The sequence below is a fragment of the Nyctereutes procyonoides genome, unplaced genomic scaffold, assembly GCF_905146905.1.
Source record: "Nyctereutes procyonoides isolate TBG_1078 unplaced genomic scaffold, NYPRO_anot_genome, whole genome shotgun sequence".
Lineage (NCBI taxonomy): Eukaryota > Metazoa > Chordata > Mammalia > Carnivora > Canidae > Nyctereutes > Nyctereutes procyonoides.
In genome coordinates this window covers 113036434-113180612 of record NW_026575125.1, presented here as the reverse complement: position 1 = coordinate 113180612, position 144179 = coordinate 113036434, and the positions used below count along the sequence as shown (strand labels likewise).

The following is a 144179-nucleotide window of genomic DNA, read 5'->3' as shown; positions in this document are numbered from 1 at the left end:
AAAACAGCACCTCTGAGAGGTGATGGAGCATCTAAATGGCATATGGATACTTGGATGGAGTAGGGGACATATAGCATGTGGTCAGGAATGAGCATTAAGCCCCTTGGCATTGGTAGTTAAAGTGAAAATCCCTTTGCCTATTTCTCATCATAGGAATATTGGTGCTTTTCATGTTGAATGGACCACATAGATTTAGGTAATGAGTGTCTCTCGGGTAACACCATAACTAGGAACAGAGCCCTTTCATGGTTTTTCAGCACAAAGTAAGTCTGGAATTGTTTTAAACCCAGTGTAGTCAGGAAAGGGGCTCAAATGATAACTGAGATTAAATTTCCCAGTAGCCAGGGATAGATGTTTACACCAAATCTGAATTAGAGAAATTTAAAAATGTAATTATTGAAAACTACATCTGTCATATATATATATATATATATATAGTTATTCCATTATATATAATGTATATGTATATAATGTAATATATATAATTTAGAATATATATTGTATATATATATAGTTATATATATTCCATTATAGTTATTCCATTATATATATAATGTATATGTGTATATATACAATTTAGAATATATATGTATATATATATAGACACACACACACAACGGAATATCAGCCATCAGAAAGGATAAATACTTACCATATACATCGACATGGGTGGAACTGAAGGATATTACGCTGAGTGAAATAAGTCAATCAGAGAAAGACAATTATCATATGGTTTCACTCATATGTAGAATATAAGAAATAGTGAAAGGGACCATAAGGGAAGGGGGGGTGAAACTGAGTGGGGAAAAATTAGAGGAAGACAAACTATGAGAGACTCCTAACTCTAATAAAGGGTTGCAGGAGAGGTGGTGGGGATAGGGTAACTGGGTGATGGGCATTAAGGAGGGCATCTGATGAGATGAACACTGGGTGTTATACTATGTGTTGGCAAATTGAATTTAAATTAAATTTAAATTTTTTTTTAATTTTAAATTTTTTTAAAAAGAAAATTACATCTGAAACTAATGATGCACTATATGTTGGCTAATTGAATTTAAATTTTTAAAAAATTAAAAATGAAATTTCATGTTGCTCTAAAATGTTGGTATAATTCATATCAATCTTCATATATATTACAAGATCCAAAAGCAGGGGAGATCATGGTATACGTTGTGAACTGAAAGTCATTCAGAATCTTATGGGTATAATCTCATCTAAGCTAATAGCTGACAAGATTATTTCGTAACAAATTGAGAAAAAGCATGTGGAGACTTATCTGAGTAGGCACTTCTTGGGCCTAAGAAACATCATGTGCAAAATTAGGAGATAGAGTATGGCATGTTCGAGTAGCTTAAAGAAATGTGGTATGCCTAAGTGCCAGTAGCATTTGAACAACCATATCTGAAATACAGAAGAGACAACTGGGTTGGAGATTTTGTATTTTTTAACATTTAAATAGTAATAGAAACCATGAGAATTTTTTTGGGTGGAAAAAGGACCTATGACAAAAGTATTAGTATTTAAAGATGAGCAGAGCATGGAAACCTCCACAGGAGATAGACTCTAGAAGAATAGGAAACGAACAGGAGAATGTAAAATTGTGTATGCCAAGAACAAGTGTTTTCAAGAAAGGATTGTTGTTAACATAGCCAGCACCTGTAAAGAGCTCAAATAGAACAAGGAATGGAGCCTGTTTGTTAAATTTAGCAATTAGAATGATTTTGGTGACCTTGGCAAGGACGATTTTGGTGCTGTAGTTAAGGTACAAGCCAAATTACAATGAGTTTTGGAGTGGATAAGATTTGAGGAAACAGAAAAAGAAAATCTAGATCATTTTTAAGAGTTTTGACTGGAAAGCAAAGTAAAGAAAAATATAATAACTTAAGAGCGATGTGGGTTTCAAAATTGCAGTGTGGAGACCATATTCCCAGTATTTAGCATAAAATTATAATTTCTTATCTTAAAATTGAAATGTCCTAACTAAAAGTCATCATTTTGTATAGTGTGACTATTGTATCTATGTGTAAATTAACGTAGTAAGAATGTATTAGGTGCATAATCTCACTCCAGGTGTTATGGGAGAGAATGCATTTATTCAACCTAGATTCATTAAATATGTACTCGATGCCAAATACTGTACTGGTTGCTGTTGGATGTGGAGATGCAAAAGACAGTGTCCTCAGTCTCACAAAGTTCAAAGCCTGTGTGGGATAGATTTTTGTATCGGAGATCCTGACTTTTGCATAAATTATATTCATTCCCTAAATATAAACATGGCTGGGCTTGAATTTTGGTCTAATTAGAACAGAATTCCAGAAGTCTACATACACAATGATGTTAAAAGTCATGAGTGTATGACAGGACTTAGAGAATAAAAAAGTGCTCGTCCCAATTCTGATTCTCTAGCCTATTTCAATAAATTGATTTCTGAGCTCTAATTTACAGGAGGCTACCAGAAGAAACTGAAGAAGCTATTAACACAAGAACGTAAGGATACAGAGAACTTTGAAAAAAATGGGAGCAGCCTCGAACATGTTGGCAGCGGTGGTGATTAGTGGGAGAAAAGCCAGAGAAGAAGAGGAAGTCATCTGGTACCTCTCATATGGTAGTAGAGGTCTCGTTTATAAGCACCCTTGAGCTACTCCACTCATACTTCTAGAGGTAACTGAGGGCAGGATATTTGGAGGCCTGGAATTGGAATTAATTTTTTTTTAAAAAAAGAAGAACCAGGAAAGTAGAAAATAGCATTCTCTTGTTATTTTGATTCAAGAATAAACCCAGAAACACATGGGTCGAACATACAAACAACCACAAGACACAGCAGAATTAAATATACATTAGCAAGAGGTGCAAAGTGATTACAAGAATAAAAAGGAAATGAAGGATGTAATTCCAAATAAATGAACAGAGAAAGCCTTCTGGGGGATGTGGCATTTGGATGTCATGGAGAGGTAGGATTATTTCTTGTGCTCTCATAGTTCAGCTATAAAAGCTCTGCACATAATTGGCACCAAGTGAATCGTTGTTACAGGAAGCCATTTTGGAGCAAATTGAGTCAATCCAGAAGAAGGATATGAATGGGAGAAATGGGGTTAATTTGGGAATGCTTCCTGACAAGGGCTTCATACACTGAAAGGATGTTCTGTCCTAGGAAGACACTAGGAGGAATTACTTCACAGAACAGAAAGCAATGAATTGATTGTAACTGGAATGTGGGAAGCGGGAGGAAGGGCTGCCGCTTAGAAGGGCCCCCTGAATGGAATTTGAATGTAACTCAGAAAACTGCTATTTGACCTCAACATTTTAGAACCTAAGCTATACTCATATTTTTAAATCTTATCCTGGATTTCAATCATCTTTAAACCATCTCAAAAATCACAAACTCATTTCTATTTGCATTTGTGTTCCCTGGGTAAAGCCTTGATTCACAGCACAGAATAAGAATCTGACCAAGTAATATTTAGAATACAAGGTTTTATATTTTCAAAGAGACTTACAATTTTTAATTTAGAAAGTGTTCCTATGAGATGTTGGTTTTTCTAACCTGCTTTTACATTTAAATTGGAGTTAATATATTTTTCCTGATTCAGGGATAAACCCTTTAAGAAAATGTATATGCATTTGAAAATGTGCATAGAGGTTTAATACAGACCCGAATATCGAAAAATTTAAAATGACTTTACTAAATATTAATTTATGAATTTCAATTATGAAGGAAATTTTTTTTAGGTTCAACTGACTATTTATAGCAACTGATCATATTTAAGATAAAGGTCAGTTCAAAGTAGCTTTATTTTTCTGAAAGGTAGCCAAACATTGGAGGCAAATTTCATTTGAGACCAATTTTGTTCAACTTTAGAAGTTCCGTTTGTATATATTTGAAATTCTAAACTCAAGTGATTTTTCCAAGACTATTTTAACTTTGTTTTATTTACTTTTACTCTCCTAATGATTTTCAATTATGCTAGGTTCATAAAACCATCTTTTCTTTCCAGAACGTTGGGTTATAATCTTTTAATACTTAACTCTAAGTGGAAAGATTAGTAATTGCATACCTAAAGAATAATTGGCTAGTAATCACCAACTGCTTGGCCATTTAAAGTTTACCCATTTACAATAAACTTTCTTCATAACTCTGAAATTTTTACTGAAAATCTATTTCCAAGCCATTTTTCCAATGAGAAATATTTACTACTGACACTTTGTCACTGGAATATTTTATATTGAGATGGTGAAACAGAATGAGCAGTATTGTGTTTTTTAGAATGCTGCAGCTGAATATGAAGCCATTCTCAGCTGCATAATAGGTTTCTGACAGCATTCTGTTAGCAGTAAAAGATACGAGGACCACAAACACTGATGAAAGATACAGGTACCTTAAGTCACATGTACCACAAATAAGTGTGGCAAAAAGCAAAGTATCTTGACTATTCATTGTGTTTTCACTCTTGACTGGAAGTGCACAACAGAGGTTTATGTAAGCAGAGGATCCTGTTGTAACCTTTCATGAGAATTGATCTGCTTATAGGGCTATATGAAAGTACCCCTCAATAATTTCTAGCAGTCCCACCACCAATGTGGGTCAAGAAGCCCTCACTGAATTTCAGGTTCTGCTTAAATTATAGCTCTAATGGAAGGGCAATCTTTTCAAGCATTTACCAAAAGCCTTGGTCTGTTTCTTTCCTGTATATTTGAAGCTGGATGTATTTCCTCTGCTCTTAATTTCAGTCGTACACACCTTGTCCAGTAAGTGGGGAAAAGTACCTTGCCTTACCAGGGATTTAAGGAAGATGCATTTGGAGATAATGTCCAAGAGGGATGATAAAAGGATTTCTCCTAAACCCTTTTTAATTTCTTGGTTTCTGACTTTTCCAGACTGAGCCATAGGTAGAGGATGGCTCCTGACATATTTAAAATGTGCTAAAGCCCCTAATCCTTGTTTACTTCCTCCTAAATCTCCTAGGAGGGCAGAGGAAAATATGAACAGCTAGCCAAACATAGAAAGTTACTTTTTCAAAAATCTCTAGTCAATTAAGGGAGCCTTTAGATGGTATTAACCACATGATATTTTCCCCTTTGGCCTAGTTTTAAGCATTACAATTGAGACTGTGAGCTTTGCTTAGTTTTGTGTTGTCACTTCTATTTAGTCCCCTCATGAATCTTTCACCAAAAATGAGCTCATTTTAAGATGAAGTGGTGAATTGATGCAGTTATATAATCCAGCAAAGACATCTAATTTGAGAGTATGTCAATTAGAATGTGGCAGGGCCTCTGGCCTTCACAATCAAAATACTAGTCTACTGTTGTACATTTTTGTTTTGTTTTTTGTCCTCAGATGCCTTTCACTGAAAATATTCTATTTTTGACTTCCTTCATATCAGAGGTCAACATGTTGTGCTCTGCAGCTTTCATAGAAGAAGATGAAAGGCAAAATGAGAATTTAGTTCTGGAGTCTCAAGCATGTGGCCCTAGGCATCCTGGAGTGGGCTGCTCCTTCGCAGACCAGCAGGCAGATGGTTGCCACAGTGTACGAATGCAGCTGTGGCCTTGGTGTTAATTGGAGCCTTTCCAGAGGTATGCCAAGTCATAGAGTTAGTGCTACTCTGGTAAGCATGACTTTACTGTGAGAGTGAAGTTGTTGCCTAGGTGGTTCCAAAATAAATGTGAATTTGGAAAGAGTAGGCACATCAAAATTGGTATTTCCAAAAAACCATTTTTAAAAATGCATTATATCAACTTATTTCTGTTCTGATATCTAAGCATGATCCGTGGTTGGTTTTCTAACAGAATTAACCTCTTGATGATGTATGTTGCAGATAGATTTCATTCTCAGCATAGGATACCTCATTAAAAAGTATAAGAAGGGGCCTCTTCTGTGCCTAAAATGAGGGCAGATTTGTCTGTGTTGTATGAAGTAGAGGTAGTGAAATCTACTGGGTAGGTGGGACAAAGCATATTGTTCTCAGCCACTGGAATCTTCTCTTAGAGAAAGGGGACCTTGTGTGAGAGGAAAGACTAATCATCCACAGAAGACTGTCAACACATAGATGAAAAGTCCTCATTCCCTACTATTATTACAGGGAGTGTGAGAACAACAGTTTATTGCTACATTTCAATCCTATCTTTCCTTTCCTATCCTGTCCTTACTGACATGGACAAGATCTTCCCCAGAGGAGAAACTACTGAAAATGAGTAGTAAATAGGCAACTCTTAAGAGAAGCCAGATAAAAAAGATACATTACAGACATGGGGACACAGATACAAAAAACAGTTGATTTTTCAACATAAATAATGGAGGACAGAGGACAATGAGTAAACATTTTTAAACTATAGGTGGAAATAAACTTAACCCAGATTCTATCTCCAGCAAATAAATACATCTCTCATAAGTGAAGGCAAAGGAAAGGCATTTTCAGAAGGACAAAGCTCAGATAATTTGTACAGAGCAGAATAGCATCTCAAGAAATGGTGAAAAATAATTTCCAGGGTGAGGGAAATGATGTTAAATGGAATTCTGGTTCTTGGGAAGGAATAAGAAGTAATATAAAGTGTTTACATCTAGGTAAATATAAAACACCTTTAAAAATTTTGTCATATATTAAATATTGATTGTTTAAAACAAAGTTATAAATCAGATACTGTGAATTTTATAGCACATGTAGAAATAAAATAGAAAATAAAAGCACAAAAGATAGGAAGAAAAGTTAATGGAATTACACTATTTTATTTTGTTGCTTTGTTCTAGAAATGATTTATTTTTTGAAGACAAACTATGATAACTTAAAAGTACCCATCGAAGTTTTTAGAACCAATAAAACAACAAAAAGAGGAATGCCTAAAAATTTCTCAGAGCAGATAAAACAGAATACTAAAATATAATTGATCAATCCAAAAGAAGGTAGGAAGAAAGGAACAAAAAATAATTGTATAAATATAAAACATATATCAATAAATGAATTTAAATCAAAGTACTTCAGTAATTTTATTAAAAACAAATAGACTTAGTCCAATAACATTGCAGAGGTTGTCAGAATTAATAAATAGCCAATTATATTATAATAATACACTTTATACTTAAATATACTGGCAAGTTGGAAAGGATACCATGGAGTTATACCATGCAAATGCTTATATGTAATCATAAGAAAAAGAGTGATGACAAAGTAGAATTCAAGATAAAGATTATTTCCAGATAGGAAAAGATACATTTCATAGTGATAAAAAAGATCAATTCATAAAGAACACAACAATAGTAAATCACTGTGCAACTAAGAAGGGAATTTCAAAATACATAGAGCGAAAAAATGACAGAACTAAAGAAAGACATCAAAAATCTATAATTGTAGTTGGATATTTTAAGACCTAGCTCTTAGTAAATTATGGAAAATTGAGAATAAAAGCAGTAAGCACATATAAGGACTATAATAACACTATGTACAAAGCTATTTTACATTATAGGACAGTACTCTCAACAAAAGCAGAATACATATTCTTCTCATGTGGACATGGAACAGTCACCAAGATAGAGCATATCCTCAGAATTGAAACAAACCTCAGTAAAGGCCATAGTGCCTCTATTATGAAGAATATAGTTTCTAGCTAAAATCTGAAGGTTTGGAAGAACACAGTGTGCTTTTTTACCACAACAGAGTTGAGGTAGAAATCAGTTACAATAAGATATCTAGAAAATCCCAAATATTTGGAAATTGAGCAGCATACTTTTTTTAAAAGCAGCATACTTCTTTTTTTAAATGATAAAAATGATTTTTTAATGATAAATTTATTTTGTATTGGTGTTCAATTTGCCAACATACAGAATAACACCCAGTGCTCATCCCGTCAAGTGAGCAGCATACTTCTAAGTAAACATGGATCAAAGGATTCACAAAGAAATTAGAAAATAGTTTGAAGTGAACGGTAAAGAAACAATGCTTATCAAATTTTAAAATACAGCTAAAGTAGTGTTTAGAGGATAATTTGTAGCTTTAAATGAGTACATTGGAAAACAAACAAAAAGGTAGTATCTATGCATTGGGCTTCATTATTAAGAGACTAACATGAAAGGATAGAACCCTTTGAATGACACACAGAGGAGCTAACATCCACTTGCAGATTCTCCTCTCAAATTTCTCATGAGAAACAATGGAGGCTTGGCAGAGGATGAGAAATCCTCCCTTATGTACAGTCTAGGGAGAAGATAGCAGTCATGAAGCACCATAGGAATCATCGTTCTCTATTGCCCGTATGGAATAAAAGTATTAATTCCCCGTGGAAATGACAATAAATTTCATCACTCTCAGGCACAGATGAAAACCAATTATATCTGGGAGAAGGGAACAGAAAAATCTCTCCATAACTAGGAGAAGGGCAGAAACACATTCTCATCCCAGAACAATAAAAATACTGCTGGAGGAACAGGATCAAGAAGGCCCCACAATTGAGACCAACAGAGAAACAGAGCCTGCTTGCAACTGAGCCAGAACAACAGAGAACCCTCTCCACCTTCTGTCAGGCTAGTGAGCTTTGAGTAACAAGCAATAATCTTCTACTAAGAGAGGGGCAAAAGAAACTTTCTTTGAAATATAGGCAAAAGAGATCTATAGCTGAAGGAGGAGCAGACATTAAGGAAAACTATCTGGAAAACCAAACTGTACCCTAAATACAAAGTAACACTGGAGGAATTTGAAGAGTTTGGTGCCCTGAAGGTCATCATTAAAACAATAAACTCCTACCCAGCTCAACTACTTAGTAGATAATCTCAGTTTCCCTACTGAAAACCCAGCAAAAAAAGGCAGCAAGTCACTGTTTGAAAAGGCAAACTATATGGATGATCCTATGGAAAATTTCAATACCAACGTGGGAATCCTAAGAAATGATCAAGTGAAATGGAGAAAAACACACAGTAAGATAAATGAAAAACTCCTTTTTCGGACTCGTTATTAGACTTAACGAAGCCAAGAAAAGAATCCATGAACTTGAAGATAGGTCAGTAGAAATCAACACATGAAAACAAAGAGGAAGGAAATAAGAGTATGGTGGGGGGGCAGAGTTTCCAAAACTGTGGGACTAAATCAAATGCTCTGATATATATGTAATTGGAATCTCAGAAGTAGAAAAGAAAGATATAAGGGGTAGAAGAAACACATGAAGGGGAAATGGCTGAGAATTGTACACACACACACACACACAAAAAAAAAAAAAAACCCAAACTATGTATCCAAGAAGCTCAGAGAACACTAAGCAAAATAAATACCAAAATCAACCACACTAAGACACATCAAACTGCTGGGGGAAAAAAAGAAAATCTTTAAGGCATTTATTAAACACAAAACAAATATGAACAAATTTAAAAGCACTGAATATTTTCCCTGGCTGTGAGTACTATCTCCTGTTCCTTCTTTTGGTGAATTTCTCCATAATCTGATAAAGGGTTAGTATCCAAAATCTAGAAAGACTTACCAAACAATTAACAATTGTTACCAATTAACAAATAATCCAGTTAAGAAATGGGCAAAAGACACGAATAGACACTTTGCCAAAGAAGACAGCCAGATGGCTAACAGACATGTGAAAACATGGCCAACATCACTCATCATCAGGGAAATGCAAATCAAAACCATGTTAAGATACCACCTCACACCTGTTAGAATGGCTAAAAGGAATGACAATAGCAAGTGTTGGTGAGGATGTGGAGAAAGGGGAATCCTCTTGCACTGTTGGTGGGAATTCAAGCTGGTGCAGTCACTCTGGAAAACAGCAGGGAGCTTCCTCAAGAAGTTATAAATAGAGCTACCCTGCATCCCAGCAATTACATTACTAGGTATTTACCCTAAAGATACAAATGTAGTGATCCAAAGGGGAACCTGCACCCCAAAGTTTGTAGCATCAATGTCCACAACAGCCAAACTATGGAAAGAGCCCAGATGTCCATCAACAGATGAATGGATAAAGAAGTAGGATAAAGTGTGTGTGTGTGTGTGTGTGTGTGTGTGTGTGTGTGTATACTGGAATGTTACTCAGCCATTAAAAAAGAATGAAATCTTGCTGTTTGCAATGATGTGGATGGAACTAGGGTGTATTATACTAAGTGAAATAAGTCAGTCAGAGAAAGATAAATACCATGATTTCACTCTATGTGGAATTTAGGAAACAAAACAGATGAATATAGGGGAATGGAGGGGGAAATAAGATGAAAACAGAAAGGGAGGCAAACCATAAGAGACTCAACTCTAGGAAACAAACTGAGGGTTGCTGGAGGGGAGGTGGGTGGGGGGTGGGGTAACTGGGTGATGAGCATTAACGAGGGCACGTGATGTAATGAGCATTGGGTGTTACATGCAACTGATAAATCACTAAATTCTACCCTTAAACTAATTTAAAAAAGAAATAGAGTCTAATGGGGATGCGTGATACAATACGTTGGAATGTACAAACATCATTAAAAGAAATTAAAGAGTAGTAAAATACATATGGAAAACTTCCATGGACTGAAAATCTTAGTATTATTAGGATATTGCTATCCTCAAATTTTCCTATGTTTGATGCAATCCTTATCAAAATTTCAGGATGAATTTTCAAAAAATAATTATCTGATAATGCAAAAGATCTAACACATCCAAAACAAACTTGAAAAAGAAATTAAATATGGAGGATTCAACCTACCAGATTTCAAAGCTTCATTTAAATTTATGGAAATTAAGACAGCATAGTATTGGTGAAAGGATAAATAATAGATCAATGAAACATAATAGGTAGTTCAGAAATAGACTCACACGTATATAGCCAAGTGATTTTATACCAAGATGCCAAATCAGTTCAATGGAGGAAAAGGTATGTCTGTTTAAAAAAAAATGGTGCTGGGAAACTGTATGATTTTATGGGAAGAAAATACACCAGGACAGAGATCTCAGACTATATACAAAATTAATTTGAGATGGATCATACATCTGAATATCAAACCCAAAGGTACAAATCTCCCAGAAGAAAATATTTCTGAATATGTTTTTAAACTTTTATTTTAGAAAGAGAGTAAGCCCAAGGGCTCGGGGGCAAAGGGAGGGAGAGAGAGTCCTAAGCAGATTCCTCACCGACTAGGGAGCTTGATGAAGAGCTCGATTTCATGACCCTGAGATCAAGGCCTAAGCTAAAACCAAGAGTCAGACACTTAACTGACTATGCCACCCAGGTGCCCCTAAAATATTTTGTAATTTTAGGGTAGGCAAAGACATCTCAAAGAGGAACACATACACATAACAATCATAGAAGAAAAAGAAGTATTAATGGGAGTTCGTAAAAATTTAAAGTAGTTTTATTCGAGACACCATTGAGAAAATTAATAGGCAAGTGAGAAGTACAAAAGATCTCTCAGCACTCTGCACCTTAGTGAAACTTGACCAACACTAGCATGGCTTTTGGCAGCCTAAGGCCACTTCCATGGGTGACTCCCTGCCCCCCCCCCAACAGTTCCTGTCTATAAAGAACTTAAGGCTTGTCAAAAGAATTTACTGTTTGTTCCAGCCAAGGCCCCTGACCCATCTCCTTTTTCTTAGATAATTTACTGCAAAATGTTTACAATTGTGAATCCTTCCTCTGTCCCTTTCAGATGCCTATGTATCTTCTACAACTCAGGCTGTCTTTCTCAAGGACTTTAAAGCCATCGCTTGCAATGTAATCATCATGAGGGATAGGGACCGTCTCTCAGTCTCTATGGCAAGAATCCCTAACTTCCATTATTGCTAACCAGCAGACACAGCTGGCCTAATTACATTTACACTGACCAACTCTTTGTAATTTTTCACTTGAGTCTATGCTTTCTCCCCCTCCCTACTGAATAAAACCTGTTTTGACCAGTTTAATGTCTGGCTTTATCTTTGACAGAGTCAGAGACTGGGAAAAATATTTGCATACACCTATCTGACAAAATTTTTCATATTCTGATATGTAAAAAATTACTGTAAAATAATAATAGCTTCTTGAAAAACAATAAATATGTTTATGTGGGGTATATATACATATATACACACACATATACATATAGTCAATAAGCATGATGAGGCACTTAATATCATAGACTCATTAGGGAAATGCAAAATAAAATCCTAATAAGATAAAATTTCACATGCGATATATTGGCTAAAATATAAAATGTTTGACTACATCATATTTTGACAAGGATGTCCCATTCCCAGTGGGAATGTAAAACGGTACAACCACTTGGGAAAATAGTGTGGCGGTTTCTTATAAAGTTAAAGGTATATTTACCCTATGACCCATGGATTGTATTTCTAGGGGTTTACTGAAAAGACAGGAAGACAGATGTCCACAAACTGACTTGTACAAGACTATTCAATAAAAGCAAACTTGTTTATAATAGCCCCAAACTGGAGGCCAACCCAAATGCCCATCAACAGGAGCACGGATAAACAAGTTGAAGTATATTTGTGTAATGGAATACTCCTTAGACATAGAAACCAATGAAACAACAGATAAATACAACAAAGAGGCATCTAAAAAACGTGGCTTTGAGTGAAAGAAGTCAGACACAAAAAGTACATACTGCATGATCCAATTTATGTAAACTACAAGAGTCAAAGGTAATCTTTGGTGAACTAAGTTACTAAATGGTTGCCTCTGCAAGGATGATGCAGAAATTGGCTTAGCAGAGGCATATGGACACTTCCTGAGGTGATGGAAATATTGGATATCTTCATCAAGATGGTAGTTGCAGGGGTTCAAAAGCTTGTCAAGTCATTGAACTGAACACTTATTTGTGCATTTTATTGATTGCAAATTATGCCCTAATTGAAATCAGGCTTAAACAGGCAATTAGGAAGCAATTCAAAAAGTGAGTGACTAGGTGTAATGACTTTCTTTCATACTGGATTCTTTGCAAATGTCCTAGGAATGGAAATATAGAATAGAGTAAAAATAAAGCCTTAACCTGATTTATTTTAGAAAATATCTTCATTGTTCAAAAGTTCTAAATGTAGCCTAAAAATTGATTCATTTCATTGTCTATCTTTTTGATTAACATAGGATTGTTATGAGTTAACAGTGAAGACTTGAATAAGTCCTAAAGATTCGCAGTTGTTGAAATGTGAGACTAAAATATACTTATTTAATGAATGTTAAATCAATGTATCAATCTAATTAGGTAACAGTATTAGCTAACATACTGAGTGCTTATGATGAGCTGGGTGCTGTGCTAAGTGATTATCATGTTAACTAATTCCTTCTTTTCAAGTAGCCACCAACTCCCTACTCATGAAAAAAATGATAATGTGGAGAAGTTAGGTAACTTGCCAAAGGCATAAATCCAGTACAGCCTAGAGCCAGAATTTAATACCAGTTACTTTGGTACCACCTCTACCACTGCATGATCCAGAAATATAATACATCAAATGTCACATAATGTAAGTCAGTGTTATTACATGCCTAATAAAATTTTATTTTCATGTTCATTCATTTTGACACATGTAATAAGAAGCAGCTACTCTGTGTCAGATAAAGTGGTGGGATTTGGGGCAATTAAAGATGTTGCCTCCTCCAGGAAATTTGTGTCTGAATCAAGGGAATATTTGCCATAGTGCAGTATTGCAAAGCATGGTGGGAGCACAGGTGATGTAAGTAGTGTCTGACTCAGCCTAGAAGTTGATACTTGCTCTGGGCCATAATGAAGGAGTTCACTGGGCTGGAGAGAGAGAAAAAAAAAGTTGCTCCAGGTAAAAGAACAGCATGTGCACAGACGAAAATGGGGAAAGGGATGTTGGGGAACACTTGTATTTCTTGTAAAGAGGATACAAAATAATATAATAAGAAGCTGGAAAGATAACTGGGGACTAGATAATGAAGAGTCTTAACTATATTTGGAGATTTCATCTTGGACTCCCAAAAGTTTATATATATAATTTATTTATTTGAGAGAGCGCCTGCTTGTGTGTGTACAAGCACACAGTGGGGTGGGGGGCAGGGTGGATGGGGAGAGAGAGAATCTTAAGCAGGCTCCATTCCCAGTGTGAGGCCCATATGGAGCGTGATCTCATGATCCTGAGGACCATGACCTGAGAAAAAAATCAGGAGTTAGATACTTGACCAACTGAGCCATCTGGGCAACCCCAGGGTTTTTTTTTTTTTTTTCTTAAAATGTTTTTTTTTTTTCCAAGGGAAAACTTACGCAGGACTCAAAACATAAAATAAATCACAGAAGCAACTCTAGTTGGAGACAAGGGTACCTGTAGTGTCATTTTATTAAACACTTGAATATCCCCCCCACCCAACCCCATCAGTTTTAATTGGCCTAGAATAAAATATTTCATCTTCTGTGCCTAGGGGACTCTCAGGTTATGAGCCAGAATGAATGTCATCTCCTCTGTGTAATTATAGGTTTTTCACGAAGAATATTTGAAAAACAGTACTGTAGGCAGTGGAGAGTTATTGAAGAGTTTTAAACAGGTTGGGGGTTCAAGGATCACATTTTTGTTTTAGGAAAAGAGACTAGCCAACAAGAACCAAGTCAGTCAGTAATATAATGCATTGATGGTGATAGAAATGGAGAGAAGATAGGAAATAAATATTACTGAAGCCTGAAACCTGATTAGGGGGATAAAAAGAGGAAGGAATAAGTTTCTTGGTTGATATGGTATCATTACCAGAGAATATCATGCTCAGTATAATAAAGGGCTTTGTAGGGATGAAAATCATAGATCTGCATAAGTAATTCATTACAGGCAGATGTTAATTTGAACAGCAATATGAAGAGGTATCCAAAGCTGATACTCAGAATTTACTGTTAAAAGCTCATAGATACCTTATTAACATAACTCAGAGATTAAGAGAGCATATACTTTTTGAAAATAAAGAAGCAATTCTAGGGGAGTGGAACAAGTAATCCTAAAGCAAGATGCCTTACACTAAATAATTATGCAAGAGTGGATTTGTCCACAGCTATAGTACTTGGTGTGGTTCTAAAGGGAACAAAAGGCACTTTCCAATTTCTTCACTGAATTCACCAAATGAAAAGAGGAAGAGGAGGAGGAAATAGCTTGGGTCAGGAAATGTTTAGTTTCCTACATAGATGGCGACACCAAATATTCCTATGCTACTGACAGACAAATTAATCAGTATTTGGGTTTTTTTTTTCCACCTTGAACCTGTCCTGACTTCAGAATCTCTCAATTCAGCCCAGGTGCTTATCAATTCTAGTTGGCACAGGAGATAAACCTATTTGCCATCTCTGGTCTGGAGGATGTATATTGGACATCTGATGAGAAAGTCAGTGAGCACCTAGATACATGTGTCTGATATGCATGAGGATCAACAAAAGTAGAAATACTTATACATGCTAGTATTCAGTGTGGAAATGGCACGAGATCACCTAGGGAGAGTCTGACTTAGATGCCTAAGGACATGGTTCATTCTTTAGGGGAAAAGGGCACACCTTATATTCCCTTATCTTGTTCCTAGCACAGAATTTAGCTTCAGAGGGATATTTCTATAATCTCCTTTATTTTTTAACAAAGATGGACTGCAATCATCTTAACTTAAATATCTAGAGTAGTGATTCTCAAAGCATGTTCCTTGTAAGAAAGAGATCATCAATCTCTGGGAATTTGTTGAAAATGCTAACTCTTAGGCTTGACCCCAGAACTACATAATAAAAAACCCTGGGGGGGTGTAAGAGCAATCTGTGTTTCAAAAAGCCCTCCCAGTGATTCTGATACACAACCAAGTCTGAAAACATATGCCTCGAGGTGACACAGAGAAGCCTATTATCTCTGTTGAGACTAATCTTGTCTCATTAGAGTTAACTCTACACTCTTAAATGTGCCAACGTATAGATATACCATTCATGTCTACAGGTTAATCGTTGTCCTGATTTCCAACACCCATAGTCTTTTATTTATCCCAGATGTAACAAAGCTTTTATTCCACTGGCTGTCTCTGATTAAGTGCTAATGGTTGATTGGAGATGTTAGAAAAGACTGGGGGAATATGTAGGGTCTCTGTAAAAGGCTGCAATGATCTGTTAAATCCACCATGGGTGCTGTTGGGCTAATGTCAGGTACTTCTCCATCCTTCCAGGATGCTACACTGATCTGCCAATTTCCAAGGAGACCAGCCCTCTCAGGGCAATATAAACAAAAAAATATATATATATATATGTATGCTTGACTCTTTAACTATGAGATCTTCCTCCAATCCTTGATCATAAATTAGTTCACAAAGAGCCCACTTGGCCTGAAATCCAGAAACATAAAACACAGAGTGGATGGGGGATACAAACCACAAGACTAATTTGCCATAGTATTAAAAAGTAGAAGAAAGTCCTACACTAAGTTATTTCTGTGTGTTCTACCTGAAATCACTTAGAGTTTACCCAGCATTATGATGAAACCTGGTTAGTGCCTGGCTTTATGTCAGCAAATTAGCCTAAGGACATATTTTACTTAACATGAATTCCAGAAAAGCATTGTAAATGTGGAAAAAATATCAAAAGCACTTTTAAATGATTTATGACATCTAGTCATTCAAGTATTTAATGAGCACTCCTTAGTATTGTATTAAGGCTTAGGAATCAGAAACGGATCATACGTAGTTCATGCTTCCAACAACTCTAGAAGAAACAAGGAGTCATGATAGCTCACTGTGGTAAGGTCTGTGATAGTGGTAAGACCAGGAAGCAAATGAAGGGGGTGCATATGTGAAGATAGGATGGAAGGGACAGAACTAGAAAGCTTTCAGGAAAATGCAGAATGAAAACTGAGTTCCAAAGGACAAAAATGAGCTAAAAGGAAGAGCAGAGAAACTACCGTATGGGAAAATTACAGGTGAGAAATAGCATGTTATTAGTTTCATGCAGTTATGTGTGGCTAAAGACTAAAGTGAGTGGGCAAGGGAAGGAGGAAGTAGGTAAGATGAAACTGAGGCTGCAGAGATGAGTAGGGGCAAGTACCAGCCAAGGCCAAGGGGAAGTTCCTCTGAGGACTAACCAGCTCTGAGTTCATTTTTATTTCTGCTTTGCCATCATTTCTCTGTGCTACTGTTCAGAGCGATCCTGGAACAGTTCACTCCACATCAATTTCATCCATTTGGAAACTAGTCTGGTAAAAATAGGTTGAAAGAAATTATGCTGTCCTCGGAAAATTTGAGGAATAAAGGTTGCTGGCATGTGTACATGGCCATTTCATTCTGGAAAGACTTGCTTTTGGATATGGCTGTCATTGGCTTTCTCCTGCTGTACGTGGGAGATTTGCCTGCCTTCTAGAATTCTGAGAGGTGTTACGTAGTGGTTTGGGGTAGAAGTGGAGGAACCATTGCAGAGGCTTACATTCTCGGATTTAGAGGAGCCCTGACTGTGCCAGCCTTATCTGATTCAAACAGCTTCTCTATAGAGCCCCTTTGAACAAGTTGGGGATTGCGTTCAGATGCTACTAACAGACAACTTAAAAACTGGATTAAACAAATGGGAAGTTATTTCTCTTTTGACGGGATCTGTAGTTAGGCAGTGTGGGGTTCACATAGTAGCTCTGTGAAGTCATCAATTGGTTCTGCTTCTCATAGTCTGTGTCTTTCACCTACAGGTCATCTCATGATGGTCACTGCAGCTCTAGCCATCTTGTTTCCCAAGCAAGAAAGAGTTGGGCAACAGCAAAACCTGTGTGCCAGCAGACTCTGACTCCTTTGACAGTTTTGTTCAAAAACCCTACTCAATGACTTCCATCTCATTGGCCAGAACTAGTGCATGATATCTCTACCTGGAAAGGAGAATGGGAAATACAACTTTTTGGTTGGTCACATTGTTATGTAAAATAAAATTGTGACATAATAAGGAATGACAATATAATGTTTATTAGATAGACAATCAAAAATCTGCCATATGGGAGGTCAGGTCTGAGGCTGGCACTCAGCTCTCATAACTCTTACTGCTGGTTTCACTCTTCCTTTCTGCCTTTCAAAATGCAAGTGCTCTGGCAAAATCCTTCAATTCTGCAGCTCCTACTTTGTGTCTAGTGCGTTATCAGCAAGGTGTTTCCAAGCCATTTTCTTGTCCTTAGCACAGCTCTCCTTTTATTATCCCCTCTTCCATTCACCACTGCTATGAAGACATGTGCTCATACGGGCGTTCACATATGTACATGTATACATGTTTCCAACTGCTCTGAGCTCATGCATAAACATGGAATTACCTCCTGAGGCAGGACTACATGTTTTATATTTATGTTTTACAATCTCCATTCATGAAAGAGCTCAATTGCTTTCCAACCCCTCCTCTCCTCTGCCTTTGGAAAATTATCCTTGAAGAAAACACAGTGGGTTGTCCCATTTGTCAGCAAATGAAATAAAAAGAAAAAAATTTAGAAAAGCAGCCCATGCCTTTCATAATTAGAACTTAGGCTTACATCTGTGTCCTGGAAATTGAGACTTTAAAAACAATTCCTTAAGGGCTAATTAGAGGAAAGTTGGTGGTTGTGTGTTTTGGCAAGAGTATCTTTGAAATGAGATATGGAGAAAAGACGGAAGGATGACTGCACAACACTGTTCTGAGTTCAGGAAAAAAAACTTCAGCTATTGGCATATTGCTTATTTTATCAAGCATACACTTCCAAACTTAACTCATTCCCTGGATGTGGTTTTCCTTGAATCAGCTGGGGACAGATTAAAAATGAAATGTAATAAGACTAAATTAAATGACATAATTTCACAATTAATGTATAGAATCCTTCAGGATAAATACATATTGTACAGTCTTTGGAAGGGGTACTTATTTCTCTGCAGAAGTTTAGCTCACGTGGTCTGAGGAAGAGTACATGGAGGTAATCATTTCCGAAACCAAACAGGCATATGGGAATTTATGAATTAGAGAAAATGTCTGGCAAAGGAGAGAGTGATCCTAAAGTACTGCTTTGGCTCATTTCCTGCTTTGTTCATCCACAGCCCTTTCATCTAGCCCATCCCTGTCTCATTTTCTCTTCCAACCACCCTCATGCTACCCATGTAGAGAGTTAAAGCTGGTTGTACATGCATTATTTGGGGGGAATCTTCCTAATCAGCTCCCTTTCCTTAAGTAAACAGCTTCACATGAATGTAATAGAATATAAACTCTGCTTTAAAAAGATGCTTTAAAAAATATACCAGAAAAAAAGGGCAGCCCGGGTGGCTTAGCGGTTTAGCACCGCCTTCAGCCCAGGGCGTGATCCTGGAGACCTGGGATGGAGTCCCACGTCGGGTTCCCTACATGGAGCCTGCTTCTCCCTCTGCTGTGTCTCTGCTTCTCTCCCTCTCTCTCTGTGTCTCTCATGAATAAATAAATAATTAGTTAAAAATATATATACAAAAAAAGATAAAAGATACTTTAAAAGATTCTTAGATAATACCAATTGCTGAATTTCCAATGAGAAGATGAAGATTGTGTTTTGGATTCTCTAAGGCACCACCCAAGTGCAAGGAATTGTTATTACCAAAGAATGAATTGTCCTCTGTACAGTTAGCACATATAGATTTAAGCCACACGTACACATTTGTATGAACACACACATATATGTTCATGTGCAACCCTTTGATGTATGTGTGAATATTTCTTTTGGAGTCTTAGAATTGTCTTTGCTAGATAAATAGTTTGTGCATTTTTCATTTTGATAGATAATGCCAAATTGCTCACTCAGAAAGGGTGCATAAACATGCCTTCTTCCCAAAAATTTATGAGGTTACTTATGCCCCCATATTTTCATTAACAGAGCTTATTAGCAAACATATTTTTATTAATCTCAAAGGTGAAAAATGACATTTCATTTTAATTTACACTTTTGTATTAATGAGGTTGAACACTTCTATGTTTATTGACAAGTATCTATTTGTTACAAATGGACTGTTCATATTCTTTGTACATTTTCTTGCTGGGTTGTGGGTTTTTTTATTTTTTTAGTGAGAAGGATGTTAGAAGACAGAAAAGTAATTGTGGAGGAGTCATTCCAGGCTCTTAGGACATGCTAGAGAGCAATGTCAAAGTGGCATGAAAGTGCATGGCAAGCCTAAGAACTGTCAAGTCGGCCAACCTGTCTGGAGTGTAGGATAAGTGAAGGCCATGGGAAATGGTGCTAAGAAAATTGCTCTATATCAAGCCAAACTGGCTAGGCTAACACTGTGCTTGATTATGGGGAAAATATTTATTGATGCCAAGATCCGTCTTTGTGCATAATCATTATTGCGGATTCACATTCAGGCTGTGGCCCACTGTTTGCTAATTGCATGGTGAGAAATTTTAGGTAACCTATCAGGTGGAAGAGTACAATCTGAACAGCATTGCAGCAAGCAGCTGGGAAACACTAGCTACAAAAACACCATCTGAAGCAGCACAAATGCTTTTGGCAAGACCCCCAGTTTGAGAAGTCAGTAAACCTGGATTAGCCCCAGATTGGACTCTCACTGGCCAAACTTGAGCTAAGCATCTTCAATTCTTGGGGCCATTTCCTCATGTTCAAAAGGAGGTTGACCAGGAGGCTTTTACATTCTTTGTGACTTTGAAATCCTCTCACTTATATTGTTTACATCATTAGATAGTTCCACTTGATGATAGGCCACGATGCTTGTTCAGTTCAGAACACGAAGGAAGACTGAGCATATTATGATCATGTCTCAGTGCTCCTTGGACCCTCATTCAATACCTGCTAATTAACCATGGAGCACACTAGTAATTTCCCACATATATTTCCAGAGATACAAATAAAATGGAAAAACCTGTCATTTTCAGGGTCATTCTGCCTTCTAATTTTAAAGATATGAATGTCATTTTCAACTCTTTAGTAAACTCTTTAGGCCTCCCACATATTCTCTTTGAGTTTTCTTGATCAATGTGTTTTGGAACCAAAGTGCTCATTTGTCATACAAGTCATGTGCAATCTTCTCACAAGTATATTAATGGGGAACTTAGCCTGCCTCAGACCCATTCTTCTCTGTTATAGGATCTAGGTATGATTTCATTATTCTCTAATAGAAGGAATGTTTCTTCCATCACTAAATGTTAAGGAGAAAAATTTGATTGCTTTCATTTTGCTAACAAAAATTGTTTCTGGATAGCTAAATACTCATGAATAAATTCATCTTATTTTAAATTAATAAAGAGAAATTAAGTAAAAAGCAGCAACTGGTAAAACAAAGGGTCCGATATTTCCACAATCATACCTGTGATCTTTTATTAGAGAAAGGTTATGGTCTCCAGTATGGCCTTAACTCTGTATAATTTATTAAAATACATAAACCCTTTCCTTTCAAGGATTTGTTGCCATCAATTTTAACTGCTAGATGAAAAATTTTTGTAACAAAGCTGAACAGTAAACATTACTAATATTTTAAATTAAGCATCAACATTTTTCAGTTATTAAAATCAAAGTAATGCTCTCATAATTAAAGTGCTCTATTTTATTTAGGAAAACCTTTTTCTTTTTGGAAAGGTTTCCTAGACAATGTATCTTTGAATTTGGGCTAATGCCATTTTTTTATTATGTGCTTAAGAAGTTACCAAAATCTCTAAGAGAATTCTACTTCCCAATCCCTCAACCCAAATTAATGCTAAAAATAGAAGTAAAAATAAAAACCTTCTTGATAAGTGAACTAAAAGGCTTTCCTTCACAAAGCACTTTAATTTAACAAAGTCATGATATTCACATGCTAAAGACTGCCATCCTATTTAGATTTTAACGGTTGCAAAAACAAATCACTGTTTTGTATAAGGCACTTGAAAGGCAAAAGCAAGCAATTCATTATTCACTGACATTATCCAAACTGAAGCAAAATTTAGTTTTGTCAAATTGACAACATCTTGACTTTCTATTTAGTCAAAACTGGTATATCATAAAGCCAAGTGAAAACTTATTTGGGAGATATTGAGATATTTCCCCTTGCCAATGAATCTGTCATACTCAAGGTTACAAAGATAAATGATTAAAGGCCTGGGAACTCCAGGAGAGGCAAGTACATGGTAGGGTCCACAGAAGAGGAAAAGTCTAGCCAGCTTCCTGAAACTCCTCTGGGTCAAAACCCAATCAGAGCCAAAGGTCTTGAAGACTGGGAGGGTAAATTCTGTTTTCCAGAATAGGGAAGCTGCACCAAATATGTGAACACAGCAGTTCTAGTTAAACACATAGCCTCCCAAGAGCTTTCCCTTTGCAGATATTTGGCACTATCAGGGGAAAAATTTATTGACAAAAAAGATCTGGCTATTGTCTCTAGAGTGGTATTTTCCAGGTACAAGCTATGAGATTGAAATGGGCCTGCCCTGTAATTCAGAAATGCTGCAAATTTTATAGATGCCTTTCTCATTAAAAGCTTCCAGAAGAAAACTGAGTAAGGTACTGGTATCTACTCTATTTGGATTACCTTTCTGTTATGAACTTTGCTAATTTACAGGAGATCTATTTCAATTCTCCAAGGTTTTTCACAGTTCAAACCTAAGCATTTTTAACCCCAATCACCCAAAAATGGAAGTAGGAAAATGTATTTACAGGCTATTGCAAGAACAAAAAAATAAGACAGAAAGAGAAAAAGAGGGAAGAGGGGAAGGAAGAGAGAGAGAAAGAAAGGGAAAGAAAGAGAGAGAGAGAAGAAAGAAAGGAAAAGGAAAGGGCAAATGGCACCACCTTTCTATCCCCTTAATTCCTACTCCCATCTCAAAATAGATTTTCATAAGCTGGGTAAACATCTTTAAGGTTCATGTATTAGGAAATGGACAGACATTACATTGCTGACCTCCCCTATGTCAACATTCCACTGCTAGGTTCCCATTTGTGGTTTGCTTGCTTTTATAAAAGAATTCAAGATGGAGTCAAATTAAAACTCAAAGTACCCTCTGGAGAAGTAAAACATGCACTATCATGTAAATCTCCTGATTAGGGCTCTCTAAAAATGGTCCTCTTCATTGTTCCATCCCATAAAGTGAGGCTGTCTTCTCACAGGTACTTCTCAAAGGTTCAATTGCAGCAGAAATGGAAAACTCATGTTTCACTGTCTAACCGGTTTACTTTGCTTGGGAAAACAAGACATGGCAAGATTGGATGTCAAGCATTTATCATTCCAGCTAGTGCTTACCTAAGCAAAATGATATCCAATCCATTGAAAATGTAAAAAGTATCATTCTCCAACTTTGGAACATTAGACAACCTGTATTTCTCTCTTTTAAAAGGGAGAGATTACCAATATTCAGAATAAGAAAATCTTTAATTCATAGGCTGATACCTGCTTCATCCTTTCCTGTTCTAATTAAGATCGTACAATTATAAATAGTATTTTAAGAATCTCTATGTTCCCTATATTGCCATCATGATTCAGACATAATATTTCATACTACAGTTTGAAAGGTTGAAAAGAGGCTCTAATAGATACCAGATATAGGATCATGTAAGGAATAGCACTTCCAAAGGAACATTCTATTTAATGCACAGAAGTGGAGTTTTACATGTACCAGGAAAATGGGGAAGCACCAAAGGTTGATACGTGACTGAGGCTTTCCCAAGAATCACACCATGTATAAAATGGTTTCTTATTTGACCAATGAGAATCAGTGTCTTAATTCACTTTTCCTTCAAAATTGAAAGTTCCTTTGCAGGCATTATAGTATGCTTTCTACATCTTCAAGATTTTTTAATCTCTCTGATTGCTAAGAGGAGGCCAGGCTCATACTGGATGCCTAATAAATATGTAGTGGTTTTCCCAATAGACTCTACGGTGACACAGACAAACCCTATCAGCCCTGTACATCACCCTGTATATACAGCGCAGGCCCAACGTCTGATAATATTGTAGGACTTCAAAGTATTTATTAAACAAATCAGTGGGTTAGTGAATGAATGACCTCATCATGCTCCAGCAATAACTCAATGTGCAAATTGTGAAGAAAACTGCATTTATTCAGCCCTTTATATTCATATACATTTGAGGAAGAAAGCTGAAAGTGACATTTCTCAACATGGTTTAATATATCTATAAAACTTTTCAATTTGAAAAAGAATCACTTCATGGGAAAATTTATTCAAAAATCACTATGTACAGATAGCAAGACCTACAGCTAATCCTGATTCTCAAAATCTGCCCTTCCCCAACTTCCAGCACATTATAACAGGGAAATACTTCAAAGGTCAGAAAGCACACCCTTACAATGGGGTTGTTCACCCTTAACACCCCTGGATTGGAAAGACTGAGACAAGCAGCCTCAAGTGATTCCAGAAAAGACTCTAACTAGAAGGCTATTACATTAGCCAAAGGTGAAGTAGAATAACAGTGAACTTGCAATCCATTGGCATATCAAAACTCATCTTACTGGAAAGACATTTATTTTGCTATTCCATTGGCTAGTGTCAGTTTGGCAAATCTTTATAAAAAAGTATTAAATACATGGATGCTCTCTAAAGTTACAACCTAAAGACCAAACTCCCCTGGCCCCTACTAATCCATTTGTGTCAGACTTCATAATGCCAATGGAAAGGGCAGCAGAAAGCTATCTCTCTGTGGAAGTATCTACTACTTATCAATATACCCATGTAAGTTGACCTTTATAACCAGACCTTGATTGTAATCAATTCATTAATAACTCATTCTCTAAATAATGAAAGCCTCTATTATGTTCCATCATGGTTGTGGACATGAAAAATACAAAGTTGAGTAATACATGTCCCCTGCCTTCAAGGATATTGCCACAAAAGAAAAGGCATATAGTACAATTTTGTGCAGGATGCTGTGAAAGCACAGAGGAAGCAGGGCTTCATTGTCCTAGGTGGTAGAGATGATTTTGCAAAAGAAATGACATTTGAGTAGCATCTCAAAAGATGGAACAAATATTCAGTAGGCAAGCAAGACTAAAAGCCTTCTAGGTAGAGGGAATGATATGTTTTCAGAATGTGTACAATTGGTACAATTGGCATTTTGGAGAAAAGAGCTAGAGAGTTGGACATTTAATTGGATTGGGTGGTTGGATTGGGTAGCTAAAGACTTTGGATAGTTAATAAGACATTTGTATTTTATTTTATTTTATTTTATTTTGTTTTATTTTATTTTATTTTATATTTTTGCAGTGAAGCCCTAGGTAGGATACTCCGTTTGCTTATTTTTTATTTTTTTTGTATATTTTTTGATTGGAGTTCGATTTGCCAACATATAGTATAACACCCAGTGTTTATCCCATCAAGGACCCCCCTCAGTGCCCGTCACCCAGGCACCTCATCCCCCCGCCCACCTCCCCTTCCACTAACTCTTGTTTGTTTCCCAGAGTTGGGAGTCTCTCATGGTCTGTCACCCTCTCTGATATTTCCCACTCATTTTCTCTCCTTCCCACCATTTGCTTCAACATGGATGGAACTGGAAGGTATTATGCTGAGTGAAGTAAGTCAATTGGAGAAGGACAATCATTATATGGTTTCATTCATACTGGGAATATAAAAAATAATGAAAGGGGTTATAGGGGAAAGGAGAGAAAATGAGTGTATTTTATTTCTTAAAATTTGACTCTTCCTGGTAGCTGAAAGGAATTCATCAAACTATATAAAAAGACCACCTGTATGTTTTCTTTGGCAAAATGTATATTCAGGTCTTCTGCCCCATGTTTTAGATCATTTGTGGAGGGTGTGTGTGTGTGTGTGTGTGTGTGTGTATGTGTGTGTGTTGAGATGTATAAGTTCTTTATATATTTTGGATATTAACCCCTTTTTGGATATATAATTTGCAAATATCTTCTCCCATTCAGTAGGCTGCCTTTTCATTTTGTTGGTGGTTTACTTTGCTGTGCAAAAGCTTTTTATTTTGGTGTAGTCCCAAAAGTTTATTTTTGCTTCTATTTCCCCTGCCTAGGAGACATGCAGATGGCCAAAGGACAAGAAAAGATGCTCAACATCGCTAATCATCAGCAAAATGCAGATCAAAACCACAACGAGATATTATCTTACACCTGGCTAGAATCAAAAAGACAAGAAATAACAAACATTGGCAAGAGTATAAAGAAAAAGGAATCCTTGTGCACTGTTGGCAAGAATATAAATTGGTGCAGCCACTGTGGGAAACAGTATGGAGGTTCCTCAAAAGATTAAAAATAGAAATATGATACAGCAATTCCACTACTGAATACTTACCCAAAGAAAGTGAAAACACTAATTCAAAAAGATATATGCACCCCTATGTTTATTGCAGAATCATTTACAAGGGCCAAGATATGGAAACAATCCAAGTATCCATCTATATAGATGAATGGATAAAGATGATGTGGGGTGTATGTGTACACACACACACACACACACACACACACATGCATTAGAATATTCCTGAGCCATAAAAAAGGATATCTTGCCATTTGCAACAACATGGATGAACCTAAAGGACATTATGCTAAGTGAAGTATAATTAAGACAGAAAAAGACAAATATCACATGATTTCACTCATATGTGGAATCTAAAAAAAAAAAGAATCAGTGCTATAAATATAGAGGACAAATTGGTGGTTGCTAGAGGGAAGGGGGATTGGCAAAATAAGTGAGGGGGAGTAGGAGAAACAGGCTTCCGGTTAGGGAATGAGTAAGTCACAGGGATGGAAGGTACAGCACTGGGCATATAGTTGGTGGTATTTTAATAGCATTGTACAGTGAAAGATATCTACGTTTGTGGTGAGCATAGCACAACAGAGAAGTGGAATCACTACTCTGTATGCCTGAAACTAATGTAACGCTGTGTCAACTATACTGAAATAAAAAAAAAATTAACTACATAAAAAAGAAGATGGTAGCTTGAACTAGAGCATTAGCAGAGAGAAAGGCAATGAGATGCTGATTTTTTTGAAGATTTTATTTATTTATTCATAAATAAATAGAAAGAAAGAGGCAGAGGGAGAAGCAGGCTCCCTGCAGGCAACCTGATGCGAGACTCGATCCCAGGACCCCAGGATCATGACCTGAGCTGAAGGCAGACGCTCAACCACCAAGCCACCCAGGCGCCCCGAGGTGCTGATTTTAAAGTGTATTTCTCAAATGGAATCAACACATTTTTGTATGGAGGTGGCGAAGTAGATTTAATAGAGGAGAAAGACTTGAAGTTGGCTGCATAATTATGACCCTGTACGGGGGGTCAGATTTAAGACAGATCATTTTATTAAAGTCTGGAATTAAGGGCAACAACACAAACAAGAGGACATTGGTAAAACTCACTTCCCTTCCAAAGTTCAGTTTATTCAACAATAGGTGGTTCGGTATTAAGTTAATCATCTAAAAATCATATTAAATTCTAAAGGTATATTAACAATAATTTGATTTTATTTTTAAAATATTTTCAGTGAGGGACGGCTAGGTGGCTCAACCCATTAAATGTCTGCCTTGGGCTCAGGTCACGAGCCTAGAGTCCTGGGATCAAGCCCCATGTCAGGCCCCCTGCTCAGTGGGGAGCTTGCTTCTCTCTCTCCCTCTGCCTGCCAATCCCCCTGCTTGTGTGCTTTCTCTCTATATATCCGATAAATAAAATCTTTAAAAAAAACTATTTTTCAGTGAGTTTCCAGTTTTCATAGTTCCTTAAATGTTATTACCAAGGCTGCATATTGGTTTCTGCTACTGTCAACTATAGCAATCATTAGAAAGGAATGGGAGAGAAATATTCTCATTAGTGAAAAATCTATTCCCAGAGAACAATTAAATGAAGTATTCACTAAGTGACAGATCTTAGAATTTTTAGCATGAATTGTGCTTAGATGCTTTTTATATTTGTTCCATCATAATTAAGAGATATTAAAAAGTTTGCCAAAGTCTCAGAAGTGAGTCAAAAGCAGAATTCCTTTTCCCTTTGAATAAAAGTAGTGATGTTGGGACCCCTGAGTGATTCAGTCAGTTAAGCACCTGATTCCTGATTTTGGCTCAGGTCATGACCTTAGGGTTGTGAGATGGAGTCCTGCATGGGGCTCCATGCTGGACATGGAACCTGCTTAGCATTCATTCTCATTCTCTCTCTCTCTCTCTCTCTCTCTCTCTCTCTCTCATTCTCTCCCCTCCTCCTCTCTAAAAACAGTAAGATAAAATAAAGTAGTGGTGTCGGTATCTATATTAAAATCTCACCTTCTGGCTGAGTTCCAAAAGCATACTGAGGAACAATTAGAGTGAGGTTTTATATGAATAATGAAGTTTGGTAATAAAAATTGTACTCTGCCTTGAATGGTGATTGAATTTCTACTCCTACTTTTATTCTAGTTCCACAAAGTTCAGTAAAATGTGTTTTGGGGAACAAAAACTTCATCTTGATGACACATTGCTTTGCTAGAAGAAAAACGTTAATGCTTTCAGTTAAAGATGAGAAAATGTTGCCAAAAGCAATAAAAGCCCCCAGTAGAATTTTGTTTTACCTTAGATGAGGCCTAATGCAGCCAGTTCTTAGAATCATTCCATCTCTGTGACCCCCCATCGATCAAGTTCTTGGATATCAGACCGTGGTCCCAGATCTGCGAGGTAACAGGTAGGTTAGGCATGCTCTAGGAGTTGACATTTCCCTGGTAGTTTCTACAATTTCAGAACAAGGTAGCCTTGAGTACTTTCTGAATCTCCTATTCCTATTTTAATGCCACTTCTATACAATCTTTCCTTATGCCTCCAACCTACAGTAATATTCTAATAGTTTCATTGTCTGTAATACCACAGGGCATTGGTCTTGCAATTGCTAGAGATGTGGACGCTTGCGTTATAGTTAGGTGTATAAAAATATATAATCTCACACCTGATATTGAACTCCTTGAAATATCTAATTCATTATAGGGTCCCTAGAAGCTTCAAACTAAAGTAGACTCCAGAATCCTGGTAAAGTCTAGAGTCACAGCAAGACATTAGCCTTTGGAAATGTATAAGCTAGAAGCAGGCGTGTCTCAAAATCACCAATTTATCTTCTTAAACTTGATCACTTCACTTGTAAAAGTATTGTAATTGTTGACAAGAATGTCTCCCCCACCAAATTACTATCTTATCAAGGCAGAACTGTGAAAGACTGAAATACTTGATGAGAAACCCATGAATATCCTTTATGCCTGGTTCAGATGGTGCAAGTGTCACTTACTGTGTGGCCTTGTGTGCTGGATATGTAGCTCCCTCCATATCCATTCTCTATCTTCTTCCATTCTGTTTTCTGCCTGGTGGGCTGACTGTTATGAAATACATAAACGTACTCATTTGGTTTGGGGAGGAGTTTAGTTAACGGAAAACCCCAAGGAAGAGATTTGAAGGAGGGAGTGTGAGATCTGTTATGTGGGTAATGCCAGACTGGCTGTATCCCTAGACAGACTGTCACTGTCACTCTCAAGGAGTACAGCTTTACAGAATTCTATTCCTCCTTCCAGGTCCTTTCACACTAGAAGTAGTGACAATTTTGCTACTACTAATTGAGGTACCTGCAGTATCCTTCGAGGTTCTTCTTTATTCTACCCAAACCTTTATAATTCGTTTCTGTAAAAACCTACCCTGCTCCACAAATTATCCTAATTTGAACAGCTTCTCTGTTTCTTATGGAGACTCTAACTGATAAATATTAGAAAACTCATTAGGGATCATATAGACTGCCACTCAAAGTTCTTGGGAGGAATAAATAAGAAAGGGCATATTAATAGTCTGCCTACCACAAATCCTGTTGCATAATCCGCATTCAGTAGACAGTAGTGATCATTTTTATTATTTTTCTCATCTATATCCAGGCATCAACCAGATTCTGGCATAAACAAGATACTCATTAAATATTGGTTATAAAAATAAATACAATTGCAAAAGAAGAGGCTAATTTAGACCTCATTTTTAAATTGATCCACTATCATTCTATTTCAGTTTTCCTGCACTCTTCATGGTTTTCTCTCACATTCCAATAATATAGATCCTTGGTTGTGTCTTTAGGACTTGACTTATATTTTACGTTCTTTCAGGAACTGTAATTTTAGTTCCTATTTTTAAATAATTTCTATTCTTTCTCACATAGTGGGAATTTTAAGGATAGATTACCCATTCTGCCAAGTAATTTTATATCTTTCTGCTTTTATGTTAAATGTAATTTATTAAGAGCCTGTGACAGGTTGAAATTCGGATGCCTAGGTATCATTTGGACACCTCAACACTGGCAACATTCAAACAGCAGTGAGTTACTGGAGAAAATAAGCATACTGTTAGCAAAACAGTTGTCATTACTTTTTTATAGTTCATAATGTATTTTCCATGTCATTTCATTCCAACAGAACACAATGTCCTTTTGATACTGTTCATTTGTGCTTTTGTCCTGTTCGGTCATACTGTGCAGCCAGGCTCCTTTAACTCTTTCTCTCGGTTTCCAACAGGGCCAACAATCTCAAATTATTCAAAAATATGCCATTAGCACCAAGTAATCATCATACCTGCCTCACTTGGAATTGTTTGAAGTGACAAACCTATTGCCAGAAGGGAGACTGTAGGTTTTTTAATCATTTTATAAACCTAATGAATCGGAGGCAAAGCTCCTTACTTGAATATCTGAAGAACAGAGTCTATATAAAATAAATGTTTTTAGCCTTCACAATTTCATTAAAGGATAAATGACAATCTGGGAGCAATAAAAAAGCATTTCCTTTCATTGTGTATATATTTTGATTTAATTCCTTAAAGAATTCAGATGTATCTCACTTCCAAATTAAATGTAGTTTATGTATTTGAATCCCTGCCACAAAGACTACTCTGGGTTTCCTAAATGTGTAAATCCCTAGGTGCTTTACTCCAGAGGCATAAGATAATAAGATGGTAGATTGAATATACACATCTAATTTCACTTCCTCTGAAAACACCACTAAGATCCACAAGGACAGAGAGAACAGGAGTGAATAAAACAGCAACAACATTTTAGAAGTTGGAAAGCAAATGAACCAGTGATAATTGGCTTAGAACTAAGAAAGCTGAATCTCAAGCAGGCCTTAGGAAAAGTGAGAACTAACCAGCTTGACATTACAGAATCCTTACAGATTCAGGGAATATTAGCACTAGGTACTTACTGGGCATGAAAGGGAAATGCTAAAGTAAGAAGAAAGGTAAAAAACTGTTGGAAAACTTCCAGATTTCTAGATACCTTATCCAGTCTTTGCCCCGAAGGAATTGTCTCTGTCCCGCTCTAGCAGATACCTGATAGATTTACTATCTGGAAATACCAGGCACAGTTGAGGGTATGTGTACTAAAAAACAGGGATGTTAAATGACCATGGACCACGTGCACATCAAATGCTGCGAATTCCTGGCTCTCCTCCCTTAATTCTCACTGAGTGTTGCTCCCAAATCTCTGGCAGCCAGCCAGATCCTTACCCATCTAGAAAGAAGATAAGAAAATTCTTCTTAATGAAATTTGATCAAAGAAGAATGAAATAAATATATAAAAAATGTGGCATTCCTTAATAAAAAATAGCATTCGGGTAATTTTACAACAAAATTCTGTCAACCAGATTCACACACACACAGAACTTCCAAACATCATTTTATTCCTTTATCCTTAACTATGAGCAGATAATCAAGGGTTATCAGGCATCTGACAAAAACTTCAAGGAAAATGAAAAATAACAGAGTAACAAAGTAAAACAAATACATATTGGAAGAAACAGAAAAAATAGTGGGAGTAGAAAACTTCAAAACACTCTTAGCATTACTATAATCTGAGGAGGAAGACTAGGTGCTATATCATATTTCCACGGGTGAGGAATTTTAGAATTTGTAGAGGCTGAAAGCCTTGCCAATATGCCATAGAAAGCAATACAGAAAAACATATTTTTCTTTTCATGTTTTTATATAAAAATATTTCATAGCTTAAGCATTGAAACCAGTAGTGATTTATTTTTTTAATTATTTTTTATTGGAGTTCAATTTGCCAACATATAGCATATCATCCAGTGCTCATCCCATCAAGAGCTCCCTCAGTGCCCGTCACCCAGTCACCCCAACCCCCCGCCCACCTCCCCTTCCACTACCCCTTGTTCGTTTCCCAGAGTTAGGAGTCTCTCATGTTCTGATTTATAATGCAACATTTAATAATCTCCCATTACACAGCTTTCTTTTCACATCCCATTTTAACCCCCAGTATCTACTTCATGGGTTTTATTCAAATACATTTGTCATGTGCAATGAAATGCAGGTGAGGGGGGGACACAGAGATAGGGAGGGAGGGAGGAAAGAAGGGAGTGGAGAGAGAAGGAAAGATTCCACTATAATGCCTGGTATGGGATAGTTTATTTTCCTATAAACATTGGAACACACCCTGCGCATGCTATGCAACTGGTTATTCCTTCATCATCCCCATGGACATACATACCAAGATGTATGTATCACTGGACAGATATGTAGATATATAAATAAAGACAGTATATTTTCAAATTAACCTCTGGATACCATAAACAATGTTATATGGAGAATCTTTTTTTTTTTTTTTTTTTTTGCAAAACAGAATCTTGGTTTTTCTTTTTTTTTAGATAAAATAATTTTTTTAATTTATTCTTTATTGGTGTTCAATTTACCAACATACAGAATAACCCCCAGTGCCCGTCACCCATTCACTCCCACCCCCCCACCCTCCTCCCCTTCTATCACCCTAGTTCGTTTTTCAATGTAAGATTCATATTTATCTAACAGCATTTTGTATATTCATATTTTTCCAATGGCTGAGTAACATTCCATTGTATACATAGACCACATATTCTTTTTTTTAAAGATTTTATTTATTTATTCATGAGCGACACACAGAGAGAGAGAAAGAGAGGCAGAGGCACAAGCAGAGGGAGAAGCAGGCTCCATGCAGGGAGCCCGACGTGGGACTCAGTTTGGGGTCTCCAGGATCACACCCTGGGCTGAAGGCGGCGCTAAACTGCTGAGCCACCCGGGCTGGGCTGCCCAACCACATCTTCTTTATCCATTCGTCTTTCGATGAACACCGAGGCTCCTTCCACAGTTTGGCTATTGTGGACATGGCTGCTACAAACATCAGGGGTCATTTTTTCCATTGTGCACTTCATTAAAACTCTAGCTAATGCTATACTTTTAAAATGTATGTATGACAGATCCATCATATATTTTGGTTCTGCTTTTGCCAATCTCCTTATCAGTGTCCTTTTTTAAAAAAGGTTTTATGTATATATTTTGAGAGAGAGAGAGAGAGCAAATATGAGGGAGGGACAGAGGGAGAGTGAGAAACAGACTCCCCGCTTACTAGGAAGCCTGCTGTGGGACTCCATCCCAGGACCCTGGGATCATGACCAGAGCCGAAGGCAGGTGTTTAACCAAATGAGCCACTCAGATGCCCAGTAGTGTCCTTTTTTATGGAAAACCTAGGAGGTTTTTGTTAAGACTTCATATAGCAACTAACTAAAAAATTATCCAAGTAGGCAAATACCAGTTGTACTGACTCAAGATTTGAGTTATAAAAAGTGAAAATAAAATGATGTAATGTTTTGGAAAAGAAAAAACTGTGACCAGTGGTAAGGGTAGGAGGGCAATAATAGTTCTACCAGAAAATGAGGAGGCATTATGATGTATAAGTTATAAGCAGGAGCTCTAGAATCTGGGAGACTGCATCTAAATCTCAACTCTCACTCACATAGTAGTATGAACCTGGGCAGATTACTGAACTTCTCTGAGATTCAGTGTTCTGATCTTTAAAATCAGTAAACATTTTCTGTAAACATTTTTCTGTCAGTAAACATTTTCTGTAAAAAAAAAATCAGGTAGTAAATATTTTAGACTTTCCAGACTATATAGGTCTCTGTTGTTTTAGCACAAAAGCAACCACAGACACTATGTAAATGAATGGATATGGCTGTGTTCCACTAATTTTGTATAAACTAAGAAGTTTGGAAAATGCAGTCTAATGGATGATTTCCTCAAAATTATACGATACCTATTTTCACATGCAGAATTGCAAAAGAAAAAGAAGGAAAACCAGAAAAATTGACCCAAACAAATATAAAAAAATCATTAAATGTATTCTGTAAATCTTACTTGGTCCTTATTACAAAATATAATAAAGGAGAGGTCACTCTAACAGTTGTTTACAATAGAGGGGGGGGCAAAACTCTGACAATCTAGCCCAGCAACCCAACCTGAAACTGATTTAATTTTGATACAAACAATAAGAAAGTAAAATGTGAAAGTACAACATTATTGACTGTAGAAGAAAACAATGTTTTCATTGATTTTTTTATAAATATATTACTAAAAATTATTTTTGTCAGGCTTAAGTTTATATTTAGTAAGACAAATTTCTCATATCCTAAAATTGCTTTCCCAGGGAGAGAGCACATATTTTTTTCACCAGTAATAAGAAACATTAATCATTACATCATGTCATTTCTGACAGTTGCATATTGACTCTATTTCTTGGCACTATCTGCAAAAAGAATATTTCACTTATTGATATTTCACTATTCAAAGCTCTTCTGGGATCTAAAAAGTTAGTTCAGGTTCCAGAAAGACCTAATTGTAAATATTGGGTTAGATAACATCAACATTTCTAAATATTCTTTCTTTGTAGCAATCCCATTTCATACTGGTTTCCAGAACACTTTATCAGGCCACTTTATTTTTTGTTTTTTTATATGTATATTTTAATTGGAGTTCGATTTGCCAACATATAGCATAACACCCAGTGTTCATCCCATCAAGTGCCCCCCTCAGTGCCCGTCACCCAGTCTCCCCCACCCCCGCCCACCTCCTCTTCCACTACCCCTTGTTTGTTTCCCAGAGTTAGGAGACTCTCATGTTCTTTATGCAAATATCTATTGGGTACCTACTGTGTGCTTAGTTTCAAATGACGACTGAAAAAATTTATAAAACAGCATAATTTGACACAAATTATTGGTAGAAAATATTAGGAAAACATTTTGAGCAGAACACACAGAAATATAGCAAGATCCTTATATTTTATCTGGAAAGAGTGATCATAATTCCTCTACAAGACCTTTCTATGCTTTATTTGGCTTCCTATGAATTTGCACGTAGAATCCATTTTACTGCCTTATAATATAGATGGAATTGACACTGATAAATAAGTCTTACTCATTCTGAAAATAAGTAATTGACCTTCCTAAAAATAAAGAACAAAGACAACTTAAATTAACTTTCAATTTCATGGCCTAAGGTCACAGCTGGAACAGGAAACCTAGCCTGAAGAGTGACAGGATTCTAACCTTAGTCCCCATCTCTATTTTAAGACATGTTTTTACTTTAAGAAATCAGAATAATGCCTGAAGGAAACGTACAGTAATAATACTGGAGAAATTTGATGTTATTTGAGAGAATGGTATGGTTATTATACAGTGCTCAACAGTGATGCCTTCATTGGAAATGTTTTATTTTACTAATTTTCAACTTACTTATTGATGCCTTATTATATTAAGGGTCAACTATATGCTGTGGCCTGCAGGAATACACAGATAAATGAAAGCCAAACCCCGCCCTTGAAAAGGTCTTGGGTGGGCAATGTTGTTGTTGTTTTTTTTTTCTGTGAAAGAGCTAGATAGTAAATATTTTTGACTTTGTGTGCCATATGGTCTTTATTGCAACTACTCAACTCTGCCCATGTAGCATGAAATTAGCCATAGAAAATAGATACATGAATGTGTATATGATTTTTTGCTTGTTTGTCTAATCAGGCAGCCAAGCTGAATTTGGCCCACAGGCCATTGATTTACTGACAACAGACAAGTATATATGTATAATGTATACATATTAATCAATGCTTGTCCATTTTTAGGGACTGGCTAGAATGTATTTAACTGGATTTTGAGGCTGCAGCAGGAAAGTATGGCATAATCAATTAGCTATGCTTTCATATGTGCACTGGGGTGGTTGTAGAAATGTCATCTATCTACCTGCTTTTAACATTAAAGACAGACAATTACAATAAAACATTAAAATTTGTGGAAAATGCCATAAGAAACATATGTACATAAGGCAAAAAAGTGCTTAAAAGGTATTGGAAATACCAGAAGGGATTGCTAAAAGTTTTACAAGAAAGAACAATAAGCCTCAGTGTCTCCAAATCATCAATAATTGCTCCCATCAATGTATTTTTAAAACCATATCATAAGCCATAAAGAAAAAGACAAATAAATATGATTAGATAAAAATTAAAGATTTCTACAGGACAAAGACGATAAACACATTTCTCAAAAGACAAATGAGAAATCGGGCAATATATTTGATACACTTGACAGACAAAAGACAGTTTTACATAATATAGTATGAGATTTATGCATTTAAAGAATAATTTTTTATACAAATGGAGAAATTAAGGACAAAAATGCCAAAGGAAAGGACATGATTAGCACTTTAAAGAAACTCCAATGGCTTATTGACATGTATAAATATTTGAGTATCACTGTTAATTAAATGTTTAAGCAAAAGAAGATAATTCTCAATAACTACAGATAACTGTGAACATTGACATTTAGTGCCTCAGAGTAATGGTAGTATCACTGCCTATAAGCTGCCTATACACTTATTCATGCATCTATGTGGCATTCACTTACTCATTCAAGCATTTACTGAACTCTTCTTATATCTCAACTACCTGAATAGACAGCAAAGCCATGCACTTTCTGTTCATTAAAAGTTCATATTTAATATTAAAGGTAAAGATGTGAAAGATCTAAAGGAACTGTGATTTAAAATTTCCCAGCAAACAAACAAACAAACAAACAAGTAAATAAATAAAATTTCCCACCTAGGGGAAGTCTCAATTGTTTCATTTCTACTCCCCAAAAGTATGAATGTAGGTAGGGGGACTTCTACACTTACTAGGGGTCCAGAGAATGCTTGTAGATATTCTAGGGCTTTGCAGAGAAGGTTCTGCCTAGGACGATCACATGGAGATATGTCAAAGTCTTTAGGCTCAGGCATCTGTCCCACTAGATAATCAGTGGGTAAGGTGCTGAATGCTGACAAAGTGAGGCCCTTATCACAAGTATGGTGGGTGAAAACGATGGGATGGAAATAGTTATGCCAGGCAACTAGAAATCAAAAGAGAAAGCTCCCCCCCCCAAAAAAAGCAGAGAAAGAGGATATGAATAATAGAATCAATAAGTACAATGTTCACAGCAGCAACGTCCACATAGCCAAAGTAGGTAAAGAGCCAAGATTCCATCAACATATGAATGGATGAAGAAGATGTGGTATGTACGTACACACACAAACACACACACACACACACTGGGATATTATTCAGCCATCAGAAAGGTTGAATACTTACCATTTGCATCTAGGTGGATGGAGCTGAAGGGTATTATGCGGAGCAAAAAAAGTCAATCAGAGAAAGATTATTATGTGGTTTCACTCATATGTGGAATATAAGAAACAGCATAGAGGATCATAGGGAGAGGGAGGGAAAAATGAATGGGAAGTCACCAGGGAGGGAGACAAACCATTAGAGACTTTTAACTATAGGAAACATACTGAGGATTGCTGGAGGGGAGGTTGGTGGGGGGATACAGTAACCAGGTGATGGGCATTAAGGAGGGCACGTGATGTGATGAGCGCTGGGTGTTACACACAACTGATGAATAACTGAACTCTACATCTGAATCTAATGATGTACTATATGTTGGCTAATTGAATTTAAATTTAAAAAAAGCAATAAATACAAACCAGTTTATAGAAAACTTACCCTCAACAAACAGATAATACACATTATTTTGAAGCAATCAAGGAACAGTCCTGAAAATTGACAATGTACAAGTTCACAAAGAAAGCCTTAAAAAAGCTTGATGAATCATTATCCTACAGACTATGTCCTTTGACTAAACTAAACTTAGATTTTTAAAGGATAACTTAAAAATCTAATGTTTAGAAACTAAAATCATACTAAATGATTGGATTAAAGAGGAAATAATTAAAAATTGTGAGATAGTCCTAACACCGTTTAAATTAGAAGATCTGTGACATAAAACGAACAGAGTGTTGTGAGAAATTTACTGCTTTAAATCTGTTATCAGAAATAAAATATTGAGGACAGATAAGCTATGTGTTTAGCTCAACAAGCTGGAAGAAAGGGCAACAGAGTAAATGCAAAAGAAACCAGAAGGGAGGTAATAGAAAGACAGAAATATAGATCAAAAGAACAATTACAACATTAAGAAATCATTACTTAAAAAGATTAATAACAGGTGGGCCGCCGGGGTCGGTGAAGGATCTCAAGATGGCTGGGCAAAAACTTGCTCTAAAAACCATTGACTGGGTAGCTCTTGGGGAGATCATACCCCGAAACCAGAAGGCCATTGCCAACTCCCTGAAATCCTGGAATGAGATGCTTACCTCCAGGTTGGCTACTCTTCCTGAGAAACCACCTGCTATCAACTGGGCTTACTACAAGGCCAATGTGGCAAAGGCTGACTTGGTAGATGACTTTGAGAAGAAGTTTAATGCCCTGAAGGTTCCTGTGCCAGAGGATAAATACACTGTCCAGGTGGATGCTGAAGAAAAAGAAGATGTGAAAAGCTGTGCTGAGTTTTTGTCCCACTCAAAGGCCAAGATTGAAGAATATGAAAAAGAGCTGGAGAAGATGAAGAACATAATTCCATTTGATCAGATGACCATTGAGGACCTGAATGAAGTCTTCCCAGAAACCAAATTAGACAAGAAGTATCCCTATTGGCCTCACAAGCCAATTGAAAATTTATACCCCAGCCCTCATATTATAAACATTGGACATTAAAAATAATGATACGGAAAAAAAAGATTAATAAGATAAACCACAAGTAATACATGAAGGGAAAGAAAACTAAGACTCAAAATATGAACAAGGAAAAACACTATAGCATCTTAAAAAGGAATGAAATAGTGTTATGAGTAAGTACTTGCCAATAAACTGGAAGCTTAAGAAGAAATGAACATATTGTTGGGGAAAACAGTATAAATGGCTAAATTTTCCAGGGGAAACCTGTAAATCCAATTGTTTGGGAGACTCTTATTTGTTGTGGTGTGATTTTTAACACATTTAGCCTCTCTCCACTACCTCACTCACTTGTCCCCAGGAAAAGGGAGGGATTTAGTTTGTAAATTTGTAAGAAGAAGGGACACGCTTCACTCAGCCCCTTCTCATCCACTCTTTTTCCACAGCTAAAAGGCAAACTCTGATCTGCCTTGTGGTAAGGGATCTGGTGAATTCAAGGGTGAACTCTTAGCAAGTCCACTTGGCTAGAGATCTAAAGTCACAACTTGCAGTCACCTTTATCTGGTCTCTCTCTGACACATATGTATCTATCAAAAGGTTCTCAATTCTCAAAGGGAAGAAATAGGCATTATTATTAGCCCCTCTCACAAATTCAAGTGCACATAACTATTAAAAAAATGAAACTGTTAATCAGACTCTCCTCATCCACTGCCCCACATATAGTAAAGCCCTATACCTAGATGGTTTTATAAGTTTTACAAAATGTTCAAGGAACAGGTAATTCTCTCTCTCATACAAGTGGGTTAGAAAATTGAAAATGAGAGAAAACTTACCAACCCATAAGACTAGCATAACTTTGATTTCAAAACTGAGAAAGAACAGACCACAAAATGAAATTTAAAGGACAATTTCCCTTATAAACAGATATAAAATTATAAAATAAGATAATAAGAATGTACCATAATTAAATAGTTGTCTGAGGAATGTAAGACTGATTTAAGATAGGGAAATATGCCTGTGTGATTCTCCACCCTAATAAAATAAGGAAAGCATTTTATTTAAATAATCATTTCAATAGATATGGCAAAAACATTTGATAAAGACTTTTAATTTTTAACAGTGTTAAAATTAGTTTCAGGTGTACAATATAGTGATTCAAGACTTCCATACATCACCCAGTGCCCATCAGGACAAGGGCACTCCTATTGCCTATTTCACCCATCCCCCACCCCCAGTAACCATCAGTTTGTTCTCTATAGTTAAAAGTCTATTTCTTGGTTTACCTCTCTTCCCCCCCCCCCCCGCTCCTTTGTTTTTTAAATTCCATGTGAGTGGAATTGTATGGTATTTGTCTTTCTCTGACTTGATCTATTAGCATTATACTCTAGCTCCATCCACTGAGAATGGCAAAATTTCATTCATTTTTATGACTGAATATATTCCATTGTATACATGTACTACATCTTTTGTATCCATTCATCATTCAATGGGCACTAGAGCTGCTTCCATAATTGGGCTATTGTAAATGCTGCTGCTATAAACACAGGGGTGCATGTATTCCTCTGAGTTACTGTTTTTGTATGTTCTTTAGATAAATACCCAGGAGTGTGATTGCTGGATCATATGATAGTTCTATTTTTAACTTTTTGAGGAACCTCCATGTGGTTTTCCACAGTGACTGCACCAGTTTGCATTTCCACAACAGTGCATGAGGGTTTATTTTTCTCCACATACTCACCAAAACCTGTCATTTCTTGTTGACTTTAGCCATTCCTACAGATGTGAGGTGACATCTCACTGTAGTCTTGATATGCATTTCCCTTATGGTAAGTGATGATGAACATCTTTTCAGGCATGATCATTTTTAATTTTTTATTTAAATTCAGTTTAGTTAACATATACTATATTATTAGTTTCAGGGGTAGAATTTAGTAATTAATCAGTTGCATATAATGTCCAGTGCTCATTACATAAAGTGCCTTCTTTAAATCCTATCACCCAATTACTGCATCCTCCCACCTACCTCCCCTCTAGCAACCCTCAGTTTGTTTCCTAGACTTAAGAATCTCTTATGGTTTTTTAGAAGGCTTTTTCCAAAAACTGAGAACAGTTAGAAACTTCTTTATCATGATTAAGTCTCCATAGCAAAACCAAAAACAAAAAACCTCTTCAAATCACTGTAACACATTAGGCACATGACCTTCAGGATATGAATATCTAATATTGCCTCTGCATGCAACCAGAGACCATGATTGATGAATACTCTGTAAAAATAAAAGGTATATGATAAAGATATCACAACACATCAGATGGTTTAGGAAAAGTATGTTGAGAATAACAAAATTGGATAAACATCAAGGATTTATGTTCAAAGTATATCAAAGACAAAGTTCACTAACAAGGAATTAATATCCAAAAACTACAAAGTAATGATGAAATCAACATGAAAAAGACAAGAAATCCAATAATGAGAAATGTTAATAACCAGAAACCAATTTTAAAGATAGAAAGTCTGAATAGCTTCATCACTAGTGATCACAGAATAAAAAGAGATTGTGTTTTTTATTAATCAGACTTCTTTAAAAGTTAAAAGTTGGGTAATTCTAAGTATTAGTTATCATTTGCTATATAAAAAAATTACCCCTAAATGTTGTGGCTTAAAACAACAAAATCTATTATCTCAGAGTTTCTATGGGTCAAGAACCTGGGTGTAGCTTAGCTGGGTCCCCTGGCCCTGCATCTCTTACAAGGCTACTTCATCTCAAGTCTCGTTTGGAAAGGATTCACTTCCCAGTTCACTAATGTGATTATTGATAGGAATCAGTTCCTTGTGGTTTTGAGGGCTCAATTCCTCAGGAGCTGTTCCTTGAGATGTGAGCCTTTTCATTATTATCTCACAATATGCTTTCATCAGAATGAGAAAATGAGAAGGCAAGAGAGATTGTCAGTTGTAGTGAGAGGAAACCTCACCATGTTAATAATAATATCCCATTACTTTTGCTCGTTTCTGTGGATTCTAATTATTGGAAGCAAGTCACTAGATATATCCTACACTCAAGGGTAGTAGATTACAGAAAAGTTTGAACATCAGAAGGCTGAGATCATTAGGAGCCATATCAGAAGTTGCCTTCCACACCAAGAATTAGTAAGTGTATAGGGAAACAGGTAATAATATAATTCTATTGGGAAGCTAGATCAGTACCTTTTGGAGAGGAATCTGGCAATCATTAGCAAATTCTTGCTTATATACTAGATGTTTGTGTCCCTCTAACATTCATATATTGAAGCTCTAATCCCCAATGTGATAGTCTTTGGAGGTAGGCCTTTTGGGAGGTTATTAGGGTTAGAATGGGTCATGAGAATGGGGCCTAGTATGATAATTAATGCCTTACTTTAAATAAGAGACAGGAGATAGCTCTCTCTCACACATCAAGGAAGGCCATGTAAGGACATAGGAAGAGAGTCTTCATCAAGAACCCAACCATGCTGGCATCTAAATCTTGACCTTCCAGCCTCCAGAACTGTGAGAAATAAATGTTTGTTGTTTAAGTCACCCAGTCTACAGTATTCTGTTATAGTAGCCCAGATGGACTAAAGATCATGTGTATCTAGGACCTAGGAATTTTATCCTTGAGCGTATATCCAGAGAAACATATGCAGAAGTCCATAATGGAATGTGATTGAGGATGTTCATCACAGCATTGTTTGTAGCAGTTGGGTTGGGGTTGAAAGCCAACACAGGTGTTTCTCAAAAGGGGAAATAATAGGTAAAACTTGGTGCACGAAGGCTAATGAACTATAGTGCAGCATTAGAAGCAATGAACTGAAGATACATATAGGCATATGTTGAACTTAAAAGCACAGTGTTGGGCAGCCCGGGTGGCTCAGAGGTTTAGCATCGCCTTCAGCCCAGGGTGTGATCCTGGAGACCCGGGGTCGGGCTCCCTCCATGGAGCCTGCTTCTCCCTCTGCCTGTGTCTCTGCCTCTCCCTCTCTCTGTCTCTCATGAATGAATAAATAAAATCTTAAAAAAAAAAGCACAGTGTTGAGTGCATAAATAAGAAACAAGATGAGCACAATACTGTGCATTCAGAGACCACATATTTAACAAGGCCACATATTTACAAGAGTACAAGCATATGCAAGGACATAATTCAAACACATCAGAGTAGATGCCTTATGGTGGGAAGGAAATGAGTGCTGAAATCTAGGAAGACGAGAAACAGATAAAACAGAAGGACGAACTTTGCAAAAACTCAAGGACAATAACATGGTCAGAATCCAAAAACAGAATAAAAGATAAAAGCAATCTTCACGGGTGGGCAGTTAATTCTAATCCCTGCCTGTAAGTCACAGAGCCAGCAGAAAATTATCAAATCAAATCAGCAGCCTTTAATGCCAAATGCTATAGGTAGAAAGCTTATTCATGGGAGCTATTTGTTAGTTTGTAAGACAAGTCATATTTCCACTGGTACTTAAATTCAGCCGTATTGCTTTTGGAGGGATTTTAGGTAAAATGTCCTAAACACTAATAACTAAGGGTGGGACACAGCAAAATAAACCACTGAGTAGGGGTGGCCTTAGAGAACAGCTTACAGAAAAAGGTTCTTTCTCTACCATGTGTAATACCAAAATTGAACATGGGGATATGAGGAACAGTGGCAGTTTAGCTTGGAAAACTGGGGGATGTTAAAGTCCCCTTTCTTTAGCCAAACCATTTTTGTCTCCTCCTCATTTCCCCTCCCATCTAGAGGTGTCAGGAATGGTACTTTGAAATGTCTGAGCCACCTTTTGGCCTCTCCAGCAACCTCCCCAACACAGAGTAGCGTCATAAGTAGTGCTTTGTGATGTCTGAGCCCCACCTTAGCCGCCATTGGCTGGGGGAGAGAACCCAGCTGACCAATCAAAGCTGAAGGGTATCGTCCCTCATTGTCCTCAGAAGAGGCATATGTAGTAGGTAGGAGGCCTGGGGTAGACCCCTGGAAAGCTTCAATATGGCTAAGGTAACCAAGAAACTACCACAGCCCAATCCAGTTATGGAGCAACTAACTATGAGTTTCAGTGAGAGGAGAAAGATGAAGACTCCCTTTGAGCCCAGGACCAGAGGTGGTGGCAAGGTAAGATGACCCTACCCAAGCTACTCTTTTTCACTGATTCTCCCTCCCCCAAGAATCTTACCCTTTGCCCACCTGGCACAAACTCCTCCTTCAGCCCTGACCCCTTCTCATGATGCCCCCTTTTGTATCAATATCCCATCTTCTTCCCCAAGCCAATGCCCTTTTGGCCTCACTCTGTCGTTGTTCCAGGTCCTGAAGCCAACACTGAAGGCAAAAAGACCCCTTCACAGGAGTTTGAGCAAAAGAATTCCAGAAAAATCTGCCAACTCTGTGAGAAATGCTAAGAAAACTAGAATAATAACACTATTCGGTCACTATCACAGACTGAATGAGATGCTGAATCAAAATGAGCAAGAGCGAGAGCGAGAGCAAGACCAGGACCAGGACCAGGACCAGGACCAGGACCAGGACCAATACCAATACCAATACCAAGAGAATGTGGAGAAGCCCACCACCTCAAGTGATGACCTGGGCAGCCAGTAACTCCAGACTGAGGCCAGAGACTTCAGTAATATCTGCTAAGTCTCTGGGGGTCTGGTGGCTGAGAAATGGCCAGTTGTGTAGACATTGCATTTTACAGCAACAGGGTACTGATGGTACCTGAAATAAAGTCAGCCTGTTGCAGAAACTTGTGTGTGTTTCTATGAGTTCTCCTATGGTGGGATCAGGGAGGTAAGGGAAGAGGCAATACTGCCAAAAAGAAGAAACATGGGGTAGTGTAGGGTTGGGGGCCAGACATGCAGAATCACAATTAACCAGATCGTGGGGATAAAGACTAGCTCAGACTGAGCACTGAAGACAAATTTCCTCCTCAACATTTGACCTAATGGGCAAGATGAAAAGGGGCTTGGTGTTTCTGCCTTTGGGAAGTGGGGGACTGGAGGCGGGGGATGACGTCACAGTACACATTGCCAGAGCCTAGGTGGGGTGTGGGGTGTGGGTAGCAGTACCATCCCCAAAGATGAACAAGGCCTTAACCTCCAGGCCACCTACCTCACAATGGTGTTTGATACATTTTACCCTGTAATGTTAACTAAAAGTCCTCAGGAGGGTCAAAGATCTCACCCTAATAAAAGTTACTAAAAGCCCCCTAAAGATAAACATGATCACCATCATTTGTGGTGTTGGACACCACAAACCCAACACTGATTAGCCCACTTTCTTAAGAAACTCAGGATGGGGCAGTGGCTTTCCAAGGGCAGGGTAGTGGGAGCAGTCTGCCTTCAGTTGAGGCAATAAAGGGGAGCACTGTCTACGGAGAATTCTAAAACACCATATTTGGAGGGGAGACTTTTTGTTCTCTCAGAGTTGTTTTTTCCTGAAGAGACCATCAGTATAAATGATTTTACTGAAGTATAATTGATATATAATAATTAAACAGGCTTAAAGTGACAGCTTGAGGAGTTTGCTCACATATATACATTGTTAAACCATCACAAATCTAAGAGAGAGGGATCCCTGGGTGGCGCAGCGGTTTGGCGCCTGCCTTTGGCCCAGGGCGCGATCCTGGAGACCCGGGATCGAATCCCACGTCGGGCTCCCGGTGCATGGAGCCTGCTTCTCCCTCTGCCTGTGTCTCTGCCTCTCTCTCTCTCTCTCTCTCTCTCTCTCTCTCTCTCTCTCTCTGACTATCATAAATAAATAAAAAATTAAAAAAAAAAAAACAAAAACAAATCTAAGAGAGAACATATCCATCACCCCGTTGCCTCCTGCCCCTTGGTAGTGGTTCCTTCCTGTCCCTGCCTGTCCCCTCCTCCTCAGAGAACTACTGATTAGCTTGCTAGCTCCATGGATTGTACCAACTCCATTAATACAAAATGCTCCAAGATGTAAACCATATTCATTTTTATCCAGCTGCTTTCACTCGGTATAATTATTGTGATAACCACCAACATTCTTGTGTACATCAGTATTACATTTCTAGGTTATGATTGTTTTGTTGAGAATTTAGTAGCCTTTAAAGGATGCTCCAAAGTTGCCTTAGTTTCATTTTTTTGTCTTAAATTTGAGATTATCAATCTACATGCAGTTCTAAGAAATAGAAAGATGCCCTAAAGGTTGCTCCAAAGTTGCCTTAGTTTCATTTTTTTTTCTTAAATTTTAGGGTTATAAATCTACATGCAGTTCTAAGAAATAGAAAGATGCCTTATACCCTTAACCTTGTTCCTCCCAATGGTAACGTCTTGCATGTCTACAGTATTAAATCAAAATCAGGAGTGTCAGATTGCTATGATATTTGCCTTATTCCGACTTCACCAGTTATACACGCACTAGTTTGTATGCACGTTTAGTTCTAAGCAATTTTACACCTGTGTAGTTCCCTGTGACTACCACTATATGTCAAGATACAGAAAGTTCCATCATAAGGATTCCTCTTGTTTTTCATTTACAACTACAACCACCTCTGTCCCTTACCCCTGGAAGCCAGTAATTTGCTCCTCATCTCCATTATTTTGTGTCATTACAAGAATGTTGTGTAAATAGAATCATTCAGTATATAACTTTTAAAAGTTATAAAGTATTATAACTTTTTGTGATTGGCTTTTACATTCAGCATAAATCCCCCCTTTTACATTAAGCACAAATTCCCTGACATCCATTCAAGTTGTTTTATCCATGGATTTTTTTTTCTTTATTGCTGAGTAATATTGCATGGTGTGAATGTACCAGTTTGTTAAACCACTCATTTATTGCAGGACATTTTGGTTTTGATTTCTGGACTACTACAAATAAAGCTGATACAATCATTTCTGGTTGGGTTTTTCTGTGAAAAAAAAAGTGGAAGGTTTCATTTTTCAGGGATGGGTGTCCAAGAACAACAGCTGGGTCACATGGCAATGGCAAGTTTAATTTTGTAAGAAACTACCATACTTTTTTTTTTCCCTCAGAGTAGCTGTACCATTTTCTATTCCCACCAGCAATCTCCAGATAATAGTTTCTCTGCATTCTCACCAGCATTTGGTGTTATCACTAAATAAATTTTTCAGTCATTCTGATGCCTGTATAGTGATACCTCATTGAAGCATTTCACTGATGGTTGATGTTGAACATCATTTTATGTATTCATTTGCCATCTGTATATCTTCTTCACTGAAATTTCTATTCATGCCTGTAGCCCATTTTATTTCTGACACTTGCATGATCAAATTTTAATGAATTTGAACATAAGGCATGGTTTCCAGGTGTACATAAATATATCGCCATTTTACAATTGCTTTTTGCTTTTTCTACTTCAACCTTTTCTAGACAGTGATAACAAAATGCTTAAACTCTTTCTTATTTAAGCAACAATAACTTCCTTAATAGGACTTCATGACTTTTTTTTCCTTAGGAGCTGATCATTTGAATTTCCAGGACTTCTTAGAGTAAATATTTTGTTTAGATTTCCATTCTTTGGATAAAGAAGATGTAGTCTATATGTACAGTGGAATATTCCTCAGCCATTAGAAATGACAAATACCCACCATTTGCTTCCACGTGGATGGAACTGGAGGGTATTATGCTGAGTGAAGTAAGTCAATCGGAGAAGGACAATCATATGGTTTCACTCATATGGGGAATATAAAAAATAGTGAAAGGGATTAAAGAGGAATGGAGAGAAAATGAGTGGGAAATATCAGAGACGGTGATAGAACATGAGAGACTCCTAACTTTGGGAAACGAACAAGGGGTAGTGGAAAAGGAGGCGGGCAGGGTGATGGGGTGACTGGGTGATGGGCACTGAGGGAGGCACTTGACGGGGATGAGCACTGGGCATTACACTATATGTTGGCAAATCGAACTCCAATAAAAAAATATACAAAAAAGTGGGGGGAGCCCCGGTGGCTCAGTGGTTTAGTGCCGCCTTCAGCTCAGGGCAGGATCCTGGAGACCCGGGATCGAGTCCCACGTCAGCCTCCCTGCATGGAGCCTGCTTCTCCCTCTGCCTGTGTCTCTGCCTCTCTAGGTCTCTCATGGATAAATAAATAAATATTTTTTAAAAAGATTTCCATTCTACCCACCTACCACTAGCTGGTTGTTGCCTCTCAGATCCTGGCAAGTTACCCATGGTTAAATAATGCTTTTAATTTCTGTATTAACACAGAGCTCTTTGTTGGTTTCTCCAAGATAGTATTTTCTTTCTCAAGTATATTATTACAGTTCCTTTTGGTTTTTGTTTTTTTTTCCCAATGAAATAAATGTGGGTGTTCAATACATCCCCTAATTATAAAATGCTAGATTGGGATCCCTATCCTTGACATTTATGATGATCTATTAGGGGACTTGTTATATGTGCACTTTCATTCCTACTAAAAAGGCACAGGTCTACTTTATGACAGAAGGCTTAATATTTCTCCATTTCATCACTCCCTCCATCCATCTTTGGTCCTGCAAAAGTCCTTTTGGGTACTGCGACAGAGTCCATTCCTTGCAGAATACAATATAACATGTGAATTTTAACAGCACCTTTAGCCTGTATTGTTAAAGGTGGGTGACATTGAACTACTGACCCTCCCAGTCATAGATCCACTTGATAGTTGCAAACTTAAAGTCATATAAGACTAGAGAAAATTCTACATCCATACTGTATTGAGATCTCTAGGGATTTTTCATCTACGCTCAGCAGCTCATCAATAATCTCTGGCTTCTCTCCATTTCTTGGCCAATCAGAAAGAAGATAACCATCATACGACAGGCCTAATGATAAAGGAATCTCTGGTCAATAACTGTGCCCTGAAATAACTTGAAAGGATCTTGCAGTTTAATTCTATCTCCCCTTACCCAGGCTCTGGCCTATTAGCTGTACTTGAGCAGAAAGTCCACTGAAAAGTAATCATTCCATTGGCTAAATCCATTTTACACAAATTTCTGAAATCATAAATGCTAACATACCTCTGAACCACATAATTAATGGTTATAATATCTAAATCAGCATAAAGGAAAAAAAGAGCAGTAAGTTTTCTTAAGACAGCTGAACCTAGTACTGAGGCTGGGTTCTACAGAAGCCCGGGCCAGTATATGGATGTCCAGAAGGAACATCTGATGGAAAATGCAGCTATGATGGCTTTTTTTTTAGCAGTATTGTGAACTTCTTTTAAATTAAAATCCTCTGAATCCTTGCCCCTTGGAAAGTGGGAACAATGGTCAAGAGAAATCAATTGTCCAAAGGCACTTAAACACCCCTGTCCATTGACCCACATCCGTGAGAGTTGAATGTCTGTCTGCTTTCTCATGGTCAAGTCTTTCTTAGAGCCTCAAACGGTTGGTTTCTTGTTGGCATCGTCTGTTTTCCTAACTGGCAAAACCCTAGTATTGCTAGCCCAGATAGGCTATCCTTAGGGCTACATGGCTTCGGACATTAGCACTGAAATCAAATGCACACTTACTTTTCCAGCTCCTGAGGAATTTTCTTTAACATTTGAGTTCTTGCTGTTGGTGGTTCTCCGCTCCTATTTGTTACTGCATCTTCTTCTCCAGTTCTTGTCCTTTTTTAGGAGTTCTTCAGCTTAGTTTCAAACTACGTCATTTTCAACAATGATAGGACAATCCCAGGAATAAAGGAATCATACAGGTCCATCCTACCTGTTAATCAGAGCCATGCCTGTAGCTCCTTTTTCTGAATTCTTTTATTCTGTTGAATGACAAGAGCTCTTTATATATTTTAGACACAGGTCCTTCATCAGATACGCGATTTACACTTTCTCCCAGTCTGCAGCTTGCTTTTCATCATCCTTATAGGATCAAAGAGCAAAAGTTAATTTTGATGAGGTCCATTTTTATGGATCATGCTTTTGGTGTCAGGTCTAAGAACTTTTCACCCGGCCTTCAGTGTTGAATATCTCCTCTAAATTGTTACAGTTTTACATTTCAACCTGTGATCCATTTTAAATTTGTTTTTATATAAAATGTGTAATTTAGGCCAAGATTCAGTAGTTTTACTATGGATGTCTAATTGCTCCAAGACCATTTAATATGGAAGTGCTTTTGCACCTTTATCAAAAATAGTTGGGCATATTGGTTTGGGTCTATTTCTGGTTTCTTTATTGTGTTGCATTGATCTACGTGTCCATTTCTCAGCAAACACTATACTGTCTTCATTAAAGTGGCTACACAAAAATGAAAAAAAAATAAAATAAAGTGGCTACACAATAAGCCTTAATACCAAGTACAGTAATTCTTTCCACTTTATTCTTGTACTCTGTGGTTTTGTTATCAGGTAATACTGGCTTCATAAAATGAGATATAAAATGTCCCATCCTCTTGGGTTTTGGGGCAGAGATTATAAACTGGCTCTTTAAATGTTTGGTAGAATTTTCCAGTGAAATCACATGAGCCTGGATATTTTTTCTTCAGGACTTTCTTAAACTAAAATTCAATCCCTTGGGCAGCCCAGGTGGCTCAGCGGTCTAGCGCCACCTTCAGCCCAGGGCGTGATCCTGGAGACCCGGATACCAGGCCCCCTTTGGGCTCCCTGCATGGAGCCTGCTTCTCCCTCTGCCTGTGTGTCTGCCTCTGTCTCTCTCATGAATAAATAAATAAAAACTTTTTTAAAAAAACTCAATCTCTTTATAAGTTATAAGATTAATTATATTGCCTGTATAATTTTCTTGGGGGATTGTGTTAATTTGTGGTTTTTCAAAGAATTGATCTATTTCTCCTAAGTTTGCAAATTTATGAGCATTCAGTTATTAATAGCATTCCCTTATTATCCATTTAATAACTGTAGGATTTGTAGTGATATTAGTCCTTCTCTAATTTTATCTTTGCCAATCTTGCTAGAAGTTTATCAATTTTATTAATGGTTTTAAGAAATAGTTTTCCCCATTGATTTTCTTTACTGCATTTTTTCTTTTAATTTCATTGATTTCTGCTCTTTATTAACTTCCTTCTGCTTTCTTTGGGTTTTTCTCTTTTCCTATATTCTTCAGCTAAAAACTTAGGTCTCTAATTTGAGACCTTTCCTTGTTTCTAATGTAAGCATTTAATACTATAAATTTCCCTTTCAGTGCTACTTTAGCTACATTCCGTATATTTTTATTTGTCCTGTTTTCAATTTCATTTGGTTCAATTTTTAAAATTTCCCTTGAATCTTCTTTGACCCATGGAATTTTTAGAAGTGTGCTGCTTAATTTCTTATTGAGACATTTTCCTATTGTCTTCCAGATTTACAGATTTCTAGTTTGCTTACACTATGCTCAGAGAATACACTCTGTAGGATATAGCTTTTACGTTTGTTGGGGCTTGTTTTATGGCCCAGTATATAGTCTGTCTTGTATATGTTTTCTAGGCAAATGAGACAAGTGTGTACTGTGCTGTTGTTGAGTGGAATGTTCTGTTTACATAAATAACATTCTGTTGGTCATTGTTTTGTTCAGTTATTCTATTCTTGCTGATTTTGTCTAGTAGTTCTATCAGTTACCGAGGGTTGGGTGTGTGAAGTCCAATGATAAATGTGCTTGGTCTATATCTCCTTTCAACTCTCAATTTTTGCCTTATTTGGAAGTTCTATTGTTTGGTTGATACACAGAGTGGTTATATCTTTGATACTGTTATAATCATGTAATGTCTCTCTGCCTTTAGTAATTTTCTTTGCTGTGTCTATTTTATCTGATATTAATATAGTCATTCCTGCTTTTTATTTTTGTCGTAAAATATACTTGACATGAAATTTTCCATCTTAACCACTTCTAAGCACACATTTTGGTATTAAGCACATTTATGTCAGCAATCTCAAAACTTTCTTTGTTGCAAAACTGCAACTCTATACCCATTGAACAACAACTCTTCAATGCCCCCCCTACACACACACACACACACACACACACACACACACATACACAGTTCCTGACAAACACCATTCTACTTTGTCTCCATGAATTTAACAAATCTAGATAACTCATATAAATTGAATCATACAGTATTTGTCTTTTTCTGACCGGTTTATTTAGTATAATGCCCTCAAATTTCACAATGCTGCAGCATGTGTCAGAATTTCCTCCCATTTAAAAGATTGAATGACACCCATTATATGTACACACCACATTTTATTTATCCATTTATCCATCAATGGACACTTCGGTTACTCCCACCATTTGCCTATTGTGAATAATGCTGCTATAAACATAGGCATACAAATATGTCTTAAACCCTGCTTATAATTCTTTTGTGTATATATCCAGAATTTCTTGGTCACACGATAATTCTATTTCTAATTTAAAAAAAATTTAATTCCAGTATAGTTAACATACAGTGTTATATTAATTCCAAGTGTACAATATAGTGATTCAACATTTCCATACATTATTCAGTGCTCATCAAGATATGGATACTCTTAATCCCCTCATCTACTTCACCCAACTCCCCTCTGGCAACTACTAGTGTATTCTTTGTAATTTTTTTTAAGATTTTATTTATTTATTCATGAGAGACACACAGAGAGAAACACAGAGACACAGGCAGAGGGAGAAGCAGGCTCCATGCAGGGAGCCTGACGTGGAACTTGATCCCGGGTCTCTAGGATCAGGCCTGGGCCGAAGGTGACCCTAAACCACTGACCCGGGCTGCCCTGTATTCTTTATAATTAAGAGTGATGTCTTTTTCTTTGTTTTGTTTCTTAAATTCCACATGAGTGAAATCATAAGGCATTTGTCTTTTTCTTATTTAGCGTTATACCCCCTAGATCCATTTATGTTGTTGCAAATGGCAGGATCTCATCCTTTTTATAACTGAGTAATGTTCCACAGTGTATATACATCACATCTTCTTATCCATTCATCTACCAATAGACCTTGGGTTGCTTCCATATCTTGGCTATTGTAAATAATGCTGCAATGCACATAGGGTGCATAGATCTTTTCAAATTAGTGTTTTCATTGTTTTAGATAAACACCCAGGTGTGGAACTGCTAGATCATACATGGTAGTTATCTTTTTAATTTTTTGAGGAACCTCACACTGTTTCCCAGAGTGGCTATACCAATTCACATTGCCACCAACAGTGCACAAGGTTCCCTATACATTATGCTGGGCTGAGATTGAGCACTTGGGGTGACTGAGGAGTTTTTCCTCAATGACTATGCTCTATCTCAGCTTTTGGTTGTCCCTATACATCTACTCCATACAGGGAATCTCTCTCTCCATGAGTTTGCCAGTTACCTAGTGGTGAATGCTCTTGCTTGTTATTCACTGATAAGTTAACAGTATGGAAAAAGGGTTCTGTATTCTAGTACAACATCAGCTTTAGGTAGGCCCATGAGGCCAGTCTTTGGGAACGGGTTCTTCAGCGCTTCTAGTCCCATTCCCCATGATAGGTAAACTATCTTGTTATGTGTCTTCAGTGGGAGACCGACTCTACCTCATTTCCCAGCAGTAGATGCTTCCCACACAATTGTATCACCTACAAATACACATTTTTATTTTTGGCAGGAAATAATGCCTCGTAATCTTGGGAGTAGGCAAGGTTACAGGCCTGAATGCGAATGTAATTGTGTGCGATTAGTGGAAATACCAGTACACTCTGCAAAGTCCTTATATGTCACACTTGGTTTGAAATTGCTGCTGTGGATCCTGGTGGATACACTAGTAACCGAGTTATTAGTGCTATAGTCATTGCTGCCTAGAACATCCTGGGAGGATGGTGCTGGTCACTGGTTGCTACAGCCAGAGTCTTCTCTTACAGATTGTATTTGGTAAATAAAGTTCTATTCAATTACTGATGATTCTGTTCACACACATGTACTCAGAAAAAAAATCACTGAAGGCAAAAAGACCAGTGCATGCTGGGAGCGGGCATACTTAATGGACTGAGAAAAGCAACCTTGCTAAAAAGCAACAGAAACATGAAAACCTCCTTCTCTCATTTCTACCATAAAGTTCCCCACTGCAGGACCATTAACAGGGTAAGACTGAAGAATCACCTGATCTGCCTATATAAAAATGGCCTCAATCATTTAGCAAACATGTATTCAGCACTTACCATGTGGCAAGCACTCTTCTGAGTATTGGAAACTACAAAAATGATTACCAAATAATTGCCTAATTAAAAGGAAAGAGTCTTTCACACCCCTTTGAATTTTACCCAAACCTTTAGAATTCTTTAAAACTGCCATCATATCCATGGGCTGACTCAGTTGGTGGAGCATGTGACTATCTTGGGGCTGTGGGCTCAAGCCCCATGTTGGGTATAGAGAGTACCTAAAAATAAAATCTTAAAAAAAAAACCCTGCCATCATACCCATTTTCAGAAGTGTGATAGTGCCCTTCTATGTTTCTATCCTAACCCTATTCCATTCGTTCCCTTAATCTAGCCAAACCAGGCTGGCATTTTGAAAAGTAATATTTATTCAGAATTAAGAGAGGACACAGAGGAAGTACGAGAATAAATCAGAAAGCAAAAACTTACCAAGCTTGCCAAGTCCAAGTTTCTATTCTAAATAGTCACATTCCTAAGGACTACAACAACTGCCTAGCACCTGACTTTTGCTCCCTACCCTCTTACCTACCTGCCATCTTATTTGCCACTCCCCGAGCACCAGCCAGCTGCTTACGTTGTCATTCCCTCAGAGAAATACAAGGAAACCATGTTTCAACTACATGACTTGGTTTTAATCTCCAGAAGAACCATCTATTTTTTCCAGAGGCAAATCACAAGACTGTGATGATTGATAAAAAATTCACCATTATTAAAAATAATTTTATTTCCTTTCAAATTTCTGACAGCTTATCTTGTGTTTTCTCTGATTCATAATTAGATTTTACCAAGTTGTCTATTTTTATTCTTTTCAATGTGTCAATGTTTGGATTAATTTTAATTTCTATTTTCAATGAAGTAATTCATGTTGCTAAATTTAATAATTCATTTCTCATGGTTCCTTTTGTTTGTGTTTTTAACTTTTTGAATTGTATCTTCAGTTCATTTGTTTTCATTCATTCTTTAGTGATGAAACTTCTTTGGACTATGGATTTTCTCATATGTATAGTTTGTCTGCATTTAATAATAATACTAATACTTTTTAAGTGCTTACTTTGTTCCATTTTTACAAATATTTTACATACATTTGTTTAATCCTCCCAATAACTTGAGTAGGAAATTCTATAGAGGTGTTCCATTTTTTTATATATTTACCTAAAACTATGCAAGTAGTAATGGCAAAGCCAGGATTGCAAGGCAGGCAATTTGTCTGTAGATCCTGTTTTCCAAACCATCATAATTTTAAAACTAATCTATAGCATTTCCTGTGTTTGCATTTGTCTCATGGAAAATTCTGATGGGGTCTTGGTGCCTAATTATGTCATTCTGGTACAAGTCAAGATAAATAGCAATACTCTTGAGTCCTCAAACTATTAACATCAGTTATTTGGAAACTATTTTAAGGACTTTATTTTAAAGTATCATAAGTAACTATTTCATGGAACTAAAGATCATAAGTAACTATTTTGTGGAAATCTTAAATTGAAATAGTGAATTGGTGAACTAGTTTTAAATTTTTCATTTCTCTTCACTTCTCACTTCAGACTACGAACCCTGAAACCTTTGCTGAATACCTCCAATACATATACCACATTTAGGTGGCTTTACCCAGCTTCTAGAAAAATTCCTGTTTTCTGGACTCTCATAGATATTTTAAGGGAATATGTAACTGGATTTCCACAAGCAACCTGTCAGTGATTGGAGGTAGGAAGATCTTTTCAGTCTTAAAATAATTTCAAATGGCAAAATGTCCAAATTAACTTCCTATCAAATCTCCATCTTGGATAATTATTAAACTCATGATCCATATTTGCATAGATACCCTTCAAAAACTAACCATTTTCCAAAGAAGCTAAATAAAGAGTTTTGGGACCAATGGCATCTAAAACATTTTTCTTCTGCAAGTGGGAAAGAAACTACAATGGAATATACAAATTTGTAATCAATTCACATGCAATTCAGTTGAACACTCATAACAACTCAGCAAACATTAACACTTATCTTTACACGCATGTGCCAAGATATGGTGAGGTTCAACACTGGTATGATTTGTTCCTTTCATTAAACCCTTATTCTCTTATGGAGCTTGTATTTGTACACGATAAGGAGAATGTGACTATTCAGGCACTTTTTTAGGATACTACAGCTGAGATTAATTTGTTCTACCATCATTATTATCAAAACTTATACCTTCTCCACATGTTATAAAAAATGATCTTAAAACTGCACATGGTATTGCCTAAAAACCAGTATTTAAAAGACTATTTGTGATGTTTTATCTAATCATCTAAATGGGGAGAATTGGAGACTGACACTGCAACCATTAAAATGTGTTGTGAGATTTATTTCCTACTACTTCCTTTGTTCTGTATCAAGAAATCCCTCTGGTACCATCTAGAAAAATATCTGCTACTCTTCTTACCTTTACTGTGATCATTTCACTATTTGTTTTATTCCAAGCCAATATTGAGCAAAAATTGAAAGTGAGTATACTCAAAATTAGTCTTCAACTTATCCTCTTTTTTAATATTAGAAAGTGGACAGAGCTAAAACATCAATCAATGCTAAGTCAATAACACTGGAAGAAAATGTTCTGTTTCTTGCTTCCCTAATCATCCTTCTTCTAATTACTTCCTGAACAAAATCTGACTTTGAGGACCATGGTGTGACCTTCATTTTGACTATCTTGAGTCAAATCATTTGGTATGTCAGCTACTACTTTGAAAACATAATTTTGAAAGTGGCAGTCTAAGTGCCCCTAACCAAGGGCATGGAGACTACGTCTCAGCTCAGACCAATGGACTTGCTTCTCAAAGCCCCACATGATAAGTGATGTATTTGGCCATGGACAGCTGCTGAAAATCACTGTCACCTAAACCTCTATGTGTGGTCTGTTTCTTTCTGGCACGTACACAGCCACGCCTCATATTAAAACATTTTGAATTGATGGAAGTTTCCTATTCGTCTTATAGTATTGCATTTGAATTTCTCTACTGTGTTTTCTCAGGGAATATTATTCAGAACTTATTCTGAGTACTTCTGTAGTACTTCACACCATAAATATCCTGTCAGCCAAACAAGCTTCCCTGTTTTCAGTACAACATCCATTATTCACACTCGAAAAGGACACTGAAGATAAGGCTCAGCATTCTGTGTGAATCCTGGCTTCTAGTGAGCACTGGCCTTAAGCATTTCCTCTGTACTTTGTGTACATAGGCCTAGCCTTCAACATCCTGCCAAGATAATAAAATATGCATACAATACTTCAGAAAAAATACTTTTTTAAACCATCATGGTGATCATTTATTTACAACAGGGTATTTACATAGTCTTACTTATCTTCCAAAAAATTGTGTTAATATCACAGGCAAAACGGTAACTTCACATTGAAGAACTTAGTAAACACCAACTTAATTAAGTGATTAAAATGAGCATCACCAACAAAGGGAGAACCTGACATCACACACCTAATGAAAGGATGTGTCAAGAAGAACACTGCATCTTTTTTTGTGTTATTTCTGCAACAAATGCATAACCTCAATCTATCATAAGGAAATATCAGATAAAGCCATATCAAGAGACATTCTATAAAATAAGTGGCCTTTACTTTTCAAAACTTTCAATGTCATTAAATATAAAGAAAGTATGAGGAAGTGTTGCAGATTGAAGGAGATTAAAGAAACATGACAACTAAATGCAATGAGTTATCTCAGGTGGATTCTGAATGAGGAAATACAACCATGAAGGTTCCCATTTGGACACAGTCAAATTTGAATATGAACTTTGAATAAAAGAAGGATCAGAAAACTTTTTCTGTAAAGGATAAAATAGATATTTTTATACTTGTGGGTCATATAGTCTGTACCACAACTACTCAGCTGTATTGTCGTAGCTCAAAAACAGACAAAATGTGGTTGTGGTCCAGTAAAACTTAATTCACAACAAGCAACAGTGGTCCATATTTGACCTGCGGGCTATAGTTTTCAGATCCCTAAATTAGAGAAGAGTATTGTATAAGTGTTAAACCTCCTGGTTTTGGTAATTTTGCTGTGGTTTATTGTTCTAGGATATACCTCCTAAGGTATTTATGGTAAAGACTCATAATATGTGTGACTTAACTCATAAATGGTTGAGGGAGCAGGGGAAGTATAATACAGATACATGTATATAGATTGTATAGAGAGAATAAAGAGGGAGAGAAAATGTGATAAAATATTGATGAATCTGGTAAACAAAGGAATTCCTAGTACTATATTTACATGTTTCCATAAGTTTGAAGTTGTATCAAGATAAAAGTCATCAAAAAATCTAAATTTAAAAAATAAACATGCATACCAGATGTTTATTTTGTCAGTGGTTTTCTAAACCTAGTCAATACATCATTTTAAGTGGCTCTTCTCTCATTCACTATAGCTATTCTTAAATATTTTAAAACTCTCATTTTTAAAATGTCTTCACTCAACAAGAGTGCTTTAGCTCTTTTTTTTTTTACTTTGAGAAATGTTGTAAACTTAGCATTGAAATGGTATAGTAGAAAGAAATTTGGGAAGTCAGAAGATCTGAATTTGATCTCCATTTATATTTCTTATTAGCTGCATTTATAGACAAGTCACTTAACTTCTCAGTTTACTCATTTATAACTATCTCATAGTGTTCTGAGCACTGAGAGGTAATGAATATGATGCTATAAAATCCATGAAGTGCTGTGCACAAGAGAGATTTGCCCTCATTTATAGTGACTACATTTTCTAAGCTAAAAAGCAAGTACAAAATATACCATTGCATTTATAATTGCTCTTTAAAAATCAGATGGATTTACTTTGATGAAACTGAGGATTTTGAGACAAGATGTCAAATTAGCATGGGCTCCCTCCCCAAACAAAGAGGAAACAACAAAGGAAGAGTTAAGATCTTAACAGAACCCATTCTTATACTCCATACTTGAAATAAACGTGTGAAAAATCCTTCCAGAGATATAAAAAGTGTTTGGGTCCCAGCATGGGGGGAAATGACTAATTGAAACTGGAACAGGTGAAGGACCTAAGGCAGGGGGAGAAGCTAGAGGAGATGATTCTATTTGTACCCATTAATTTCTTCCACATTGTGCTGGAGAGCCCAAGGCAGAAGTGTGATCAAAGTAGGCTAAGTGAAGCATGGAACTGGAAAGTACCTCCTAATTGCACTTACAAATCTAGAGGTCTACCCACTGTCCCTGCACAAGTCTCAGAGCACTCAGAGCCTTTAGAAAATAGAATACATGTCGAAGAAAAAAATGAAGTAAATAAATAAAAGCACAACTAAATGAGTATTCAAATCTGGGCATATGGATCTATACCAATTATAATAATGTGGGGGCAATCAAAAGAGAGTCTTTCATATTAAAAAACCCCAACAATATCCTGCTTTTAAAAGATATATTTAAACCTCCAACAGATAGGAGTGTGTGTACCTGTGTGAGTCAGGAGGGTACAAGACCACTGTTCTTAAAAATACAAATCTAAATGATAGAATTTAACATCACAAGGAAACATGTTCTTTGAACATGGTGCAATTAAGGCAGTTTTTAAATATAATCACAGATTATTAGAGACTTCTTCATTCAAGAGGTGAGCTCCATTTCCTCGCCATTTGAATCTGAGGTAGGTTGGATAGCTTAAACCATTAGGGTACCATGGATGTCCCTCTATGTGCCTTCTGAGACTAAATCATAAAAAAGTCAAGCAGATTTCACCTAGGTCTCTTAGAATACTTGTTCTCTGGATGCTCCCTCTCAGAACCCAGCTGTCATGTTGTGAAAAACCTAAACCAAATGGGGAGTCCACATGTAGTTACCATAGTCTGTCCCAGCTAAGCCCAGCCTTCAGTACATTGTAGCCTAGGTGCTGGCCATATGGTAAAAAAAAAAAAAAAAAAAAAAAAAAAAACCTTCAGCTGATTGCAGCCCCAGTCATTAAATTCTTCCAGTCTCTGGCCCCAAAAGTTGTGGAACAGAAAAGAGCCATCCCTGCCCTGCCCTGTCTAAAATCATATCCTGCAGCATCCCTGAACATAAAATGATGTAGTTCTATATGGCAAAAACTAAAACAACAAACATTTTAAAATTAGGAATGATAAAAATCTTTATATGTCTTTAGGGAAAAAAAACATAAAATAAGCCAAATGTTAAATTAATTCTAATGTAAATAATGAGATCCTTTGAGCTTCAGAACAATGGAAGTGGTGTCTATCAAAATTGTGGAATATATCTAAAGCACAAACATACATGTATTTATAGATTTGAATATGCTTATTAGAACATGTGGAAAGATAAAACAATTACTCAGCTAAGCTTGAAAAAATAAGTCTGGGGATCCCTGGGTGCCTCAGCGGTTTAGCACTTACCTTCAGTCCAGGGTGTGATCCCGGAGTCCAGGGATCGAGTCCCGCATCGGGCTCCCTGTATGGAGCCTCCTTCTCCCTCTGCCTGTGTCTCCGCCCCTCTCTCTCAATGTGTCTCTCATGAATAAGTAAATAAAATCTTTTTAAAAAAAGAAAAAATAAGTCTGAAAAGAATAGGAAGAAGTAAAATATAATTAAGGACAAATAGATGTGTTAGAAAATAAGAGAATTAACAAAAGATGATTTTTTAGAAAGATGAATATATCTATGCATGACTCAGCAATACAGCTAATGTAATCAAAGAAAAAAAAAGAGGATGCAGTCAACAAAATGGAGATAAAAAATCAAGCTCATATGATTGTTCTGGGCCTAGCCAGATGATCCAGAATAATCACCTGTTTTAAAGTCACTAATAAGAACCTTAATTATATCTGCAAAGTCCATTTTGATAAGCAACATAATATATATCCATGGAAGAAAATAGATGGAGGTGGTCATGGGGGCCAAAATTTTGTCTCCCACACTTCCCATGTCCATGTGGGCTATTAGACTCTTTAGATTCTTCTATTGTCAACTTTGCAAGCTCTCATCAAAAAATTCTGATCCTCTTTCATATGGGTTAAATATTTGCGCTGTCATCTATTGGGATTTTTTGATATCTTTAGATCTTTAAAAAATGTTTGGTGTTTATTTTTGTAGAACCCTCTACTTTTCTGCTTCAGAGACTGAGGACCACGTCTTACTTATCTCTGCAGTGTCCCTAATACCTAACTCTGTGATGGGTGTCCTGTGTATATTCTTTTAAATGTTTGCTTGATAAGGAGACAGTGCTGCCTAATGGGCTTTAACATAAAGCAGACAGCATTGCCACTTTTTAAGCAGGTGAATGGAGCCATAGAATGTGTAACTTTTTTAAAACTTTCAGCCTTACATCCTTATCTATAACATGATAATGCCACCTTTCCCTTATTATAAATAGCCATTACTAAATGAGAAAAACCAGGCATTGTAATTCTGTCCTTCAACAAAAATTTCTTGAGTATCTTCTAATTGTCAAGCCATGTGCCTTTTATAGATATTTGGCAGTAAAAAACACAATCTCTGCGACTGCCTAGGTCTTTATTCTTTCGAGCCTTTCTTCTTCACACCCAAAATGACGTAGCCTGACCATTCATAAAGCTTGACCTAAAGCTATTCCCTAAAACTCTAGTCAGGGATGAATGCAAATGCTACTACACTCAGCCTCCAGCCGCACCCCCCCCCCACCTTGCTGGGTTTCTGGAGATGAGAGGCATTACGAATTTTAACCAATTACTAATAGCTCAATTTTGTTTTTCAAATAATAATACATAGAGCCCCAATATAAAAAACAGGTAAAAACAAAACCGCCTGAATTGAAGCACAGAGAAGAGACCCTGAGGCCTGGCTCTTACTGGTCCCCAGTTTGGCCATCTGTGTTCTGATGGCTCACTCTTCTGAGGAAATAGATGATCAATAAAAGTTTAACCTAAATCTTGGTTAACATAAACAATGCTATAATAAATATAGGAGTGCATTTTTTTCAGATTAGTGTTTCCATTTTATTTGGTTAAATACCCAGTAATGAAATTATTGGATCATATGATATTTCTATCTTTAATTTTTTTTTAGAAATCTCTGTACTATTTTCCACAGTGGCTGCACCTGTTTACATCCCCACCAACAGTACACCAGGAGTCCTTTTTCTCCACATCCTAATCAACACTTATTTGTCTTTTTGATTTTAGCCATTCTGACAGGTGTGAGGTAATAGCTCATTGTGGCTTTGATTTGCATTTCCCAGATGATTAGTAATGTTGAGCACCTTTTCATGTGTCTGTGGGCTATCTGTAGGTGTTCTTTGGGAAAATGTCTATTTAGGTCCTCTGCCCATTTTTCAAATTGATTATTTTGGTCTTGAGTTCTAGAAGTTCTTTATATACTTTGGATATTAACTTTTTATCAGCTATATCATTTGCAAATATCTTCTCCCATTCAGTAGGTTGCCTTTTTGTTTTGTTGATGGTTTCCTTTGCTGTGCAAAAGCTTCTTATTTTGATGTTGTCCCAATAGTTTATTTTTGCTTTTGTTTCCCTTGCCTTAGGAGACGTATCTAGAAAAATATTGCTATGACCAATGTCAGAGAAATTACTGCCTGTGCTCTCTTCTAGGATTTCTTTTTATGGTTTCAAAGTCTCACATTCAGGTCCTTAATCCATTTTGAGTTCATTTTTGTGTATGGCATTAGAAAGTGGGCCAGTTTCATTCTTTTGCATGTAGCTGTTCAGTTTTTCCAGCGCCATTTGTTGGAGAGGCTGTCCCCTATGTTTATTGCAGCATTATTTACAACAACCAAGATATGCAAGCAACCAAAGTGCCCAACAATAGATGAATGGAAAAGGAAGATGGATAGTCATTCAATATGAGCTGAACATTATTTTCTACCTTTATTGAGGTATAATCAACAGAAATTATATAGGTTTAAGGTGTACATGTGATTTCATATACCTCTACATTGTAAAATGATTACCATGGTTACACATCCATCACTGTTTGGGGAGGGTGGGGAGAAGCTTCCCTCAGAGCTTCGTACTTTCTGACCATTTGCACTATCTCTCTGTGATGGTTCCTGTGATATTGCTGACATGGAATGGCTAAACCCTCCACTTGCTAATCAGATTTGTTCCCAGATTCATTGCAGGTAGTTTTCAACAATGGAGATAGATTTTCCACTAGGCCATCCAATAATATCATCCACCCCCCTAGGACATATTTCTGACATAAGTTGGAGATTTAATCCTTAATAGAGACAGATCTTTCTTACTCTGTGTGAATCTAAATAGTTGATAATATGTGGGAGTTGAGCCCATAGCCTTATACTTAGTATTAATACACAACATAATAGAAGTTTCAATCTTTCTCCCACTGAGCAATGAAGACATGATGGCTATTGTTCTGCTGTTTATACTTTGGTTTGTTTGGGTCATTCAGTGCACTTTATAATATCCCTCAAGAACAGGATTGTGGTTAGCCTGTTCTTTACTCTCCAGGTTTTCCAGGATTATAGAAAATATAACCAATACAGTCCCCCTTAACACAGAAGTATCCGAGTAAAATTTGCATTAAACATTGGAAACACATGCCCAATATCCCTGGGGAATTTTCACATGGAATCCAGAACACAATACTTGGAATCACTAAGAATGTAACCACTGGCATCCACCTCATTCATGCAGCTAAAGGATCATTATTTCTATCTTCCCCAGGGCTTCAGTTTTTCTACATCACTTGTAATCCCCCCACCAGTACACATGGACAATTACATCATCTAGAGCATGACTGATGCTCATGACTTGGCTCTTTATGCTAGAGAGTCTAGTCATCATCCTTCTATTGGATCCTATTGGGCATCCTCTTCTCTGAGGTGGGTGGTAAACACTGAATTGCAGAGTTTGAAGAACAGCGAGTGACGGTGAATTCTAATCGCATAAACAAAAAATGAAGACTCAGATAGAATTCAAGATAGTGCAAAGGAAACATATAGCATCAGAAGGTGCTCTGATAATTATATTCAGCTTGCTGGGAAGATGGGTATTGTTACTCTGGTGTTCCTGCTACTTGGTACTAATACAACAGACCAATAAGCACTCCCTTGGCAGCCCATGTTGGAACATGCTTTATGTCAATCCTTGCTGCCTTTTGTGTTCGTTAAACTTCAGGAAACAAATACAAACACATAAAATACTTTCAGATAGCCTCCCACTTTGCCATTTGGAATCTATGTTTCAATCACTTCCCTCTATCTGTCTGCATCAACTGACATCTAGTGCAATGAATGAGACCAGATGCAATAACAAATCGAGAAAAAGAACCCAATAAAACTCTTGGCATTTGCTTTGGGCTGCCTGTACTGTGGGCAATAGCAGATGACAGCCTCTGTGTCTAGATTTTTTTAACTCCTTAAGCAGCTCCAAGAGAAGCTTTGGTGTGCAAGAAAACACCAGGAATTGATCAAGGCTTGTGCCTTTTCTGCTTTATTTGGCATACAAAGCACATTGGCACACATGCAAAGATCCTTTTTGCTTTAATCCTAAATATGCTGTCAAATGACTGAAATTACCTACCTTCTGGTTGTGACCATAAAAATCAACAACCCAGGGAGGAAAGGTTTTATTTGACAACTGCCTTACTAGAAGATCTATGAAAAATATTAAGAGCAAGTACTTTTTTATACTCGTAAAAAGGCAATGAAGAAAACTGCAAAATCACTTTTTATTTCTTGCCAAGGGCAAGAAAGTATAAGCATAAAGAGCAAACCAACCACAAACAGCGTGGATATCACTACACATCCTTCATGTTTATGCATCATGTAATGAAAAAGGCTTTCCAGAAATACAAACTGTAAATACATCTCAGAGAAAAATGGAAATGAGAAAAAAGCTACGGTATTTATTTTGTATAGGGATCTTTTTCCCCCCCTCTTGCCTATATCTTATCTTCCTTCCCATCAAAGGAGGAATACCATAGAAGGAGTGACAATCTTTTTGAAAGGGTCTGGTTAATCTAACAAGATGCTAGTTCTTAATGACAGTGTTGAAACAAAGATAATAAGCTGGGCAGCATGACGTAGGGAAGCACAGGAGTAAGTTAAACTTTCCCAATGCAAAAGGAATTCAGTGGCACAGAGCTAAAAATTTCCCAGCTATCAGGCCACTGTGATTGGTATATCAGGAAAAGACAACTTCAAGAACACAGTTTTCTATAGGTGATTTATAAAACAAAGTAATGATTCTGTCTACTTTGATGTGTAAGTACTATAAGCCTTTTAAAAATTGGGTAAGTTAAATTATGGCTTAATGAGTTAAGCAGTATATTAAGAATAACATAATTCTGCTGCTTTAGAGATTAATGGCAACTCATTTCAAAACATTTCTGGGGGAGGGAGAAACATGTCTTCATAAGATCTAAATAAACCACGTTTTCTTGGCCAAAATTGCCACTGAGCAGGATAAATGATCGAAAATGTGTTCTTGCAATTGACATGCTACTCTTCAAATTTACAGTGGATATTTAAACATCAGAGATTAGATAAATTTGTATCCTGGTTTTTAAAGAAATAATGTGATTTGTACATTTATAAAATACGGTGTGATTTCTAAGTGTTAGAAATAAATGGTCCCTTATCCTGTTTTCTCGGCTCTTATTTAAATTTTAAATAAATGTAAATAATAGTCTTGAAGATAATTAGCTCTGCTGTCATCCAATTTCCTTAACTTTTTTTAATCAACCTCCAGAGTAGAGGGTGGTAAAGTAGGAAAACATTTAAGTGAAAATGAGAAGACTCTTTAGAGCTGTCTATATTGGATCCTGGTGACTCTCCTTTGTGCTTCCCTTTACTCCATATGTCAATAGCTCTGTGTTCCTGTTCAGCTCTAAAATATTAGTTATTTTTCTAATGGGACTATCAAAAATCCAAATGTATTCATTGGGAAAAACACATATAATTTTCTATAGCTAAGTCTTATAACCCCTTGCTATGTATGGTCATTGATCTAAACTATGTACTCACTTATTTCTCATAATTCTCACCACAAAACTATAGGGGCTGTGCCTTTCCCCCATTTTATAGATAATAAAATTGAGGCAAAGAAAGATTAAGAAATTTGTACTGTATGCAAATAAAACGGGGGAACAAATGAACCCTGGGCTGTGACTGGGAAAGATTGGAAAATATCATGATCTTTTACACAAAATAGATTATAGCATTTGTAAACAAATACAAACCTAAAGATCAAAACTATAAGAAACTGAAGTAGTTCTAGAGCTCTAAACCAAGTAATTCCAGTCCAACTTGGATAATCGCTTAGCCCATCAGGTACATGCACACCAACATACTTGGATCCTTGTTACATAAAGGATGGATATAAGTAAAGAATTGCGAATGAAGGGGAAACAAGACTGGGTGAATATTGAAGCAAGAATTGGCATAAAAAATGGTCAACTGATAAAAATACAATTTAGCAATGAGTTTGAGATCCCTTATTCAAAGAAAAACAATCCATGGATTGGGGGAGCACAGTGCCCCAAACAGTGAAACACTGTTCTGGAAGAATTTAGAGCAAGTTTTATAGAATGCTGGAAGAGGCACTGTGGAAAATGATGGGCTAGGAGGTCGGGGATTTCTTTATAAGGCTAACTGTTCCTGTTTTCTAGATTAAGGTGAGTTAGCTAAAGCTGAGTTGGGGGATCCTGACTGGTGCAGGTTATGATTCTTTGACAGGTGTTTCTTGGAAGTGCAGTCTCACTTATGTTTAGATTTCTGATGTGGGCCTGGCCATTAGGGCAGCCCCTATATTGTGGGCCCCAATATACAAGTTAACTTTATCAATATGTATGAATCATATGGCCCAGAACAATGGCTAGAGCTGGGCTAAAACTTATCTCTAACAATACTTCAAACCAAAACGATGTAGGAATTAATCTAACAAAGCACTATTGACATTTCTGGCAAGACAATTCTATTTTTTTTTAGTTAATTCTGAGCATTTGCGGGACACTTAGCCAGTGTCTTCTAAACCAGGGTAGTTGATTCCAGCAGCCAACAGTTTTGTGACAACCACACTGCCTCCATATATTTCCAAATTGTCCTCTTTGAGGACCTCTGAGCTATAGGATTTACAGCTTTCACCATATTCTATTTAGAAACAGTAATTACCTATTTTTAGAGTACATCAGATCCTTACTGTGGACTTTAAATTTATTAAAATGCTACTATCAATTTTACTTAAATGTTACATTAAATTTATTATGATGTTACTAGTTACAATCATACTAGATCAGACTTGTTCTGATAGCTCTTACGGTACTATGAACAAAATAAAATCTGTAGTTAAGGGATGCCTGGGTGGCTCAGCAGTTTCTCGCCTGCCTTTGGCCCAGGGTGTGATCCTGGAGTCCCAGGATTGAGTCCCACATTGGGCTCCCTGCATGGAGTCTGCTTCTCTCTCTGCCTATGTCTCTGCCTCTGTGTGTGTGTGTGTGTGTCTCATGAATAAATAAATAAATTTTTTTGAAAAATCTGTAGTTAAATGACAATAAAGTCTTAAGATCTGTGGAAACAAGACCACTCGTTTCATGTATACAACGCTGACTGCTGTAACCCACATCTCTGGGGTGTATAATACTTATCATACCAAGGACTGTATGAGGTCTCAATTTTCCCCCACTATTTTTCTATTCAAGCCATTTTCAACTCTTACTTTGTACAGCATGCCATGATATAATTTGGCCCTTATTGCTGCATATTGGCCTTTATTGATGCATCACTTAGATATAAAAGCCACACCTATTCTTTTCTCACTAGTTCAAGGCTAAGTATTAGTAATTGATGCCAACACAACTATAAAAATGTGGGCACTAATATTATGTGGCAGTATTCGATTAAAGGATGATTGATCAGGAAATCCAGAAGTGTGCAAATTACAAAATGTTTGCAGATTCACTGTTAATGGAGTTTTTCTAAACGAGTGTCAACTCTGTCATTTGTCCCATGTATGTGCAGCCTGAAATATAAATTAGTTATTTGTGGAGACATATACATTTTTCAATTTAAAGAATGAATATTAAAAAGCAAAATGAATTCTTTCCGATAGGAGCACATTCTAACTCAAGTATTGCCTTGTCATTGTCACCAGACACAATGTGGTAAGCATTCCTTGGCTCTGCATACACAGTTGACCCTTGAGCACCATGGGTTTGAACTATGGGAGTCCACATAACCCGTTTTTCTGTAAATATAGTACAGTACTATAAATGTATTTTCATTGTGATTTTAACACTTTTTTCTCTAGTTTATACTACTGTAAGAATACACTAATACATATATTGTACAAAATATATATTAATCAGCTGCTATTGGTAAGGCTGCCAGTCAACAGTAGACTATTAGTAGTTAAGTTCTGGAAGAGTCAAAAGTTATACATGGATTTCTGACTATGCAGGGGGTGGTCAATGCTCCTAATCCCCATGTTGTTCAGGGGTCAACTGTACACTTAAAGTTTTGCTGACAGCAATGCATACAAAACTGGGTTTATGTAAAGTGTCATCTTCTTGCATACAGCCTGACCTTATCCCTGCCTTATTTCCTAGCTAAAGGATTCCAGTTGGCAGGAACATTCTGACTCTGGAAGAGTTTAGGAACTAAACAGACTCAGCATATTTTGTATATCATCATCTGAGACTAAATTCTGTCCTTTATTTCCATAGGTTAGTGAGCACTTCTCAAAAGTATTCCTCAGAACCCTAGCTTTTTAAAATATGAATGGGTATTTGCAATATTAGGATTTATGAGAAATATATTTTGGTCAGCTGAATGACCAAATAAATACATACTTCTTAGATGTATTTGGTCTTTGTCCAGGCTCCCAGCTCATACCTTCCCAAACCCTTGGAATTTCCTCAACAGTAAGGACAATGGGAGCATCTTGTTATAATATTTGCTCTCTTGTCCTCAGTTTCTGAAATTGCATCAGAGCCATAAAGGTCTTGTTATTCATAACAAGCTCCTTTCCCACCATGATTGGGTTTATGTTAATGAGGGGAATTTCGGAAAGCTTCTAAGATTGGGGCTGGTTGCCAGGAGAACCAACCATGAATAGAAGGTTGAACACTCCAATTTCCAGGGAGGGGAGAGAGGCTGATGGTTGACTCAATCACCAATGTCTAATGATTTAATCAATCGTGCTTATGTAATGAAGCCTCCATAAAAACCCAAAAGGACAGGGTTCTGAATGCTTCTGGGTTGGGTTGAACATGTGGAGGTGCTAGGGAAGTGGTACCCCTTCCCGTACATTTTGCCCTACACATCTCTTCCATCTGTCTATTCCTGAGTTATATCCTTTTATAATCAACCAGTGTTCTAATAAATCAAAGGGCTCTGAATTTTGTGAACTGCTTTGGCAAATTAATCAAATGCGAGGAAGGAGGGGGTTATAGGAACCTCTGATTTGTAGCTGGTTGGTCAAAGGCACAAATAATGGGACGCCTGGGTGGCTCAGGGCGCGATCTCCAACCGGAGATCGAGTCCCACATCAGGCTCTCAGTGAGGAGCCTGCTTCTCCCTCTGTCTATGTCTCTGCCTCTCTGTGTCTCTCATGAATAAATAAATAAGATCTTAAGGAAAAAAAGCACAAATTATAACCTGGCCTTTTGATTGGTGTCTGAAGGGGTGGGGCAGTCTTGTAGATCTGAGCCCTCTACCTGTGGAATAAGTTGCTATCTCCTGGGGTGACTAAGTAGCTAAGTGGATTAATCACCTCCCTTTGGCTCAGGTTATGATCCCAGGGTCCTGGGATGGAGCCCCATGAAGGGCTCCCTACTCAGCAGGCAGCCTGTTTTTCCTTCTGCCTGCTGCTCCCCTTGTTTGTTCTCCCCCCCTCCCACCCCCTACAAATCTTTTTTTTTTTTTTAAGATACTATCTCTGGGCAGATAGTGTCAGAATGGAGTTAAATTATAGGATAACCAGTTGTGTCAGATTGCTTGTTGAATGTGTGAGGAAACCTCTCCACCGCAGTGGAATTGGTGACTAGAACCCCCTTTTTAGTGTTCTCATGAAAAGAAATTTCTGTCAATTAAACTAAATTGTGTTAAGAAAAGCAATTAAGCCCTTTATTACAGGACTTTAGAGTTTTTAATGTGCCAAAATAGGTTGAGCATCCTCAAGAGGAAAATGGAATATCCTCAAATTTGACCATAACATTTTAGGAATGCTATTTATCATAAAAATTTCAAATATGATTCTAAAACAATGTTACTGTAGCTTGCAACAGCTCAAGTAGTCTAACAAAGCAAGAAATGCTTTTGGAGATTTTTTTGGCTCCACCCACTTGGTTAGCTTATGATCTGGGGCAGGGAGCTTAACATCAAGCCTCATTTTCTACTTCTGAAAACATGAATTATAACTGGAATTATCTAATAGAATTGTTAAGTGGATTAAGTAGGGTACATACAAAGAGCTAGCAATCAAGGTTAACTACTATTTTGTTCAGCTACTATTATTTCTCATAGGCCATTTGATCACCTGCTTTTTTCTTTACTGCAGTATTAATTCATCTATCTGTGTAATTGCTGAAAGTTAACCAACAATTATGAAAGATGCCAAAGAAAATAGTCATTTATTCACTCGTTCATTCAATACTTATTGAAAATCTATGCATTACTAACTTTGTTAAATTTGAAAACAGATGAGTGACACACAAAAACCCTGTCCTTAAGATATTAAACAACTTCTTATGGGGAACAGCAATGGAGACCAACCATAATACTGTGGCAGAGCACAAAAGTCCATTATTTACAATGTGCAGATCTCATATGGAAGGAGTAATAGAATATCTTGGAGGAGGAAGAGGCATATATGGCTTCTTGAAGGACATTGATAGCTGACCTCTAATTTGAAAGATGACCCACAGTGTTGGGGGTAAGAAAAGTGGGCTAAAGGCAGCATTCTAGGCTCAAGAAACACCATTTGAGCTTGAGACAGCATCGTGTGTCCTGGAAATTTTTGTTATTTCTCTAGCACAGAGTATAAGGAGGGCAATGGTAGATGGGACTACAGAAAGCACCATCCTTATATACTAAATATATGCAATCTCTTTAAAATGCTGCCTTTGCATTTCATTTTGCAATTTCATTCTCAGTTGGTCCCTCCAATTCACGCACCAATTCTAAGTTAAAATAAGGAACACTAAATTACTGAGTACTTACTAGGTGCCAGGCAACATTCTAAGAACTCTACATTTGATAACTCGTTTAATTTTCACATTTCTGAGGTAGACACTGCTACCACCACTTTACAAATAAGAAAATCAAACCAGGAAGCTGTTAACTGTCTTGTCTGAGGTGATAAAGCTAGTCAGTGATTGAGTCAAGATGGGCTCTAGAGCCCATATTTTTATTTTCCAGCATTCTCTCTCCTGCTCCCTATTATTATTATTCACTCTGTCTGTTCTCCCTAGCAGCAGGGGCATGCTAACTTTTTTACATGTTGTCTGCCTCCCAACCTTTTTTTCTGTTTCCTTAATAGCAATTATTCTTCTGTTTTCTTGTTGGCTTTGTAGGTGTCCTCCACTCACATGTAAGGTCCCTGCCCAGAGTACACTACTAAACTCCAAGCCTTAGCATGGTATCTAATATAAAGTATTATTTTTTTGTCTTATTTAAATGTTGTTAGTTACCCAGAGTACACTATTGAACTCCAAGTCTTAGCCTAGTACCTAACATTTTTGTTTTGTTTTTTTAATTCAAATTTGGTTAGTTAACATACAGTGTAATATTGGTTTCTGGAGTAGAATTCAGGAACTCATTATTTACATAGAAATCCCCAGTCGTCATCACAACAAATGCTCTTTTTAGTACCCATCACCTATCTAAATATTTAATGAACACAGTAAAGGGAATTCTATTTTAAAAATAAAACAATTGTGCAGTAGAAAAGCTGTGCTTCCTGCCTGGAAGTTTATACTTTGAGTGCTAAAGGCATAATTTGGTCACCCCAACCCCCTGCCCACCTCCCTTTCCCCTACCCCTTGTTCATTTCCCAGAGTTAGGTGTCTCTCATGTTTTGTTGGGGTGACTGGGTGATGGGCACTGAGGGGAGCACTTGGCGGGATGAGCAGTGGGTGTTATGATAAACGCTGGCAAATTGAACTCCAATAAAATAAATAAATAAATAATAATAAATAAATAAATAAATAAATAATAAAATAAAATAAAGGAATAACTTGAATGCATTTTACTTAAAATACCCGTTCTATAACAGGTATCTGCTCCACGGATTTTTAGGAAAACATCTTTATTAAATAAAATGCTGGTTCCTCATAAGATCAACACTCTGCAAACTCTAATCCTGCCCCAAATTAAAGCCAGTATCACAAGTGACTGCATTAATCATTCTTGCTCTCCCTTTATTATTAAACAAGGCAAGTCTCCATACCCTTAGCTACACAATTTTCTGTCCCACAATATATATTCCTTTTAAGCCTGGGGGACCTCAACCTAGCAGTCCTTTTGCCAAATCCTACAGATATGTTTTATCTGGCCACCATAGTAGTCTTTTAAAGGATTGAATTTCAAGGTCTTTAAATTGAGCATACATTCCCCAGTCTAACAGAGGCTAGGCCCTTCCCTACTGCCTTATACTTGACTCCTTGAAACATTTATTTTATAGAAAAATCAACAGAAATGCTGGCAGCAAAGCAAGATTAACTGGTTCTGGGTCTCTCATACTATGGATGGAAATGCAAGTTGTACAGCTGTTTGGGAAGCCAATCCAGCATCATCTTTGAAATAAAAATCACCTAGATTCTTTGAGCCTATAATCCTCAATGATTTGGTGAATTGGTCATTTTAGAGGTTGGCTTCCGGCAAATTGATTTGATTAATTGGCCTCTTTCCAGCATTCAGTAATGGTAGGTATTGTTTTCATTTGAATTTTTAATTACTGGTTGTGGTGAATGCTGTGGTGCACTGCCTAGATACCCCTTCAGGACCAAGGCACTTATTTTCCCAGCTGCCAGTAGTGTTGGCTGCTGAAATGCTCACAGCTGCAATCTTCTGAGAATTGCCCTTGGTCTAGAAGTTGCCTCCCTCAAGGTTACGTATCTTCCTCAAGGGCAGTCAGCATCCAATGACTGATTGGTAGAGGAATACAAAGGCCAGGCCCCTAGCCTCAATTCTGGACAACTTTGAAGGGCCATCCCAGCTCCAGAGCTTCTGGTGGAATTAGAAGAGGAAACTGTTACAACTACATTGCAGTTTACCTTCTCCCTTTATTCAGCCCAACCCCTACCTTTTCCTTCCCCCTTGCAGGTGTTGTTTCCCATTGCACTCCCCAGTTAACCTCCCAAATGCAAATTTCCCTCTTCTTAAGAGTCTATTGCACAGAAACCCAATCCAACACACACTAGTGATGTTGAATAACATTTTTAAATAAAAACAAGTCTTTAAATGTTTTGCAAATTGCAACAGTAATACATCCTTTTGTCTGGTGAAAAATATAAAATGTCACTCACCCTAAACTACAGAATAAGAGTCTTAGTAACCAGATAAATACACAAAACAACTTACTGTAGCTTTGCTCATGGGATCCTGGAGACCCGGGATCAAGTCCCGCATCAGGCTCCCTGCATGGAGCCTGCTTCTCCCTCTGCCTGTGTCTCTGCCTCTGTGTGCATATGTGTGTGTGTGTGTGTGTGTGTGTGTGTTTCTCATGAATAAAATAAAATCTTAAAAAAAATAGTGAATTGGAGCAATATAGTTGACTTGGTAGGATATTGTGAGGTACTGCTGAGTAAGAAAAACGAAGATGCAAAGGTGTGTGTGTTAAGTGTATGTACAAGTATACATATGTGAAGACATATAAACGTGGAGAAAAGCAGAGCATTAATGTGTGTTTTGTGGTACATAGATACAGTATGTTGTTTCACATACAGCAAAAAGCACATTCCATTTGCAACTTGAGAAATACCTAATGAGGAAAAATTTTAATTAAAATGAAATTTAGGTTGAGGAGAGGAAGATGGTAGCAGAATAGGAGGACCCTAGGCTTGTCTTGTCCCAGGAGCACAGCTAGATGACTATCAAATCATCCTAAAGACCCCAGAAATTGACCTGAAAACTGACAGAACAGATTCTACAACTAAAGGGAGAAAAGAGGACACACTGAAGAAGGTAGGAAGTGTGGAGACATGGTTTAGGGGAGAAATGGATCATGGGTGCTGTAGAAGGGAGGGAGGCATGGTCATAGAGAAGGGGACTGAGCAAAAAGTGACAAAGACAAAGGATCAGAGAAAAATGAAAAAGGAGTAATAAAATGGCAATAAATACATATCAATATTCTGAATGTAAATGGACTAAATACTCCAATCAGAAGACATAGAGTGAAAAAAAAACTAAAAAAAACAAACAAACAAAAAAAAGAAGACATAGAGTGTCAGAAAGGATTTAAAAAATAATAAGACCCATCTAAATGCTGCAAGACTCATTTTAGACCTAAGGACACTTGTGGATTAAAAGTGAGGGGCTAGAGAAACATTTATCATGCGAGTGGATGTGAAAAGAAAGCTGTACTAATACTTCTATTAGACAAAAAAGACTTTAAAGCAGACTATAACAAGAGACAAGAAGAAAAAAAATTAAAAAAAGAGACAAAGAAGAGCATAATTGAATAATAAAGGGGACAATCCAACAAGAAGATATAACAATTGTAAATATTTATGTACCCAACATGGGAGCCCCCAGATATGTAAAACAATAACAAAGGAATAAATAATACAACAATGGTAGAGGACTTTAGTGCTCCACTTTTATCAATGAACACATCATCTAAACAAACTTTTAACAAGGAAGCAACGTCTTTGAATGACACACTGAACTAGATGGACTTAACAGACCTATTCAGGACATTCCATCCTAAAATGGCAGCATATACATTCTTTTTTTAAAGCTTTTATTTATTTATCCATGAGAGACACAGAGAGAGAAGCAGAGACATAGGCAGAGGGAGAAGTAGGCTCCCTGCAAGGAGCCCAATGTGAGACTCGATCCCAGGACCCCAGGATCATGACCTGAGCCAAAGGCAGACGCTCAACCACTGAGCCACCCAGGTGTCCCAGCAGCATACACATTTTCTACAAGGGCTCGCAAAACATTCTCCACAATAGGTCACGTATTAGGTCACAAATCATGCCTCAACTCATACAAAAAGACTGAAATCATACATACCATGTAACTTTTCTGACCGCGATGCTATGAAGCTAGAAGTCAACCACAAGAAAAAATTTGGGAAGATGACAAATGCATGCAGGTTAAACAATATGCTACTAAACAATGAATGGGTCAATCAGGACATCAAAGAAGAATTTTTTTTAAGTACATGGAAACAAATGAAAATGAAAACACAATGATCCAAAACCCTTGGAATGCAGCAAAAGCAGTCCTAGAAGGACATATATAGCAATCCAGACCTACCTCAAGAAGCAAGAAAAATTTTAAAACAACCTAAGCTTACACCTAAAGGAGCTAGAAAAAGAACAAATTAACCCTAACACCAGCAGAAGGAAGGAAATGATAAAGATTAGAGCGGAAATAAATGATGCACAGACTAAAAGATACAACAGATCAGTGAAACCAGGAGCTGGTTCTTTGAAAGAAATTAATAAAATTGAGAAACCTCCAGCCGGACTTATCAAAAGGAAAAGAGAAAGGACCCAAGTTAAATAAAAATCACAAAGGAGAGAGGAGAAGTAACAACGAACACCACAGAAATACAAACATTTATAAGACAATATTATGAAAAACTACATGCCAAGAGGCCTGGGTGGCTCAGTGGTTTAGAATCTGCCTTCAGCCCAGGGCATGATTGTGGATTCCCAGGATCGAGTCCCGCATCGGGCTCCCTACATGAAGCCTGCTTCTCCCTCTGTCTGTGTCTCTGCCTCTCTCTCTGTGTGTCTCATGAATAAATAAATAAAATATTTTTAAAAAAGAAAAACTATATGTCAACAAATTGCACAACCTGAAAGAAATGGATAAATTCTAGAACTACCAAAATGGAAATAGGAATAGAAAACATGAACAGATAACCAGCAAAGAAACTGAAATAGTAATCAAAAAATCTCTCAAAAACAAAAGTCCAGGGCCAGATGGCTTCCCAGGGGAAGTCTATGAAGCATTTAAAGAGAAGTTAATAACCTATTCTTCTCAAACCGTTTCAAAAAAATAGAAAAGGAAGGAAAACTTCCGAACTCATTTTATGAGTTCAGGATTACCCGATACCAAAACCAGATAAAGGAACCACCAAAAGAGATAACTAGAGGCCAATATCCCTGATGAACATGGGTGCAAAAATTCCCAACAAAATACTAGCAAACGGAATCCAACAATATCTTAAAAAAATCATTCACCACAATCAAGTAGGATTTATTCCTGGGTTGCAAGGTGATTCCGTATTCTGAAATCAACATGGTACACCCCATTAATAGAAGGATAAGAACCACATGACCATTTCAATAGATGCAGAAAAAGCATTTGACAAAGTACAACATTCATTTGGGATAAAAACTCTCAACAAAGTAGGTTTAGAGGGAACATACCTCAACCTAATAAAGCCCATATATGAAAAACCTGCAGCTAGTATCATCATCAATGGGGAAAAAGTGACAGCTTTTCCTTTACAGTCAGGAACAAGACAGGGATATCCACTCTTGCCACTTTTTTATTTAGCATAGTACTAGAAGTCCTAGTCATAGCAATCAGGCAACAAAAAGAAGTAAAAGGCATTCAAATTAGCAAAGAAGAAATCAGCCTTTCACTATTTGCAGATGACATGATATTATATACAGAAAACCTGAAAGACTCCACCAAAAAAGTGCTAGAACTAATCCATGAATTCACTCAAGTCACAGGATAAATAAACCAATGTACAGAAATCTGTTGCATTTTTATTCGCCAATAATGAAGTAATAGAAAGATAAATCAAGGAAAAAACTCATTTACAATTGCACCAAAAGTCATAGGATACCTAGGAATAAACCTGACAAAAGAGGTGAAAGACCTGTACTCTGAAAACTATAAAACACTGATGAAAGAAATTAAAGATGACACAATGAAATGGAAAGACATTCCATGCTCATGGATTAGAAGAACAAATAGTTAAAATATGTAGATTGTATTAAATATCTACATTACCCAGAGCAATCTCTATCAAAATACCACCAGCATTTTTCACAGAGCTAGAACAATCCTCAAACTGGGTTTGTATTAATACTGAGTTTAAATATTAATATTTTATATATTTATAAATCCTTTATACAATTTCCAAAATATTAAACAAGAAAGATCACCATACCTAATTCCAAGTTGACCAGTTTTATAGAAAGCATATGCTTATAATAAAAAGCACTGCCATCCTGACCCACCACTGACATTTTATAAACTCTTCACTTTTTCATATATTATTTCCTCCATTTATCTAAATATGCACATATCTGCTATCCTGTCCCTCCCCTCTCATTGTAAACACTTTCTATTTTTTGTCCTATTAGTAAAATTAAAGAATTTGCTTTCTTTGACCATGACCACCCATTAAAACTTTTCCTGTGATATCGATATAAATGTATCATGTTTTTATTAAATTTCAGCATTTATATTAGAACTGCATAAGTATTGCTTATGGTATACTCACTTTAGGTACAATAATTATTTTATTTTTTAGTTTATAATTGCCTTATTTTTGTACCTTATAATTTTCTGAGGAACTGTCCCTGTATCTCCTCCACCTCCTATTCCTAGCCATACTATAAGTCCTTCTCTCTTTTTTAAAAGACAAATTTTTTTAATTTTATTTATTTATTCATGATAGACACACACACACACACAGAGAGAGAGAGAGAGAGAGAGGCAGAGACACAGGCAGAGGGAGAAGCAGGCTCCATGCAGGGAGCCCGACGTGGGACTGGATCCCGGGTCTCCAGGATCAGGCCCTCGGCTGAAGGTGGCGCTAAACCACTGAGCCACTGGGGCTGCCCAAAAGTCCTTCTCAATAAGAGCAAATACCTCAAGTAATCCATTAACTCAACTTTTTCTGGGGGGGAGCCGTCCCTCCTAGAGGGTACGAGCTACTATTTCTCTAAACTTGATGTACAGCTCTTAATCATAGAAATCTCCTTCAGTACCTTCTCTTTTCTCCCATGTTGGCTCAGGTATATTCTACATGCTTGGTTTAATCTCTACTTTCAGAGGAGCATACTTTCCAAAAATTTCCTGACGGAGTCCATAAAAGGGAATTTTTTGAGAGGGGTACATTTGGAAATGGATTCCATTGTGATTATAGTTAGCACAAGTGCTCTAGAAAGCTATTTTTCATTATCAACTAAAGAGAACTTCCAAAGCCAAACAAGTGTATACTAACCCAGAAGTATCAGCTCTAACATATACCCTATAAAATATGTACATATACTAACGGAAAGATATTTGTACATGACTGTTCATAGCAGTATTTTTCCTAACAGCCACAATCTACAACTTACCCAAACGCCTTTTAACAGTTGAATGGATAAATCATAATCTATTTACACAACGGAATACTATACAGCAATAAGAATGAATGATCTACAATGATATGCAATGACATGGGTAAATCTCAATATTCAGCAAAACATGCCAGACATAAAAGCATACATGCTATGTGATTCTATTTTATAAGCTGGAAAATGAAGATTTTTCGTTAGAAACCAGGATAGCATTAGCCTTAGCAGGAGACAGTTACTAGAAGCGGGTGCTGTATTTGTGATATGACTAATGTTCTTTCTCGACCTGGGTGGTAGTTATGGGAATGTGTTCAATTTTTAAAGCCAAGCTATACATTTGTGACATGTACACTTTCCTATATGTAAATTATACCTCATTAAAATTTCCAAAAATGTTTACACCCTTGACTTAGTTTTATATTTTAAATTTCATATTTCGGAATAGTTTTAGAATCACAGGTGAGTTTCATAGATAGTACAGAGTTCCTCTACCCTCTTCATCCAGGTTCCCTCGTAATCAACATCTTATGTAACCATATTACATTTTTCAAAACTAAAAGATTAACATTGGTACAACACTATGAAGTAAACTACAGACTTCATTCACAGTTCACCCAGTTTTTCCACTATGTCCTTTTACCATTCCAGGATCCAATTTAAGATAAGATGTTGCATTTGACTAAGTAATTTTTAATACATCTGATAAGTTGTCTTTTGGTTTCTTAGAGAGGGAAAGGTGGGAAGGACAAAGGGTGAGGTAGAGAGAGAATCTCAAGCAGACTCTGTGCCCTACACAGAGCCCAACATGGGGCTCAATCTCATGACACTGAGATCATTACCTGAGCTAAAATCAAGAGTCAGTTGCTTAACCAACTAAGTCATTCAGGCTTCCCTGATAAATCATTTAAAAACTTATTTTGAGAGAGAGAGTATGTGTGCAAGTGGGGGAAGGGGCAGAGGAAAGGGGAGAGAGAGGGGGGGAGAGAGAGAGAATCCTCAAGCAGACTCCCTGCTGAGCACAGAGCTGCTTAGTCCCAGGACCCTAAGATCAGGACCTGAGCTGAAACCATCAGACACTTAACCAACTGAGCCACCCAGGAGGGCATCCCCCAATTAGTTTTTTTTTTTTTTAAAAAAACAGTGTATTGGGGATCCCTGGGTGGCTCAGTGGTTTAATGCCTGGCTTCAGCCCAGGGCGTGATCCTGGAGTCCCGGGATCAAGTCCCACGTTGGGCTCCCTGCATGGAGCTTGCTTCTCCCTCTGCCTGTGTCTCTGCCTCTCTCTGTGTGTCTCTCATGAATAAATAAATAAAATCTTAAAAAATAATAAAAAATAATTTTAAAAAACAGTGTATTTACAGAACCAAATACATAGAAATCACACCAATGCCCAACAGTATCAGAATTGCTAAATTCTGTATGTTGGAGTAACACCCAGCGATTATAACTGAGAAAAATCTAATAACATAATACATAAAATCTTACCAATATTATGACCCCAATATTATTGTTACATTACTATGTATGTAAACCCCAAATTTTTCTAGAAATGTATTAAAATGACATTAGTTGCTATATTTGGGTTATATGATTATGGGTTATTTTCGTATTCTCTTTAAACTTTCTTGGGTGGCAACCCCTCTCAACCAGCTCACCAAGGAACATTATGCCTTAATGTTCTAAAGTGTGAGTTAGCCACCTTTTTTATAAAATAGTGCTGGATGGCAATTATATTACATATTGCAGGCCACATGGTCTCTTTCACAACAACTGCTCAACTATGCTATTGTAGTGTGAAAGCAGCCATAGAAAATGGCATAAAAACCCATGAAATTATTGGGTGTGGTTGGTTCCAATAAAACTATTTACAAACCAAGCAGCAGGTCAGGTTTGGCCTGCAGGCTGAAGTTTTCCCAGCCTTGTTCTAAAACATCTTATATATTCATCGAGAGCTATAGTAACTATGTACTTGTCTTGGAGAATTAAGAAAACAGTTATTACAATAATTTTCTGTTGGGTTTAATTCCTCCATTGAAGTTGTTGAGAAAGATTTCCATATTTTCTGAATTCTCAGAAACAATCAGCTACTTCTTATATAATCAGCATTTTCTTTTAAATAGCATGCATTTTTAAGCGAAGTCAATATAATATGGAGGAGGGACAAGAAGAGGATAAGACAAGTACTGATGTAAAGGTTGTGCAAAAATGATATTCAGAAGTAAGGAAGGACACTGGTTATGGAAAAGCATGGGTGGATTCCAGAGGGTTTGAAGTTTGACAAACAGGGGAACCTGGGTGGCTCAGTCAGTTAAGCATCTGTCTTCGACTCAAGTCATGATCCCAGGGTCCTGGGATCGAGCCCCAAGTTGGCCTCTCTGCGCAGCGGGGAGTCTGCTTCTACCTCTCCCTCTGTGTTCGCTCTTGCTCTCTCTCATAAAATAAATAAAATATTTTTTTAAAAATAAAAGTTTGACAAAGACTGGTGACTCATTGGTTGTGAGGAGAGTGGAATTACTTAATTGATTCTGACTTGTGTACTGGGTGGATGGTGCTAGCATTTACTCTAAATGAGAAATACAGATACACAAGAATAGGTGAGGGATACTAGTTGGGAAATTTCTCTAAGTGCTTGTTTTAGAGACTCTGTAGTAGTATTTTCCCTTTTTTAAAAAGATTTATTTTATTTATTTTTATTATTATTATTTTTTATTTGAGACACACAGAGAGGCAGAGACATAGGCAGAGGGAGAAGCAGGCTCCATGCAGGGAGCTCGATGCGGGACTTGATCCCAGGATGCCAGGATCATAACCTGAGCCAAAGGGAGATGCTCAACCACTGAGTCACCCAGGGATCCCTGTAGAATTATTTTCCAAATGCTCTGATAATCATCCATTACTTGGGAATTGAATGGAGACAGTACCCCTTATCCCGCATCTCATATTAGATGCTTTAAAGACTTTCAAACAGACATGAGATCTGACTAATTAACCATAACCTATGTATCTTTCGGAAATATAAAGCAGAAAGTCATTTTGGTATTTACCAAAATGAAAACAAAGCCTCCCACCTGTTTTTAGCCCTTTGTAATAATCCCCCTTATAAAATTTTCTAAGAGTCCAGCTGTCAAGTGCAAAGTTGGACAAAGGATGAATTACCCATTAACTGGAAAGTCTTACATCTATATTTTATTAATAATAGTTCAGATTTATATAGCCTAAAGATTTTATGATTAAGCTGGGAGATACATACAATAAGCGTACATAAATTCATTATATAGCCTCCAAATATATGAGAAAATTTTAAAAATGGAAAAAAGAAAAATTGGTGAGAGAACTAATGGAAACAAGTAAAACAATTATGGCCATGACAAAATTCACCAAAATAAATCAGCTTTGTCGTTGACATTCTTTTTCAAAGGCGTCCTGGATCCAATCAATTGTCACAGATCCATCACCATGGCCTTTACCATCTGCCCCTCAGTTCCATTCCCAGAGCCCTTTCAACAGCTCAGCCTCGCATTTCTTTTCTCAATTATTTCACCTGCTCCCCATGCCTCTAAGCTCTCCCCACTCTTAATCCACTTTCCATATTGCTGCCAGAATTCATGTTAAAGCTTCATTGATGATGTAACTCCCTAACTACAAAAGCTCATCTCCTGCTACTGCAGCCAAATTACATCACTTACACTTCCCAGAACCCTCCTCTCACTCTTCAATTTCTGGCCACCGTCCATTTCTTAATGTGCTTCATTCCTACCAATTGATCTTCTCCCTTGATCATCTGTGCCTACCAAGAGCCTGCACATTCCTCAAGACTGGTCTCAGAATTCTCTATCTTTTGGGGATGCTTTGTAACTGTGTTTACCGATGGAACTGGAAGGTGGGCATGGGATAGCTACACACATTCCCTTGGCTGGAGGTGAATGTCTTGTATCTTAGAAAAGCTTAGGTGGCACATAGAGACATCAGCCAAATAAGGACAGAACAATGATGTGATCCTCACCAAAGCAAATTTCTCCACGTCTTTTTCTTGGACTATAGTTGTCTCATTTGTCAGATAGCAAACTCCAAGAGAATCCAGACTATACTTTAAACCTCCCTCTTGGTATCCCTTGAGGAGCTTAAGGCAGTGTCTTCCTTCATAGTCCATACTACATTAAATCAATTGAGTTATAAATTCGTGTCTGGACAGTTAAGTACATGTGATTCCAATCGTGCCAACACCGGTGTAACGGTTCCTTCTGTGTCATCGAATATCATACACCTTATTTTCTGTCCTGTCCTATTTCTAACCAGCATTCCTGGGCTCTAATAGCATGGCCGCAGAAGAACTGAGGTCAATATTGCACATGGCAAAGGCTAAGTGATGAGAAGATTTACCCCTAAATCTTCACAATTAACTGGCAAAATGAGACACCTATATGCCAAATGAACATAGGCAGGAGCACCGACTACTGACCAGAATATAATGAAAAAAGATGCAGTAGAAATGTGTTAATTAATATTTTTTCCTTATGACTTCAACTAATGAAGCAGTGCCCCCACGGAGGCTGGAAAGATAGAGATGTTCGTCTATGTGTTTATTAACTTATTATGCTTTCTGTGTAAACAAAAAAATGAATAACAAATAGGAAAGAAATGCTTCAATTAAATAGAAATGCAGTGTAGAGAAAGACTGTGCCGTTATCGCCCAGTCACTGTTTCTTTTCATGCCTTTGGCTGAAAATACAATAGGATATACCGCTCAAGGCATCTTTAATATTACATGGCTGTTGTTTTCCTCCCCAAATGGTTTCTTTAAATACCTATGATGCTTGGATAGCCACCTGAAGACAAATAGCAGATGGTTTTGGCCTGATATGAGCCAAAAGAGATAAAAACAATAATAGCCAAATACGTAGTTATTAAAAAATGCCTGCCCATAGCAGGGCACAAGCGCTCTTAAATGTTGTATGTTCGCTGCTTCATGCAACACAGAGAATTCTTAGTTTTATTGTGAGCTGAACCTCATTTCATTATAGAAAATCGTACACTTTATTGTACTACCCCCCCACATACACCAAACACATACTGAGAAGGATTTTAGGAATTCTGAGAAGACCCAAGACTCAGGACTTTAGAGAGAAGGAATTCCAGGTATAATATTATAAATTCCTTTCTCATATTTCACCAAAGTAAGCAGAGGCTCAGTGATTTGCCTATTTGCACCAGAGTGTCTGAGTCAAGAACAAGACAACCAAGTTTGTGGTACTGAGACCAGCACTGTTTCCAATTAAGCTTTCTGCAGAGAATGCACTTTCTAGCTAGGCTTTAGGACCATTATTTAATTAACTAAAAAATGAAGTGTTTCTAATTTAGAAAGACTTCTGAGGGGCTTTTCTGTAAAAAAAAAAAAGTTTCATTTTCTTTTTATTTTGGCCTCTGAGGTTCCTGTTATAAATCTAAGAGTAAGTCTTTCTTGCAGGTGATCACCTTACAGTCTATAGGAATAGAAACCAACACACAGCAAACCTATACCACAGAGTCTCTGAACACATCTTCCAAATGTTCTTCTAATCCCATCGCAGGTCAAAATGAAAGCTACCCCAGCTAGAAACAGATTTTTGAAAAATTTGTTTTGTTTTTTTTTTTCATGACCAAACACCTGATCTTTGTATTGCTGTGTAATTTCGATGAAACCTTTCAAACAATAGACAAAAGCAATTAGTCGCAGAGAAACAATTTAGAAGTATGGCATTGGATTATTACCTGTTGTTCTTAGTTCTTTTAAAAGTATAATCATTTTTTTTGGAAGTCCTAGCCTCAGCAATCAGACAACAAAAAGACATTAAAGGCATTCAAATTGGCAAAGAAGAAGTCAAACTCTCCCCCTTCGCCGATGACATGATACTCTACATAGAAAACCCAAAAGCCTCCACCCCAAGATTGCTAGAACTCATACAGCAATTTGGTAGCGTGGCAGGATACAAAATCAATGCCCAGAAATCAATGGCATTCCTATACACTAACAATGAGACTGAAGAAAGAGAAATTAAGGAGTCAATCCCATTTACAATTGCACCCAAAAGCATAAGATACCTAAGAATAAACCTAACCAAAGAGGTAAAGGATCTATACCCTAGAAACTATAGAACACTTCTGAAAGAAATTGAGGAAGACACAAAGATATGGAAAAATATTCCATGCTCATGGATTGGCAGAATTAATATTGTGAAAATGTCAATGCTACCCAGGGCAATTTACACGTTCAATGCAATCCCTATCAAAATACCATGGACTTTCTTCAGAGACTTAGAACAAATTATTTTAAGATTTGTGTGGAATCAGAAAAGACCCCGAATAGCCAGGGGAATTTTGAAAAAGAAAACCATATCTGGGGGCATCACAATGCCAGACTTCAGATTTTTGAAAAATTTGTAAGTATAATTTGTAATTATGCCACCCAAGCCTATGAACTTAAAAAAAAAAAAGCCTTGCAACTACTCAGGTTCCTGACAGTGTTAAGTCTGAACTAAAAAACTTTAGAGTTGCAAGCAATTCCTCCCCAAATGACATATTTCATGCCTTCCTCTCTATCCCAGCACAAATACCTTCCACTACAGATAGATAACTCAAGGAAACTCCTGGATGTCAATGGCCCAGTGGTTTCCTGGGTGATAACCAAATACCGCAGTGAAAATGTAGGAATGCTCTTTCTTAGAAACATTGGCAGCCAGCTGACAGGTGTAAGAATGGCATCTTTTTTTGCCAGAGTTTTGAATATATTTGAGTATTTCCATAATGCACAAGGAATATACAAGGAGGAGATCCCTTAAAGTCAAGTTTCTGTAATAGGACTATACATGTCCTTCTTTCTCAAGTCTGAATAGGAAATTAGTTTGTTACATGTGTATTCACTTTTTAGGCTTTCAAAATACTTTCCCATATCAGTCCATATGTTCCCTACATGAAGTTAAAGTAAGATGAACCTGTCTTATCATCCTCTTGTTCATCCTCTTGTTCAGATAAACTTAGGCTCACAGATGAAATGACTTGCTAATAAAGGTCATGGCAGAAATGGGACTAACTAGTTTTCTAAGACTGCTCTCTTGCTAAAAATTGAAAGGACAGGCTCAGAGAAGACAAATACATTTGATAACATATAGGATCAGAAGATAAATCAAGCATATCTGTTAGTGATGAAGACTGTTAATTCCACATTACTAGACATCTCCCAGGGGTGTCTCATCTACCTCTAAAACTCAGTATCTTTAGTAGCATCACTATTATTACTTTCACCCACCTAACCAAACCTTTATAGGACTCTCCAGCCTGTTGTCTTTTATCACATTGAATGGTAGGACTGCACAGCTTGTCCACCAATCAATTATGCTTGGCTCCTCTTTCTCCTTCACCCAACACATTGGGCTGTTCAGTGTCTTCACCAGCAGTCACCTATGCTCTGGTCTCCAACCTGACCCTCAATGACCTAGTTCAATTCATTACCTTTCACCAGGAATGGTAAAACAGATCCCTTTGCTCTTCTTAGGCTAGAGTTTTACCCTCTCCTAACTGCCCTTCCAACTGTTGCCAGAATGAGCATTCTGAGCTGTGACCTGCTCAGCCCAAATCAAGAACTATTGCATTCAACTACCTTTTGAGCACTTCCAGAACAAAGTACAAATTCCTTAGCCTGAATACAACAAGACCTTTCCATCTTGATCCAACCGAGCTTTCCATCTTTTTCCGTAGACTTCTACATCTTTTCTGTACAGTGCAAGGAGAGGAATAGATGATTTCTAAGATTTTCTTCTAGCTCTGACATCCTGTGATTTGCTAAAGAAAATGGCGCTTGAGAGATATGACAAAAACCGCTACTTCTGAACTTTCAGAAATCTCTATATGTCAGGGTAGAGTAGTGAGCTTTAAATACAGATCAGGGAAGTAGTACCAGTCAGGAGAGAAGGCATGCTATCCACCCAAGTGGAGCAAACCAATCTGAAGAGAATTTCATTTATCCTCTAAGCTGCAAGCCCCAAATCTACATTAATATGATTTCTTACCGAGGAGCACTGCATATTCAGAGCCATTAGGCTGGGTTCTCTAAGGGGCTGAATTGAGAGGTGAAGCTATTACTTGCATTAAAAATTAATTAGATGTGGTAGGAAAAAAAAAAGAACGTGAAGTGGTACATATGCAGAAAGTAGCCTGAGAAGGCTAGTAACTGATGGGGACGGTCATACAAGAGACAGAAGCTTCTAAATTCTCCCCTCCCATCCATCCCTCACACAGCAGCTTGAAGAATCCCTTTTCAAATGCCATTTCCCTCATGACAACCTGCAGTGGGTCTGAATTAGATGCATTTTAATAGTGACTTAATGAGATCTGTTTCACGGCTAATGTGATTGGCCAGGCAAAAGCCAATTATTATTTTAGATTAATCAGCTTTTCAGTCGATTCTGTGACCACATGTAGACACAGTAGGCTACTGTAACTGATCAAACTGGAACCCTGTTTAAATTATAGACCAATTCTCTTCTTCGTTGGCTTCTCTAGGTCTTTCCTTTCAAAGGCAGCCTTGGGCCGGTAGCCCCCCAGGCACGCTGCCAGGCTGAAGTAAGGCATTGTTACCAAGCTCTGAGAACTCTGGGAATCCCTGCATCTTATGCTCCAAGGAATCCAGCAACGTTTTCCCAAGCTTATGTATCATTCAGAGAGAAAACAGAGAGAAATGGACTACAATTCAAGTTTGTGAAAAAAGGTCATTCAAAATAGCCAAACCTTTCTTGGATGGGAAATCATAGGCTGTGTTGGCACGAAGCAAGAGGAGGAAATGTAGATATTTTGGAATAAAAAGGTTACTGAGGCAATCATTACACATTAGAAAAAAAGTCAACTTACTGGAGAGTGGACATTAGCTGCATTTATTCCTTTGCTCTACAGAAAGGCAGAGCTCTAAGTTCCAGATTTGAGCTTTTCCTCTAGTTCCAAAAGTAGCCATTTAGGCAACTTTGACAAGTGGCAAACATTAAGTACTATTAGTTTTATTTAAAATGCTTTTTCAGGGGCAGCCTGGGTGGCTCAGTGGTTTAGCGCCGCCTGCCTCCCAGGGCGTGATCCTGGAGACCTGAGATGCAGTCCCACATCGAGCTCCCTGCTTGGAGCCTGCTTCTCCCTCTGCCTGTGTCTCTGCCTCTCTCTCTCGCTCTCTCTCTCTCTTTCATGAATAAATAAATAAAATCTTAAAAAAAATAAAATGCTTTTTCAAAGATCATTTGTAACTAAAAATTTTAAAGACAACTTGGTATTAAAGTACAATACTTATCTCAGAACATGTTTTACTTGATCAGGACAAAGCCATTGAAGTAATGAGAGACATTCTATAAAACTGACTAGAAACTCATTGTTTTCTGAATTTTAGTGTTTAATCTCACTCTGAGTTAAAAGCATTATTTTTGTCCTAGGGAAAACCTGATCAAGACCCACATACTGAGTTATAAACATGAGCAGTGAGCACAGTAAATCATTTAAAATCCCTAGTAGAGGGACACCTGGGTGGCTCAATGGTTGAACATCTGCCTTCAGCTCAGGGCGTGATCCTGGGTCCGGGGATGGAGTCCCGCATCCGGCTCCCTGCGAGGAACCTGCTTCTCCCTCTGTCTATGTCTCTGCTTCCCTCCGTGTGTCTCTCATGAATAAATAAATAAAATCTTTTTTAAAAAAACCTAGTAGATTAAGGATAGAAGTAGATACTGTACTTGTCAGCGTATGAAAGTCACTTTTTTTTTCATAGCACATTTTCTGACATGTGGGTGGCTGCAAAAAAAGAGGCTTTTAGGTGTCATGCTCAAACTTCAGGGTTTTGGTCCTCATCTTTTAAGAAAAAAAAAAACAGTTTTCCTAGTTTCAATAGGTTGACGAGTCCTTCATATATTAGCCTTTCTTTTCCTCTGGATTTTCAATTACTTATGGCTAATGTTCCAAATTTCAATGTGATTAGTCTTCTACTGATCTGCATTTTAATTTTCTCTATTAAAGTAAATGGGAAAAAATTTAAAACCTTATGAGATTCTTTTCACCAAGTGGTGAGGACTGAATAGAGAATAAATGAGAACCATAAGATCTAAAATAATGGGAAAATACTTCCATAAGAGATCATCCTAATCTGTATTCAGTATACTAGGTAAATATCCAAGTTTGACTATAATTTATGACAAATGCATCAATAACAGTTTACAAATTACCTTTTAAGATATATCAAGATATAATTCACACCAAACTCACCCTTTCAAAGTACACGATTTAGTTTTTAATATATTAACAAAGTTGTGTAGCCATTACCAAAATCTAAGTTTAGAATATTTCATCAACCTAAAAGGAAACCTTGTACACATTAGGAGCCACTTGAATATTACCTTTCAAAATGTCTTACAAGGACTCAGTGTCCAACTATGTACTTTCTCAATGTAGGTCACTCAAATAAATAGCTGAGTCAATTGATTTAGTAATTTATTAAAAATAATCTGACTGGTTTAGGGAAAGTCCTAATACTGCCTAACAGCACTACCTGTGAACTTTTGTCAAATGTTTAATGAATAAGCAAAATGAGGGGGAGGGGGAACTTACATGACTATATTTGAAGATGCCTGAAAATATTCTCGAGAATGTGGTAGTAAAAAAAAAAAAAAAAGAATGTGGTAGTAGAAGTCTCTTGTTGCATTTAGTAATAATAAGAAGAAAGCATCAATTGCAAAATACAAAATAAAGCTTATTTTTTTATTTTTTTATTTTTATTTTTTATTTATTTTTATTTATTTATGAGAGAGAGAGAGAGAGAGAGAGAGAGAGAGAGAGAGAGAGAAAGAGAGGCAGAGACACAGGCAGAGGGAGAAGCAGGCTCCATGTACTGGGAGCCTGACGTGGGATTCGATCCCGGGTCTCCAGGATCGTGCCCCGGGCCAAAGACAGGCGCCAAACCACTGCGCCACCCAGGGATCCCGAAATAAAGTTTAAATGTTCTTATCTGCACCCGAGTGTTATGGAGTTCTTGTGTCTATCTGACCAAAGAACTGAGAAAAAAATTAATGTTATTTTATGTATAGGCATAGTGTCCAAAACAGAACAAAAGACAGCCACTATTTGATTTGTGTCCCCCAAAATTCATATGCGATGCCCTAATCCCCAATATGACTACACTTGGAGATAAGGCCTTCATGGAAATAATTATGGTAAATGAGGTCCTAAGTGTGGGGTGATAATCCAGTATAAATGGTGTCCTTCTAAGAAGGGACAACATGGATGTACATACATAACATGGATGTCCATATGAGGATGCAAAAAGAAGGCTAACATCTGAAGTTCAAAGAGAGAGGCCTCAGGAGAAACCAAACCTGCTAACACCCATCATCTTGGAACTCCAGACCCCAGAAAAGTGAGAAGTTTCTATTGCCTAAACCACCAGTTTGTATATGCTTCATATAGAAGCTCTAGAAAACTAATTCAGCTATAAAAACCAAAGTATTAGAGTTTTAGAATATATGTCGTGAAATGGACACATTGTGGTTCTTATTCTTACAGAGGCTCTAAATCTAGAATAGTGGCAACCAATTAAGGACATGCAAGCAATGTCAAATAATATTTAATGGAATTTTTTTACTAGGTCATGCGGCAGAGAGTAGATACCAAGGATAAATGAACTTGCCAGGCACAGGAACTACTGAGAGTTATTTTCTTCAAATCATAATTATTTTTTATTTAACAGATGTTTACTGAAAGCCTACTCTGTGTTTATGTACCATGCTAGTTGAGATATGGAACTGAACACAGCCAATCCAGGAACTAACATTATGGAAAATCTAGTATAGTGAGGGAAATAGAAAATAAATAAGCACATAAACAATAATTAAAATGTGTGTTGAGGTCATATAAAGTAAGTGAGGGTGCTAATTAGTATATGATGTCAAGGACTACTTTAAATGTAAGGTTCGATGAATACTTCTTTGGGAAAATTTCAGGTGAAAGATGAATATAATCTAGCCTTGTGAAAAATGGAAGGAAAAGTTTTCCAAATGTAGTAAAGGTGCCAGAGTAATACAAACTTTGGACATGCTCTAGATGTGCATTTGAGCACAGTTATAGCCCCAAGGAGCATGAAAATTGACTACATATGTACTCTCAAGTGGTAGAGTACATGTTGGGAGGGAAATTTCTCAGCTGGTACAAAGTTATCATGAGTTGGTACCACTGGGGTTATGACTAATTAGATGTAAAATCCAGGGGGATATCTCTTGGGCAGTCTCATACAGCTTGCCATCAAAGGTATGAACATTTCAAAGACATGTCAAAGTCAGTTTAAGAGATACAGACTAAAGATAGGATGTTTAGCTTTATTAAAGCAGATAATGCTAATAATCAATTATAACCTGTGGAATTCATGAGCCTACACCAATATAAAAAATATAAATGAATACAGAAATGGAGACAAAAAAGAATCTCTTCCTTAGAGTACAATGTCAACAACTAGAAAACGTAGATGGAATAATAGGATTACAAAATAAACATCTGGCAACAATTATAGTAATAATTCAGCATAAAACAGCAATAATTATTAAAATTATTGGGTAAAAGTTTAAGAATAGGATTTTATATAGTCTGAAAGTATCTATAAAATACTTAAAAGTAACTCTGCAATGGAAAAACCTGGCAGCCAACATCATAATCATGTGACTCATTAAGTGATAAAAGTTAACGCCACAAGTAATAAGATAAATAGAATTTGCCACCTTATTTGCAATAAGAAGAAATACAGTTGATGACAGACCCCAGCCAAAATGCATAACATAGATTTAAGGATCATGAAACATTGGATAAATCCAACCTGAAAGACATTACAAATGAACAGCCTACTCTTTACAAATATCAAGGTGATTATATTCAACGAAAGATTGAGCAACAAGCTGGTTCTAGGTTAAAAGAAACTAAAAAGACATGACTGGGTGCAACTCACCTCCTTGGAAGCCTTTTGCTCTAAAGGATATCATTGGGACAGATGGTAAAAGTTGAATGAGATCTCTAGGCAACTAATCTATAAGAGTTCTTTGTACTCACCTTAAGATTTTTCTGAAAGTTTCCTATTTTTCAGAAGAAAAAGTAAAAGAAATAATGACAGTGAGTTTGTGGCTGAGTCACCAGAAGATAGTTCTGAGATAAATATTAGAACTGTGCTGAAGTAATTTTTTAAAGAGCTAATGTGGATAGAACATGAATACAGAAGAAAGTTGGAGTTTTGCAATTTATAAGCCAATGGCTTACAGAGTTTTGTAAGATAAGGCATAGGAAATTTATTCTAAAGTCACTAAAACCATTGCAAGATCGTAAACTAGAGTACAATAAAGCTTACTTTGAGTATTATATAAAAAATATAGCAAAAGTTGAGAGAATGCAATCAAGGAGACCATATGGAAGGCTTTGAGATTGTCCAGGTGAGAGGTGACTTTGGCCATAAGACAAACTAAATGCAGACTAAGATTTGGAAGGTAGAGTATACAGGACCTAGAAATAGATGGAGGAAGGGAGAAAAATATCAAAATAATTCCTGGCTTGAGGTTCCAGGTAGGAGTTAATGCCCTTTTACAAGGTAGGGGCAGTATCAGGGAAACCTTTGTTTCCTAACAATCATTGAGCAGACTTAATGCACAGTATTATGGAAGCAAGCTTGCAGAGGGTTTTCTGGCTTTGTTTTAATTTAGCACAATGATTTATCTCAATTGAGAAATAATAGTTGAATGCATCTTATAGAGCATAAGAGTACATAAACAAAATCCTTTGCAAGCAATGAAGTCTGCCATCAGCTAATTAAAAACCCCAGACTGGACTTCTCTGGGTCAAAATATGGTAACTGATACCATATTTGACTTCTGTGAGGAATTCTAGAACTGGAAAAAACATACACAGCAACTGCTTTTAGGCATTAGGCCAAAGGCAGCAAATAATATATTTGAGAGAAAGAAACAGGAAGTGAGATGTAGGTTCACCCAGGCTCCACTGATGAATATTTTCCAGCCACAGCGCATGAAGGCTGAGCCTAAGGAAAACAAGAAAATCCCACTAGAGAGAAGTAGCTGCACAAGGGTGGGCCTTGGAAGTCCATATGTGTCTATCTGTGTGTGTGTGTGTGTGTGTGTGTGTGTGTAGGGGTTCCTCACAGATTACTGGCCAAGAACTGGGTGGCATATGTGCAGGGCAAGACTTACTGAGGCTGAGAAGAGTTCAGTTGCTCTTGGGTTGACAGTGGAAGAGAGACATTAAACGTCACACAATGCTGGGATACAGAGTTCTGGCCTTTCAGGATGGAAGTTATCTCTAACACTACACACATTTAGCTGAAATGCCAGAAAGTACATGATTTAGGATTGAGGAACATACTCTAGAGCAAGGACTTCTCTACAGTCATCCTAAATGCTTAACAATAAAACTAACAGGATCAGGAAGTGATTATAACAAATTAACTTCCAGCCAGCAAAAAAAAAAAAAAAAAAAGACACTAAAGGAAGATAAACGTAATTTAGGTTTATTTAAATGTATTATTTACATTGTCCAGCATATAAGAAAAATTATAAGATGTGAAAAAGTAGAAAAATGTGACCAGTAATCGAGGAGAAAGCAATCAATGTAATCACCAAGATGATACAGATGTTGGAATTTACAAAGATTTTAAAGTAACTCATAAATATATCCAAGACCATAACAGAGAACAAGGTCCTAATGCATGAATAGTTAGGGAATGCTTAGCAGAAGAATGGAGAATAACTAAAACTTCTAGATATAGATTTTAATACTAAAAAGTTCCATATAAGAAGTATTTAAAAGATCATTGAGTTAAAAAAGGATCACTGAGTTTTAAAAGTGCATTAATGATGGCAGGCAGTAGCTTGAAGACAAAGCCATTGAATTTGTCAAGTCTAGAGAAAAGCAATAGCAAATAAATAATTGATGAACTGTACACAAAATATGCAACAGTATAACACATGTGTCATTGCAGACAGAACAAAAATAGAAATGATAGCTCATCCATCACTAGTAATAGGGTTATCAGAAGAAAAGGAAAGGACATATTTAAATCCTAAAAGTAAAAAGTATTAATGCATAATTGTACACATGGCAAAAAAATACCATTCAAAAGATAAGCAATAACTGAAAATTTGCTGCCAAAACATCTGTTCTAAAAAGTACTTAAATAAGTCCTTCAAACTTCTTATTTTAAGAAGACTTAAAATAAATGGAAAGGTACAATATATGCACTGGAAAACACAAAATAATCAGAGGTCAATTCTCTCCAAATTGATCTATACATTCAACACCCCCCAAAAAAATACTCCAAATATTTATAGAAATTGATAAGTTGGTTCTAAAAATTGATAGGAGAAAGAAATGCATCAAAAATAAGCAAACTATCTTGAGAAAGAATGAAGTTGGAAGACTTCTACCACCTCAAGACTTAATAGCAAGTTGCAATAATGAAGACTATGTGCTAGTGGTCAACAGAAGAAGAAATCACTGAAACAGAATAGTTTACACAACTAGAAGCAGCCATGTGTACTCACATGTTTTTATAGAATGGCCAAGCTAATTTAATGGGGAAAGGGCAGACTTTTCAACAAATAGTGATAGGTCCACTGGGTATCTGTATTGAAAAAAAATTTATATCTATCTATATATATATCTATCTATCTACACACACACACACACACACACACACACAAACCAATATATACATATATACAAACTAATTCAAAATGCACCACAGACCACAATCAATGTGTTTGTTAACAATGAAGAGGGAGTACATAGCCAATAAGCTGGTTGTTTACGCTCAGGATGTTCACCAATCTGACCAAAGTGTTGAATCGTCTGTCTGGCCTATATATATATTTTTTAAGACCTAAGAAAATGCAAGAGAAAGTGTCTGAGGAAAAGCCCTCATAAAGGCAAAATGTGATATTTTGTAGTTTATACCAACCTAATAACAATGGTTTTTCTAGTAAGATCTTAAACAATGTTCCAGCCTTCTACTACAGATTCCCTTGGGGATTACTGGATTCTCAAAGGAACAGGAATAGAAATAAAAGTATACGTAAATCTTCATGGATATTTTTCCACTCCCTGGGGAAAGCTTAAGTATCATAATCGTAAGAAAAGAATTGCTATAGCTTCATCTTCTAATAACAGTAAATAACAATGTCTTTACGGACTGAAATTAAATTAAATTAATTAATTAAATTCTGTTACTTCCACAGTACCTCGTCGGGAATTGGACATGGGTCACCAAGACCAAATGCTGTGGAAAGGGTAACCTTTCCATTTTACCTGGACTGCAAACTCTGTCCGCGACCACAATGCCCCCATGCACATATATATATATATATATATTATCCACTTCTTAATACAGACCCTAATGGAGGAAGCCTGTTGGTATAGTTTACATTTTTTATATAAGTAGTGTGCTCTCAGTGCCTTAGTTATGGGTCCCTTTCTTTTTTTGTTCCAAGAATTCTGCGATGTGTTCCTTAGGTAAAAATCTCTTTTCCCTACTCACTGGGAGGAAACTGGCTTACAAACACTGGTCACTGTGGTAAACACTACTTTGTGATGACATCTGGAGTGGACAGCTTATGCCGAGGTAGCCTTTGCCTTAGAGCTAGTATTTATGCTGTAGGAAACAACAATGGTCTTGTCGCATGATTGAACGTCAGCCTGGAGATGGCCCTAACATTGTCTTGTACCATCCTTAAATTTTTATTTCAGAAGAGAATCTTGGTTTTGGGAATTTAGTCTTTTAAAGATAATTGTGTGCCAAACACCAAATTTTAAAAATTAAATAAATAAATAAATAACTCACAGGAGTGCCTGTGAGTGGATGGCTCAGATAGGCACCTGCCTCTGGTTGGCTTTGTGAGCCTGGAATCCTGGGCTCAAGCCCCATGTTGGGCTCCTTGCTCAGTGGGGAGCCTGTTTTCTCCTTTGTTCCTCTTTCCCCCACCCCAGCCCTGTCTCTCTCCTCTCACATGAATAAAAAGTAAATAAAAACAACTCACAGAATAGCCTTAGTGTTCAGTTTCCATGGATGGGTTTGTGAGTTGTGCTACCTATAATTTACATTCCAGAACAAAGTTGAGTGAATTAGGGAAAAAAATGAAATTCTGTTATTCTCACCTGGGAAAATAAGAATACCATTAAAATCTACAATAAATGCACTGTGCTATCCTGTGGGAGTTTGAAATTATTTCCTGACTCTCAGGTAGGGATTTCTCTAATGATTTAAAGTGTATGTTTTAGAGTGGCCTACACAATGAACCAGGCTTTAGAATTTTTTTTTTTAAGGAAACAGTCTTCAAGCAATTCTAGAACTAAACTAGTGAACCAAGGAGTCTCTGCACCAAAAATTGATTATTTTAAAAGTGGGACAGGGTCCTCTTTAAATACTTTATTAATTGCTGATTCTGTGCTTTTGCATCTATATGAAATATCTTTAAGAACTAGCATTTTCTTTTTGCCTTCAAAGCTACCTAAGATGCCAGAATTTTTATTTTGTATTGGATCCTAGTGTGAAGAAATTCAAAAATGACTTTTTGCGAGCTAAAACAAAAATAGCACTTTGAGGGCCATTTTCTCCCTAGGAGATTATGGTTTATTATGTATCTGATGCCCAGCACAAAGAGAACGGAGAACTGAATAGGAAGATTTTTTTTCCTCCCTCATCTTATTCTTCATTCGGAGTTGAGATTTACAGCCTATTTCCAGCATTGTCTCAAGTAGTTAGGACAAATGAGAATTTTGTATAGAAATATTGTGATGTTTCACATGCTTAGTGAGTAGATAGATTAGCAGTATCTCTTCTATTTCTGTCGTGGTCACAAGAAGACAGTGATTGGTTGCAACACACCACACCACACCTCAGATTAGAGATGGGCCGATTGGCACCATGGTCAACATTTTATGTTCAATTGGTTTCTCTGGTGCTCACACACACTTCAGCGAAAAGCAAGTAAATGAAGTCAATCAGCTATTTGGCAGATAATCACCAACACACTAAAGCTTGACTGAATTTGCCACATTTCAACTGATTGCATGGACATTATGTACAGAGAGGATAATTTCAGGTGAATACTAGATCAACAGGAGGACGCAGATTAACTAGAATTTATACCACAAAATACTGAAATAACTGGTGAGTTTGCAATTGGAAGGAGGAGGAGATCTAACACTGATTAGACTCTAATTTAAGTCACAGTACAAGGGAACCTTATGATTATGAAAAGTCTCCAAATATGCACCTCTCTTACGTGAGATTAGTAATGCATTCTTAAAAACCATTTTGCATGAACACCCTAATCAGGAGATAATTTTCCATCATTTTAAATGGAAAACAATATAATCAATATAATGTATTTTATATAAACCCTAAACTTCTAACCAGCTTCCTTTAAATTAAAATTGGTAAAGCATAGCAATAACTTATGTAACGCTTAAAACAGGACTTTCTGATCAAGCTATTAAAATGTTTTAAAATAATTGTGTATGCTGTGACATGGCCCCTCTTTGAACAAACAATTTCTGTGACTCACATCTCCTTTGTTGACACTTGGTGTAGCTTTAACGATTTCTATATGTAACTCTGACCTTCTACAAACTGTGTCTGGAATGTAAGTCAAAAAGTTCTTTAAAATATTGAGTTTTTGTGACCTAAATGTAAATTTCCTCTAAAAATTGTGTTCAGAGGGGGATGCCTGGGTGGCTCAATGGTTGAGTGCCTGCCTTCAGCTCAGGGAGTGATCCTGGAGTCCCAGGATCGAGTCCCACATCAGGCTTCCTGCATGGAGCCTGCTTCTCCCTCTGCCTGTGTCTCTGCCTCTCTCTCTCTCTCTCTCTCTCTCTCTGTCTCGCTCTATCGCTCTCTCGCTCTCTTGCTCTCTGTGTGTCATAAATAAATAAATAAATAAATAAATAAATCTTAAAAAAATTGTGATCAGAGAGTAAAACACTGAACTGAGAAATAAATCCATTCTCTGAAGTTTGGGTATTAAAAGCCAAGAAGTATTTTATGGAAAACAAAACCTTAACAGGAAAACATCGTGTAAGGGATCCTATAGAACAAAAACTGGTCCTGTACGTCTTAAACACAAGAGAAAGACTAAGCTAGAGAAGAAAAATGTCACAATAGAAATGAATGGAGAAGCAAGCAAAAACTAGGTTGGCGAAAAATTTTGAAGAACACAATGTAAGAAAACTTTTCTGATTTGCAACAGCATATACACATACAAAAATATTCCCTTTAGGTCCCTTGTCCTGTCAAACCTCCTCTATGCCTACCTTTACACATGCTAGACTTTGGATTGGGCCAAATACTTACCCTTTCTGTTTATAATGCATGATACTAAGTACAGTGAGAAAGACACGATACAGTAAGTTAATAGTTCCCGATTTACTTTGGCCTAGATTCGGCTTCAGGTGACCCAAACAATCAAAATGACTTAAGCAAATGTATCTCTATCTCAGGTAAATGAAGTCTGGAGGTAACTAATCATTCTGCCAACCTAAACCTATGAAGTCAAGCTCATGATTCAAGATGGCTGCTTCAGCTCTACCCATTATGTCCACATTGCCGCCAGCAGGGAGAAGGTGGGGCAATTGCTTCTCAGCCTTTTGGCTAAGATTGCGTAGAAAGTGGGGCAAATAGGAGTGCACCTTCTCCGTTTAAGGAAATTTCCAGAAAGTTGCTCATAACATTTCTATTCAGATTCTGTTGGCAAGAACTTAGTAATGTGCCCACACCTAAGTTCAAAGTTGTCTAAGAAATGTAATGTTCATTCTGGACAACTGCATGCCCAAATAAAAATCAGAAGGTTTCCACCACTAAAGAAGGGAGTGAGAAAAGACATTTAGGGACAACTCATATTTTCTGTATCATATCAGTATACATTCATGGTCTACCTTAGGGGTTAGCAAACTATCGTCCAGGGGCCAAATTCCACCTTCCATCAGTGGTCTTTGCATGTGAAGGTTTATTCCCACAGCTATGCCTATTCTTTTTTGTGTTGTATAAGACTGCATTTGGGCTATAATGGCAGAGTTGAATAGCTGTGGCAGACACCATTATGGCCTGCAGAGCATAAAGTATTTACTCTCTGGCCCTTTATAGAAAAAAGTTTGCTGACCCCCGATAAAAATCAACAGTTTTCTCAAGTCCTTGCTCTCATTTCTCTCCACATTTTTTTTAGGCTCGTCCTCCATCAATTCCTTAAACAACAATATTCCCAAGGCATTGACCTTTGTTTTACTTACTCTTGTTTTCCATTATATACCAGGACAATCTCATTTGCCCAATAAGGAAAATACTTTTGCCTGGAGCTGATGGTGTTATTCTGATGGACAACAAAGAAGTAGTAGAGACTATCTACTTTAATTTTGTATTTGTATTCTCTATCCAGGTAAGTATTGCTTGAACTGAAATGACTAAAAGATTGTAGGATGGTAGAGAGCTCTTCTTAATACAGCTCTTGCCTAGTCAAATCCTATACTCGGATTAAAAACAATATATACATGAGTTTGCCTAAGTACTTTAGGTGATATTTGAATAATCAGGGGAAATGTGAGGTTTTTGAAAGGTTTGAAACACATATACATGGTATTTTAACTTTCCAGAGGATAGATGGAACTTCTACCAAATTTAACCTAGCAATCTTAACACCATTTATTATCATGATTCTGGGATGATTTATTAAAGAGATGGTATATGAGCACTAAAGTATTAGAAATGAATAAAGCATCTCATTTTGGGCATTAGATTTAATAAATATCTTACTCTGACACTGCATGTAAATTAACACTATATAATACTCAATACCCTCAATAAATATTAATACAACCTGAAACCACAAAACTCCTAGAAGAAAATGTATGAAGAAAGCTCCCTGACATGGGTCTTGCTGATAATTTTTTGGATAGGACACCTAAAGCACAAGCAACAATTAAAAAAGAACCATATCAAATAAAAGAACTTCTGCACAGCAAAAAGAAACCATCAACAAAGTGCAAAGACAATTGACAGAATGGGAAAAAATACTTTCAAATCATATATCTGATAAATAGTTAATATCCAAGAATATCTACATAACTCATACAACTGAATAGTAAACAAATTACCTAATTTAAAAAATGGGCAAAGGACTTGAATGAACATTTCTCCAAAGATGACATGTAAGTAGCCCACGGTACATGAAAAAATGTTCAACATCACTAATCAGGGAAATGCAAATTAAAACCAAAGTGAAAGATCACCTCCTATCTGATGGAATGGCTATCATCACAACAATAAGAATAACAAGCATGAATGTGGAGAAAAGGGAACCCTTTTGCACTATGGGTGGGTTAAAAATTGGTATAGCCACAATGGAGAACAGTATAGAGGATCCTCAAAAAATTAAAAATAGAACTACTACATGATCCAAGAATTCTACTTCTGGGAATATATCCAGAGGAAATAAAAACACTAACTCAAAAAGATATCCACCCCCCATATTCATAGCAGTGTCATTTACAATAGCCAAGATATGGAAGCAACCTAAGTGTCTATCAATGGATGAATGGATTTAAAAAATGTGGTATACACACACAATGGAGTATTATTCACCTTTAAAAAGGAAATGCTGCCATTTGTGACAATACACATGGACTTTGAAAGCATTATGCTAAGTTTAATAAGTTAGAGAAAGTCAAATACTGTATATGTGGAATACATATGTTGAGTCAAAACAAAACAAACTCATAAATGAGTTGTGGAATCAAATATAAAACGACAAATGCATAGAAAAAGATCAGGCTTGTGGTTACTAGAGGCAAAAAGTCTTAATTTATTCAGAAATTTTACATTAATATTTTCATTTTCAGTAGGCTTTTGAAACATGCATAATTCAGTAGGCTTTTGAAATATGCATATAATATTTATATAATATCAATATATTGATTTCTAAAAGTTCAGTATATTGACAACTTTAAATCCTTTGATAAAAAAGTTACTTAACCACACTGTAGCATCAAGTAATACTTGTTTTCCACAATGAAAATTGAGAAAATTATAGTCATGCAAATTCACATGAATAAAATAAGTTGAAGGGTAAATATGCAAAAATGACATTCTTAATGTATGAATTTCTAATTGACTATTTATTAGTCATTCATTATTAAGTCAGAATACCAAGATAAAAGTTATATCCTACGTTAACAAGTTAATCATAGTTGTACTTGATTTTTTTTTTTTTTTTTGCAGTTTCAAATTTGTATTTAAATTTCAGTTAGAGGGCAGCCCCTGTGGCACAGCGGTTTAGCGCCGCCTGCAGCCCAGGGTGTGATCCTGGAGATCCTGGATTGAGTCCCACGTCAGGCTCTCTGTCTGATGCCTGCTTCTCCCTCTGCCTGTGTCTCTGCCTCTCTCTCTCTCTCTCTCTCTCTCTCTCTCTCTGTCTCTATGAATAAATAAATAAAATTAAAAAAAATAAATTTCAGTTAGATAACATACAGTGTAATATTAGTTTCAGGAGAATTTAGTGATTCATCACTTACCCACAACACCCAGTGCTCATCACAAGTGTACCTGATTTTGATGAATTACCAAAATACAAATCCTAGCAACTTTAGTTTTGTAATATTGGCAACTCTCAGTAGCATACTACATGTCATTGGTGTTTGTGTTGGAGGCGACGATGCTGACTACCCATCAAACATGCCCCAAATCATGCAACTACAAAGTTACTGTAAGGACTACCATGGCAACAAAAGTTTTGGTAAAAAACAAAGCTTTTTCCTTGACCCAGATTTCTTGAGACTTCAGTTTTATTGAACTGGTTACAACTCTAAACATACTGCACTCTGAGTACATGACTCATGAACAAACAGAGAATTAAATGAATAGCTTGAGACATTATGTCCCATTCATTTTGTGTAATTGCGGAACTGCAACTTGGCTTTACTGGTCTTTAGGTGCTAAGATCTCCTTTTTTAATCAACAAAATGGTGATTCCCAGTGAAATGAATGTACCTAAGTAGCCTACACTGAAGATAAGCATGCAATTAGTGTGTTGACTACTACTAAAGTACAGATATAGAAACAGTAACGACCATTTATCTATCACTTCCTATGGGCCAGGCACTGCCTCAAACTACCTGCATCATCCCATTGACTCTTCAAGTCTATCATATAAGTCCTACTGGGACCATAATTTTTCACATTTTACAGATGAGGAAATAGATGTTCACAGTCCTCACAGGTAGTAAGTGATAGAAGCTCAAACCTGTTTATCTGATCTCAAGGCTCATCCTCTTAATTACCATGCTATACAAAAAAATAAAAAACCAAAAAACCCCCAAAAAAATCACAGTGATACGGGAAAAAAATGTGCTGAATCCAAAGAATACTGCAGATGGAAACCTGTTTTATTTCAATAATGAATTCTGCTGAAAGGCAAGCAGGGCATACTTTTTTAAACTTCCTACAACGTCCATTTTCTTATATAGTTGTAGCTTTTGCCAGTTTGCATTTCCACCAAAACACGGGGCTCATTCATGTCTCCAATGTCTTCCCACATGGTGTCCCTTTTGTCTAGAATACTCTTTCAAGGTTTCTCCACTGGTAAATTCCTACTCATCGTTCCAGGTGCAGTCAACAATGCCTCAACCTCCAGCCACTAGCAGAATTGGAAAACAAAATAATGAAGATAACCTCTTTCTGTCCATCCTTAGAGATATTTGGTACTTTCAAAAATCTTTCCTCACCTTATACCCTATACTCCATCTGTGCTTGCTTACTCAAGAACCTTACTTGCTATGGTTTTTCCGCTCTCCATCCACATCAATTTTTTTCTTTATTGGAGCATTCCCATCAGCATGCAAAATTTTATTTTAAAATAACTTAAGAACTCTTTTGACTCACCAGCTATCACTTTACTTCCCTGGTCCCTTTCATAACAATACTTGTGAAAAGTGGTCTATATTTGTTCTTTCTTTCTTCTCACCCAAGATTCCTGTGCCCCTTGCTTAGTGCACCCCAGGCCCACCAGTTACCTTGTCCCTCTAGCACCCCAAGAACATTCTCAATACAAAGCTTTTATATTTGTTTCTTCTAACTAGAGCCCCCAGATATAAACTTTCTCACTTCCTTTAATTTTTTTTATTTTTTTGGCCTGGACAGAATCCTTTTAATTAATTAATTAATTAATTTATTGGTAAAAATGATTTTTTTATTGGAGTTCATTTGCTAACATAGAGCATAACACCCAGTGCTCATCCCATCAAGTGCCCCCTTCAGTGTCTGTCACCCAGTCACCCCCACCACCCGCCCATCTCCCTTTCCACCACCCCTTGTTTGTTTCCCAGAGTTAGGAGTCTCTCATATTCTGTCTCCCTTTCTGATATTTCCCACTTATTTTTTCTCCTTTCCCCTTTATTCTCTGCAGCCACTCTGGAAAACTGTGTGGAGGCTCCTCAAAGAGTAAAAAATAGAGCTACCCTACGACCCAGCAATTGCACTGCTGGGGATTTACCCCAAAGATACAGATGCAGTGAAACGCCGGGACACCTGCACCCTGATGTTTCTAGCAGCAATGTCCACAATAGCCAAACTGTGGAAGGAGCCTCGGTGTTCATCTCACTTCCTTTTAGACTCTACTCAAATTTCACCTTCCTAGTGAGGCAGGGAGTCCAAATCCATGTGATTAGAAAACCAAACACAGGGATGCCTGAGTGGCTCAGTGGTTGAGGGTCTGCCTTCCACTAAAGTTGTGATCCCAGGATCCTGGGATCGAGTCCCATATCAGTCTCCCCAGAGGGAGCCTGCTTCTCCCTCTGCCTATGTCTCTGTCTCTCTGTCTGTGTCTCTCACAAATAAGTAAATAAAATCTTAAAAAAAAAAACACAGCATCCCTCCCTCCCAAGCCCCAAGTATTCTCTAACCTCCTTAACCTGCTTAAAATTTCCAGTAATTGCCATCATTGAATTCACTGTATGTTTACTTGTTTATGTGGTTGTGTCCCACCAATAGAACTCAAGTACTGTGAAGGCAGGGACTTGTTTTGTCTACCACTATATCCCCAATGTCTTTAGCCATCCATGACATACAGCAGACCCTTAATAAATACCTGTTGAATTAATTAATTTATCGATTAATTCACTGGTAAACATTAAAAAGCCATTCAAACATAAAGAACATTTTATTCCCTGAAGTGATTTTTTCACCTTGTTTCCCTTCATAGTTCTTTCACACTTGGCAATAAAAACTATTGGATAAACAGAAAAATGGAGAAATAGGAGTCTTGAGACAATAAGGGACCTTTTGCTCAACTATCACCCACTTCAATACAAAACTTTCTTCCCCATCAATCCAAATGTAAAAGGAAATTATTATTAAGGATTTCCTAGGACCCAGGCATTGAATGGATAGCATGCAGCCAAGCTAAGACATAGATTAATCATGCTATTAGTCACAATCCTGCTCTTATTTTACAAATGAAAAAGCTAAGATTCAAGGTGGGTACAGTAAGTTACACAAGGTTACAAAGATGACAAATGCAGAGCTAGGATTTGAACACACTTCTCTTGGAATCTAGGGAATGAATGCATAAGCACTGAGACCAGTGGTTGATTAGCTGTTCAAACTTCACCACTGTCTTCTAAATTTTAAAATATCAGAGTAATTTATAGAATCAGGGATAAATGGAGCCTCCTTAGGTTATAATTCTATGACCAAAACTTATGTAAGACTAATTTTAAACATAAAATCTTTATTTTAATGAGTTAAAATTTTCTAGCAACCAATTCAGTTTTAAAGTACATATTGCATTTTCATAGCACTTTAGAGGTTAAGTTATTCTTTGGCACTTATTTCTCATAAAAATCTTGTCACACACATAGGAAAGACCCCCTTTTCTTTCTTTCTTTCTTTCTTTCTTTCTTTCTTTCTTTCTTTCTTTCTTTCTTCTTTCTTTCTTTCTTTCTTCTTTCTTTCTTTCTTTCTTCTTTCTTTCTTTCTTCTTTCTTTCTTTCTTTTTTAAGATCTTATTTATTCATGAGAGACACAGAGAGAGGCCGAGACATAGGCAGAGGGAGAAGCAGGCTCCCTGCAGGAACCCAATGTGGGACTCAATCCCAGGACCCCAGGATCATGCCCTGAGTGAAGGCAGACACTCCACCACTGAGCCACTCAGGCATCCCAAGACCCTCTTTTCAACTGGAAAGACTGAGACTCAATGTGCCAGGATCAGTCCACTACAAATCCCGTGTTCTTTTCATTCATTTTAAATTGATACATCATCAAACCAGAACAAAGTTGGAGAAGCATTCGATATAGTGCTGGAAGTTCCAGAACTGCTGGGCTAGGTATAGGGTGGCAGGGTACTAAAAGCATATATTGTACAATTAAAATAAATAAAATAAAAGCCAAAATTATTGTGGATGTATTTAAGTTTTCTTGATCTAAAAACCTCAATACCATGACTCATTAGAAGTATCTGGTTAAAAAAAAGGAAAAATATATACAGAACAGATAAAATAGAGTAGAAGGGTTAATAATCTATTACATGTAATAGCAGAGATGGAAAACAAAGTTGGCATCTGTCAGACTCACTGACTGCATTCTAATAGTAACTAGAAAGGCAGAAATTGCATGCTCTGGTTTGTTAATCTATCTAAAGGTTAAGAATTTCCTCATGATTTATATCTAATCATTGAGAAATTTACATCTGAATCATGTATAACTAGAGTTTCTGATTCCTTCTCAGAAAAGCACTTGGAAGTTAGATTCAAATCTACATTACACTGGCCCTTGCCTAAATTGCAGGCAATAATGGACTTTTTGAAATCCTGGCATTTTCCATGAAGTACTTTTGTGTCACATTTTAAGCTATACGTGTACTCATTCTTCACAGATGACTCTTAATTAACTAGAGTTGGAAGCACACTGTGCCAGCATCTATACTTCCATTCTTTTGAAGTGCTGTAAAGATTCATGAGAACAGTGGGCATCATTTCCAAACCTAATTTTAGTGAGATCATATACTTTAATAAAAAGATCAAGCAGATCATTCAAGTAGATGATGTACAGATGAGAGTGTAGTTGACATTTAATGGTACTATAGATCTCTAATTTTGCACACTGCAATTTTAAAACCCAGAGCAATTCCGAAGGAGGGAACAAAGGTAATTCATAAACTTGGAAACAACTGAGGTAGTTGGCCAAATGCTTAATAATTAACATTTTAAGAGATGAAAGAGTGATTTGGGCTCCTTCAATACTTAGCATTAGCTTAAAAGCATACATGATAACAACTTGAACTGTCATTCATTCGTCTATTCATTTAAGCACTTAATGAACATTACCTACACACAAGACACTTTGATGTGTGGCCAAATAATATGCCGCCAATAAAACGTACTTTAAGATGCATAGTTAATATCATCAAAATTCAAGTATATCTCCTGCAAGATTTAAATACTGACACTGAAAGTAGGCTGGCCCACTTCATTCTATTCCATGAGGGAAGAGAGGCTGCCAGTTATTGCGGGAAGGATATGGCAAGTGAAATTGGTCCAACCCTCGGTTCCAATCCTAGCTCAGTTGCCTTCACCTGAAAAAAAGACATCCTATTTGACCCATCAAAATTAACTCTGGGATAAAGAACAAAAGTGGGGAAAAGTGGAATGAAAAGCACTCTGGAAGTCACTATAAATCTCTATTAGTAATGATTTTGAGAGTAAAGCATTAAGAATCCCAATGAATATCTTACTATTTTGATACCAAGCAAAAAATTTTTAAAAAGGATAATGAAGTAGGTCTTCTTTCTTGATCTCCCTCTAATGAGTCATTTCGCCATCCAGTGTCTAATATCCTGGGTGCTATGGAGTCAATGTTACAGCCTACAGTTTTCTACTAGGTCCAGACCCTCTATATTCTTACATCTAAAATAAATAATAATAACTACCTTGCCCATTTTGTAGGGTTTAGTGAATGTTATGTACAAGTAATATGCGAAGTGTGGCATGAAATATAAACTGATTTTTTTTTGAAAACATTGAATATTTTATTTTATTTTATTTTTTTATATATAAATTAATTTTTATTGGTGTTCAATTTACCAACATACAGAATAACACCCAGTGCTCATCCCGTCAAGTGTCCCCCTCAGTGCCCGTCACCCATTCACCCCCACCCCCCGCCCTCCTCCCCCTCCACCACCCCTAGTTCATTTCCCAGAGTTAGAAGTCTTTATGTTTTGTCTCCCTTTCTGATATTTCTCACACATTTCTTCTCCCTTCCCTTATATTCCCTTTCACTATTATTCATATTCCCCAAATGAATGAGAACATACACTGTTTGTCCTTCTCCGGTTACTGTGGCCAAGTTCAAAAAGGGTGTTGCCTGAGTTCTCCTCTGGGATTTTGATGGAATCTTGTCTCACATTTAGATCTTTCATCTATTTTGAGTTTATCTTTGTGTATGTTGCAAGAGAGTGGTCCAGTTTCATTCTTCTGCATGTGGATGTCCAATTTTCCCAGCACCATTTATTGAAGAGACTGTCTTTCTTCCAGTGGATCGTCTTTCCTCCTTTATCGTATATTAGTTGACCATAAAGTTCAGGGTCCACTTCTGGGTTCTCTATTCTGTTCCATTGATCTATGTGTCTGTTTTTGTGCCAGTACCACACTGTCTTGATGAACACAGCTTTGTAGTACAACCTGAAATCTGGCATTGTGATGCCCCCAGATATGGTTTTCTTTTTTAAAATTCCCCTGGCTGTTCGGGGTCTTTTCTGATTCCACACAAATCTTAAAATAACTTGTTCTAAGTCTCTGAAGAAAGTCCATGGTATTTTGATAGGGATTGCATTAAACGTGTAAATTGCCCTGGGTAAAATTGACATTTTCACAATATTAATTCTGCCAATCCATGAGCGTGGAATATTTTTCCATCTCTTTGTGTCTTCCTCAATTTCTTTCAGAAGTGTTCTATAGTTTTTAGGATATATTTTGAGAACCATTTGAATGGTAAATGGTTCTCCAACCTTTTATTTTCAGGTTGTAGGTGTCTTTCTGTCTAAAATGAGTCTCTTGTAGACAGCAAATAGATGGGTCCTGCTTTTTTATCCAGTCTGAAACCCTGCGCCTTTTGATGGGGTCATTAAGCCCATTCACATTCAGAGTTACTTGAACTTCTTCTTAAAGGGGAGTTTTAAGAGTCCCCCTTAAAATTTCTTGCAGAGCTGGTTTGGAGGTCACATATTCTTTCAGTTCCTGCCTGTCTTGGAAGCTCTTTATCTCTCCTTCCATTTTGAATGAGAGCCTTGCTGGATAAAGTATTCTTGGTTGCAGGTTCTTCTCATTTAGGACCCTGAATATATCCTGCCAGCCCTTTCTGGCCTGCCAGGTCTCTGTGGAGAGGTCTGCCGTTACCCTAATATTCCTCCCCATGAAAGTCAGGGACTTCTTGTCTCTTGCTGCTTTAAGGATCTTCTCTTTATCTTTGGAATTTGCAAGCTTCACTATTAGATGTCGAGGTGTTGAACGGTTTTTATTGATTTTAGGGGGGGATCTCTCTATTTCCTGGATCTGAATGCCTGTTTCCCTTCCCAGATTGGGAAAGTTTTCAGCTAGGATTTGTTCAAATACATATTCTGGCCCTCTGTCCCTTTCGGCGCCCTCGGGAACCCCAATTAAACATAGGTTTTTCTTCCTTAGAATGTCATTTATTTCCCTTAATCTGTCTTCATGGTTCTTTAATTGTTTATCTCTTTTTTCCTCAGTTTCCCTCTTTGCCATTAACTTGTCTTCTATGTCACTCACTCGTTCTTCCACCTCGTTAACCCTCGTCGTTAGGACTTCTAGTTTGGATTGCATCTCATTCAATTGATTTTTAATTTCTGCCTGATTGGATCTAAATTCTGCAGTCATGAAGTCTCGTGAGGCCTTAATGCTTTTTTCTAGAGCCACCAGTAGCTGTATAATGGTGCTTCTGAATTGGCTTTCTGACATTGAAGTGTAATCCAGATTTTGTAACTCTGTGGGAAAGAGGGCTGTTTCTGATTCTTTCTTTTGAAGTGAGGTTTTCCTTCTAGTCATTTTGCTCAGTGCAGAGTGGCCAAAAACAAGTTGTATTGGAACACGGGGGAGTATCACTGGTCCGTCCAGCTGGTCTTCTGGGGGAGGGGCCTGTTGCGCTGATTTTCAGGTGTTAGCACTTGGGGGAGCTGCTCTGCCCCTGCCTGCTGCAGGGCTCAGCGGGGGTTGTTTACCCCGTGGGGCCCCAGGAGGAACAGCAGCAGTTGCTATGGCAACTCTGGAAGCCTGGATTCAGCCTCCGCAGGAACTACGGGGCTCGGGGCTCTCGGTTCTCCATCCGCAGGGCCTGGAGGCTCCGGGGCGGGGCCGCTGATCTGCTCAGCTCGAGGCAGGAGCGTCCTCGCTGTCCTGGGCCCTCCCGGCCTCTGCCTGTCCCGGGGGAGGCCGGATCCTGGGCTGTGTCCCGGCGCCCTGTGCTCCGGGGCCTGCGCTGTTGGATTCGCGCTCCCGGTGGCGCAGCCCCCTCCGCGGAGCCGCCGCCCGAGCCCCTCCGAGCTGCTCCAGTCGGTCCCTCCGTGCGCGCTGCAGCCCTTAGGGAGCTCGGCGCACTCTCCCGGGCACAGGTGTCTGTTAGTGTCCCCGGGAGCCCGAGGGCATCCCCGCCCTCCTGGGTCCTGCTCCACCTCCCTGCGAGCCCCTTTCCGCCCGGGAAGGTTGGTGCAGCTCCTGCTCCTCCGGGACGGGGCTCTCCTGTCCTGGGGACACTCGCCCCGGCCTCAGCCCGGCTCCTCGCGGGGCCCCTCCCCCTCGGAGGCCTTTTGTTCCTTTATTTCTTTTTCCCCGTCTTCCTGCCTGGATAGAAGCGCGGACTCTTCTCACTGTAGAGTTCCAGCTGGTCTCTCTTTACATCTCAGGCCGAATTTGTAGATTTTCAGGATGGTTTGAAGGTTATCTAGGTAATTTGGTGGGGACAGGTGACTCGGGGACCCTGCTCTTCCGCCATCTTGCCTAAACTGATTTTTAAATTATAATTTATTAATGAGAGAGTAACAGAATTCAAGTTTAGGTTTATGGGTCTCAGTCTTGATTCTGAGAGGCAGCAAAATGTCAATTTTACTACAAACTCGAGCCAAAGCACCTGGGTTCAAACCTCATTTCCACTACTTATTTTCTCTGCCTCAATTTTCTCATCTGTACGTAACAGGGATAAAAATAGCACCTATCAATTAAGGTTATTATAAAGATTAAGTTAGTGTTTTCCAAGTGCTTAGAACACTGCCAGATAATAGTAAGTACCATAGGACTTTTTGCTACTATAATTTTGTTAATATTCAAAATCATCAACTTGATGTACATCTATGATATACATATTCTTATTTAATATAATCAAAAAGTAAGTATTCTATGTGCCAAGAGTAATGATTGCTTTGGAGTTACTGTGTTCGTTGATGTATGTAAAAAGTCACTGCTACCAACTAGCTGTAAAAATCATTATTTCCATAGCTCCAACTACAGGCCTGGAGAAATTGGCAGCATCGCTGAAGTCTTAATGCTTAGAGTACAATAAGGCTCACTTGTGGAATATATACCACTGATTACACCTTGTCTGTTCTTATGCAAGGTATTCTCTGGTGCCAACATTTGCAGTTTAATGAGTGGCCATCTGCTTCTATTCCTAAAGTACTTGGTCAGGTTTGAGAAAGTGAATTAGTTGCCCTCCATAGATTTTGAAAATGTTTGCAGAGTATGTGCCCCTTCGTGTAGACAGTATTTACAAAACCCTAATGTAAAATTGCACTACACCTATAAGCCCCAAAATGCGTGTGTTTATTGCAATGTCCTGAATGATATCTAGGATTTGGTCCATACTGTGATTTAAACATAAAATGCTTTGGATATCTCTAAAATATAGCTAGTATGCAGAACAACTACACTCGTCCTTAGTCTCCAAAGTATAAGAATTCACATATACAAAGATAGAGAATAGTACTACTTCCACTTAACTAAGGAGAACTCCAAAATCCATAATTAAGAAAATACCTCAACCCTCTACAATAGAGTACATGTTCTTTTTCAGTCTAAAGTCAACCTGGAATAGATAAAAATTTGTTCCTTTGATGAAAATATAAGGACAGCGAGGAAGCCATTTCCTTTGTGTGTGCTGGTCCATCTTATCCTCTATTTATTTGAATTTCAGCGATCATAAGAAATTTTACAAACCAAATTTTACAAGTTAAGCATTTGTCTACATTGAAAAACATTATTTGCAAACAAACTACTAGGACTTCACTTTGAAACAAGTTGCAAATTATTGTTACCAACATACAGCCTGTGCTGTTTTTTTTTTTTTTTTTTTTTTGGCGAGCTGATTCTTTACCTGGAGAAATGGAATAAAAGTACACCTTGACTATGTAAAATCCTGATACATCTTATCAATAAAAAGGAGACATGATAATCCAGAATGGGTACCACCTGTTATGAGTCTTAGATGGGACCTAAGAAAACTTGTCCCTCCTTTTTCCAAGCTCTACAAAAATTTTAGATATCCTAAGATCATAGTTAAGGCTATAATCATAAACTTGTTTCTCCATAAACTTGTTTTCTAGACCAGAAGTAAAAGAAGCATTTTATAGAAAATGTTTTATAACAGTGGTGACATTTATAATGATTTCATGCATTGTGTGACTAAAATAATTTGACTTTCATATAAAGTTGACAGGGAGACCCCCCCAATTCTCATATGAAACCTTTATACATGCACAAATAAATTTGCATTAGAAATCCAAATCAAAAGTATTGAGGTCCTGACATATTCCAGAAAAAAATTCCACAGATAAAACCAGAATGGAAGGAATGCCTGGGTGGCTCAGCAGTTAAGCGTGTCTGCCTTCAGCTCAGAGCATGATCCTGGATACCCGGGATCTAGTCCCGCATTGAGCTCCTTGCATGGAGCCTGCTTCTCCCTCTGCCTGTGTCTCTGCCTCTCTCTCTCTCTCTCTCTCTCTCTCTCTCTCTGTGTGTGTGTGTGTGTGTGTGTCTCTCATGAATAAATAAATAATCTTTTTTAGAAAAAATAGCACAGGAGACTAATACATAATTTCAGGACAACAGAAAAGGTAGGAAGAGTTTCCCAGTTATGTTCCGTTGAGCACGCATTCCATTGACTAGGAAACCTTGCACACAAAGTAAGCAACTCCTGGTTTCTAATGAGAACGGCTTTCTGAGGAGATATAAGACTTTTCTCTTAGCCTTCATCATGACCACTAACATTTCCCATTTTTTATGCTTTTGGAATGCAGTGAGGTAGAGAGCAGAACATACAGGACATGTCTTACAGCATTCTCAAGTGAAAAGTTTGTCTTGCAAATGTGTTAACACTGGGCAAACCCTGGAAGAAGAGCAACAGTCTTTTACGGCTTCTTCAAGATAAACATTATAGACTATTTCAAGGTACCCAGATATTAATATCCCTTTGTATAATCAGATAGCTGGGCCCTAGAAATTAATATCCCTTCGTAGAATCAGATAATCAGGCCTAGAGGGAAATAAGATACCTCCCCTTCAGTCTAGCAGTAGCACACTATTAAAGTATACCAGACTTCAAAAATAATGGTTAGTGGCTAAGTACATCAAGCAAAACCCCAATGCAATATTCAAAGAGAGAGAACACTGAGAGCACCCAAGTAGAACCTGAGGGTAATCAAAGAGAAATAATCTACATCGTTTAATGGAAAACCACAGATGTGAATGAAAGTCATTATTTCAAAGTAAATAAAACTTGTTACGTCAAAGTTAATGAAACAGAAACAACAATATGGAATCTTTGAAGAGATTTCATGGTCAAGGGATAAAGAAAACACAGGGATACTTATATAATTAGTATAATTATAGTATAATTAGTATAATAAGAAAATTTTAGGAATCACCTGCTCTGTACAGCCACTTAAAATGAAAAGAAACTTGGATAGGCAAATGATAAAATGAAATAAAACCATGAGAGACTAAGGTTTAAAGATCACTTAGTTCACTGTCCAGGGCATCCAAGAAAATGGATATCAGGATTTTATGAATAAGCCAAATAGAAATACCGGAATAAGAATTTGCATCTAGGGCAGCCCCGGTGGCAGAGTGGTTTAGCACTGCCTGCAGCCTGGGGTGTGACCCTGGGGACCCGGGATCGAGTCTCACATTGGGCTCCCTGCATGGAGCCTGCTTCTCCCTCTGCCTGTGTCTCTGCCTCTCTCTCTATATATATATATGACTATCGTAAATAAATTTAAAAAAAATAAAAAAAGATTTTATTTACTCATACAGACAGAGAGAGAGAGAGGCAGACGCAGGCAGAGGGAGAAGCAGGCTCCATGCACCGGGAGCCCACTGTGGGATTCGATCCCGGGTCTCCAGGATCGCGCCCTGGGCCAAAGGCAGGCGCCAAACCGCTGCGCCACCCAGGGATCCCTAAAATCTTTTTTTAAAAAAGAATTTGCATCCAAAGCCAAAAAGAACAAAAATTATACTGTAGAGTATCAAATCAGTGATGTAACATTCAAATCTGAGAAACTAACATTATTAATAAAGTACCCAATTCCAAAATACTGTGGTTTTTTTTTTTTTAAGTAATCTCTACGCCCAATGCGGGGCTCAAACTCATGACTCTATAATCAAGAGTTGCATACTCTACCAAATGAGATGGCCAGGTGCCCCGAAAATACTGTTGGTAAGAGTTTAAAGTAGCATAGCATTTTCAAAGGCAATATGGCAATACTTTAAGGGAAATAAAGGCCTTGAAATGTGCATGACTATTAATAATTCTCATTTTACCTTAATAAAAAATATGATCAAGTATTTCTTTAAGGATGTCTTATTACTTATTAAACATTATCATGCTATTTAGAATATTTATAACCTTATTTATAATCTCAGTGTCTACAATTACATGAATGCTTGAGTATATTGTGATAGAGCTGTATGATAGGATGCCACCCAAGTCGCTGAACTGGAGAAGGTTGTGCACTTTCAATCAATTCTACCCCAAATCCTCAACCCCAGTGAACAGAATTCAATGAAACAAACAAAAAAAAATGTGAGCTCATCTATGCTAAAACTGGGAAGTTATCTCAAAGATATCTGTCAAATAAAATGTATATTTGACCATATTGGGAGGAGGAACCCAAAATACTCCTGCTCAGGAGTCTGCTATATTACCTCAGACAAAAAGAAGAAATTTTAAAGAATTAATGACCAGAACACAGTTGGCTAGGGACCACCATATTTTGGAGCCTGTTCACCCATTAGAGATTGGCAGTGACAGCAAGGCTTAAAAACTGACTATGTGGTCTCACGGAACCCTTCTGGTTTAAGATGTTATTTATTTATTATTTTTTTAATTTTTTTAAATTTATTTATTTATAATAGAGAGAGAGAGAGAGAGAGGCAGAGACACAGGCGGAGGGAGAAGCAGGTTCCCTGCCGGGAGCCCGATGCAGGACTTGATCTCAGGACTCCAGGATCATGGCCTGAGCCAAAGACAGATGCTCAACCACCAAGCCATCCAAGTGCCCTGCCATTCTGATTTTCAATATCAACTCCCCCACTCTGAGTTTTAAGAGAGAAAAGGTAGATGGGGAGAAAAATGGAAAAGGACATTTGGGAGTCAGTTTTATAGCCGTGATCTAAAGGTATAATTTTCAGGCATAAGTAAGTGCTTTTTAGGTTACAAACCCACAAGCTGAGGAGCAATGTTTTATCCTAACTTCTCATCCATAAGATTAGCTCTCACAGAAAAGGAAGAGGAGTACCTGGATGGCTCAGTCAGTTAAGTATCTGACTCTTGGTTTGGGCTGAGGTCATGATTGCAGGGTCATGAGATGGAGCCCTGTCTTGGGCTCCACACTCAGTGCAGAAGATTCTCTCCTTCCCTCTCTGCCCTTCCTCCCACTCATGTTTGAAAGTAAAGTTAAATCTTTTTTAAAAAGAAAAACACTGAATAACAAAAGGACAGGACAGGCCTTAAACACTATAGATAGAGCTGATCCGTGGTGCACAATTTCATTATATATATTTTTAATTTTTAGGATAGTTTTACATTTGAGAAGTTGCAAAGATTGTACAGCAAGACCCTATATACTCCATTTCCCCTATTGTTAGCAATAGCACTTTTGCTACAATTAATGAGTCAATACACTTTCACCAAGTCCACATTTTATTAAAGATTTCCTCAGTTTTGCCTAACATCCTTTTCTTGTTCCATATCACATTTAGTCATCAGGTCCTAATGGACTGCTCTTAGTTATGACTGCTTTTCAGGCTTGGATTTTGACAACCTGGACAGTTTTGAGTAATACTATTCCGGTATTTTGTAGGCTGTCCCTCAGTTGGCATTTATCTCATGTTTCCCTTATGATTAAACTGAAATTCTAGATTCTTGGAAGATCACAGAGATAGGGTGCACATCATATCAAAGGTACAATATAACCTATCGCTATTGATGTTGGCTGTGATTAGCCATCTGAGGGAGTATTTGTCAGGTTTTCCCACTGTAAAGTTACTTCCTGCCCTCCTTTTCGAGACTCCATCCTTTGGAAAGATGTCACTATGCACAGCCCACAATTAAGGGTGGGAAGTTACGCAGTAAGTATCTACACAAATGGATATTCTTCTGCACAGATTTGTTCATTCCTCCCATTTATTCAGTTATATTAGTATGGATTCATGGACATTTATAATTTGGGTCACAGACCAATATTACTTTATTTTTGCTGCAAGTGTTCTGACTCTGGACATTAGGAGGTCTTTTAACTCATTTCTGAGCCCCTTGGATATACCGCTGTGACTGTAGTTGTTATGATCGCTTTACTTTCGGACACTACAAGATGCTCCAGGCCCATGTTGCATATCCCCTACCCCAACACTAGAACCAACCATTTTTCAAAGAACTATGGGAAACTTTGTTGTCTCACTAACTTTCTCCAATAGTCCTGGTTTGATATGTACACTGCCATATCATTGGCAAATAATGCCAACTAATTTCTTCCTTTCTACTTCTTTGTACTTATTTTAGAAATTTTGCCTAATTGCATCAACTGGTTCCTCCAGAAACATACATACATATATGCACATATGTGTGGAGTGTTTACAAAAAACCCTGAAACTAGAACCCTGAAACTAGAACATCCAGAAACAAACCTAGTCTGTGATTAAAAAAAAACTGGAAAAAATAGATTATTTATTAATAGTGTTGGGAAGATTAGATAACTATGTTAAAGTCAGGTGTGCTATCTTCATAATTTCAATCAGAATAAATCTTATATGCAAAGTAGAAATCAGGATAATATTAGAACAAAGGTACAAACATCTTAAATGGAAAACAATTTCTACACTTTGGCTATTATGAATAATGCTTCGATCAACATTATGTGCAAGTTTTTGTGTAGACATAGGTTTTTAATACTATTGTGTATGTGCCCAGGAGTAGAATTGCTTGGTCATATGTTACCTCTATTTCTAGCTTTCTAAAGAACTGTTAAACTGTATTCTAAAGCTCTTGCACTATTTTACATTCCCATTAGCAAGGTAGGAAGGTTCCAACTCTCCACATCCTCACCAACACTTGTTATTGTTAGCTTTTTATTATAGCCATTACAGTACATATGAAATTGTACCTCATTGTGGTTTTGATTTGCATTCTCCCAATAGCTAATGATGTTGAGTGCCTTTTCATTGCCTAATTAGCCATCTGCCTTGCTCTTTGAAATGCTCATCTCCCCAAATGAAATTCATGTGCCATGTAGCCTTAATTTTAAACCAGCACGTCCCAAATATACTCTGAATATTTGATGAAACAGATTCTAGTCATTTTAATGTGATTTGATAGCAGAAAAAAAACTATTTGATACAGAAGATAAGGACTGGAAAGTAGTACACGAAAATATTGACAGTGATTACCTTTTGAGTAATATAATTGTAGATGATTTGTGGTTTTGTGGGCAGCCTTGTTCTGTATTATGAAGTTTCTAATTCTAAATAAATTTTTTAATCAAAGTAAAACATGAATATAATTTTATAATGAAGATCATATATATATAATGATATATATTATAATCAATATAATATATATAATGAAGATCAAATATTACCCTAAGGGCTATTAAAAAATCAGTGGTCTACTCTATGATGCAACAATCTCATTTACTCTCTCCAAAAGGAGCCACTTTGATATTTTAGATGTTTTCAGTGTTATCTCTAGATGGGTTTTATTTCTGGAATTTTCCATGATATGTAATATAAAATTCCAACTAGGAAGAGGAGGAAATATGGCTATTCCTAGTAGCACTATTCCTTCAAATATTTTCAGCCATCTCCCAAAGATGGTTGCCCGTGCAATTTTTAGATATATAACTTTTTTAGATATATAACTTGTCAGTTTTTAATATCTGTATAGTTGTCATAATATAGTCAGAGATGAGCTATGGGTTATACTATAATTACATTTACATTCCCTGCAACATTTTGTTTTAAAGGAATTAATTACCATGTGTATATCTATTTATAACTGATCTGATCCTAAAATCTGTCAGAGCTTAATTCCTTCATTACAGTCAAATACCTAAGATAACCTGTCAGTTCCACTTTTTCCCCTTTTAGTGACACTTCATGCCCTCAGCTATCTCATTCCAATCTGGACTGGATCTAATTGCTGTAGAGTGGTCATCACAGTGTTTCCCTATAACTTAATCCAAAGAAATCCTTTTCTTAGCTTTCCTTGGTTCGATCTGTTTTCTGGATACCAAGCCTTCCCCATTAGTAGTCTAAACCCTTGTTTTAGTGTAGCACATCCTTTAGTAACTTCCTGAGAAAGGATGTTCGATATTATTTTTCAGATCTTGAATATCTAGAAATATCTATATTCTGTCATTATATTTGATGAATAATTTGGCTGTGTATGGAATGATGAATTGAGGAAAAAGTGTCTCTCTTTTCTTCAATGCCTTTAGATTCCAGTTTTAAGAATTCTGAAGTCAGAATAAGTCTAAGTCCTATTCCTTTGTATATAACCTGACCTATTTTAGGTATTTTAGCTCTAAAAGCTTATGGGATCCTCTCTTCTCGTTTTTAGTATTTCCTCCCTTTAGTTGATACTAGACTTCTTAAATTAGAATTCTTAAATATCTAAGTTTCTCAATTTCTCTTATCTTTGAATTTATGGAATCTTCCATTTTTTGTTTATCTTTAGGGGAGATTTCTCACCTTTATATCCTAATCCTGCAGTTACCAACTTAATTTGGCTTTAAAATTTTTTGAGGGGTGCCAGGGTGGTTCAGTTGGTAAAGCAACCAGCTCTTGGTTTCAGCTCAGGTCGTGACCTTGTGGGTCATGAGATGGAGACCTGTGTAGGACTCTGTGCTCAGCGGGAAGTCAGTTGGAAAGATTCTCTCCTTCTGTCCCTCTCCCCACTTGTACACACGTTCTCCCTTGCTCTCTATCTAAAGTAAATCAATATTTAAAAATTTTTTGAGAGGCAGATGGGTGGCATAGTCAGCTAAGCATTAGACTCTTAGTTTCAGCTCAGGTTGTGATCTCAAGGCAATAATGTCCAGACATGGGTCAGCCTCTGCACTCAGTACAGAGTCTACTGAAGACTCTCTCCCTCTCTGTCTGCCTCTCCCCCTTCCCCTCCCCAGCACACTCTGTCTCAATTACATAAATAAAATATTTAAACAAAGAAATAAAAATTTTTTGAATAGCGCTTAGTCTTTGATTTTTTTAAAAGCAGCATATGGTCTATTTCATCACTAGTTTTGTCCCTCTCCTTCTGGTTCATGTTATCATTTCCTCTGAGTGTCATTTTAATTTTACTCTTGTCTTTTAGATTAAATGCTTTCTTCAATGTCTAATGACAATTGGCTGGCAGTTCATATTTAAGGGTGAAGTATTTATTTATTTTTTTAATTTTTTATGATAGTTACACACACACAGAGAGAGAGAGAGAGAGGCAGAGACATAGGCAGAGGGAGAAGCAGGCTCCATGCACCGGGAGCCCGATGTGGGATTCGATTCTGGGTCTCCAGGATCGCGCCCTGGGCCAAAGGCAGGCGCCAAACCGCTGAGCCACCCAGGGACCCAAGGGTGAAGTATTTAAATGTGGATTAGAATTTCTATGTGTGGGGTGGGGGTAGGAGAAGCCAATTGATGGGTTTTGCAGTGTAATCAGATGGAAATCCTGCCTTTTGTTAAGGTATTTTCTTTCTTATATCTGCCAGTTTTCCCAGAGACTGTTCCAACCTCTTATTTGGAGTAAAGAAACCTGGCTGCCAGTGTTCTGATATCCAAGTAGGAAATGGTACTAGGATCTCATGTTTAACTATGCTATTCTCACTTAATTACCTTATTTTCAATCTGACACTTCACCCTGAACTGTACCTTGTAGAATTCTACAAGTCCAGAATTTTGGAGGGGCTCAACCTCCTTAGTCTCTCTAGAGATTAAAACCACTGTCTTCTATATAAGGCTGGTAGTAGCCTGTCCAGAGAGACCTGGCAAGCCAGAAAGGACTGGCATGATATATTCAACATGCTAAGTAGGGATCCCTGGGTGGCGCAGCGGTTTGGCGCCTGCCTTTGGCCCAGGGCGCGATCCTGGAGACCCGGGATCGAATCCCATATCGGGCTCCCGGTGCATGGAGCCTGCTTCTTCCTCTGCCTGTGTCTCTGCCTGCCCCTCTCTCTCTCTCTCTCTCTCTCTCTCTCTCTCTCTCTATCATAAATAAATAAATTAAAAAAAACATGCTAAGTAGGAAAAATATGCAGCCAAGAATACTTTATCCAGCAAGGGTGCCATTCAGAATAGGAGGAGAGAGAAAGAGTTTCCAAGACAAACAAAAACTAAAGGAATTTGTGAACACTAAACCAGCCCTGCAGGAAATATTAAAAGGGATCCTTTGAGCAGAGAGCCCAAAAATAACGAAGACCAGAAAGGAACAGAGGCAATCTATGGGAACAGCAACTTTACAGGTAATACAATGGCACTAAATTCATACCTTTCAATAATTACTGTGAATGTAAATGGACTAAACGCTTCAATCAAAAGACATAGAGCATGACGATAGGAAAAAAAAAATACAAGACCCATAGATATTTTGCTCACAAGAGACTCACTTTAGACCTAAAGACACTTGCAGATTGAAAGTGAGGGGGTGGAGAACCATTTATCATGACAATGGATGTCAAAAGAAAGCTGGGTAGCCATCTTTATATCAGACAAACTAGATTTTAAACCAAAGACTGTAATAAGAGATGCAGGACACTGTATCATAATAGAGACATCTAACCAACAAGATGATCTAACAATTATACACATTTATGCCCCCAGCTTGGGAGCAGCCAAATACACAAACCAATTAATAGTAAAATTAAATTAGTTTGTTGGTAATAATACAATAATAGTAGGGGACTTTGTTTTTTAAAGATTTTATTTAATTATTCATGAGACAGAATGAGAGAGAGGCAGAGACATAGGCAGAGGGAGAAGCAGGCTCCATGCAGGGAGCCCAATGTGGGACTCGATCCCACGACTCCAGGATCACACCCTGAGCCAAAGGCAGATGCTCAACCACTGAGCCACCCAGGTCTCCCAGTAGGTGACTTTAATACCCCACTTACAGCAATGGACAGATCATCTAAGCAGAAGATCAACAAGGAATCAAGGACTTTGACACACTGGAACAGATGGACTTAATATATTCAAAACATTTCATCCTAAAGCAGAATATACATTCCTTTTGAGTGCACATGGAATATTCTCCAGAATAGATCACATACTAGGTCACAAATCAGGACTTAACAAATACAAAAAGCCTGAGGTCCTATCATGTATATTTTCAGATTACAATGTTATGAAACTTGAAGTCAGCCACAAGAAAAAAGTTGGAAAGACCACAAATACATGGAGCCTAAGAAATAGCTTACTAAAGAATGCGTGGGTCAACCAGGAAATTAAAGAGGGATTTAAAAAAAAAACACATAGAAACAAATGAAAATGAAAACATAAGAGTCCAGGGACGCCTAGGTGGCTCAGCGGTTAAGCATCTGCCTTTGGCTCAGGGTGTGATCCTGGAGTCCCAGGATCAAGTCCCACTTCAGGCTCCCTACATGGAGCCTGCTTCTCCCTCTCCCTATGTTTCTGCCTCTCTCTTTGTGTGTCTCTCATGAATAAATAAATAAAATCTTTAAAAAAAAAGAAAACATAACAGTTCAAAACCTTTGGGATGCTGCAAGGTGGTCCTAAGAGGGATGTATATAGCAATACAGGCCTTCCTCAAGAAGGAAAGTCCCAAATACACAACCTAACCTTACACTTAAAGGAGCTGGAAAAAGAACAGTAAATAAAGCCTAAATCCAGCAGGAGAAGAGAAATGATAAAGATTAGGGCAGAAATCAATGATACAGAAATTAAAAAAAAAAACAGTAGAACAGATCAACAGAGCTAGGAGCAGTTTCTTTGAAAGAATTAATAAGATCGGTAAACCCCTGTCAGGCTTAGCAAAAAGAAAAGAGGAAGGACCCAAATAAGTAAAATTGTGAATGAAAGAGGAGAGATCACAACCAACACCACAGACATAAAAACACTTATAAGAGAACATTATGAGCAATACTATGACAACAAATTAGGCAATCTGGAAGAAATGGACAAATTCCTAGAAACATGTAAACTACCAAAATTAAAACAGAAAGAAATAAAAAACCTGAACAGACCAATTACCAGCAAAGAAATGGACTTCATAATCAAAAATATCCCAACCAACAAGAGTCCAGGACCAGATGGCTTCCCAGGGGAATTCTACCAAACTTTTAAAGAAGAATTATATCTACTCTTCTGAAACTGCTCCTAAAAAATAGAAATGGAAGGAAAACTTCCAAACTCATTCTGTGAGGGGAGCATTACCTTGATTCCAAAATCAGACAAAGATCCCCCTTAAGACAAACCACAAGAGACTCCTCACTCTGGGAAACAAACAAAAGGTTGTGCAAGGAGAGGTGGGTGGGGGTATGGGGTGACTGGGTGATGGGCACTGAGGGGAGCACTTGATGGGGTGAGCACTGGGTGTTAGACTATATGTTGGCAAATTGAATTTAAATTAATGAAAATTAAAAAAAAAAACAAAAGATCCCACTGAAAAGGAGAATGACAGGCCCATTATCCCTGATGAACATGGATGTAAAAATTCTCACCAATATATCAGCTAATAGGAGCCAACAGTACATCAAAAGGATTATTCACCACAATCCAGAGGGATTTATTCCTGGGCTGCATGGGTGGTTCAACATCCACAAATCAATGTAATACACCACATTAATAAAAGGATAAAAACCATATGATCCTCTCAAAAGATGCAGAAAAAGCATTTGACAAAACACAGCATTCCTTCTTGATATAAAAAATACTTTTTGCAGTGTAGGGATAGAGGAAACATACTTCAACAGCATAAAAGCAATATACAAAAAAAATAAATAAAAGCAATATACAATAGACCCACAGCGAACATTATCCTCAATGGGAAAAAAACTGAGAGCTTTTCCCCTAAGGTCAGGAACACAACAGGGATGTCCACTCTCACCACTCTTGTTCAAGCATAGTACTGGAAGACCTAGCCTCAGCAATCAGACAACAAAAAGAAATAAAAGGCATGCAGATTGGCACAGAAATCAAACATTCACCCTTCACAGACAACATGATACTCTGTGGAGAAAACCTGAAAGACTCCACCAAAAAATTGCTAGAACTAATATAGGAATTCAGCAAAGTCACAGGATATAAAATCAGTGCACAGAAGTCTGTTGCATTACCACACACTAGCAATGAAGCAGAAGAGAAATGAAGGAATCGAGCCCATTTACAATTGTACCAAAAACCATAGGATACCTAGGAATAAACTTAACCAAAGAGGCGAAAAATCTGTACTCTGAAAATTACAGAACACTTATAAAAGAAACTGAGGAAGACAAAAAGAAATCAAAAAACAGCCCATGCTCATAGACTGGAAGAATGTTGTTAACAGGCCTATGCTCCCCAAAGCAATCTACACATTCAGTGCAATCTCTATCAAAATACCACCAGCATTCTTCACAGAAGTGGAACAATCAATTCTAAAATTTGTATGGAATCAGAAAAGACCTCAAATCACCAAAGAAATGTTGACAAAGAAAACCAAAGCTGGTAGCATCACAATTCCAGACTTCAAGCTGTACTACAAACTTGTAATAATCAAGACAATATGGTGCTGGCACACACACACACACACACACACACACACACACACAAAACAAACCCACATAGATCGATGGAACATAATAGAAAACTCAGAAATGCACCCTCAACTTTATGGTCAACTAATATTCGGCAAAGCAGGAAAGACTATCCACTGGATAAAGGACAGTCTCTTCAATAAATGGTGCTGGGAAAACTGAACCACTTTCTTACACAATACACAGAAATAAATTCAAAATGGATGAAAGAACTAAATGTGAGAGAAGAATCCACCAAAATCCTAGAGGAGAACACAGGTAGCAACTTCTTTGACCTCAGCCACAGCAACTTCTTGCTAGACATGTCCCCAGAAGCAAGAGAAACAAAAGTAAAAATGCACTATAGGGACTTCATCAAGATAAAAAATTTTTTGCACAGCAAACGGTCAACAAAACTAAAAGGCAACCTATAGAATGGGAAAAGATATTCTCGAGTGACAGATAAAGGATTAGTATCCCAAATCTATAAAGAACTTCTCAAACTCAACACCCCGAAGAAACAAAAAATCCAGTCAAGAAATGGGCAGAAGACATGAACAGACATTTCTCCAAAGACCTGCAAATGGCAGACACACGAAAAAAATGCTCCACGTCACTTGCCATCAGGGAAATCCACATGAAAACCACAATGAGAAACCACATCACAGCAGTCAGAATGGCTAAATTAACAACTCAGGAAACAACAGGTGTTGGTGGGAATGCAAACTGATAAAACCACACTGGAAAAGAGTGTGGAGGCAATTACACTGCTAGGTATTTACCCAAAGGATGCAAACACACTGATTTGAAGGGGCGCATGCACCCCAGTGTTTATAGCAACAATGTCCACAATAGCGGAACTATATGGAAAGAGCCTAGATGTCCATTGACTGATGAATGGATAAAGAAGGGTGTGTGTGTGTGTGTGATTTCACTCATATGTGGAACTTAGGAAACAAAACAGGTGAACACAGAGAAGGGAAGGAAAAGTAAGACAAAAACAGAGAGGGAGGCAAACCATAAGAAACAACTCTAGGAAACAAACTGAGGGTTGCTGGTGGGGAAGTGGGTGGAGGATAGGGTACCTGGGTGGTGGGCATTAGGGAAGGAGTGTGATGTAATGGGCACAGTGTGATATGCAAGTGATGAATCATTAAATTCCACCCCTGAAACTAGTAATATACTATATGTTAACTATGTTGAATTTAAATTTAAAAAAAAACTATCTTCTGCTGATGGATTTTAGAGGTCATCTGAGTATTCTGACAGCTCCTTAATATACACTTTTGACTATTTCCAGCCCACTTTACATGCACTCTTGCTCCCAGAGGTACCTGGTGCCTCCATTTTCTATGCTTTTCCAATATGAAAATGTGCAGTGCAAGTCAGCTTTGCACAGATTAAAGATAAGCAAAACATATGAAAACTGGCATAGTTACCAATGAGATCCTAAACTATTTTCTCATTTGGATGCCAGAGCACTGGCAACCAGGTTTCCCCCTCCCTAACGGGGTGTGGGGGTAGAGGGTAAGATTTGGAATATTTTTGTCTGACCTAAGAAAATACCTTGTTATAGTCCCTGCTGCAGATGGGGTCTTTATCGGTCTCCATTGTGCTGAGTTACAACTTCTCCACCTTGCAAGATTAACATTTTTGGTGTCATTTTCCTCTCCATCTTTTGTATATTTGCATATTTGTTTACCTTTATTCCTGTAGTCTCATTTTATTGCAGTTTGGATAGGAGTTAAAAGCGGATGTTCAATCTTCCATATTTGACTATAGTTCTATTAAATCAGAGATTAGATAAAACTGTAAAAAAAATTAAGTCTTAAACCTTAGTGTTTTAGTGTCTGTTTAATTCCATTCTTTATAATGGCTCAGTTAGAACTTAGTTTGCCTATACAGATTGTGGCTTCTTTTTGCTCTGCTGCAGTAAACAGCCATGCTAACCATACTGGGGGCTGCAAGTATATCTGATGATCAAACTAAACTTATTATTAAAAAAATTTAGAATATGCTACCATTCATTGGTGACTGATTTACAAAAACCCATATACATTATTTTCCAATATAATTTATCAATGGGTTTCTTCTCTTCATCTGAATATATTTCTGACCTAGGAATCCTGATGAAAACCTGCACCTGAAGGGAAAAAATACAAACACAAACACACACAAAAAAACTAAGGTTATCTATAGGTTCAAAATGAAGCCCCAAACTTCCAAAGAGGGGAACTGAGAGGACCAGAAACATGAGACAGTTGTCATCTGATGCCCTATCCAATGAGGGGGAAATTGGACATCGCAAATGAAGGCAGTAGATAATCATCTTGTTCTTTTTAGTAAGTTTTCCTAGAAGTACTTGGGGACAAATTTTACTAGGAAAAAAAAATCAGCAAGGCCTGCCTCATGTGACTTGGGGATGTGAGGCTGAAATGAGCACAGGCCATAAAGACAAATGATTCAAGTGTCCAACCCTGGTATGTGTCTGAAAATTTCCAGCATCATGTGAAACAATCTTCAGTGTTACTAGTGAGTGAATCATGAAATAAAGCAGAAAATACACTAATCCTTGATTACAAACAACAGCATTTGGAGAAATATTGGGGGATATAAAATTTTATAAATGTACAAAGTTAGACTACTTTCTAATTGTTCAGATTCACAAAAAAGTACTTGATATTATCAAAGCCATGATAATGGTAGATGCCAAACCAAAACCTTAGTGCCTGACTTCAAATGTTTTATCCTATGCCAGTCTGATACATTATAAACAAACTACTTTGTCACCAGACAGAAGTAAGTCCCAATGCCAAAATCACATTTTTTATAGTTGTATGGCTTTGGACAGGTCATTAATTTCAGTTCATTCATTTGTAAAAATGGTAAGAAAAAGAACTTCATAGCATTATGAAGATTATGTAAGCTCATACATGAAGTATCACCTAGGGTTAACAATATTTTAAGTGCTCAAATATTTATTGTTTTAAACAACAAATATTTAGTCAAGACCTAGTATGATCCAGGCACAATGTTGAGGCTATAACACTGAGCAAGATAGATACATGATTATGTCCACAAAAAAACTTATAACCCAGTAAGAAAGAGAAATTACTATGAAGAAAATAGATTTACATGGTAGAGAATAATGATTGGAGGGAATATTAAAATAGTTAATGATGGTATACCATAGGCTTGGGCATATTGACCAGTCTAGGTGTGAGGTTATTACATCTTAAATTAGTGAGGCAACAACAAGGAGATAGAAAAGTTAACAGAGAATGAGTTTGGGAGATAAACATGATTTGCTGATGGACTAAAAGTGAAAATGAGGGAGATTGAGGAATAATAGATGATTTCAGAAGTCATTTGTATTTGAATCTGAAACCCAGTGAAGAGATAAAGATCAGAGATAAATTTGGGCATCATTAGCATATAGATAGTATCTGAAGTAAGGGGGATGGATATATTCCCTCTATCTTTAAGTGATCTTAAAGTATAAGGAGGGCTCAAGATCTAGCCAGGGTCACTGAGGGGGGGCACTTGATGGGATAAGCACTGGGTGTTACACTGTATGTTGGCAAATCGAACTCCAATAAAAAAATATACAAAAAAATCTAGCCATGGGGCACTTCTACAATGAGAACAGGAAAATAAAAAATAAAAATCAGCAGAAGAGACAAATGAAGGGTCGATGAAGAAAAATCTGGGGTGTGACATTGCTTTAGCCAAGAGATTATTTTCAGAGGAGGTGGTTCACTGTGTTTAAGGATCCTTAAATTTTTTTCTCCCATCATAGTAAAGGAAAATGTTTATAACTCATGTTTATTTTCTTCTTACCAGTGCAGTTGCCTAGCTCTCTTCCTTAGGGGCTCTAATTATTTATTTGGCCATTGGTTAAGCAAGCAAAAAAAAAAAAAAAAAAAAGAAAGAAAGAAAAAAAAAGCCTACTGATGATTAGGGAGTGGTTGGGCATATTATGGGGGAAAGCTTCTATTCCTCCATAAAAAATGGCTTCTTTCACTGCATTTGTTTAATTATGGCAAAAAAGTATTAATTTATCTTAATTTTAAGCATACATTACACAATTCTTAACTATATGCACATTATTGTACAACAGAACTTGAGAACTTTATCTTACATTACTAAAACTGTCCATTGAACAATTCTGAATTTCTACCTCCCCCCACAGCAAGCACTATTCTACTTATTTCTATAGGTTCGACTGCTTTATATACCTCATATAAGTAGATTAATATGGGGTTTGTACTTTTGCAATTGGCTTACTTCACTTACCAGAATGTTCTGAAGGTTCATCTCTGTCAGGGCATGTAACAAGACTTCTGTTATTGGCTGAGTGATATCCTGATGTTTGCATATACATTCTCTTCATCCATCCCTCCATGGACACTTAGGTTGTTTTCACATCTTGGCTACTGTGAATAGTACTGCAATGAATATAGGAGGGCTAATATCTAAGATTCTGATTTTGACTTTTCTGGATAAAAAGTGGGACTGCTGGATAATATGACGGTTCTGTTTTTAATTTGAAGAACCTCCACACTGTTTTACATAGTGATACCATTTTGCAACAGGGTTCCAATTTCCCCACATCCTCACCAACATTTTTTTTTAAATACAGTGTGAGGTAATTTTGATTTCTATTTCCCTGATGACTAGTGATACTGAACATATTTTCATGTGCTTGCTGTCCATTTGTATATCCTTTGAGAAAATCTCTATTCAAGCCCTTTGCCCAATTTTTTAAAAATAAGGTTATTTGATTTGTTACTGAGATGTGAGAGATCTTTATATATTCCAGATGTTAACCCCTTATCAGATATATGTTTTGCAAATATTTTCTCCCATTCTGTAAGTTGCCTTTCCATTCTTGATTTTTTTTCCTATGCTGAGCAGAAGTGTTTAAGTTTGATGTAGACACATTAGTCTATTTTTGCTTTTGTCACATGTATGTTTGGTGTCCTATCCAAGTTTCACTGTACATTCTTAAACTAAATATTTCGCTAAATTTGTTTTTACCAAGTTGAAAATGAGGATTCCCAAGTGGTAAATTGCTATGTTCAGTGTACCTTTCATCTCTGTTGAGTAATTGCATAAGATTCATTTTAGAGTTTGTATGCAATATAGAGTTTCAGAAATCCCTGGCCATAAACTCAGGCCTGCCTGGCCTACTATAGCACACCATATGGCCTGCTTAATTAATGGCCACTTTGTGGTGACATCCATAACAAAATGTGTTCTACAATTCAGTGATTTTAGTGATTAACAGGATTTTACTGAGATCAAGGGATCAACGACTAATTAAAATTGAGGTTTGAAAAATGAATATTAGAACTAAGTTAAAATCACTTGCAGATAAGATTGGTCTTTCAGCAAATGTAAGAAACCAAAAAACGACTAAAACTAAAGTGTTTGAGGTGACTGTCTCTTTAACCAATACACAGAAATTAATAGCTTTTCCAAAGATAACCAGCTTTCAAAAAGAAATTTCCAATTTCCAACAGCCACAAAATGTGAAACAGAAATAAACTCCATATAAAATGCATAGTTGCTGTATGAAGAAAAGCTATAAAACTCAGGTAAGGGACATGAAAGGAGACAAGAGTAGATAGAGAAGCATTTTGCTTTTGGGTAGGGAAATACAATATAATTATAGTGCCAAGCCTTCCAAATTAAGCTATAAATTTTATGCAATAGCACTTGAAATTTAAACAATTTGGGAACTTGACAAAATGAGAGTAAAATTTATGTGGAAAATAAACATTAGAGGTCATCCAGGAAAATTCTGAAAAGGGGGAGGGATTAGGGATATCAGTCCTATTGGAGATTACAATGTATTACAAAGCAACAGTAATGCTCAAAAATAGAGATTGTTGTAAGCAAAGACAGTACGGAGAAAGGCTTTCCTCTAAGTTTAAAATTATTTAAAAATAGAAACAGTTTTTAGGGCAGCCCCGGTGGCGTAGCGGTTTAGCGCCGCCTGCAGCCCAGGGCGTGATCCTGGAGACCCTGGATGGAGTCCCATGTCAGGCTCTCTGTATGATGTCTGCTTCTCCCTCTGCCTGTGTCTCTGCCTCTCTCTCTGTCTCTATGAATAAATAAATAAAATCTTTAAAAGAAAAAAGGAAAAAAAAGAAACAGTTTTTACCTGATGTTAAACCTCTTAGAGGCTCAAGAAAGACTGCATTAAAAAAAAAAACCGAACTTCTTGGTTGGCTAATAGTCCAAATCTTAAGGCAATCCTTAATATCAAACTGGCAGTCCCTCACCAAAGTACTCATAATCCCTCCTCTCCAGTAGGATTTTTCTTTGGGCTCATACCTAGTTTCACCTCTATGCTGTAGGTGTTATAACCATGTAAAATATATATAGTACATTTGACATATATAAGAGTGTAAAAAGATGTTTATAACATTTCATGAGCACTTTCTATTTTCTATATATAACCTTAAAATGACTAATTTGACAGTTCTCTATCATTCTGGAGTGAATGGATTTTTTTAAAATTTAATATTGTTTGGGGTACCTGGGTGGCTCAGTCAGTTAAGTGTCTGCCTTTGGCTCAGGTCATGATCTCAGGGGTCCTGGGATTGAGCCCTGCATCATGCTCGCTGCTCAGGGAGTAGCCTGCTTCTCCCACTCCTTTGCCTATTGCTCCCCTTGCTTTATTGTAAATCTATATTTTCTAAGATTTTATAGGAACTTATTTGAGTTAAAAAAAAGTTCTATTTTGTTCATCACTGGCTAATAAAGAAGTTTCCTATCAGACCTAACATGACTAGTTTCCGGTTTAATAGCAAATGATATTTGTATTTAAGTTAACCTCTGATACATACAGAAATATGCATGTGGGTAAGGGAATATTTAGATAATTAAATATTAATTTAATAATTTATTTAATCTCTGTCAAGTAAATAAGTAAAATCTTTAAAAAATAAATAAAACTTAATATTGTTCTATATTAATTTTTATTTGGGTTTTTCTTGTATCAATATCATAGAGCTGTTTAGTCCATCTTCTCAATTATTATAGAAGGTACATTTCTGGAACAAATGTTTTAGTAAGTATAAATTGCTTTTTGAAAGCACAGTATGAATCTACATTACAATAAATAATTCTGGTTGTTTAACTATGTTTACCTAATATCTTTTTACTCTGGAACTAGGAAAAACATAACTTGATTTTAATCTGTATGGCACAAATTGATAGTGCTACTGTAGTGATACTAAAGTTTTCTGCTATTATATATACACATACATCATTTTATTTTAATTATCTAAATACTATTCCCTTACCCACATGCATATTTCTGTATGTATCAGAGGTTAACTTAAACACAAATATCATTTGCTATTAAACCAGAAACTAGTCATATTAAGTCTGATAGGAAACTTCTCTATTAGCCAGTGATGAACAAAATAGAACTTTTTTTTAACTCAAATAAGTTTCTATAAAATCTTAGAAAGTATAGATTTACAATAAACAAAGGCTATTTTTTTTGATCAAATGTAAAAACAAAACTAAAAACACCTTTCAGTGCTGAGAACATAGGAAGCAAATGGAAAGTAAAAAGAAAGTAGCTTGGATAAAGGGTTCTTAGAAGTAGCTCTGATGATAGTCTGTCCTCCTAACAAGGAGACATCTAAGGAAGAGTGGCAAGAGAATGAGTAGTTTTCTAGAAAGATGAATTACCAACCATGACTCAGAAAAATAGAAAGCCATATGAGAGCTATAATAATTTTAAGTTTTAATTAGGATTCAAAAATCTGTCTACAATAAAGCACTATTTTTAATAAACATTCTAAGGACAGGTAGGTAATTTGTATAGGAGAGAGTTTGAGAGTAGAGATTATAAAGATTAGCTGCCTGACTCATAAAACCTATTCAACCTCCATACAAAATCAGAGAAGGCTAATGTAAGAAAGGAAAATCATAGGCAAATTTCATTAATCGAATGTTCTTTCAAAAATCTATTATGGAGAATTACATACAGTAAGATTTATATAAATTTCAGATCAAAATATAGGAGTATTTGTTCTATATATAAATACCTATTCAATACAGGCATATGAATGTGCATAAGAAGGCACATACTAACTTCAGGAGAGTGGTTAAATTTGGATGGACGTAGAGATCAGGGAAGGTAATAAAGGTTACCTGTTTCTCCTTTTAAATAATCCATGGGATGCCTGGGTGGTTCAGCAGTTGAGCATCTGCCTTCGGCCCAGGGTGTGATCCTGGAGTCCCAGGATCGAGTCCTACATTGGGCTCCCTGCATGGAGCCTGCTTCTCCCTCTGCCTGTGTCTCTGCCTCTCTCTCTCTCTCTCTATCTCTCTCTCATGAATAAATACATTAAATCATTAATAAATAATCCAAAGCAAAAAATGCACATGTTAAGATTTATTCAGCATGAGTTTGGCCACATGTACATTATATTATTCTTTGAGCATTTCTAGGAGTATGAAAACTTTCATAATGAGAATTATGAGCAGAGATATATACTATCAGTCTTCATAACAGGAACACCTTCAAGTGATAACCTGAGTAAAGTGAGCTCAGGAGAGGTAAGAGGATGAAAAATTGGAGACGGCAAGTTATAAATAGTGACTTTGACAAGCTTTATTATAAGTAGGTGGAAAGAGCAACATAGGAATAGCTGGAGGAAGTTATAAGGTCTCAGGGAAATTTTTATAAACAGGACAGACATTATAGCCTGTTTTATGCTGATGGGAAAGATGTAATGAGAAAGGTACTTCCAGAAGTTCTTCTCTGTCTCTTGAATTATGTCCTCAAGTAGGTGAGGGGGATGGGATGTATGATGTAGAGAGGTTCAACTACAGTAACAGGAGAGAAGATGAAGTATATGGTCTCAGATGCAAGTGGTTCGATAGTAATGATGTGAGAGCTTGTGGAAGTGGTCTCCGGATTGCTTCTCTTTTGTTACTGAAGTAGGAAGATGTAAAGTGGACTATGAGAAGCTAATAGTTCTTGCTGGCAACATTAAAGATTCACTTTGGGGCCAGGCGTTATCAATTTTAAGTGAGCCCCATTAAGTACAGTTAGGTGGTGTTTTCCGGTAGCCATGTTCAGCTGCTTGAGTGTAGGTGGAGAGTAGTCTAAGTTAAACAGGGATTTTGCTTTTTCCTGGATGGATGAAGGGAGGGAGGGGAAAGAAAAAACAAGTTGACAAGTATAAGCAAGTTGAAGCTGAGGAATGAGGGAAGAAAGAGCATGAGGTGGGCAAAGAACAAGAAAAAGCTCACAGGATCAATGGATTAAAGGTCCCAATGAGGGCTAAAGACAGTTCAAAGGGGGTAGTAGAGAAGGTGACCTGAAAAGACAGGTTGTTGGTCAAAAACTGAACTTTATGAAAGGGAGTTTATGGAATGGTTGCAGTTTACTGGACAACTGTGTCTAGGATAATATAGCGGGAGTGAGGGGCTAAGATAGAGTAGAAGACCAGACCCTTTGGAGGAGAAGAGGTTAAGAAACAGAAGCCTCATTCTTGGGAGGATCATCCACGAGGATATTAAAAATCAAGAATTATGACAGGAATAGCTCTGGAGTAAGTGACGGGGAACCAGAAGATAAGAACTTGGAGGGATATGGAGGAATGACTCAGGAGCTGATGACAGAAGAGGGAGGGGTCCTGAGTAGCCGAGGCTGAAGAGGTTGGATTCAAAGCTGGAATTTGTTAGGAAGCAGGGGAGGAAAATGGTCTTCACCTGCAGGTGTAGTGGTAGGCGAGATAAAAACAGCCACAACATGACAGGGTTGTAGGCAAAGCAGTGTCCCCCGAGGGCAGCCAGGTTTTAGCTAGATCAAAAAGGGGAAGGGATCTTTCCAAGAAGTTGAGGGTACAGGAGCAATTGTTGATTATAGACTAGAAATTCCAAGGGGCAAGGGAAAAATTTCAGGATTTGAGCAGGGGTGGGAAGGGCGGGCAGAAAATGGGATGTAGAGAGCCATGTGGGGAACAGGGTTTAGGCGAAGAGAACAGTCTGCTCACGTAATAAGTTTTAGTCAAGAAAATAAGCTCACTGTACACAAAGGACAATCGATCCAGTAAATCTACTTTATCTGCTGAGGAATCGTGGCTCTAGAGATTGTCAACAATGAAATCATATCAAGTGACTAAAAAGCTTTGGTACAGCAAAGGAAACAATCAACAAAAGTCACCAAGAGTAAATTTTCAGAGTTCTCATCACAAGGGTAAAAGCCCAACAACCGACCTATGGGTGGTGATGTTAACTAAACATTGTGGTAACCATTTCACAATTTATATGTACACCAAATTATGTTTTACACCTAGAACCGCACAATGTTTATGTCAAGGTTTTTAGGGTCTAGCTTCAAAAGCTCCAGAGACTCTACCTAAAAGGATATCAAATAAACTACAGCTCAGCTTCCTGATAACAAGAAGGCCTTGTTAGCGTTGTCAGAATGCTCTAAAGGAAGCCTGGGGGTTTGGATGCCACTGGTGAGGTTACGATTTGGAAAGACCTGGAGAAAGAAAAGGCTTATGGAAATGCCGTCTTACCATTTAGGATGCAGCTTGGCTGCCATTGCGACTTCTTTGAATTAATTCCTGCTAAAATAATAATGGTAGAGGAAGAGGAGGAACCACCATTTAGATGGACACAGAGTTTAAATTCATCAAGGGAAGTTTATATCGGTGGGAAAACACACTGGTCTCATTCTGTGGTTGCTGAAAGCTTAGAAAAAATTCCCTGTAAGAAGGCTGAGAGAATTAGCTTTTTTTTTTTTTTAAGCTCCCACTGTAGAATAGGATAATCAAGTCTAACCTGGCTTCCTTTTTTTTGGTTTTTGTTTTTTCTTTTTGCAGAGGGTGGGAGGGAACTACATCCATGCTCAGGGAAAGTAGGTTCAAAGGCTGGAGGAGCAAAGTTCAGTTGTAGGCATAGGATATAGAAATCAAGCCATCTGCAAATTGACATATCAATAAGCCAAGCTCAAAAGGAAATCTTAAACATAATTGCAATAATTTTACCTTAAATGACTCAATTTTATTTTATTTTATTTTTTAAGGATTTCTTTATTGGGGATCCCTGGGTGGCTCAGCAGTTTGGCGCCTGCCTTCGGCCCAGGGCATGATCCTGGAGTTCGGGGATCGAGTCCCACATCGGGCTCCCTGCATGGAGCCTGCTTCTCCGTCTGCCTGTGTCTCTTTAAAAAATGTATATATATTTTAAAAAAAGATTTTATTTACTTATTCATGAGAGACAGAGAGAGGCAGAGACACAGGCAAAAGGAGAAGCAGGCTCCATGCAGGGAGCCGGACGTGGGACTTGAACCTGGGTCTCCAGGATCACACACTGGGCCGAAGGCGGCGCTAAACCACTGAGCCACCCGGGCTGCCCTCAATTGCAATTTTAGAACGTTGGAGATTTCTCCTTGCTTCTGGTCCTAGCCAAGATGAACTATCCCCATTCCTTCCAATCCAACAATAGGCACAGATTTAAAAAATAAAAAAAAGGAGCCTGTTCCTTCAAGCCAAGGGACTTGAAAAAGAATGGCTTAAGAACAGAAAAATTTAAAATATCCATCTGGTTCCAGGCAAAGACCAATGGCAAAAATGTAGCCCTTCTCTGGTTTCAGCTGGCTTGAGCAGGAAGCTGATGGGATGTGGCCATTCCCCGCACACCAACCCCCAGCCCCATAGAAACAGCCCCCAGGGTTTTGTTTCACCCAGTGGAGTAGTACTTGGGAACCAAGTAGAAATCGGATCTCCCAGCCTTGGCAAAAGCAAGTGCTGGTCTGATTGCCCAGCCATATTAGTATAGGTGGGGCTCAGCAGGGAGCTGAGCTTTCAACTCCCACCCAGTAGACATGGGTAGTGTTCCACTTGTCAGCGAGGTTCAGTAAGTGCAGCCTCAATTCCCACCTGCCAGTGGTGAGACTTAGGCTGCAGGAGTCAGAGCAAATCCATACTCTTCTTCAGGTGCCAGCAGGCGCCAGCCAATAGCTGAGCCTCCACCGTCAATTTGGAGAAACCAGCCTGAACCAGGTGGTAGGAGAAGACAGGAGGATTTCCCTCACTGCTGGAGTCAGTGGGGCCCAATGGGGAACCTAACATCCACACCCAGCTGGCAGCAACAGAGATGAAACCAAGTGGTATAACTGGCAAGAAAGCGGTAAAAGACTGCACTACTGTGCTCCTTCTCCCTACCTTTGTGCCAGAGCTAGAGAATTGAGTGCCGACACCCAAACAGTGTCACTGAGGCAGACAGAGCTGTTGCTAGGTGGGGTTGATAACTTTCCCCCATCCCTGTCAGTAAGCCCAGCGTGGAGCTGAGCTTACACCCACCACCCACAGGGCCCAAATGAGGCACTGTGAGTCGATACCCATTTTCTCTGGAAAGGAGTCAGCAAAGCCAAGGGGTCAGTGGAACGTCTACTCTACCAATTGGTGATTAGGCAGTAGGAGTCAGGACTCCATTTTTGCTGGAGAGGTGTTAGTGAGGCCCAGAGGAAAGTTGAGCCCATGTACCCCGCAGGACCTTGCACTACACCCTAATAGGGAAATTCTCTAGTAGGAGGACATATTACATAGGATCTACAATCCAATGATACAACATCTTTCTTGGTCTGTCTGACTCCTGTAACAGGATACCACAGATCAGGTGGTAGAAATTTCCCACAGTTCTGGAGGCCAGGAAGTCCAAGAGCATGGTGCCAGCATATCTGGTGTCTGGTGAGGACCCATTTACCTGGTTCATAGAGGACAGTCTTTTTGTTGTGTTCTCACCTGCAAGAAGGGGCAAGTGATCTCTCTGGGGCCCCTTTTATAAAGGGCAGAGCCCTCATGACCTCCTAAAGGATACCACTTCCAAATGCCATCACACTGGGGATTAGGTTTCAAAGTATGAACTCGGAGAAGAACAGTTATAATATCATCCAAAAAAGCCAGGATACGGTTAAGAAAAAAAGTCACTCAACACACCGAGAACCAGGGGAAAAAGAAATCACAACACAAATGAGAAAAGACAATCAATAAATGCCAAAGTCATACAGAGTGTGTTCTCTAATCACAGTGGAATCCAACTGAAGTCAACACGCAGAAACTGAAATATCTCTAAGGATTTGAAAAGTAAATAACACTTCCAAATAATCCCCTGGTCAAAGAAGAATTCTCAAAGAGCATAGAAATAATACATGGGGCTCAATAATGATAATGAAAATACAATATAAGAGGCAGCTAAAGCAGTTTATATAAGAGGCAGCTAAAGCAGTGCACACAGGTAAATTTGTACTATAAATCGACTACAGTACAAGTAATTGATTTTACTAAATCCTTATGAAATTTAAATTAGTAATATAATTTCCTACCTCAAGAAGTTAGGAAAATAAGAACAGAATCAACCCTAGGCAAGTAGAATAAAAGGACAGGTTAGTAAAATTGAAAACCAAAAGCCAACAGAGAACAGTCAATGAAACAAAAGTTAATTTTAAAAAAATATCAATAACATTGACAAACCCCTAAAAAGGCCAACAAAAAAGAGGAAAACACAAAACTGCAATATCAAGAATGGAAGAAGCAGTATTACTACAGATCCTGCAGCCATAATAAGGATAATATAAAGGATAAAATGATAAGAGGAAGCTATAAACAACCCAAAGCACATAAGTTAGAACCTGAGAAGAAATGGACAAACTCCTTGCAAACCATAAACTGTTGAAATTCAACCAAGATAAAATAGGCAATTGGAATAGTCTTATAACCATTAAAGAAATTGAATTTGCAACTAAAAAGTATCCGCAAAGGAAGTTTCCAGGCCCAGATGGTTTGCAGAAGAACCCTACCAAATATTTAAAGCAGGATTGCTCCAGATTTACACAATTTCTTCCAGAAAATCAGAGGAAGAATCACTTTCCAAACTAGCTTTCTGTGACTAGTATTGCCCTGATAACAGAACCAAAGACAGGGGCGGGGAGGAAAAAAATTATAAACCAATATCCCTAACAAACATACATGCGAATTCCTCAACAAAATATTCGATAATTAATCTAGCAAAAAAAAATTATAATCACCATGAGTAGTTTGGTTTTACTCTAGGTGTGCAACATTGGTTCAACCTTTGAAAAATCAATGTAATCCACCATATCAACAAGGTTAGGAAGAAAAGCCACATGACCATATCAACTGACGCAGAACATTTGAGAAAAGCCAACACTCATCCTGATTAAGAAAAAAAAAAAAAAACACCCTCATTTAGGAACAAAGGATTTTCTTCCTTCTTCACACATAGTCCCCCACATCTCAGAACCAGTAAAGACCAAATCCTTCTCACACTTGCAATCTCTCGCTTACCTTTCTGCTGTATCTCTCCTATCTGTTCCCTCTCCTTCTGATGCATTTCTCTGGCTTTTCTTGGCCCTCCTCTTCCGCTGCTGAGGTATCATGTGATTGCATTGAGCCCACCTGCTTAATCTACTTGCCCCAATTTAGGGTCACCTGATTACTAACCTTATCGCATCGGCAAAATGTCTTCAGAGCAGTACCTAGTTTAGTGCTTGAATAACCAGGTGAGTGACAGGCCCTCGGAGAGAAATTTCGATTTGCCTACCACAGGTGGACAAACCTCTGTATGGATGTGGATAGGAAATTTTATTTTATTTTTATTTTATTTTATTTTATTTTTGGATAGGAAATTTTAATAGATAAATTCTACTTAAGTTTCTTCCTTTTTTTTCTTCTTATGTTGACTAAGTCTTTACTGAATGAATGATATGTACTCAGACGGTGCTAGATGAAAAGGACAGGGGGGAATAAGAAACAGCCCCTGCCCTCATGGAGCTGGTGACCTTGTGCCATGGCCACTAGGTAAACTTGTGTGGTCAATGTCAAGTAGAAAGATCGAATGCAGGAGGAGGAGCGTGTTGGCAGCAGTGCTGTGATAGCTAAGGAGAGGCGCACTTGGACCAGACCAGGGGAGACCAAAGTCAGCAATCTACAGCTCTCCGAAGTTGGGGGAACTTATCATTCCCAGAATGATCTCAGATGTACGGTTACATCTAAGAGATGCTGAGCAGGTACCGTGGTCTTCAGGCAGGGTGTGTGAAGGCTGGACAGAGATCACGGGGGACTCCTCAACACCTCAACAAGAAAGCTTTATAGCAGGGATCTGATGGAAGGTTCGGGAAGGCCGGGCCATATTCCAGGTTTCTGGCCCTCTGTAACCATCCTTGCTGTGATTCTTATTTGAGATATACAAGGTAAGCATTTGTGTTTCAGAAGCAATAACATTCAAAATTACACTGAGAAACAGTATGGCAAGAGTGGTCGATAACAAGTTTCTTTCAGTTCCTTCTACTTTTGAAGCCTAAGGGGGAAATGAGGGTCAGGTAACATTTAGTTTCACAAACAAAACAAATCACTTCCCTATGACCTCTAGGCATGTTCCCTACATATCCATCATCTGTAGAAACCACTGCAATGTCCACTTTTACACAGTTCACGCCTTTGGGATCCTATTTTTCTTCCTTAGTGACTACTTTCCTTTTCATTTTTAACTTCCCTGAGAAGGAACAGCTTGGGGTGAGGAGACATACCCCTGTGGCGCCAAGTGAAAGGTTCCTGAAGGAAGCGATGGGAGTCACTGTTATGATACTGACTGACCTGCATTAAAATAAGTTTTTGGTGAGGAAATGGCTCATGAAAACAAGATTCAGGCCAGCATCAAACACCCTGGTACCAACCTAAGAAACCATGGTACTTGGTGCACATATAATCTAACTAGCAACACTTAAAATGTGCTAGAGAGATTGTTTTATTTTTTAAAGATTTTATTTATTTATTCATGAGAGACACAGAGAGGCAGAGACACAGGCAGAGGGAGAAGCAGGCTCCATGCAGGGAGCCCAATGTGGGACTCCATCCCCAGACCCTGGGATCATGACCTGAGACAAAGGCAGACGCTCACCCACTGAGCCACCCAGGCACCCCTAGAGAAATTGTTTTAGATAAAATGTCACTAACACTTTCAAAAGGATTTAAGTCTTATTCGCACTTAAAAAGTGCAAAATGAGACAAGATTAGAACAGGCACCATCTTAATACTCAGTTCAAGTTTTGCCTCTTCCAGGAAGCATTCCCTGACCCTGATCCCTTTCTGCTCCTAAGGCTGAGTTAGGTACCTCTTCCTCTGGCCTACCATAAGACCCTGTGCGACCATCCGTAGTAGCATGTATCTCTGGAAGGTTGGAAACCATTTCAGCTTCAGAGTGTGCTACTCATTTTGTGGCAAGGAAATAGACCTTGCTAAGGGCTTGGCATTGATGAAGGACTTAGTAAACGACTACTCACACTTATAAGTAGACACAGAAATAGGCCCTAAGTGCCCCAAGGCCCTAAGTTTCTTGACAGTGAAGGAAAAAAATGGAGCCATCGTGAATTATAAAATTTGAGGACTTTTTCTGTGCATCCTTACTTGATCTTTCAGAACCAGACACAGAGGGAATCGCATCCTCTTTTTTGAAACATTCTCCTCTCAACTTCTTAGACAACATACTGTCTTGGTTTTCTGCCCTACCTCCCCGGTTCCTCTTTTCAGTCTTTGTTATTTTTCCCCTCCTTATAAAGGTTAGAATCCCTTTCAATTACATCTTGGGCCACATTTCCCTCTCCGTGTTTCTTTCCATAAGAGATCTCATTTATTCCCATGGCTTGAAGCATCATTTATGTTCACAAACCTCAAAGGTATAAATATATTCTGCATATCCTTCTGAACTTCAGATTCAATGATCCCATTGTCTACTTTTATCTCCAATTGAATATATTTATTTCACAAGTAGCATTCAACATGACACAATAGTTTGTGGTTTGTGGTTTTTCATCCATCCAAGTCTTTCCTCTCCTCACCCCACTCTTTTCAATAATAGAGGCCATGAGGATGCTCCTTATAGGCCTCTAAATACAGGGAATGTAGTCCTGACATCCACCCACACATTGTGCAAAGGCTACACTTTTCACAGACTGTTCCCAGCCAAGGACTGAGAACAGCGGGGATACTAAGGTGGGCACATTTATGGGGGAGATATATAGCTGACTTTGGCTTAAGAACTCCCTGATGACTGTGCTGAACCCTCTCCAGACCACATTGTCTGATGTGCTTGCACTCAAACTACCTTCTTTCCTCTACTCCAGGTCAAACCTACACTGGGATGTGATAACTCTCTTAATCTTTTCTAGCTTCCTCCTCATTTCCTCTCAGAAGTGTCTGCTCTAATAAAATCCATACATGTTTAATGCTGCCTTTAAGAGAACTCAAATTAATAAGAGTGGTATCAAAAATACGGTGGTCTGAGAAAAGAGGCAATAAAATGGGGATTTGATACTGTCTCATCCATTGCCAAGCATGAAAAGGTGGGGCCTGATTAGCTAAGGCATGGGTAGCCCATAGCACAAGTTAATGACTCAATTGCTAAAGATTTCTTGGGGCAGGGGGTCACCTGGGGAGTATATCCCAGTGGAGGAGCCAGGTATAATGAACTAGGCATTTGAAGAATATGGGGAATACAATTGCCTACAAAGCGGCAATTGGCTGGTTAATGCTAAGTTGTAACCATATACTGTAGAAGGCTAATGAGAGACTGGAAGAAATTAGCAATAGTTAGTAGCTCAGTGTAAAGGCCAGAGGCCCTTGTTGATAGGCAGCAGTCTAGAAAACAGTCCTTATCACCTATAGCACAAGAGCAGACATAGTTTAATAGCAGGTTGGAGAGCCAAGTGTCAGAGTACCAGAGATCCAGAAATGTTTCAATGTTTAGCCAAGGAAGGTAGGCTATGCAAAGATCAGAGCCCTGGAGTCTTGATATGTGGGACCAAGACATCCCTGTGAGGATTTTGGCTCTGCAGCTGCTTGAGCCGGAGAACTTCTGGGTTTGCAAAGGCAGCTTATCCTTCCCTAAGAAGAGCTAGCACTTCTGCAATGGCGCAAGATTCACAAGGCAACCGATATCTCCCTCACGATCTGCCCCCACCTCCTCTCTTGGCTCCCAGTCCCATAACTAGACTTAAATCCTAGTATGACCTGATTGTGAATATGCTAAGTCTATATAAGGAAGAGAAGGTATTATACATGTAAAGCATTATAATATTTAGTTGGTAAGTGCTGGCAGGGTCAGGGTGTATCCTTGGACTGGATTTTGAAGGTGCTTGATCAAGGAGGCCAAAATGCAAGACTGGATTGGTAATAATTTATTAACTGAGGACATAATTACCAGGACATAGGACAACCTACCAAGGTCCTAGAGGATGGAACAAACCCACTGTTGTGATGGCTCTTGGAAGCCAGGAAAAATCAATGGTCAATACTTAATGGAAATACCCGATCAACTCTGGAAAACAATGGAGGAAGGAAAAAGAGACTGTTAGAACTGATCATGTGAATCTAGAGGGCCAAAGTCTTTTATGATCCAGGGAAGGGTCAAGAAGACATACCATTTACCAAAGCCATCAGGAATGTGCTAGTGAAAGGTGCTCAAGCATCACTAAGGAGTTCTGTGATCATTTTCTTCTTCAGGCCAGGATGATGATAAGAAAGGCAGTCATGGAACTAAGTTGTTAATATCCATTAGGATGGGGCCCCAAAATAACAGAGACCAGATTGCAGCATTAAATGCCAGAACCCATGATACCATAAACACTATAACGACCAAGAAGTTTAGAGGGGCAGCCAAGGTAGCCTGACCCACTGGGATTCATAGAAATCATTGAGCATGGCATCCCTAGATGCAAATAGACAAGCAACCAACAAAGGCGCCACTAAAAATCTATAAGTAAAATAACAAGATGGAGAAGAAAAAGGCAGAGGGTGGCTGATCCAATAAAAACTGATGTCTCTTGCTCAGTTCTTAGACCTGAATGAGTTTTCAGATCTGGAATCCAATGACTGAAGAGATGGCCAGGTTTCTGGGAAGAAGACCCCTTAAACACCAGGGCATGAGTATTCCATGATGATCCCAAAGTCCTTCCCTTAACGGACCTAGCGTCATCAATGTGAGTGACTATACAGTGAGGAAAGGGGAATAATAAGACATGCCTAGGACAAGTAATCATAGTTGACATTGATACACAGAGACTCACAGTGTCTTCACACTCCCCTCTCCCACTAGAGTGGTAACTTAGAAGCCAGGTACCAAATGAAATATTGGCTACAGTGCAGCCCACAGTGGATTCACTGGTTCTACAAATATACCCAGGGGTCATTTCTCCGGGCTCCACTTGAACAATTGAAATCGATACACTTGAAAGTTGGAGCGAACCCCATACTGGGCACTTGGTCTATGAAGTACGGGTATCATATTAAGGAAGACCAAATGAAAACCTCTGAAACCACCTGAAAATGATACCAAACCAAAACAATACCTTATCATCACGAGGGATGGTATGGCAGAGATGAGTGCCACCATTAAAGTTCTCAAGGATACAGGAGTGGGAGTCCTTACATCTCTAATTCTCATTTGAACCCTGCAGAAAATGGATGGATCCTAGAGTGATGGTATCCTGCCACAGTGTTAAACAAGTAATAATCCCAATAGCGGATACTGTGATATACATAGTATCATTGCTAGGGCATATTAATAAGCCCTCTGAAGCATTGCACGTCACCAGTGATTCAGTGGGTGCATTCTTTCCCATTCTAATTAGCAAAGAGTATAAGAAATAATTCTTATTCGGATGGGATCAATAGTATTCATTTATAATGTGTCATTACTATGTTAACTTTCTTTCCCTCTGTCATAATATAGTCCGTAAAGATCTGGACCTCCTGGACATCTCACAGAACTTCACACTGATCTATTGCATTGTTAACATTGTGCTGGCTTGACAGGGCAGGCAATAAGTGACAGACGGGAGGCCTTATTAAGAGACATTCCAGAAGGTAGAAGATAAATCCTATTAAGTTATACAGACCTGCAACTTCAGTGAATTTTTTAGGTTTCCAGTAGTCAGGGGCATGCTGGGATATCCCCCTTCAAACCAAAAGGCACATTGTTGTATCTATTGTGAATCCCAATCACAAAGAAGGAAGCATAGCCTCTGGTAGCCATCTTTGGATTCTGGAGGATTAGAATCCTATACCTACAAATGTTGCTCCACCCTTTATACCTGCTGCCATAACAATCCACCAGCTGAAAGACAAATACCATATGATCTCACTCAAATATGGAATTTAAGAAAGAAAACAGATGAACGTATGGGAAGGCGAAAAAGAAAAAAGGAGAGAGGGAAACGAGCCAGAAGTGATGCTTAATGACAGAGAACAAAGTGGGGGTTGTGGAGGGAAGTGAGTGGGGGATGGGTTAGATGGGTGATGGGTATTAAAGAGGACACTCGTTGAGCTAAGCATTGGGTGTTGTATGTAAGTGCTGAATCACTGAATTCTATTCCAGAAACCAATATTGCACTATATGTTAACTAACAAAATTTAAATGAAAAAAAAAAAAAAGAAATCCACTCACTTTGAGTGGGGCCCAAGCAAGAAAAAGCAATGGGAGTTGGTCTAAGTTACAGATCCGTCATCCTGTGACTTGGACCATAGAATTCAATAAATCCTATAGTGTTAGATATATCAGTGTTAGAAAAGGATCCAGTTTGGAGCATATGCTCCAGTGAAATATTCACAATATAAGTCCCTGGGATTCTGTAACAAGGCTACGCCATCCATGGCAGAGGATTACATGACTTTTAAGAAAAAACTCCTGAAGTATTACAGGGCTCTAGTAGAAACAGAACCCTTGTCCAAATGTCACCAAGTAAACAAGCATCCAGAACTATACTGCTGTTAGACCCAGTGAGTTATACAGTCAGACATGCCCAGTAGTCCATCATGAAATGCAAATGTACATCTTGGATTGAACCTAAGCAAGACAAGAGGGCACAAGTAAACTGCATGAGCTGGAAGCCTAGAACTCCTGTTACCAAATAGTCACACCAGAGCCCTTCCCTGTCTTGCACCTATGGATATATGGGGACTCCTATATGACTGACTGAAAAAAAAAAGAGCAACAACCCTGAACTAGATTTATGGATGGATTAGCACGCTGGGAATGCCAAGCAAACATGGGCAATGACTGCATTATAGTCACATTCAGGGCTAACCGTATAAGATAGTGGAGAGCAAAGTCTTCTCAATGGTAAGAGCTGCAAGTACTGTACCTGGTTACCTAGTCTGTGTAGAGGGAGAAGGGGCCTGAGATGAGAATATCTAGATTCCTGGGCAGTGGACAATGGCCTGGCCTTCTAATCTGGCATCTGAAAAGACAAGGACTGGAAGGCAAAGGCAAAGACAAAGAGGTCTAAGGAAGAGGCATGTGGATAAACATATGGGAGTGGACAGGAAGTGTGAAAACATTTATATATATAGTGTCAATGCTCACTAGGCAGCATTCATCACAGAGAGGCCCTGAAAACCAAGTTGACAAAATGACTCAGTTCACATTGCCAGCTTTTCTCATCAGCCGTCCTAGAAACAGCATAACAAGCATATGACTGGAGTGTCCATGGTGACAGAGATGGCGGCTGCATGCGGGTCCAACAGCATGGACTTCCACCAGTGTAGCAATTAATATTTCTGAATGTCCAGAG

The 144179-nt window shown here is 37.6% G+C and overlaps 1 protein-coding gene and 1 pseudogene across 1 annotated transcript; one reads left to right on the top strand and one right to left on the bottom strand.

The window, feature by feature from the left end:
• Window positions 1-38162: 38162 nt before the first annotated feature.
• Window positions 38163-38685, top strand: LOC129518121 (ATP synthase subunit d, mitochondrial-like). Its single transcript, XM_055338133.1, has one exon. It carries the CDS (start codon window positions 38170-38172, stop codon window positions 38683-38685), a length of 516 nt encoding a protein of 171 aa, XP_055194108.1. The 5' UTR covers window positions 38163-38169.
• Window positions 38686-47810: 9125 nt separating this feature from the next.
• Window positions 47811-133133, bottom strand: LOC129518120 (tRNA pseudouridine(38/39) synthase-like; annotated as a pseudogene).
• Between the last annotated feature and the right edge of the window lie 11046 nt (window positions 133134-144179).

Coding starts and splice junctions, on each gene's coding strand:
- LOC129518121 (XM_055338133.1), top strand. CDS start 38,170: ATGGCTGGGCAAAAACTTGCTCTAAAAACCATTGACTGGGTAGCTCTT.